This window comes from Peromyscus maniculatus, chromosome 22 (assembly GCF_049852395.1).
Source record: "Peromyscus maniculatus bairdii isolate BWxNUB_F1_BW_parent chromosome 22, HU_Pman_BW_mat_3.1, whole genome shotgun sequence".
Taxonomy (NCBI): Eukaryota; Metazoa; Chordata; class Mammalia; order Rodentia; family Cricetidae; genus Peromyscus; species Peromyscus maniculatus.
This window is the reverse complement of record NC_134873.1, coordinates 44,539,036-44,683,214: the sequence shown is the minus strand read 5'-3', so window position 1 is coordinate 44,683,214 and position 144,179 is coordinate 44,539,036. Positions and strand designations below refer to the sequence as shown.

The window sequence follows — 144,179 nt, the reverse complement described above, 5'->3', positions numbered from 1 at the left end:
GTTTGAGGCCAGCCTGTTCTACAGAGTGAGTTTCAGGACAGCCATGGCTACACAGAGAAACCCTGTCTCAAAAAAAAAAAAAAAAAGAATACTTTTGGTGATCAAAGTATCTTGAGAGAACAATATAATTGCATCCTGGGGACCATAATCCACAATAACATTTTAAAGACTTTTGTAAACTTGCAATAAAGAAAACTATTTAATCTGCTTCATGAATCTATTGGACTCCAAGTTCTTATTACCTTTTTTGTTTTTTAACTTAAGCCCACTGGCAATTTCCAAACTGGAACTCTGTGGAAAGAGTAGAAAAATATTACCCTTGGGTAAATTCTAAAATGAACATTGGAAATTTCCTTCATTATATAAAACTCCATAGCTAATCTGGGCTTTCTGTGCATGCCTGTGATCTCAGAGCTCAGAAGGCTTAGGCAGGTAGATCAGGAGTTCAAGACCATCCTGGGCAACACGGCAAGATCCAGTCTCAAGAAAAATAAAATAAAACAATAACAACAACAACCACAACCAGCAGAAATGACAAAACTCACAAAATCTCCTTAGCAATAACACGCAGACAGTGGTGGTCCCTGCACAGAACAGAGAGAGCTGGGAAATGTATGTACTTAAATCATTTATTTCCATGACTTCTTTCCTTAGTATTATGAAACGATGGCATAAGAAGTCACTTAATGCCAAGTCATAAATGTCATTTCAGAAATAAAATTCTCATAAAACAACTGTCTCAAAGCACAGCTTGTATCTATAGAATTGCTTTTTATCTAAAAACTCTCTAATGCGGCTCAAGCAATGTAACAGATGAATGTCGTCCTCTCTGAGAATGAAGGAACACACACGGGGTGCCACCCCAAGTATCGTTCCTGTGTTCTATCCAACAGCAGGGCCCACTCAGCCTGCCCTTCCTAAGCAAATAGCCCATCCTTCCCCTTGTGAGAGAAAGCAACCTGGCTACGGAAAATATAATGTGCTATTTCATAACTGTAAACTAATTTTCTCATGAATTTATGAGCACGGGCGATGAGGGCCTCTCTCTGTCAATGTCACGGTGCAGAAAACACTTACCCTCGGCAGCAGAGACGGGAGAAACTGATTAAAATGTGGTGCATAAGCAGCACCCGCCATACATCATACAGTACTGAGAGGCGCTCAGGCTTTTATGTCCTAAAAACCGTGGGAGCAGATGCCGTTACCGGTTCCAGAGAGTCCTCAAGGAAACATAAATATAAAATAGCAGTTACCCAAGAATGTTTAGGGGCCTTGTGGCAGCGGGAGGACAAGGGGTCTTCACAGCATAGTACCAAGATAAGGCACCAGGGAAAAGTCTAGATTTATGAGAGCCATCAGCTAGAGAAGAAGCCGGAGACTTGGATATCTCTAACAACAACTGTATGGAGATTTTTCCCATGTGGAAATTATTCATTGGTCAACTTACAGTCATTATTCCCAGTTCCTCCAATTAAGATTCCATGAGAAATCCGATCTTTCAGAATTAGCATTCTATGCGGCCTTGTCTCCCCGGGAGCCTCACCTCAGCCAAGAGGGGGGAAATCACCCTTTCCAGACCAACTTAAAATGAAGTTGCCATCTGCCATCATTAGGAAGACGTTACTGGCGACACACCAGAGACGCTGCTTCACTTCAAGGCCATTGTAGAACACTAGCTGTGCTGATTAATGAAAACCTGGTCTGTCACAAGATACCTGAAAGAAATAACTTAAGAGAACCCAAGGTCTTCCTAGAGAGAGGGCACTTGCCGTCGCTCTTCCAGAGAGGACCAGACTGTGTATCCCATCATCCATATGGGGCAGCTCACGGTTGCCTGTCACTCCAGCTCAGGGACCCAGACACCATCGCCTGGCCCCTGCAGGTGCCCACATACAAACAACACAGTGAATACACATGCTCACACACACAAAGAAAATAAATCTAAACAGATGAGATATTTATTTTGGCTCACAGCTCTAAAGGGTTTCCATTCATCATGGTTGGGGAGGCATGGAGGATTTCTCACGTTGGTGAGACCATGTGTTAGAGGGAAGGGAAGAGAGAGTAGAAAGGAAGGAAATGGAGGAGGAGGAGGAGGAGGAGGAGGAGGAGGAGGAGGAGGAGGAGGAGGAGGAGGAGGAGGAAGAGGAAAGGAAGGGGCATGATAATAGAAAAAACTCTGGTCAAGAGTAGACTCTGGCTTAGGTAGAAAGGCAACACTCCAGCTGGGCACCATCAAACACCTTGGCTAAGGGCTAACCTTAAGTTGTGTTTAAGAGATGGGCAGAATAATTAGCTCTGAAACTCTCCCTTCCCAGAATCCTCACGCCTAGAGCAGAAGCTTGTGGACTGCAGCCACATATGTGAGGGGATTGTTGAGAAAAGGGCAGCTTTTCCTTCCTTCTTTCTCTTTTTCTAAGCATGCTGTTCTTAACCCTTTGAGTTTTTCTTCCAATATTTTGGTCTTCCTCTCTTCCTCTGAAACTCACCTCCCTATCGTACGGCTGCTTGTCAATCATGTGTCTGACCTTCATGCCGGATTCCATTGCGCGGCTTTTTTCCTCCCCACATTCTCCTTTGAATGAGTGAAGGATTGCGGCTTACCTGCTGTACACTCTGTCTTTTAAACTCTAATAAAATTGTCCTTGTGCTTCTCTTTAAGTCCACTTTTAAATTTTTTTATTAATGAAACTAGGAACTCTAGGGGTCACCCAATTTCCCCTGTACCAAAGGGAAGGAAGAAGATGAGGAGGAGAAAAGGATAGAAAGACAAAGAATTGAAGGAAAAGAGGGTGAGTAGGGAACGGCAGAGAACAGAGGAGATGAAAGGGGGCAAAAAACAATGAACCATACCCATTGACTCTGGGATTCATTCTTATTTAGAAAACAAAACCTTCGTTATTTCATTTCAGTTTCTCTTGAATCTTTCCCAGCTCCATCAGAGGACAATAGAGTGGAAAAAGATAATTTCTCTAAACTGTATCTTTCTAGTTTACAAAATAAATAAGTAAAATATACCTAAGTCTCCACAGATACTAGAATAAACCAACCTGGCAAGTCATAATGGAAGTTTAAAAAAAAAAAAAAAACACGTTAAATAAAGACAGCCTGCAAAGGTCTTAGTGACAACCGACTGAAAACCAAACTGTAGAAGATGACAAACAAGAAAGTAAGAGCATTACAAGTTAATTGCATTTTCATTAAACGTACCAATGTGCTCCATTGGTTGTCAGCCTCCTCTTCCATCACCTTCCAAGGGGTACCATGACTGGACCCAGGAGAGACACCATGGATACCACCTTTACCCCTGCTCCTGATGAGGTCTCCTCAAGGGAATTCATGATCACAAAGCTCCATTATTGAAGATCCATTGGAAACAGCATACATTTAGGGTTCAATATTATCATTGTTCATTATCTAGGGAGATTCTGGGGTACAGTTAATTTGATGATTGGCTTTGATGACCCTGGGGATCAATTCCAGGGTCTCGTGCATGCTAAGCAGATGCTATGCAACTGAACTCTGTCCTCCCACCCCACCCCCCAGGGATTACTCTTTTCGTTGATTTTTTTTTTTCTAAAAAGAACAGGAGAGAAACAATGCTCTATATATTTTTAAAATTTAACACATTTTATACTGTTTAAGAGGGATTTTTTTAATGTTTGGAATATATTACCCAAAAATATGTTGCTATGACATTAAAAAAAAGTAACTATCTTGAAATGGGAGAATTTTGAACCCCTGAAATCCTCTCTCTCCCTGAAAACAGATCTTTTTGATAGCTTTTTTTAAAATTCTCATCCAGCCCCTTCCACCTCCACCCTGTCCTGAACCTAGGCATGAGCTGGCACCACACTCAAACTCACATGCTCACTTTACTTAGATTCTGCTTCCAAGGACACATTTACAGTAGCAGAGACTGAGTTATTAATAGGAATTTCTTCTATTGTTGCACAGAAGAGGATTATGGAGATTCTAATGAGTGTTGTCCATGCTCTTTCAAACTCGATTACATGAATACGTTCAAGTAATCTGTCTCTCCAACAGATAGAGGTAAACTCACTTTTATTATTATTACTATTATTATTGTTATTGTTATTGGTTTATTATCATTAGTTTTTAGTTGGCATGCTATAATGAGATATATTATAACATGGTTTTGCCTTTCACCCTGTTTTGTCTTCCTTTTTCCCATTCTTCTTCCTTCTGCAAATAGTCTCCCTTCTTCCTTTAAGTCTTAAACACACACACACACACACACAGGGGAGGAAGAGAGAGAGAGAGAGAGAGAGAGAGAGAGAGAGAGAGAGAGAGAGAGAGATTAATTGAAATTCCACATACAAGAAAAATGAGATATATCTGTTTCCCCCATGAACTTTTCTTGTCCCCTCATCCTTTCACACCCCTTCCCGCCAGATAGTCTCATTTCTCTATTTTCATAGCCTGCTGTTGTGTAGCAATTTCTTCCAAGTTCAAACATTTAATCCTTGAGGGAGGCTCATTAAGATTGGAGAAGTCCTAAATAGAGACTCATTAAGTCTTGGGAGTAAACAACTCACAAGTTTCAGGAAGTCCCTGAAACCAGATTCATAAGGCATGTACCTCCTTGAGGTTACACAAGCACCAACAGTTGCTCAGCAGAGAAGACGCTGACCTATTGATCTGCCTGCAAGAGCCTCAGTAACTTCCAGGGATCCAGCTTTTATGCATCATCATGTTTCTGGGATGAGCTTTAGTGGTGTAGCAACCTTTGAGTCATGTATGTTCCTGTAAGTAACCTCAATAAAGTCATTAGTTCACCAAGACAGATAAACACATACACACATGGCAGGGATGGAGGAGGGTATCTCCATGTGAGTATTTTTCCTCTTCTAAACCTCCTTCCTCAAATGGAAAAAATATTACTCACTAGAATTACAAGCAAAAGAATATAGACATAACTTTTGTTGGCAAAAAAAGAACAAAAATTATTTTACTTCCTAAAATAAAATTTTTTGAGACAGGATTTCACTATGTAGTTCTGGCTGGTCTGGAATTTGTTGTGTAGACCAGGCTGGCCTTAAACTCACAGAGACAAACCTACCTGGACTCCTTAGTGCTGGGATTAAAGGTGTGTACCACTATGCCTGGCTTTATCCTCAAGTAACTCTTCCTTTCCCTTCGCAAATTAATAACTGAAGACTGTAGACTAAACTTACAGAATTCATATTGACAGACTAGAAGTCACACAAATTCTATTGACAGTGTGGTGGTTTGAATGAGGTAGTCTTGGACATTTGAATACTTGGTCTCCAGTTGGTGGCACTGGTTGGGGATGCTTAGGAGGTAGGGCCTTGTTGGAAGAAATATGAATGTGGACTGAGGCTTTGAGTTTAGAGACTCACATCATTGCTAGTTTACTCTCTCTGCTTCCTGCTCATGGATCAAAAATGTAAACTCGTAGCTCCTAGCTATAGCCACCATGCCACCCTCTGCCATCATGGACTCTAATCCTTGGAATCATAAGTCGAAATAAACTCTTTCTTCTGTAAGTCGTCTTGGTCATGGTGCTTTATCACAGGAATAGAAAGCGAACTAAGACAGAAGTCCCTTGTCAACTTGACACAAAACCAGAGTCATCTGGGAGGAGGGAAACGGCATTGAAAAAAAATACCTCCACCACATTGGCCTGTAGGCAAGTCTGTGGATTGTTTTCTTGGTTGAAAACAATCAAGATGACTTTGCCTTGTGTCAAACTAACAAAAGAAAACAGGCAGCAAATCCAGGATATTTTTGTTTGCACAGACAGAGGTTTCACAGAAAAGAAATTAAGAATCTAAAGAAGTAATCAAACATCAAGACTTAATATTATTTTAACAAAGAATAGGAAATTTTGGGGTAGTAGACAAAGGAAGGGGGACTGGGGCTTTAGGGGATTGACACCAGAACACAGTGACTAGGAAATACCCGAAGTCAGCTGTTCTTTCCAGTAAGATCCATTTGTGCAGATTCACTGGAGTATGGTTCCCAGTCTCCAGTGATAAATGTCCTTGTCCTCATCCGGGTACAGGAAAGGGGGCAGATTTATGCCTCTCCTGCTAGGCAAATGGCAGACCATAGAACACTTCTTTATCTGCTCTTTTTCCCTTGCCTTTACCTCCAAATAATCAATAATGCCAATGTGGTATGCACATTTTGGAAAGTTGAACCATGATATGCTCCAAAAGCATTAGTTATTCATTTTACTAGTTTGGAAATTTTACCACTGCTTTGTAGGATATAGTTATGCATAACTAACATGGGAGAGATAATATCTTTTTATTGTTTAGCAACAGAAAAAAGAACAATAGAAACCAAGGAGAAGGCAGGCAATGATAATGGCCTTCACCAAACAATAACGTGTAATTTTCCCTCTGATAAAGCATTGCATTTAGATCTGTTTCTGTTTTCTTTATCTCTTTGCAAGCTTAAAAAAAGGAAGTATTTTTGTGAATCTTGGCAACAGGTAAGTTTTCAATGCAACTCCATAAATTCAAGCAGATCTTGAAAATTGTCAGACTGTTATAATTTGAGATTAGTTGATAAGAGGAGCAGCTAAGACACCATGTTATTGGAACTATTTGTTTCTAATGTGCTGAGATGGAATCCAGGGTTCGTGTATGCAAGACACACACTTTATCACTGCCCAGCATGTGCAACCCTGAATGTCTTTTCATTAATCTCACACACGAAATACCACTTCCTAATTTAAAATTGATCTCTTGTTTAACCCACCAGTGTAGGAACATCAGGATGCCTTGGGCCTTAGATATTCATTAAATTTGGTACTACAGGACGGGTTTTCATTAAATGGTGTAAAATGCATTGATGAATTAGTGCCTGGGTTTTTCTATTACTTTCACAAAATGAGGATGCCAATTGTTACGTTGCCCAGACTCACTTCAAATCTACATCCTTCTTTGTCACCCCCTCCCCAAGTAGCTAACATTGCAGACATTCCCCAGTGTGGCCAGCGGTAGAGTGCCTCAACTGTCTAGATGGGACTTGACACAAAACGTTTTTAAGGGACAGGCTATGAGGCTCACAGAAGAGGTGGTCCTGACCAGTAGTGGACAAGCTGGGGAGGGCTAACTCTGAAAGACGGTGACCAAAGATGAAAAGAAGACTTTGTTTGACTTTCTGGTGAAGTAGATGCTTTTATGAACAAATGTTACTTGTAAGGAGAATGCATACTCTGGAGGTAGGCAAAAAGTCCTAGGAATCCTTGCCTAGCCTCAGTAAATATGAATATGTTCCACCAGCAGCTAGGCTCCTAGAGAAGAGTAGGGATGAGGGTCTTAGCAGAGGCTGCGACTCACACCCCCAGTTTTTCCAATCCCTTACCCTTACTCAAGCATTCTCTGCTTTGCATTCCTCTTTGCATACACAGCAGCTGTTTCTCTGAGTTCATATCTTTCAAATAACACCTTGCAAAAGCCACTAATAGCAACTCACATTGGTTTCTGATATTCTGTTTCTCGCGTGGATGCTTAAAGCCAAGTATCATTAGAGGATGTAGTTTTTCTCCCAAGTTATTGCAAGGGCTGATTTTATAGCTGCTTTACCACTCCATAATGTGTATTTGAGATTCTTCCCGTCTCCAATCTTCACCCACATACTAAGACTTTAGATTCTTTCCCTCACAACACTTAAAAATATTGATTTTTTTTCTTTTTCTGTTCTCACTGCTTTTATAAACTCCCCCACTTTCAAGTCCCGTTTACTAGCTTATAAACATGTTCCAATTACAAAAGCAAAAAGCATGAAATTTCTTGGCTCCTAGAGTCCAGGTACTCATCTAGTAATATACCTCTTGCTCTCACCTTTGTCTCATCAGAACCAAACTTCCGGACTGAGGCGATGACTCGGTGGGAAAAGAACGTGACAAGCAAGGCAAGCATGAGGATCTGAGTTCGAGGCCCCAGAACCCATATTAAAGCTGGACACGATAGTACAGGCATGTGTGGCTCCAACACTCCCATTAGGAGATTTCAAACAGGAAAATCCCCAGGGTTCATGGGTCAGCTAGCTTGGCCTATGCAGCAGTGAGGAAGAGGCTCTGTCTCAAACAAGTTGGGAAGCAAGGAAGGACCAACAGCACAGGTTGTTTTCTTACCTCCAAATGTGTGCTCTTGTATGTTCACATGCATGCATGCACAACACACACACATATATATACACAATCAGCAGCCTCCGCCTTTCTTTCTGCCTTTCATAGACCATGATGCATTCTGATGTTATTCTACCCTGCCCTGTCATGCCAAAATAGCTCTTCATAAGTTTATCAATGACTCTGTATAAGCAAACTGACTGGGCATTTTAAAATATCTTCAACCCATCGTGACTGGAACACTAGCTAATGCTAAGTGCCGCTGTGGAGGTCAAGGAGCAGAGACAAGAACTGAATCCTTAAGCTGCACTTTATTTAGAGAGCCAGAAAGCTGAGAGGGCAGAGGGCTAATGTCCTAGAAAACTGTCTTCCATCTCACTAGTATGTAGCAAGTCTTCCTCTGTCCCTCCAGCCAGCTCCCAAACACGAAGACTTATTATTAATTATTCAAGTTTGTCCGATAGCTTAGGCTTGTTTCTAACTGGCTCTTATAACTTAACCCATTTCTATCAATCTATGTGCTGCCCTGAGGCTCATTTACCCCATCTATGTACTATCCATCCTGCTTTCCTACTTCCTAGGTGTCGAGCTGGGGACTCTGCCTTCTTCCCAGCATCCTCTCTGCCTGGAAATCCTGCAGAGCTATTGGCCGGTCAGCTTTTTATTAAACCAACTGAAGTGACACATCTTCAGAGTGTACAAAAAGATTATTCCACAACACTAGCCAGCAGATTACATAGGAAAACCAAGCCAAGGACAGTCAATCATCCCAGAGCTCTGTGTGTGTTTAGGCTCAGATACTCTCAAAACACTGAGCCTAGTAAACGTCTGTTGGTACCAACCTTGCGCTCCCCCAAGATTGTTACTCAAAGTGTCAAATTCATGAGATCTAAAATCACTTAGGAGGTAGGCCAGAGGCCATGACTATAGGGGATTGTATTGACTGGGTTAACAGAAGTAGAAGATTCACCCACTGAGTGGTACCATTCTTTGGAATGGGATCCTGGACTGCGTAAAATGAAAAAAATGGTCTGAACACTTCCATCATTCTCCATTCCCTGCCTGTGGACACAATGTGACTAGCTCCTGTAGTGGGTAGCCATTCCAGCCTTGATCTGGAATGGCTACCCACTACAAGCTCCCTCTGGGTCCTGTTGCCATGACTCCCCATCATGATGGACTGACTGTATCCTGGAACTGTGAGTCAACAACCTTTTTCTCCTTTAAGTTACTTGTGTTGGGGTGTTTTCTCACAGCACGGAAAAATAATAAATACAAGTGGTTAACTACAAGCAGATCATTAGCAGCATGGTCATATGTTGCTGATTGGTAGAGGTTGAAGTCTCCTCATGGCCTGGCAGCTTGTCTGTCTCCATAGCTCAGCAACATGGGGCTCCCTCCCTCCAGCAGAACTTCCTGCCTCTACCTGCCCTTATCTGGAGAATGTCCCTGGCCCTGGAGGGCTGGCCTTATCTGAAGCTGCCTCTAAACCAGATGCCTGACTTATCTTTAGCTTGAACCCTAGCAAAGATCCCTGCTAGAAGGCTCCCTTACTGCACATATGATGACTAAGACTTGTGCTAGGAGCCTTATGATAGGAGCATGCCACTTAATGCAAATTAGGGTTTGTCCCCAGGCTCCCAAATCCTATATATTCCTTATACTCTGGGATAAAGTTGAGCTGATTCTCTGGTAAGTCTCCTGGAGGACTGTCTCAGTTCATGCTCGTGGGCCGAGCATACAAAGCTTTCTGTGGCCGCTACTGCCTCTTGCCCTCTCAACCTGGTGGCCAACAGGCCAAGAAGGAATGCAGATCCACCACAAACATATTAAGCTGTAAATAACATGTACACACAGATTCCTTTTTACAATGCTGAATACAAGAGGGCCCTTTACAATACAGAATATGAAAACTTCCCTAACTGATCCTTCTATCTCCGATCACTCTTAGACCGATAACACATCCTAGAAATGTATATTCTTAGCTTTCCTATGGCAACTCTCTTCTCATTCCCTCCTGTGTCTCTCTCTTCACTATCTTCTTTGTGGGCCCCCCATTCCTGTCACCACATACATGAAAGCTGATTGAGGTGTTCTTTTCCTTTCTTTTATATTGCACTGATTTATTTATTTGTGTGTCTCTGTGTGTATACATTGTATGACTTTTCCTAGGTAGACTACTCACCTCAGACAGGGATCCCACAAGACACCAGAGTACACTTACCACCAAAATCCAATTTGGTGAACCAATGAGTTGTATTGGGGTTAATCATAAGAATATGGGTGAGAGGTTACTCAGAGGAGCAGAAATGACTCAAAGACAGCTGCATCTGCAAAGGTCATCCCAGCATAAGTGTCAGCTCACAAAATCTGGAAACCTGGGGCGCAGGGCACAGCCGAAGGCAGCTGAACAGGTCAGAAAGTGTCCTTTCCAAGTGGCTCTGCTGGTCTGGGCCTTTCCCAGGCAGCATGGCTAGTCTTTGTTTCTTCTAGTTTGGCTGGCCACAGCTTCTTCCGGGCAGCTGTTGTCTCAATCTTCTTCTCAGCTTGGCTTGTCTAAGAGTAACTCTCTGTAGTCTTCACATACTCTTGTGGAGGAAGGAGCCTAGTGAATCTGATCAGTTTCAGGGACTTCCTGAAGCTATTTTGAGTTGTTTACTTCCTAGCTCAAGAAGCATCCTTGCAGGATTGAATGTTTCAATCTTGGAGGAGACTGTTAACAATAGTCTATGCTGTGACATGTATGTGGAGGTCAGAGAGCAATGGGGGAGTCATTTCTCTCTTTTCTACCATGTGGGTCAGGGGATGGAACTCCGGTCATCATGCTTGACAGTAAGCACCTCTGTTCACTAACTCATCCCACCAGCTCTCATTGCCTTCCTGTTTTCTCTCTTCCCGTGATGCCTTTCACATTCCAATTTCAAGTCCTATATGGAGGAAATACCCACATTCACATCTCCACCTCGGCCCTCTCCACTCAGCTTCATTCTTCTATCCAGTTGTTCATTTGACAGATCCCAGAAAAAAAAATTTTCTACCTGTCCAAAACTTATCTCATAATCTTGTTCCTCTGTGACTCCACAGTTTCAAATTATAGTTGCCAGACCAAAGCACCAGCTATTTCCAGAGACTGGGGAGTCATTAGAGATGTAACTTCGTGGTCTTCAATCCAGGTCTACAGAACTAGAACCTGGACAGCCAGAAGACAGCAATCTGTATTTTTTTCAAAACTCCTATGTAACTCAGATGCACAGCAAAGTTTGGAAACCACAGGACTGTGGATAATTCAGCCTGTGTCAGTCACAGCAGAGACTTGATCCTTGGAGAACATAGTGACACTGGTTTCTTCCAAGCAGAGAGCTGGCATTCTAAAGGACACAGAAGAAAAAAAAAAGTTCATTATTAAATACAACAAATACCCTGGAATAGGAGGGTTCGATTCTGTCTCAAAAGTGGTTGAGAAGAGTTCATCTAGAATAACCTTCCAAGTTTCTCTTCAAAGCTAAACTTATATGACTTAACCCAGGCTTTTTGTAATAATCCATCCAACACAGCAACTCTCAAATATAATTGGTTTCTGCTTAAAATATGTTTTCACTTTACCTTTATTGTGTGTGTATACAATGATCCTATTTCAATAACAATGAAAAATAAAGTATAATTCATACTAAGAACTGGAAGTTACGATGTGCTGAGGACATTCAAAATCAGCCCAGCTTGTCCATCTAATCACAAGTACAAGCTCTCCCCAGGACTGGGCTGCTAACACTTGGTTCTACTTTAATTACCTTCCGTTTCTAGTACACTCCAGGTCAGTAGCATCTCCACCCTAATGCTTGGACTTTCCTGGTGTCTGGCTGTGGACTGCAGAACAGGGGGCAGTCTCCTTGAGGACCCATAGCCCCACAAAGCCATAAACCATCACAGGACAAAGTTGTTAATAGCAGTCTAAGTCAGCAAAGCATAAATCATCCTACCAGAATAGCCAAGTTTTAAATAAACATGACTGACTTCCAGAATGATCCAAGTGCCCAAAAAAATAATGCATTGTTGTATACTTATTTTTTTTTCTCAGCAAAGAATCACTTTATTCTTTCAGCAGAAAAAAAATATCTGGTTATGAGAAAGGGAACTAACAATCAATGTTATTGATGTCTTTTGTGTCCATTTCAATATAACAGGCAAGATGTAGGGTATGCCTGCTTACCACAGGAGAAAATTGATTAGAGCATTCGATGTAGCAATATAAAAATAAAACACAGATAAATGATACATTATGAAGGATTGATGAGTCCTGGAGTCACTTGAGGCAGTTTCAAGGAATGCAGACTGCAAACCCTGCAAACTGTGAACACGACAACATAGTGCCATGAGTGTTGTGGCCCAGGCACCCACATGTAAGTTTCTCAGATGCTTGTGAGAAATCAGTTGAGTTGCATACATACCATTACCTTAAAAATCCAAGTGGGAGGAGAAATTTCATCTTGACCTGTACAGAGAATTCCTCCTGTGTGGAGAGCATCAGCATTGCACGCAGCCTTGGCCACAGAGTAGGAGGTGAGCTGAACGACAGGAACACCAGCAGGAGAGCTACACTAGAGCTGCCTGTGCCAATGTGCTGAGTAAACTTCAGGGAGGCAATCGAAGATGTCACCTCCTAAGCTGAGTCTTGAAGGTTGCGCGAGAAGATTCTTCCAGGCACCGGAGACAGAGGAGGACTCCAACCATGAGGAAACAATTTGTACAAAAACACATTTGCCGGTGGCAGCAGCTATCAGATAAACCAAGAAACAAGGCACATCATCACTTACAGTCTTACCAGTTGACCTCCATTTAGCTTTCACAAGCTGACAAAGCATTCGTGGAGCAACCGCAAGTCTAGACAGGGCTATCCTACAGTATGTATTAGGTGTGAATTTGACAAATGTATTACTGAGGCACAAGCGCACCCCTAATACTCATGTGTGTGTGTGAGATCGTGCATATGTGTTGCTTTACTGGTGGCACAGCAGCTGCACCGGAATCTACTGCTGTCTCAGCTACCGACCGCAGCTCTGCAAACGCTAACCCGCTACTCAGGCTAAGGTCTGGCAGGACTTCTACCTATGTCCCGCCACTGCCACCAAATTTTTCTGTAACTAAGTCTCTATTGTTCTTTATTTTACCAATGAAGACTCAGGACCCAGATGCTGGGGTGAAAACCTGCCAGCTCAGAGAGGCAGAAAAAGCACGGAGCTGCTTCCTCTTTTACCGCCTTCCAACAAAGAGAGCTTCTTTTTCCCGTTATCCCAAAACAAAAAGGACCACCAAACTCAAAGTCCCTCCCTACTACTTCCTGTGTGTCTCTCTATCCGTCTCCCTCACTTCCACTCACTCTTTATGGCTTTTTTTTCTGTCAAGTGGTCACTTGCCCTGCCTCTTGATCTCTGGTTGATTTTATTTAATCTTTTAAAGGGGTGTGATAGGGCTGAACCCATGCCACAACTAGAAACAGGTTTTTCCAGTAAATAACGCAATCTCAGGGTTCACAGTGTGATCAAATATCCTACAACACATATGAGCACATCCAGGAGCTTCAGAGGAACAATGGTGTGCATGGGCTTTGTCAGGGTCCCTGGCTAGAAGTATCATCAGCTGTCTGAACTCTACAGGAACTTTTCGTTCTCTCCCTGGCTCATAAGACTGTGGTTCAAGGCATACATCATAGTTGGGATTCACATGCACCAAGGTAGCCACAAAAACCCAGTTTCTAAAAGTACAACTCAAAGCAAGTCATAGCATAAACCAGCATCAGTTTGCTTGAAGCCTTTAGTCTACTGTCCAGAAGTGAGCTGCGTGCCACTGTGGGGCTCTGTGAGTCCTCACTGGGTTGGTGAAGATTCCAGGTGTGGGCACCATGGGCCCTGGCCCCCGACTGTGAGTGGCTGCAGCCTTGCTTGCTGACCTTTTCCAGGTGTCCTCCCTATTCAGATTCCCTGCCGGTGTCCTTCTCACCTTAGGATCACCGGAGAGCTTACCGGAGGTTCTTTGTTCCTACATCCTGCTTGTGGTGTAAACAACTTAGATGCAAGAATGTAGAACATTGGGTCTAGAATGTAGACCATTGGTAGCGAACTTCTGCCCTCCGGGGATCCTCCATTTGTATTGTAAGCCTGTATTTAAGGTTTCTTCCCTCTTTCAATAAACGGCATTAGACATCCAGTCATGGCGAATGACTCGCTGTCTCTTGTCTCTATTTTTAATCCGCAGCCCTTTGCTCGGACTTGGTGAACGGGTATCGGTAATGCGGGCGTTACCGCTACATCCAGGTACAAAGTCTTTGAGTTTATACTGATTGACTGCATCTCTAAAATTGTCAGAAATCCTGACGCAGTAGGTCACCTGAAGAGTCTACAAACACAAGGAGATACATGGGCTGCCACCTGCAAACCAAAGGGATTGTGATCCTGAAAAGAGCCACACCCTTTCTACCACAGTTTGGAAGTCTTTTCAAGGAAGCTGGGGGAAGATCTTCAGCTGCTCTGTTGCAATAACATTTTTATAAAATTCATAGTTAATAATGTAGAGTAGTCAGGTCTACCTAAAGGTATTTATAAAAACCAGACTACACATTGTCTCATGAATGCTTTGTTGAATTACAAATGTTAAAATATGGTAATGAAAACCCTGACAGTGCATCTAGTTTCTAATGATAACCTTTGCTTTGCTTTATTTTATTAAAAATTAAATGTCAGTCTTGAGTAACAAGCTAGGGGAAGAGAGGCTGAGCTAAGAATAAAACCTTTTTACTAAAAAATGATTTTTTCAAGACAGGGTTTCTCTGTGTAATAGCCCAGACTGTCCTGGAACTTGGTTTGTAGACCAGGCTGGCCTTGAACTCACAGAGATCTGCTTGCCTCTGCCTCCTGAGTGCTGAGATTAAAGGTGTGCACCACCACCCAGCAAAAACTGATTTTGTATTGTTACTTTTTTAGCACCTTCACCATTTCCATGATAAAGACTCATTGTAGTAAATTATATACAATATATACACACTTAAACAAATTCAGATAGCTAATTTCCTTGTTTTTTCAAATGTGGCTTTAAATCCTTGTCTGAAGATTCAGGTAAGAATATGGATGGAACTGTGTTCCAGTTTCAAAGTGCAGTTACTACTCGTGAGTGCTAAGGATTATTAAAACATGGAGCTTCAGTGTGCTCGTCTATACAGTGCCAACAGTATTTACACAGCATGGTGAGCCTGTACCAGAAAGTGTTGATGCTAAAACATAGTTCCTATCCCAAATGGAGCAAAATAGCTTTTTTCTTGAGCTAAATATGAGTGGCCATGGGTCAGGCACACATTCAGATTTGCTTCAAATAGCATGTCCCAAGATGGAACAAATTCCCTTGTTTGTCTACATACATTTTCTCCCCTTTGGTTTTTCGAGACAGGATTCCTCTTGTAGTTTTGGTGCCTGTCTTGGATCTCGCTCTATAGACCAGGCTGGCCTCGAACTCTGGCTCCGCTGGGATTAAAGGTGTGTGTGCCACTGCCGCCATTCCCCTGTTTGTATAGTTACACAACACAAAGTCATAAATCAAAGGATTTCTTTTCCAAATATATTGGCGGGGACAGCAGGTGAGAAGTTTACAGTAATGGGGAGAAAACTGCTGAGCCTTGGATGTTATCTGATGACATATCTTGGCTTTGGGTTAGCAGAAGCTTATCTAATAAGTTTACCCATTCCCAAAGCTTTAACTTGTAGTCAAAATGAGGTGAAGTCAGACAGAGTTGGGCAGTGATAGGCTCTTAAGAGAATTAAAGACAATCCTATTGAACCTTGGCTCTGGATTTGCAACTCTTCACAGTCAGGGAGTGAGAATCAACTAGGAAGCCTTGAATAACATTTAATTTTGGTGTGGCTTTCTTGGTGCAACTACATCACACATGGGTCAAGAGGGTAATGACTAGCATATAGTAGGCGCATAGCTTTCTCCCAATCCACACGATGCAAAATGAATAACTAAAAAGTGGATTACTAAGGATAGAGAATGTTTATCCATTAGTTGTAAAAAAAAAAAAAAAAAAAAAAAAAAAAAAAAAAAAAAGGAGAACCATAAAATAAAACCTGGGAGCAATTTTAAAACTAAACGACTACACAATATAACAGCACACCAATTTATGGAATATAAATTTAATTTTCTAATTATGTCGTCGCTTTGAAAAAGCTTTTCTCATCTTTCAACAGTTCTTAAGCACATAACCATAAATGAAAGCTACACCCAATCATGTGTGGCCAAAAGCAATGATAAGCTGGACATGGTGGCGGACGTCTTTCATCTCAGCATTGGGAAGGCAAAAGTAGGTGGCTCTCTGTGAGTTCACAGTCAGCCTGGTCTACAGAAGGAGTTCCAGGCTTGCCAGGGCTATATATTAAGACCCTGTATTTTTACACATTTTTTTTAAAAAAAAAAAAAAAAAGGAAAGAGAGTGGGGGAGGAGAGGAACAACACAAAGAAAAAGTTGATCCACCGTCTAACCTGCACGTAATCAAATATACCCTATTATAGTTGATATGGACTTAGGTCCTTTTCCCGTTAAAATAAAATGCTTGGTGTTGGGAGCAGGCTCAGAAGGACAGGGCGGAAAAACTTTCGACATAACTTTCTTGGGGCATCCACACCAAGGGGAAGCCGAGACCTCTCTAACCCTGAAACACTGAGGCTTCTCTGAAGAAAACCAAGAGGTATTTATTTATCTGCCGTTCATTGCTCTTGACCCGCCCTAGGCCACAGAAATTCGCTCTCCCCTGGTGACCCGCTGGTGCGAAGAGCACGCGCAGACTCCCACTCCGCAGCTGAAGCCCCAAAACCCCAAAATCCCCGGGCTCAACCCGCCCGCCTCAAGCTCCTCCCGCGCCCGCCTCGCCCAAGGCTGTGCACATGCGCGTTCCAAGAGCTCCGCGCCCCGCCCCTGGCTGGGTCCCCGGGAACCCAGCTGCCACGCTGCCGGTCTTCCTGCCCTTACTTCAGGCAGTCAGCTTCACTGTTCCCTAGTGCGCACGCGCCTGGCCGGCCATGTTCCGCGGGGGAGGCGGGGGGCCCCAACGGCTCGCGCAGGCTCGGGGACATGCGCAGTGCGGCGACTGAGGCGCCAGCTGTCGACTTGGAAGTTCCGGGGGAGGGGCGCATGCGCGAGGGGTACGCGTTGCCGGCGAGAGGGCAGCCTGACGACTCGGAAATTTGAATACCACAGGAGCATGGAGTGTGACCTCATGGAGACTGACATCTTGGAGTCGTTGGAAGATCTAGGGTAAGAGCGCGGGGTTCGGGGGGGCATGCGTTTCTCCAAGTTCACTCGGCGGGAGCCCCGGGAACTCCTTGGGCGCCCCCGGCGGAGCCACCTGCCTCTCCACGCCGCACCCCGACTCCCGCGGTAGCTTTGCCCCGCTGGCCCTGGGACCCCGGTGCCACGTCCACGCCTGCCCTGCCGGCTGGGCTCGGTCGCCCCCCACGTCCATCCCCGGTGCTTCCCTCCAGCCCGGCTCCTCGCAGCGTGTGTCAGTCAGGCGTGTCATTGTCTGGGCTCCGGTTCTCACCACCCCCACTCCCTCGGTCTTGCCTCCCCGTCCTCCCACCCTGCCCCCCCCCCACACACTTTTTTTTTATGGTTTGCCAAAGTTGTCTCCGCGTGCCTATTTGTCTCCCCCAAGATTTCCTACTCCCGTCTTGAGCGTCTACCCCCACCCTACTTCTCTCTCAAAACAGAGAAAAATGTTTGCTCAGTCATCTCTGCATGCACCTAGGCTTCCAAAGGCGCACGCCTGGGCGGGCGATGCAGCAGGCTCGCTAGCCCGCCCAGCTGTGCGCCTAACCTTTCACCACCTGCCTTGGGAATCACAGAACAGTGACTCCTGACCCCAGCCCAGCCTGCTTCAGAAACTCCAGCATTCCAGGGCCGCCTTCACCCACCAAGAGTCAACATTCTTATTTCCCATCCTGTCTCTCCTATGATAATTACCCAATCATAAAAGTCCTCCGTGCTTAGAAGTTTGGAAATAAGGCGTATGTCCTTGGGTCACCCAGATCAAGGTACTCAGATTTGAGAGCCTAGAATTTCTTGCTTTAAAAAGTGATTCGAGAAAGAAAAAGAAAAACGTATGATTAAGTATTTGCCTGCAGGTAACTACTTCAGGGGGGCAAATCACAGATTTAGCTAGTTGGTTTTTTTTGGGGGGGGGGGATGTTGTTGTTTGTTTTGTTTTTGTTTGTTTTTTTTTTTTTTTGAGACAGGCTTGCGCAATAACCTTGGCTCTGTAGATCTGGCTCACGAAGATCCACCTGCCTCTATCACCTGAGAGCTAGGATTAAAGGTGTGAGCCCCCATGCCCTGCTGATAGTTGTATTTTTAACTATAATTTTTTTTTTTTTTTAATCAAAGCTTAACTTTTTTTCAGTGGCCTGGAAATTCTTAAGAGAAACCTTTTTTTAGGGAAGGACACCTTGAGGTATCTTAAAGTCAACCCATGTTAGCCGGGCGGTGGTGGCGCACGCCTTTAATCCCAGCACTCGGGAGGCAGAGCCTGGCGGATCTCTGTGAGTTCGAGGCCAGCCTGGGCTACCAAGTGAGTCCCAGGAAAGGCGCAAAGCTACACAGAGAAACCCTGTCTCGAAAAAACAAAAAAAAAACAAAAAACAAAAAAGTCAACCCATGTAATAGCTTGGGTGCTATTACTAGGTACTGTTCAGAAAGAAAGCATAGTTTCCTTCTTTCTTTGTTAAAGTGAAGTCACCATTATCATGTCTTTGAAACCTGCTCTGTGAATGACCCAGACATTAGGCAACTTAGTGTCCTGCATTGGGCCATAAGTAAGTCGTATTCTGCAGAATGGGTGCTTTTAAATAGGCGTCTACGGGTATTTTGCTGGCTCTGTAAACGCTTTTTGAGGGACACTTGCTGTGGGCCAGTGTGGGGCTCCCCTGGGGTGTAAGTTCATGTGGAAGGGAGGTTCACATCACAGCTCTCAGGAGGCTCTTTTCTCTTGATAAGTAAATGATGCTCTAGAAATGATTGACACTAAAGGTTAGTGCTGAAGGAGTGGATCAAGAAGAGAGGTACATTCTGGGTGGGTAAAGGTCAGTTGACCAGCAGCCATGGATGAAATTGCTTCCTATTTTTCTTTTAACGGAATGGTGTTTTTCTTGTCTGGCTTACTATAACTAATTGTTCTTGCAACAGTTGCCCTCAAATAAATAGTTGAGTCGAATTGTAATATAAACCATGGGGTTTTTCTGAAAGTTTTAAAAAACTGTAACTTAGTTTGGCTGCGTTCAAGTATTAAGTTGCCCTTAGTTGGTTGATATGTATTTTTAAAGAAGTCACTCAAAACTACAGTTGAATATTATCTTTTTCCTCTAACGTGGCACACAGTAGGAATTTAGTAGTTACTATTGAATGTGGCACACGAGAAATTTCTAGGCCTGGGTTTTTAAGTGTCTCTACTATTATTTATTTATTAAGACATGTTGCATTTTGTGCAACACACACACACACACATATATATATGCATGCATGTCAGTGTATGCCATGTACATACCTGATTAAGGGGGCCAGAAGCAGGAGCCAGACAGATCCCATAGAACTGGATTATATGCTGTTGTTAGCTGCCCAATGTGGGTGCTGGGAACCGAGCCCAGGCCCTCTGTACGAGCAGCAAGTGCTAGCCAGGTGTGATGTCTCACGCCTTTAATCCCAGCACTCTGGAGGCAGAGGCAGGTGGATCTCTGTGAGTTCCAGGACAGCCAAAGATACACGGAGCAACCATGCCTTGGGGGCGGGGCGCAAAAAAAAAAAAAAAGGAGCAGCAAGTGCTCTTAACTATTGAGCCATCCCTCCAGCTCCCCGACTCCATTTAATCTGGTTGCAGAATGATGTCTAATTTCTTTTATGTGTATGGAAGATTTTATTCTAATCCATTTCATACGTAAGCATATTTTAAAGGAATCTCAACATGTAATTCCTCTACCATATCCATATCTCTAAATACCATGTTAAGCCTATTTAATGTGTCTTTGATAACAGTATTTTTATTCAGTATTTCACTTAAAAGAATATAATCTTAAACTGCTAATTCCTTTTCCTTTTTTTTTTTACACTGGGAGTGGTAGTACACATCTTTAATCTCTTCGAGTTCGAGGCCAGCCTGGTCTACATGGCAAGTGCCAGGATAGATAGGACTATAGAGAGAGACCTTGTCTTTAAAAAACAATTACATTTACTTACTTGTGTGCATTTGCATGGTGTTCTTGTGGAAGTCAGAGGCAAGTTTGCAGTTGATTCTCTCCTTGTACCATGTGGGTTCCAGAAATCAATTCAGGTCATCAAGCCTTGGTGGCAAGTGCCTGTACCCACCAAGCCATCTCACCTGCCTGACAATATATAACCTAAGATTACTTGATTGACTGATGGATTCAGATCTTACTAAGTTACCTGGGTTGGCTTCGAACTCTTGATTTCCCTGCTTCAGTTTCCTGAGTAGTTGGTATTACATGTATGTGCCACAGCACCCAGTCCTGATTACTCTTAAATTCTCATGCCTGGGCAGCATGAGACCCTGTCTTTAATAATAAAATAAAAAATCAGCATATTTATGAAATAAATGATTACTTGGAAAGGTTCCTAAAGCAAATCACCAAAAATAAAATCTAATTGATTTTTGGAAAAAAATCTCTAGAGAAAGTAAGTTTTGCTTCTGACATGGTTGTTGTATGAGTACTTACTACTTAACTGGAGTTTAATGCTTAATCCAGTTACAGTACAAAAGTAAACCCCTCCTCTCTCCAGGCAGTGGTGGCGCACGCCTTTAATCCCAGCACTCAGAAGGCAGAGGCAGGTGGATCTCTGTGAGTTCAAGCCCAGGCTTGTCTACAGAGTGAGATCCAGTACAGCCAGGACTGTTTCACAGAGAAACCCTGTCCCAAAAAACCAAAAAAAAAGAAGAAAGCAGATCCTGCAGAAAGAGCTTGCAGTGAATGTGTAGTATTATCTACTAATACTTGGTTATGTTCATTAAGTATCTACAGATAATTAAGGGCTTTCCATGTAGAGGGGTTATTTTGTTTGTTTGAAGGGGACACTTTAAGACAGTGTCTCCTGTATCTTAGGCTAGCTTCGAACTGGGTGCCTAGTTAGGAATGACCTTGAACTTCGGATCCTGATGCCTCTACCTCTGATGCTAAGATTACAAGCATATGCTACCATGCCCAGTTTATAAAGTATTGGGATGGAAAGCAGGATTCAGGTGTGCTAGGCAAGCAGTCTCCCAACTGAGCTGCATTCCAGCCCTCACGTGTTTGTAGGCTTGAAGTGCAGTCACCTTTTGGACTGCTCGTTGGGTTGGCTTCTTTGTTGTTTTGATTTTTTTCTTTTTTTGAAAAAGATCTCACTATGTAGATCTTACTATGTCCTCTAGGCAAAGGTCCTTCTCTGTTTCCTTAGTGCTGAGGTTACAGACGTGTTCCACCATGCCCAGCTTGACTTCTTTTTCTTTATTTAAAAATTTTAAATTTTTTTTACGTGTATGGTATGACTTTGTCTGCATGTATATAGGTGTGCCACATATATGCCTTGTGCCTACAGAGGCCAAAAGAAGGATTGGATCCCCTGGAACTGCAGTTTCAGTTATGAGCTGCCAGGTGGGTGCTGGGAATTGAACCAGAGTCCTCTGGAAGAGCAGCCGGTGCTCTTAACCACTCAACCATTTTTTTCTTGACTTTATTTTTCTAATGATGTATTACAGTACACACACACACATCTCTATGTATATGCAAGTTTAAAGGTTGGTGTTCATACTGTATTAGATTATTGCTTCTTTCCATAAAAGACAATAGATGAGTTTTACCTGCAGCAGCCCGCGCCCTGCTTTTCTACTAACACGTAGTTCCCGCTTCACAGTTACAAGGGCCCGCTGTTGGATGATGGTGCACTGTCACAGGCAGTCTCCGCTGGAGCCGCTTCTCCCGAGTTTACCAAACTCTGTGCTTGGCTGGTGTCCGAATTGAGAGTCCTCTGTAAACTAGAAGAAAATGTGCAAGCCACTAACAGTAAGTAAACCTTCACTTTTGAAATAATAAAATCGGGGCATTCTGAACTTCATTATTAAAACTGGAGCTAAAATGTCCAATGTTTTTTAGCCGTAAAGAAACACGTCAAGGCCCTGTGCTTCCCAGTGCGCGCGCACACACACACACACACACACACACACACACACACACACACACACACACACACTGCTTTTTGATGTTGTTTTCAAGGATAAAGTAACTCTAAGGCCACTGGATAAAATATATGCAGAGGCTGAGAAGATCTTTTTACCGAAACAGAGGAAATAGAGTACGAATATGAACTATATGTGCTTTCCATATTTGTTACATTTTTTTTAACAGGACTCACTATGTATCACAGATTGGCCTTTCTCGTGATCTTTTTGCCTCAACCTGCTGAGTGCTGGGATTATAGGCATGGGCTACATTGTCTGTATCTTGTGAAACGTGAATTGTGAGATCCTGGATTGGTGGCTGGTAGAATTTGAGATGTTCTTCTTTTAGGTCTGCCAGATTCCAGAACCATGTAAAGTGTGTGCATTTTAATCCTACCATTCTTGGGAAGATTGGGGACACTCCATTAAGCTTCTTTCATATCCTTGGAAGCCACCATTAGGTACATTGCAACCAGGCGCAGCACCCCCAGGTTATAGGGTCGAGAGCACTCTGACATTTGCCAGTTTTCTCGACATTTACCTCTGTTTGTTGACTCTTTGTTCAGAGCTTGAAACCTGACACTATACCTTCTGCTCCCTCCTGCCATAGGTAAAGTTCTAATGGATAGCAAATAAGAACATCTGCCTGTTAGCGTACCCTTGGGACAGTATCTCTCCACATAATCCCATTTTGAAGAGCTCACTCTTGCTTGCTCGTGTGTGCTTTGTTTCTTGGTACTTTGGAGACACGGGGTCTTGCTGAGACTCAGACTTGCCTCTCATAGCTCAGGCTGGTTTGAGGAAATTTTACATCAGCCTCCTAAGTGCTGGGATTACGCACCTAGCTAGTTAAGTATATTTAATATGTGCAGGTTGGTTGTATCCAATTCTAGCAAGGGGTAGGAGAGAGAGGGAGGAAGGGAGAGAGTATATGTGTATGTATGTTGGGGGTTTAACCCAGTACCTCATCAGATCAGGACCGGGACCACTGCGCCACATCCTAACCCACATCTTACCAATTCAATTAATAAGGTCTGCTGTCATAATAATGATAGCAGACATTATATTTATTCCTTTATTCAAAGCAGTATGCACAGGTTAACTCATTTAGACCTCAGGGCAGTTCTGTGAGTTAGATTTTATTAGTCTTCCACATTGAGTGACAAAAGCCCATAAAAGTTAAATACATTGCCTGGGGTCACATAACCAGGATGCTGTCCAGGAGAAGGTTGAAGAACCAGGGGTTTTAACCACTTGGTCACTTACTGTATCGGAAATTGTAGAAACCCTTGAAAATACTGGATAGGATACTGTTCTTAACTGGGGTCATAGAGAAGTCAACACATAAACAGATAAGACGGTGTGGTTACTCTGCTTGTGTAGAAGGAGGGCAGGCACCCTTAGCATACGCTTCCTCACCTCCCCAGCTGTCTGTAAAAGAGCCCATGGAACTCTGGGATAATTTGGTCACAGCTGATGAAACACTGGTGTGCTCTCCTCTCTTCCACCTTAGGGTTGACAAGTCACAGTGTGATAAACAAGTGGTGAGAAAATGGACTTGGGTCTTAAAAATGACTCCCAAGACTTTCTAATGTCTACCCATCTGTGATACTGAGTAGAGAAAAATCAAAGCAGTGGAGACAACATCCACATCCCCTCTGACTTACCCACTAAACCTCAAACTTTTTTTTGCACGTTATTGGAATTACAGAGCTGTCAGTCACCACGTTTGCTGCCTTCCGGTTTCAGTTAACGGGGAATGTTAGCTACAAGTGAGGCAACTGGAATTTGCTACAGTAATTAAACTCTTGCCTTGATGGTTCACAGGGGGAAGAAATCAATGAGTGTAAGAGTGCTTAGGGGAGGCCTCGGGGAGGAGAAGCCCACTGGGCTTCGATTGATGAGAGAGGTTTGCTAGTAAAAAGTGTAGCCGCCCTGTCTGTCATTCACACTTAGAGCTTAAATCAAGGCCCCAAAGTAGAATCGAGACAGGCTTTCCTGGGACATTACGAAGAGAGGCGTGGCCCAGGAGAGCGGGTATTGATGGACGTGGTGCTTCGATGGTTGTGATTGGATGTACTGGCACGCTTGAACAGTTGGGAAGCGTCTTTAGAAGCAGGCAGAAAAAACTGGATGAGGTACAAGGTAGGTACTGTAAGAAAACTCTCAGGTAGGGTTGGTGAAGTGTGGCTCAGCAGGAAAAGCAGTTGCCATGCAAGCCTGGTGACCTGAGTTTGGTCCCTGCCACCCACGATAAAGGTGGAAGGAGAGACCCGACTCCACAGAGTCTGACCTCTGCGCCTGTGTGCTCCCCACAGACATCACACACACAAAACAATACGTGATAATTTTTAATGGTCTAGTAAGGAGCGAGCCCACTGCACACCATGAAAGGGTTCTGCAGTGGTGTGAGAAAGGATGAATCAGGAAGAGCTGGGGCAGGAAAAGCCCAGTGAGACTTCCGCCCTGTGACTGACGCTGTCGAAATTATTTTACTCCAAGGTCCAAGTGAAGCTGAAGAATTCCAGCTTGAGGTGAGTGGGCTGCTTGGGGAGATGAACTGCCCATATCCTTCTCTGACATCTGGGGATGTAACCAAGCGCCTTCTTGTTCAGAAGAACTGCCTCCTCCTGCTCAGTAAGTTCACGGTTACTAGAATGTAGCTCTGCTCTGTTTCCCTTGAGTAATGTGTGGATTGTTCGTGTTGTAGTTTGCTTCATTGTGACTTGAGTTCAGATCCTGTTCATTTTAAAAAAGACTTCACTGCACTTGCAGCTAGAAGCTGGTGGATGCATGCACACCCGTGGCGCTCTGTTTTGATAACTGTTGCTCTTTCCTGGCCTCCGCTTTGGTGTTCCCCTAGCAGAAGTGCCTCTCCTGCTGTGACCAGTAGAGGTGCTGGGGTGCCATGCCAGCATGTCACCAGAAGCCTTTTCTAGACTAAAAGCACACATTTAAATAGATGGGCAAGGCCGTAGAGGGAAGAAGCAGTGTGTATATGATGATAATGTAGAAGTGTTTTCATTTACTGCCTATTCTCTGGATTGGTAAATGGGGTTTGGTTTGGTTTCTAAGCAGACAGGATCAGCACTTGAATGGTTACTCTACTTACTGATCATTCTGGGGAATCATTTTTTTATGAAAAGTTCTTTCCTTCCATGTCTTTTAAAAAGATACTAATAACTCTCTTTTCCTGAAATACAGTCAGTAGACTCATAAATTGTATTGCCTTGTATAAACTTCCAGTAAGCCCAAGCAGTGATCTTAACTCAGATGCTGGGTGGCATTCTGGAATTCAGCTGCATTCGGCTGTGCTTAACTGAGTGCCCTATAACAAGCGTAGTCCAGGGAGTTTTTTTGTTTTTGTAACTGTACTGTGGTGTCTGAAAAATACTAGAACCCCACTTTTGAAGGTTTATGTTTTTTATTTATTTTATTTTTGTTTTAGGGGAGAAAAATGTGTTGCAACTATTATGCCTAGGTACTAAAAATTTCTGCAGTTAACTTAACATTATCCAGTATTTGTTGCTGGGAATATATGCACGCAGGGTCAGGACTTGCTTTGGATTCTGATGTTTCTATCTAGCTTTTGTCCATTCATTCAGTCTTCTTTACATTGTGACTGACCCAGCAGCAGCGGCCCAGCTGATTCTAATCTGTGGTGTGGCTTATCCTGACCAGTCATGCTTGCCACTTACCTTATCTACATAGGAAGCTAACCACTGTGCACACGGCTCGGCAGTGACCCTCGATGCCTGAGTCTTCCACAGACTCAAGAGTTCAGCCTTTTCCTCCTGACACTTAAGAAAACTACAGACTGTAAACCTTCATAAAGTGCCTTTAACTCCTTACCACTTTGCAAGCAGACTGTACTAACTAGTTTGGAATCAGGGTCATAATTACAAACTTCCCTTTTATGAGCCAATACCTGAAGAGCACGTCAAGAGTATGCAGCCACGTGCTCCCGTAAATAACTGAAGCAGCTAAGGTTACTTGCTTTTTACATCCTTCCCAAGTGCTCACCTGGTCCCTTTTCTTTCTCCTTGTCACCGCAGCCTGCCTTCCTCAGCATCCCCCTTTCATTGTGGTATTTCATACATGTGCTCACTGCTGCTCGCTCTGTAATTACTTCTCATCTTGCCAAGTGTCACTTTTGTTGCATCTTGTTGCTAGGATTTTCTTCTCCCAGCTCCCCGCCTCACTAATCTGATTGCTTAGCACGTTCTCCTTTAAGAGAAAAATGAAGGAACCTTATTTGAACTAGCAGAATAGAATAATAGTCTTTGGAGGGACTCAGGGCTGTTTACTGGCCTTTAGTGGTTTTCAGTTGATACTCCTGTGTAAGTTACGTCAGGCCTGAGTTCCTAATAGATGAAGGGGGGAAGATATTTTGATTCTTGACTAGATTGTCAGGAGAGATCATCGTTGGTTTTGGTTTTCTTTTTGGTAGTGTCTCCAGTGCCGTTGTAGTGCTTTGAACAAGTGCTTTAAAGTTTGTTGATGTGATGATGGTTTTAGTTAAGTTCATGGATACCTGAACTAGCTCATCCCAGATTTAAACAACCAGTGTATTATTAAATCATATATGATTTTCTAGAACAAGGGTTGGCAAACTTCCTTAAAGGGCCAGACAGTAAGTAATCCTGGCTAAGCAGACTGTGGGATCTTAGTGGCAACTACCCAACTCAGTGTTTTGGCAGGAAAGCAGCCATTGACGTATGAGGGAGCAAGTGGGACAGGACCCTGGCAAAAACCTGGTTACAACAGCATTAGTCATTTTTATAACCATCAGTTTTACTGTTCTCATTGTCTTAACACCCAAGTACAGCTTGCTACATGGAACCTACCAAGATTTATTAAAGCCACATGGAATGGCCTCTGCAGGAACTAGCTGTGTTTACTACTTTAGAACAGGAATTGGTGGCTTCTCAGAAGTGACTTAACAAAATCATGACCCGCTTGGCTTTGGCCTATTGTCCTGGGGATAGCAAGGGAGGTATTCAAGCTGATCACACTTTGGTGTTTCTGATAGGCTCGAATGACCTAGAAAACACCTTTCAAAAGAGTACAGTCTAGCTTTGCTGAATATCAGAAATCCTGTGATTTAGATGGAAGTGTCTTTGGGACAGATACAGGAATGTTATTCAGTGTTTAGTTAGGCCTTCTGCTGAATTACCTTAGGATGTGGCCCTCCTTCTACTAGGCTAAAACAACTCACAAGGGGACACTCAACACAGAGGGAATACTGACAAAAAGTGACTTGAGAGCCCGAAGGGACGGCTCCCAGGGTAGAGGCTCTTCCCACCGAGACCATCAGAGCTCAAAGCCTGACCCACACAGTTAAGAGAACTAACTCCTGCAAGTCGTCCTGTGAATTCCATACACGTGCTGTGGTGTGCACGTGCATAGACACACACACACACACACACGTGACAAAATACTGAAAAGCAGAAGTGATTTGGAAGTTTCATTGTTTTGTGGGGGAAAGGTGAGAGGAATGTGGAGAGAAAGGGCAGATGGGAAGGATAAAGATGTAGGAGCACCCCCAGAGTAACATAAGGCTATTGGAGAATGAGAGGACCTTTAGGAAGACCAGTGCCTTCACACAAACGTTTCATATCAGTTCCAGACAGGCTAATTACTAGAGTGGGCAGGGCAGTTTTGTTATCGTGCTTAGAAGTGGCTCAAAGTGAAGAATCATTGAAAATGTCTTGTCACCTTGTGCAAGATTTTTAAAAGACGCCAACCCCTGTTCTAGAGGTAGCATGGTTGAATTCAAGAATCCACATGTTTAGGTGTGATTAACCTTGGTCTCTGGTTTCAAAGTATTGCCTAATTTTAATTAACCTGTAAATAGTGCATAAATGCCTGAGTCACATAAGCAGTGTATATGTTATGTCATTAGCAGGTAAAAGTGGTTTTCATTTCTTGTTCTATCCATTCTTGCAGCTTTAAAAGTTACGTATCATTAGGTCTATAGAGTTGTAACTCCAGACTTACGGCTATTATTAACTGTAGTATCTTATTTTGAAATCTTATTTTGTTTACTTCAGCATACCTCATCTCAGAACTAGAAGCTGCCAGAATGCTCTGTGTGAATGCTCCTCCAAAAAAAGCTCAAGAAGGAGGCGGTAGTGAGGTCTTTCGAGAGTTGAAAGGCATATGTATTGCTCTAGGAATGTCCAAACCTCCAGCCAATATAACTATGTTCCAATTCTTCAGCGGGATTGAGAAAAAAGTAAGACCTTTAGTACCGATTGTAGCGTATTAAAGGCATAGTCCTACATTTGTTTGAAATGAAGCATTAAGTTTATTTCTCTTAATGGGAACCTAATGTACATATTAATAAGGAATGTTAATAAATGAGTTTTGGGTTTTAAGTCCTAGATATCTTAAAGAGAAATTAATATTTTAGGGGGCTTTTTGCTTTTGTTATTTTTTAGACATGGACATGTTTCTTTTCAAAAAACAAAACAATACTTTGGTTTAAAAACTGAAGTAAGCTAGCTATAATGTTAAAATAATTAAGATTCTTAAGACCTTACTAAAATGATTGAACTTTGAGGCGATTTTTCCAGTTTTTATCTTTATTACTATGCTTCCCCCACTGACTGGACAGACAGGACATTAGTAAGTTCTGTTTTCTAATCCAGTTGCTTTGGGTCTATATATTCCAACTAGCAGACTCGATTTGCTGGCTATGGCCTTAATTTAGTGTGTGAAAATAGAATCATTTTTATGCCACACGTTATCAACAGAATACTGATTTATATATATGTGTGTGTGTAAATGATTAGGAACAAGCAATTTTCATTTTAAAAACGGATGAGTAGAAGAAAATGGTGTTTGTTGTATAGTCACTTCCTGTCTCACCGTGGGGTGAATGCTGTGGGGCACGACCGTGTGTCCCTAGTCCGTAGCCTCCGTGTTCAGTCGCCCGTTCAGCCAGTGCTCATTCGGTGCCCGCTGTGTCAGGCACAGTTTCAGGTCCAGTGAAGGATCCCTGCTTCTCTAGTCACGGAGGACGAGACCAGCCAGTGTCTTTGCCTCCACCTTTGCCTCTGTCAGGAGTCTTCTTTTGATGGCAAGATAGGATGGGAGTTGGGGAAGTGAGCAAGATACGTGTTACTTGTAGGTTTTTGTTGTTGTTGTTGTTTTGTTTTGTTTTTATTCATTCATCTATTTTTGTGTCAGTTAAAGGAAACATTAGCAAAAGTTCCACCTAATCATGTGGGAAAGCCGCTATTGAAGAAATCGATGGGACCAGCCCACTGGGTGAGTTGCGTCCTCCCGAGTCAGCTCCTAAGGAACTGCCCTTTATGTCAGCGCCCGTAGCCCAGGTTGGCTGCCCTTCATGTCGGCGCCCGTAGCCCAGGTTGGCCTCACTTGCGGAGGGTGCCTTGCCTCAGCCTTCCAAGTCCTGTGAGGACACCTGACTTAATTGTACTCTGATTTGTGGTTTGCCACGTGGACAGCCTTCAAATCATTTTGGGGAACCTCCATTAAAAAAAAAAAAAAACACAAAACTTATTTGTGTGTGATTCAAAGCCCTTACCTCATAATTTATAAATACTTCATGCACTTATTAGATAAATTGAAGTTTGGTATGAACGAAACATTTTTCTAGTTGCCAGAAGGAGCCATACCAAACCTGACTGAGCCGAACCAACCTCACATGGTGAATTATGGGAAAGCTAAATGGAAGGTTTTGGCTTTCCATCTCTTACTGTGTGGAGACTGACTCTCCTGCCCTGTCACTTCCTCCCCTGTTCTACGTGAGCCAGTGGGAAGGCCTGCGGGTGCCGAGTGCTGGGGAGTCAGTCACTGTGAGAGCAGCAGACAGTGTGCTGCCTGAGGAACAGGGCTTCGAGATGAAGCGCAGGTGAGTTCTAACTGCTGTCTTCAATGTTGCCTCAGGAAAAGATAGAAGCCATTAACCAAGCCATAGCCAATGAATACGAAGTCCGGAGGAAGCTGCTGATCAAACGTCTGGATGTCACCGTGCAGTCCTTTGGCTGGTCTGACAGAGCTAAGGTACACGAAATCGTTGTCTGTGGCCTAAGGCCCGGGGAGGAAAACTTCCACGTAAGCCTGGTGCTGTGTCAACACCTCTGGCAGCTGTGTTTGTACAAGATAGTTTTTCAGTGCAGAACCAGCACTGAGTTTAAAACCTCTCCAGTGCCATTCGGAACCCAGTAAAGTCTTTATCTTGGACCTCTGTGGTTGTAACGGCCCCCTCGACCTTCTCAACATTAACCCTTGTCTTTGAACACTTTTGTCCCAACAGAGTCAGACAGAAAAATTAGCGAAGGTTTACCAGCCAAAGCGTTCAGTCTTGTCTCCTAAAGGTAACATTTCCGTTGCCCATCTTCTGGCCGCCAGACAAGACTTGTCAAAGATTTTAAGGACAAGCAGTGGGTCCATAAGAGAAAAGACGGCCTGTGCCATCAATAAGGTGAGTAGAGTACTTGTGATTTTCTTTCACATTTGTCTGTCTGTCTGTCATGAGATGTCTGCAATGCCTTTCTTATTCCATAGGTCCTGATGGGCAGGGTGCCGGACAGAGGTGGCCGACCCAATGAGATCGAACCTCCGCCCCCAGAGATGCCACCGTGGCAGAAGAGACAAGATGGCCCTCCGCAGCAAGCAGGAGGCCGAGGAGGAGGGAGAGGTGGTTATGAACATTCCTCATATGGAGGACGAGGAGGTCATGAACAAGGAGGGCGAGGTGGACGTGGTGGCTATGACCATGGCGGCCGAGGGGGAGGAAGAGGAAATAAGCACCAAGGAGGCTGGACAGATGGGGGGAGCGGAGGTGGAGGTGGCTACCAGGATGGCGGTTATCGAGATACAGGGTTCCAGCCCGGCGGCTACCATGGTGGCCACAGCGGTGGCTATCAAGGGGGAGGCTATGGTGGTTTCCAAACAGCTTCCTACACAGGAAGTGGGTACCAGGGCGGTGGATACCAGCAAGACAATAGGTACCAAGATGGTGGGCACCATGGGGATCGAGGCAGTGGTCGTGGGGGAAGAGGTGGTCGAGGAGGCCGAGGTGGACGTGGGGGCCAGGGAGGAGGCTGGGGAGGAAGAGGAAGCCAGACTTACCACCAAGGGGGCCAGTTTGAACAGCACTTCCAACACGGAGGCTATCAGTACAGTCATTCTGGATTTGGACAAGGAAGACATTATACCAGTTGAGGCTACCGAAACTTACATTTTGCTAGAGCTCAAGTAATAGAGACTTAGTTTCAGAATTCTGAATCTGACATCTCTTTTGAATGAATGTGAGACCACGGGTGGCAGGCATACTCCTGCTTGGGACAACCATTTGTCGGTCTTCATTCAATTCTCTCTTTTTATTATTAAACAGTTTTACATAACACTGTTTATTTACGAAACATATCTCTCCTTTCTATGGAAAACAAATTTTAAAGGCAATTTAAATTGCCTTCAATTGACCAGTAGACTAATCCAGTTAGACCATACATGCTTTTTTTTTTGAAGAAATTACTTGAATAAAAGTTTTCATGTTTTCAATATGCAAGTTTTGAAAATGAGGATTTGCCTAGAATTTTTTTATATTTACTGCTGGGAAACCTTCCTCATATTAACAACCCATGTGTGTTTTTCGTAAACTATCTTCTGATGTCTGTTCTCCAAGCATAGCTCTGCCCCTGATTGGCATTTTATTCAGAGAGGTTTTGTCACATCACTTTGTGACAGAGCTGTTGGGTTGGTTCCTATTACATGAGCTCTTTTGCAGATAGCACATTCAGTAGCCTTATTCTCTTGGTGGAATACTGTACCATATGCTCCTCCAAAAACCATGAACATGGCCAAAATCCATAAAGACGACAAAAGCGAACTAAGTTGTGAACTATAGTATCTGTAGGCACTTAGTAAGTATAGCAACTCAGACAGACCTGCATCCATCAGAGACAAAGTTCCTCCTTCAACCTTGTTGTTACTTGAAATGGGCTAGAAGAATGGCAAGCAGAAATCTGTTTGACGCACGCAGGAGTTAACGCCACTGGCTCCAGCAAATCTTGCTTTAGGCAGGAGACCGTTTTTTGTGATGGAAGTGCACTACAAAGTCAGATCCAGTCCTGCTCAGTGCAGGAGGCCCTTTATTATTGCTGCAGAAGACAAAAGCCTGGCTGAATCGCTCTCCACCTCCTTTACTGAAACCACGCGATGCTTGCTGCCGGGTTTTTGTACATGTAAACACGTCAAGCTGTGAAGGAAAAGTGGCTGGAGGTGTGTTTGTGGGAGAGGTGAGCAATAAAGTACCTGTACATTCTCTCGTTGCTCTGAGAGTTTTATTTTAGCTGTTCTTCACACCAAATTGTTGTGGATATCTGTGTCAGGCTTGTGGCCTAAGGCTTCTGTTCCCAAGGGGTGTTTTCTTAAGTAGAAGGTAGCCCTTTTTCTAGTTGAAACAAATTGGGAAAACAAATTAGCTATTTCTGAATTTACCTTATTTATGACGGTGTGGCTAGAAGGCTTCACTCTAATTCTGTCCACTGGGTGTAGCTGTTGCTCCACATGTTAGGCAAAATACATTAATGTTCCTCCCTAATCTTTGAGAGGTTTTGCTTTTCCATTCTTTCTAAAAAAAAAAAAAAAAAAAAAAAAAGTGAGTGAGACTTGGTTTTCTTAAAGTGAAGTGAAAAATACAAAGATATTTATTAGAAGAGAAATTGTATCTTCTACGTGGAAATGTTTAGAAGTTAATTATGGTCTGTGTGTGTATGATGTATGTGTGTGTGAGTGGTGGCATGTGTGTTGAGGTCAGAGGACCACTTTCAGGAGTTGGTTATTTCCCTCCATAGAGGGACTTGGAGATCCAACTCAGCTAGTGGGGCCTAGGTAGCAAGTACGCTTTCTTTGTGCACTCTCACAAGCCCGAAAGGGGATGGTAAAACCAAAGTGTGTCTTAATCATTAAAATATTTTACTATTGAAATAAAGACTTACTGGTAACTAAAACCATCCTCAAAAGACCACCATGATTCTTGTAATAATCTTAGCAAATTTTCAGCTAGCTTTTGTGATTGCAAGATGTGCAGAATGTTTTATTAAAACATTAGAATTATGAATTAGAATGTAAGCATCGATTAGATTCCTGGATACAGGTGTTCCTTATTGGAAATATAATTGCCACAGCCACATGTCTTGAAATAATGCCTTAGACATTTGCTCTAATTGCTTTCATAACCCAAGACTCTACAGTTAGACTCTTGACAAGTAGAATTTTGATTTATTCTTACTAGATTGCTTTCTCAAATATGATCACATGTGAAGACAAATGGTAAATTTGTCTTCATATGCATGATGGCCCTAAATTTTACATCCTTGTTTCTGCTTCAGCGTAGACATTGTTCTCCACATTGAGAAGCCATAAAAGAATTTAGTTTCTCTTCTTCACCATAAATTCTCTAGAGACGATATCCCACCCACCAACTTTATCATATTAGCATTCTTGGGTTTTACATAGAGTGTTTCTTTGACCATAATCTGATTTTGTTTGTTTTCTTTGGGATTGGAATCTCAATGTGTTGTTCAAGCTGGCCTCAAACTCTTGGGCTCACCTCTGCCTCCCAAACAGCTGGGTCTACAGGCAGGTGCCACCAACCACACCTCTCCTGATCTTTCTTGTAGACACTCTTAAACTTGTGGTCAGGAGTGGTTTACTGGAGTAAGGCATATGGGGGTTTCTTGGAGAATCAAAAAGATTTTAGGAGATCATTTTTTACATGAACTAGTAGGACATCTCTGGCACAGACGAGGTAGACCTCATAATGCCTTTGTACATTTCTAAGATTGGAAGCTGGAACCAGGCATCAGTGCTGAGAACTGTGTTAAGTCCTGCTGCCAGCTCTGTTCCTATCATGCTGTGGAACCATCCTGGCTGATGTCCCGCTGTCCCAGACATAGACTAAGTCAGGCTGAGGGAAAGAATTGAAACTATTTTTACATGCACAGAACTGTTTGCCAGGGGACAAATCACCTTTCTCCTTAAGCGTTTCACATTTTTATTTCTGTTGTATGGGTTCTTAGTGGACTCTGCTCACATCCTTTTAACAGTAGGTTTTAAGTGGAGGTAATTGCCCACCACCTTCACTAAATGGTATTTGATTGTGGTTTTTGTTTGATTTTTTGATACAAGATCTCCTGTAGCCCAGGCTAGTCTTGAACTCCTTATTTAACCCAGGATGACCTTGAACTGACCCTCCTGCATTTCATTCCCAAGTGCTGAGGTTACAGGTTTGCATCACCATGTCTGAATCTTGACTCCTGCCTTAAAAAAAAAACCGTTGGGTTTAAGTAGAAAAATACATCCATGCAGTGCTCAGCACCACATACAGTGTTCTGTAAGACTTCTCCCTGATTTCCTTATTGTTTTTATTCCTCGTTATTATGGTTATAATTAGAAATGTTCCTTTTGTTCAGTGACATCAACAAAAGCTGGTGTGTACCGATTTGGGACCTGTTACAGTTCATCTAATTCATGGGCTAGAGAATCGGTTTAATAACAGGGTGGAAAGCAGAGGTTAAAATGAGATGCAGTGAGGCTTGATGTACTTGTGGAATAGGAAAAGGTACAGAATAATGAGATGGCAAGATGGCAAGTTTTTAAGTGAGAAAACGATACTCCATGTGGTGGTTTTGTGATTTTGCTTGACTTGAATGCTTCTGCGCCCCTCCCGTTTAATGGTGGAGGCTGCAGTGAACACCTGCATCAGGCAGGTGACAGCAGCGGCAGGCGGGGCCTCTGGTGTCACAGTGTTTGTGTAGCCCTTGTGCCCACTCTGGGTAGAGGCTGGTGACCAGGATCTGTCACCCTGCGAGAGCAGCCCCCAGGCCTGGGGAGTCTGAGAGCCTGTTGTTTCCCTGACTCTTTGACATCTCAATTGATCAGACATGTGTCTGTGGTCCTTCAAAGAAACATTGAAGAGAATAAATACATGCATTCTTTTCTCTGTGTTTATACACAAATGATGGTTTCAAGACAGGGTTTCTCTGTGTAGGTCTGGCTGTCCTGGAACGCACTCTGTAGACCATGCTGGCCTCGAACTCAAGAGATCTGCCCGCCTCTGCTTCCCAAGTGCTAGAACTAAATATGTGTACACCACCATGTTTAACATATATATATATATATATATACATATATATATGTATATATATATACATATATTTTATCTGTTCTTTATTTTTTTACTGCTTAGTGATTTGTTTGGTTCACACATAAAATATCTCAGACATTTTCCCATATTAATTCTTCACTCATTAAAAAAAAAAAGTAAGATTGGGGGCTGGAGAAGTGGCTCAGCAGTTAAGAGCATTGGCTGCTTTTCCAGAGGACCCAGGTTCAATTCCTGGCACCCACATGGCAGCTCACAACTGTCTGTAACTTCAATTCCAGAAGATCCAACACCCTCATACAGACATTTATGCAGGCAAAATACTAATGTATATAAAATGCAAATAAATGAATTTTTAAAAAAGAATGTTATTGCATTGTGTTTATATAGCACTTTATTTAGCCATGCCTTTATTGGTGGATTTGGAGCTGTTTCCAACCATTTCCTTTCCAGAAAAAAAAAAAAAAAAAATTTGTGTGTGTGTGTAAAACCTTGTTTTCTTTGTAATTCTCTTACGTCCAAGTATAGCTAGAGTGGTCAGAAATGAGAACAAGGATTCTGGGTGTAGGTGACAGTGGACCCTGCTCCATCACTCACTTGATATATAACTTTGGGCCATTACTCCTCTATGTTCTTGAACCCCATCACTAGGAACTAGAGATTCAATGAGCCTCCATATGTAATTACAATCTGCTAGTTGTCAGCCTCACTATCTTTAGAATAAATTCCCAGATACCTAATTACTAGGTCAAAAATAAAGAACAATCTTTGTGGTTCCTAGTGATTATTTTTTTAAAGATTTGTTTTAAATTTTTTTGTTTTTGTTTGTTGTTTCTCTCTCTCTCTCTCTCTCTCTCTCTCTCTCTCTCTCTCTCTCTCTCCTCCCCTCCCCTCCCCTCCCCTCCCCTCCCCTCCCCTCCCCTCCCCTCCCCTCCCCTCCCCTCCCCTCCCCTCCCTCCCTCCCTCCCTCCCTCCCTCCCTCCCTCCCTCCCTCCCTCCCTCTCTCTCTCTCTCTCTCTCTCTCTCTCTCTCTCGTTCTCTCTCTCGTTTTGCACCGGTGGGCTTGAACTCACAAAGATCTACCTGCCTCTGCCTCCCAGTGCTGGGATTAAAGGCGTGCACCACCACTGCCCGGTTGATTTTTTTTTTTTTTTTTTTTAAGAAAGTCAAATCTTGTCATATTGCATTATCACACTGTGCAGTAGAAACTTTAAAAAAAAAAAAAGACCCTAACACTGCATTTGGATATGATATTTGATCAGAACAGCTCCATCCCCCACCCCCCACTGCTCTTTCCCCCTGATTTTGTAATGTATTCTTTTTGAAGTGTTCAGGTCAGTTGCTTATTAAAATACCCAAGTGATTTCCCTGTGCTCTTCCAGATGAACTCCTGACACATTCTCAGGGATCACAAATTCCCAATGTGACTGAGACTAGAGCACAAGATGTAGGAACTGTTTTCATCTGAGAGCTCCATATGCCCCCTGGTTTTACCCAGCTCAGTCTGGTGCAGCCAGAAGAAACCTACTTCCTGAGAAGTCTTGAAAAGGAAGGTGGTTCCTGTGATTAGTCTATGCATCATATACTTTAATTTTGAAAGCTAATTTCTATTTTCCTCCTATCTCACTGTAAAATGCAAAATTCTCTTAGCCTTTTAAGCATATGTATGTTTTGGCCTATCTATATGTGCACAATATATAGATTTTTTTCCCCTCTAAACTAATTTACATTTTACACATTCAGTTCCTCCGTCCTGACCTCGGGAAGAATAGACAAGTGCTAGACACACACACACAAGAAAAAAAAATCATATGATCTTGAAGCATTTTCATTGATATTTCTTTTTACAGTAACTTTTGACACAAATTTTAAATAATGGCTCTCTGAAGTTTGAAAGTGATGAAATGTCTTTTTTGCATGAAGAAACTGAGGTTCCCATAGATGGCTCTGACATGTCTTGTATCCCGTGACTACAGACAGTGGAGAAGGAGTGTAAGTCAGGTGTAAGCTGTATTCCAAAGGTATGCTTTAGAAATAGTTTGTGTTTTATCTCGGTCAGTCTAGAATCTTGCCGTCATTAGTTTTGACGAACATACTGTGATTCTTCGAGGAACTTAAGCGCTTCCTGTCACCAGTTAACAGTTGGGTGCTCGTACCCCAGGAGCCTGCCATCATCATTTCCCAATAGCTCTTAGACATTCCAAAGGCTGTTACTGTGGAAGTCTGAGGACATTGCTGAGGAGGCAGACCGTCAACAAAAGGCTTCAACGCCAGTTGCAGCTGCGCTGAATTAAGCAGATCAATGAAGAATCAATGAAACTAGCTGCTATGCCCTGACCTACCTAATTCATGTGAAGACTCGCCTTTGCCTTTAAAGGTAATAGCGACAGGGTACTGTACAGTACTCTCAAGTGTGTGGCCAGCCTGGACTACCTAGGATATTAGAGGTCATCCTTGACTACACAGTGAGACTCTATCTCCCTAGTTGCCCATTGATGACACCCCCTCCAAGAAAATAAAGGTGAAGCTGGAGAGATGACTCGGGTTAAGAATACTGGTGGTTCTTCCAGAGGAACTAGGTTCAATTTCCAGTACCTCCATGGCAGCTGACAGCGCTAACTCCAGTTCTGGGGGATCCAGCTCCCTCTTCTGGCCTCTGAGGGCACTGCATGTAAGTGGTACACTTGCATACATGTAGGTAAAACATCCCATACATATAAAATAAGACTTTTCTTAAAAAAGAAGAAAATCTACTACAAAATGAGGTCTTGAGGAAGCGAAATTGTTCTGTTTTGCTTTGCCATGGGCTTGTCTATTTTATTTTATTGACTCTGGAAAATTGATGAAGTCACCATTGAGGTCACCATTGGTTCTGTCAAGGGTGTAATCAAAATTGTGAAGCAGCTTCTTTTTTTTTTTTTTTTTTTTTTTTTTTTTGGTTTTTCGAGACAGGGTTTCTCTGTGTAGCTTTGCGCCTTTCCTGGAGCTCACTTGGTAGCCCAGGCTGGCCTCGAACTCACAGAGATCCGCCTGGCTCTGCCTCCCGAGTGCTGGGATTAAAGGCGTGCGCCACCAACGCCCGGCTGTGAAGCAGCTTCTTTATGGACTAAAATTCCTCTTCAGTGGGATAATAAAAATTGTGTGTGCATAATGCACCGACATACATATGCTATATACATGCATACAATACACATTGTATTTCTTTTTATTTTTATTTTTCATTGACGCTACATTTTGTTTCCTTATCATGGGAAGACTGAAAATACAAAATTCCTTCTGTGTATAAAAATTCATAAATATCTAAGTCAAATGGCAAGTGAAATAACTCCTTCGAAAAGAAATATAAAAAGTCCAACATTCCTTAACAGGTTTCTTTTTGATTTTTTTTTTTTCAGAAGGGTTTCCTGTACTTGTTACCATTTTCTGTTTTTAATTTGTTAACATATATTTAGCTGTATTTGTGAATAATAACATAGTTTATATACATAGATCCAACACCACTGTCCTCTGAGGTGCTTGACACTGTTAAGTGAGTATGTCTCTAGCTTAATCTCAGCTCCTCAATTAATTGGCTTAACTTATTCTTCAGTATTCCCAGTCTGAATCCTTTCCCATTCCAGAACTTTCAGAACAGATTACATTCAGCTCCACCAAAGTTTTAAGACACTGGGGCTGGAGAGATGGCTTAGTGGTTAAGAGCACTGACTGCTTTTTCCAGAGGACCTGGGTTCAATTCCCAGCACCCACATGGCCACTGAAGACCCTGAAACCACTCACCCTTCATGTTCTCCTGCTCTCGATTTCTAAGGACCAGAACAGAACCACCAGTGACTTTCCCAAGTGAAAACACAATTGGTTTTACATGGGATGCATACATGTTAGCCCTCAACTGTGAAAGATCTTCTGACTGGTCATTTGGCATCAGATGGTCCCCTCCATGACAGACTCAGTCACCTCAATTTCTCTTTTATCTTTATTGTTAGTTTTCTTAGAATCTTGCTAAGTTTTCTAGGCTGACCTCAGGCTTGAGGGTCCTCCTACCTCATGTCCCAAGTGCAGGGAATACAGGTGTGGTGTGTAACCCCAGCCTGACCTTGTCTCTGTTTCTGCGCATCATGAATCGCTATTTCATAAGATAGACATCCAAAGGAAGACATTTAAAGTATTAATACTCTAAAGGCATAAATGGAATATCAATCCATAGTGAGGTTTATGATGTTTTTCTGTGAATATTCTTCAAGTGGGGATAAGAATTTATTACGAAGTTAAATTATCTTTTGCATCCAGAAGTTATCTAAAACAAAAATCTTAATCTTACTTTTTTGGTTTTCCAAACTGGCTGTTCTTGTCACCTAGAAATTTGGTGTTTTTTGTTTGTTTATTTGTTTGTTTGTTTTAATTTTTTTCTACTAAATTTTATCCCTCGGAACTTGATTTGATTTCTTAATTAATATTCTATTTTGGGACTCTTCAGAAATTGGGAACACAATTAGGTGGCCAGGCATATAATTTTTTTTTCACTGTAGCTAGTATGAATATTAGGGAAGCTTGAGGGCTGTGATTCCCCTTGGTGATGCAGGGTTGGTGAGACCTAGGTGATACACACACATACACACACACACACACACACACACACACACACACACACACACACACGGCATGACACACCACAGCCACTGTGTGGTAGAATGCTAGAAACCTTTCTCACAGCTAATTATCATCAGAGGAATCACTGCCTTCCTGAGTCTGAAGAACACCTTTGTTAGCAAAACTTCAATTCCTGGTCCCATTTAAAAGGCACACAAAAGGAGTTTACACTCAGCTCCTTTGAGACACCCCTACACACACACACACACACACACACACACACACACACACACACACACACACCACAATTTATAAAAAAAAAAAAAATATTGTCCAAAAGAACCAAGTTTTGAATTTAGAGAGTGGTTATCATCACATGTGCCAAAGCTCTCCTTCCCCTGTGTATAAATGGCTCTAGAGAGATGTGAGAAACTGCTGAGTCCATAAATAACAGTGGTCGTGGCACCTCTGCAGGGGCAGAGTGTGGGAAATAAATAGTTCAGAGTTGGAGTAAATCCTCTGTCTGGTCATGGAGATCCCAGGTTGGCGTGAGGCTGTGAGCATGTGCAGATCTCTTTTTCAGATCGCTTCCAGAGCCGGAAGTGCTTTGTGGAGCTTTTCTTCTCTCTCCCCAAAGCTGACACGTGGGCCTTCAGTTCCCCCAGCTTGATCTCAGCCATCCTGCAAGACACACCGGAACCTGTTGCACAGTTGGGTCTCATTTAATAAAAGCAGAGTGTTCCTAGAAAGCTGTTTTCCAGAGGAAGGTCAGGGAAGACCTCAAATGACCAGTGCCTCATAGTTTCCATATCGGGGGGAGGTGGGGGGGACGACGACTAAAAGATCATAGAGCCAGCCAGGTCTGACCTGCGCCTTGAGAACCAGAGCCCAGAAGTTGGAGGCTAGCCTCATGCAACCCAGTGTGACTCTGTACCACAAAAATAACTTTAAAAACAGAAACAAGAATAAAAAGTAACAGGTATCAGAGAGATGGGTCAATGTTTCAAAGTCCTTGCTGTGCAATTGTGAGAAGCGGAGCTTGGATTTTAGCACCCCTGAAACAAGCTGGATGTCCTGGGCACCCCTGTAACTGCAGCACTGAGATGCTGGTGGGAAGAGACAACAGGCTTGGATTGCTGGAGCTAACTAGCTTCCAGCCTAGCAGAGGAGAACGTGACCTCCGGCTTCAGAGATAGACCCCTGAATTTTAAAAAAAAAAAAAAAAAAAAAATTTAAAGAAAGAGAAGAAAGAGAGAGAGAGAGAGAGAGAGAGAGAGAGAGAGAGAGAGAGAGAGAGAGAGAGAGAGAGGAGGCCATCCAACACCTGTTTCTGACCTCAGTGCATGCGTCCAGGCACATGGGCACAGGTGCACATATTCCTACACATATCCATGAGCATACTCAAATACATACAAACAAATAAATCATTAAAAAAAGAAAACCCAGCCGGGCGGTGGTGGCGCACGCCTTTAATCCCAGCACTCGGGAGGCAGAGGCAGGCGGATCTCTGTGAGTTCGAGGCCAGCCTGGGCTACCAAGTGAGTTCCAGGAAAGGCGCAAAGCTACACAAGAGAAACCCTGTCTCGAAAAACCAAAAAAAAAAAAAAAAAAAAAAAAAAAAAAAAAAAAAAAGAAAACCCAGACTGTCCACTCAGCACATGAAAGTCTTACTCTCATAGAATTCATTTATGTTAAAAGTGGTGTTCCCATAGGGTACTGCGCGAAACATTAGTTCCTCCTTCAAAATGCTTCCTGTTCAAGTGTTTCCATCTCAGAAATCCATGCTATAACATAAGAGCACTGAGAAAATTTAGATACATACATATGCATACAGTGTGAATTGGATTTCCCAATGATTGCTTTACTTTAGAGGTTAGGAGGAGTTGATATTCTCAAATCTACTTTCCTAATACACCATGGACTGCTGACTATTAAATTATCTCCATCTTGAATTGACTTATAATTTCAGCATGTTCTAACATTCCATGTGCATGCCAGTTTACTTCGGGTGACCTGAATGTGTGACTCTTGGGTGAAAGAGCCCCGCTTTATAGAACCTTTGAGCCTTCACATCTTGGATTCCCACCCCTCTTTTTTTCTGCGGTACCATTCCATGTCTCTGTTTTAGCACAGGCGAGAATCTAATTCTCTATTTACAAGTCTTCCCTGAGTTGGAGCCCTGACTCTGACTTGGGAAATGAAGCTAACGTGCAGTACATTGGTATTTGAATGTATGCCACAGTTACAGGCCCCTGATGTATCACTGCACTACAGACACGACCTCCTTACGTTGCAGATTTCTGTTTTAGTTTTCTGCACGGTGAAACAGATCCAAGGGATAAGAAATCATCATTCCAGGCTCATATGACTAGGCAGTAGCTCTAAAAGGGATATGACTTGATTTCCAATCATAGTGCTTTTGAAGTCATGAGGCTATTTCCCAGAGCCACAATGCCCCTGTATCAGCACCCTCAGCCCCCTCCTTTCTGATACGACTTATGATTTCGCAACACTGACCTCACCATCCTGTTTGGCTTCGTCTTGCCCTTCATCCTGGTCAGGTTCGAATGCAGTGCCTCGGTCCACAACCTCCACACCAGCTTGTACCGTGGGCTTCTCGTTTTCCCACTTGGCAAAGCCTTTGTCCTTGGCTGCTTTGTCATGGAACTTGGATTTCATTTTGGGGAACGTATGGGACCCCGAGTCTCCCCAGCCAGCCTCTGACCACACAGGTTCCGTCTGGGTAGCTTGGCTAGTGGTGGCTCGCTGTAGCCTCACGGAGATTTTACGAGAAGAGCCTGTAACCAGTGTGATGGCTCTGCTGTCCAGGTCCCGGTGTCCAGCAGTGACCCCAGGAAACTCGAACACCTCATCCTGCACTAGAAGGGAGAGGAGAGTCGTGATTATTTGACGTCCGTCTGCTCAGTAGCAAACCATCACTGTTAGTACGGATGCCAGAAATCTGATATGCAAGGTCCCAGAGGAACTGACTCGGGCTAGAATTCAACTAAGCAACAGCAGGTGAGCATGTGAGTGAGCTCACCAAAAAAGCAAACAGAGTTAAGGATTTAGCATCTAAGGAAGCAAGTATCCTTGCTGTTTATATGGCTCAGACCCTAAGGAGATGCAGAACACAGATGAAGGACAGGTGTGGAGAGACACTGTGACAGTGAAGAACACAGAGAGTGTTACCTGGGGGTAAAGCTGGGCTTCCAGGCAGTGACCCAGGATTGCTGCCCAAGGAAGGTGCCCGGGCAAGTCTCCTGCAGGCCAGAACCAGGAGGTCTTTGCACTGCTTGTGACAGTTGGCTCCACAGTCTGAAAAGAGCCCAAAGGTGTCACAGGTGAGTGTGACGCATGTGTGTCTGACCCAGCTTCTAGGGTGGCAAAGGAACTGCTAGCCCTTCCCCTCCCCCCATCGGAATTCCAGGGATGACTCTGAGAAGTTCAGGGGCCTTCTTCCAGCTCACGTTAACTCTTCAGCTTCCTTTGTCCCAAGGGACCTAAGTTCTCCACGAGGCCAAGAGCGTTTATGGTTTGATCAGACAGATGTGTTTCCTACCCCAAATGTCCAAATTACCTTTGCATTTGTAGCCTTGTTTGATGATGCCCCAGAGCTGAAACAGAAGACAAAGGAACGTCAGAGCATGGGAAGAGAAGCCCTAGAAAGAAAACAGACCCACAGAGAAGGAAGTCCTGGGAAGTTCGGGGCCTGGCCGCTCACAAACAGGATGTCACTGCTCTGGACACCCTTCCTGTCGGAGAGGAGCCTTCCCCCAGCCCCCTCCAGCTGTGGTGAGAGCTTCCCTTGTCTTTCTCGGAGCCAAGCGGTAGCTGGCATGGGAAATTAAAGTTAGTAAGCTGACAAGTTGTTTCAACTTTGGTGACAAAGTACTCTCAAGCCAAATGTAGAGGAAAACTGACCTATGGGTCTTTCCCATCTTTCTTCTTAATGACCCTGGCTGCTTTTGGCGCCCTCTGCAGGAAAGGAAGCAGCCTCAGCGTGCACTTACTAATTTGGATTTTGCCAGGTAAAGAGGGGGCAAATGATCTTAGGCATTGTGTCTGCATCAAGGCTGCGGGAGATGTCAAGAAGGCTCCAACTCTGCCAACCAAGGACATGATGATTTCCCTGAAGTTGGCTAGTCAGAAATGATTGCTGAATAAAAGTTATGGGAAGGCTTTGCGAAGGACTTAGCTGCTGCACAGGACGCCAACACACCAAAATAAAAATCGGAATACAATCACCCACAATGCTGAAACTAAACTTTAATCTGACTGACCTTCCCAGGAACCAGGAGAAACAACAACCAAATTCTTCCTAAATGGCCAGTTTCAATTTGTTGCCTACTGTTAGTTTTATGCGGCGGCACAATGTTATTCATTAAGCAGCGATGTTTACCATGTGAGGAAAGCCACGAGGTACGACAATACCCACTATAAGAGTTTATTAGGAGAAGGAACAGAGAGGAATGTGCTTTTTAGGCCTATGGAAGGTTGTGCATGGAGAGAGAGGAAGGAGAAGGGGAGGAGGAGTCTGTGGCCCACTTTTTATGGACACTGTCCCCCCCCAGCACATGCACATAAGGCTTACGTAGCTGCACCATGCATGCACATAGACATAGCTACACCACGCATGCACATAGATTGCTTGATCACGCTGTGTGCAAATTACGCGGACCCCCCCCCCCCCCCAGCACACGGATTACATAGGACATAAGGCCCCTTGCTTGGCTACTGAACAGCACGTGTGTAGCAACCCCTACACCTTAACTCTTAAACAGGAAGGTGAAGGAAACACATGCTATCAATTCTTTCTCTTTTTTGTTTAGACAGACTCTCACTATGTGGCCCAGGCTGGTCTTGAACTCCCAATCCTGCTGCCTCAGCCTCACAAGCATTGAGATTACAAGCACGCACCTTCAAGCCTGGCTTGTTTTCTATTGTTTCTGCACCACCACCACCCCCCACCTCCACCTTCCAGGCAGAGGGAGGGACCAATCTGCTATGGCTTAGGCTTCTCTGTCTATAAAATCAGCTTCTGCCGCTGAACCCATTGGAAAACTTCCTCTGTTTTGCGGAATGACGTGGTGGTACCTGGTTTTAGTACCTAAAATAGCTTTGCCTAGGATTTTTAACTGGAACTGTGATTTTGGCCTTTGACATGACTAATGCCTTGGGTTCAACAAGGGGTGTTTTTGCAAGCTGCAAACTCTGGGCAGAGTCTTGGCTGTGGTGTCACATCCTGGCAGAAAGGAAGATAGTCTAAAGAGACTCGTATTCCCCTCCCCTTTCCCCTCAAGCTATTGAATGAAGCAATGGTCCCCAAGGAACTGGAGCTTCCAGCAATCTCATGCCTGGAGAAGGAAAAGGTTGAAGTCCCGGGCCAGCAAGAGGAGAGGCTTGTCTCCCTCTAAGAGCCTTCCCACAATTCTCTGACAGCTTCTCAGACCACCTTGCAGAAGAGACTGGAGCCGAGACAACGATGGTTCAGAATTGGGCCAAGCCACACTTCAACAAGGACAGCTTGGTCATGTATAAGTCTTGCTCTACTTATGCCTGAACCGGAAGTGTCAGCACTCGGAAGGGAGACGTGATGGAGCCTTACTGTGCCTCTTCCATTGGTTCCCCTTCTCAATGGGACCACATCGAATTGCCTGTTATTTGTCTAATTGGCATCTTGAGGTCAGGGGGCTAAGCCTAGCTTGGTGGGGCTCCTGGGCCCGAGGTTCTGGGGGCTTTGCCTTCCTCGGAGTTCTTAACATGGTGAGGAAGGTGCCCTTGCCCTGTCCTTCTTCCTACCTTCTCATGCCATTTGCCCAGGGGCATCAGGGACACCAGCACATACAATACTAGGCTCAGCTGAAGCTGAGAAAACTCGAGACCTTGTTAATGGGTTGGGCTAGGTGCTTGTTGCTGGGTCGATGGCCTCCTGAGGCCAGTGAGAACACTGTTCACAATGCATCATGCCAAACAAGCCCCCTGAGTCTGATCATCTGGCCCTGACAGTAAAAGAAGTTGCCAATGCAGAATGACATAAGGACCTGGGGGAAGCTGCTTCTTTCTCTCCTGCAGACAAGGAAATACCAGCAGGGGACCCCAGAGATTCCTTTGATCCCTCACAGTCCCAAGGTCTTTCAGAACACATTAAGATGCAAATGCCTTCTGGCAGGGCCATAGTTTGCCTCTGGATAGGAAAGACTTCTTTACTATTTCTTTACCACAGACTGGCAGGTTGGCTCAGGGTAGAGTACCACAGAAGACCCAGATAGGGCAGAAAAGGGAAGTGGGTGGTCAGGTTAGTTACACCTTCTCAAGAGCCCGGGAAGCTTTAAAAAACATCTAGCTGGCTTCTGTCATAGAGGAGGTGGTGAAGATAATGATCCGGGAAACAAATAACTTGCAAGTCCCAACCTGGAAAACTTTAAGTGATGACATTCTCACCCCTGCTTCTGGGTCCTTTCTGTGTGAACAAAGCCACTAGGGGAGGACCAGAAGGAGATTTATGAAGGAGCAATTTTTTAAAAAATGAAATTCATAGGTAAATGAATGGAACTAGAAAAAAAAAATCATCCCAAGTGAGGTAACCCAGATCCAGAAAGACAAATGCGGTATGTGTTTTCTTATATGTGGATAGGAGCTGTTAATTCAATGATAACCACGTTACGATCCATAGAACCACAGAGGTTAAGTACAAAGTAGGGGACGAGTGGAGACAGATAGACCTCCCTAATAGAATAGAATAAATAATTATGGACGGACTGGGGGTGGTGGAAGGGGAAAATCAAGTGGAGGAGAAAGTGGGGAGAAGGGAGAGAATTCACATAAAGTCAGTCAGGTAAAATTAAGGGCCATTTGAGGGGTAGAATGGAAGCCTCCTAGCATACATACACATATGAAATTGGTCTAAATAAAATCTCCGAATAATGGGGGAGACACCGTCCCAACTGGACATCTCTTGTCACCAAAGGAAGCTCCCTGTATCAGGAATGGGTTACATCTAATTGAGCTTCTGGCCAAAGGGGTCCCATGGGAACCCCCACACAACCCAGGCCGTCGCCGAGACTGAAGGTTGCTCTCCACGAACTGATGGAAGGTCTTATTGCTGAAGACAACACCCACTTAACTCACTGAACATAGAGAAGTCGAGCTGGTATCTACATAGAGCCTTCACCCCTGTGCGCTAGTGTCTTTAGTACGTGCCTCTGCAGGCTACCAGAGGAGAAATGGAAATACTAACCCACCTACAAACCCTTTGATCTTCCATGGGGTCCTGCCTGCAAGACAGGCTAGTGCAATGGCGGCACACAGCTAGCTCATGGGAGTCACCAAGCAACATCTGGTTTGACTTGAGGCCCGCTCCCCAGAGATGGAACCCATACCCAACACTACTTGGGTGGCCAAGGACCTAAGACTAGATAGTCCAGAGACCTGGGGGGAAAACCAAATACTACCATGCTGCTAAAGGGTCATAACAATAATAAAATGACTCCAAAGGGCATTCTGCTATACTCATACAGACCAGTGCCTTGCTCAGCCATCACCAGAGGCACTTCCTCTGGCAGCAGATGGGAACACAGAGACCCACAGCCAGTCAGGATGCAGAGAGTAAGAGGCCTTGGAACACTCAGCCCTAAATGGGATGTCTCCATCCAATCCCTCCCCTCAGGGCTCAGGGAACCCTGCTTAAGAGGAGGCAGAAAGAGTGTAAGAGCCTGAGGGGATGGATGGAGGACACCAAGAAAACAAGGCCCTCTAAATCAACAGGATGAGCACAGGGAGGAATTCACGGAGACTGAGGCAGCGTGCACAGGCCCTGCACAGGTGCTCTGAATCTAGGTGATGGCTTCCAGTTTAGTGTCTCTATGGGCTTCCTGAGAGTTCGAACAGGTGGGTCTCTGCATCTGTGTCTGTTTCTTGTGTCTTTTCATGGGCCTTTTCCCTTCTGTTTGATTGTTCGGTCCAACGTGTTAGTTTTTGTTTATTTTATTATTATCCTTTAGAAGTCTGTTTTTGTTTTTGTTTTTTTCTTTTTCGTAGTGAGAGACATAAAAAAACGTGCATGTGGATGGGAGGCTACATGGGGAGGAAATGGGAGGAGCAGAGGGAGGACATTGTGTGAGGAAAAAAATCTACTTTCAATAAAAAGGGAAAAGAAGAAGAAGGATAAGAGGAGGAGGAGGAGGAGGAGGAGGAGGAGGAGGAGGAGGAGGAGGAGGAGGAGGAGGAGGCAGCATCTTTCCTGGAGTGGTGGTGCTTGAATCTAATCCCAGAATTCCGAAGACTAAGAAAGAAAGGTCTTGAGTTCAAGGCCATCCTGAACTGTTGAATGAGACCCCACCCCACCCCTAAAGACAGGGCACCCTGATGTGGAAATGCAGTAGATTATTAGCACCAGTGCAGAGCTGCTGAAGCGAGAGTCCTTTCCGGACATGGTCTCCTGAGCTCACTTAGAAGCCAGGAGGGAACATTGCCAGGAAAAGGCACTGGGTCAGTGTGCCAGCCAGTGACAGCTGGAGGCAGCCCCGCTTAGGTGAGTCCCAGGAGCGTTTCCCAGGCTCCTCTGACCCGAGAACACGGGCTGCTACAATACTTGACATTCTTTATCATATAAAGAAGTTAGGAGGTAAGGAGGGCTGCCTGGGGTTCATGCCTCAGCTGCCAGTGACTTGTGTGACCTTGGGGAACTAACTCTCCTCGCTTCTCCAGCCTTCGGTTTCTTCTTCTATAAAATACGGGGATTACCACCGTGCTTTCAGTTCTGGCACTCTGATTCTGAAATGCACACCCTGCCTTCCTTACCCTTAAAATAGAATCTATTTCAAAAGCAGATGGCCCAGGCACTGGAAAATGGCTCCTGGCAGTCTCACAATCCCTTTCAAGGATAGATCTTCAGAGTTGTATTTATAAATCCCATGAAGATCAATGGACCCCTGGGTATTATGTCAGCAAAGATCAAGTCAAGCTGTACTAATGATATATATTGGTTTTTTTGAGACAGGGTTTCTCTGTGTAGCTTTGCACCTTTCCTGGATCTCACTTTGTAGACCTGGCCTTGAACTCACAAAGATCCTCCTGCCTCGAAATTAAATATATTTTGAAAAACAAAAATGACCATAAAAACTAAAAGAATTAATTTCAGGCAACCTCTAAAAGTGCCATGAGAACACTTTCAAAAAATTTTATGTTTTTTTTTTCTTTTTTCCCCATCCCCTTGGTGCTTTCAGACTCATAACATGCCTGGTATTATTCATCTCCCCAACAACTTGACAGGCGGGTAGTAGACTGACTGTCTTTTTACAAATAGAAAAACAGACATATTGATAGTCAAGAACTTGGGTCCACGACATAGAGTTAGAGGGGGCAAAACTTAGAGGTTTTGTTAGAGGTTCAAAGCCAAAGTTCCAGACTCCGGGTCCAGAGTTTCGTGCTTCACACTGGGTGCAGTAGCACCTGTACTCAGCACCTGTGCTCAGATGAATCGGCGGAAGATGTGGAATCCCAAGAGTGACCATCATCCTTCTACTAGGAAACAGGCATCCGCACATAAGCAGGAGGCAACATAAACTCACACTCGGAGACTGAATAAGTACCTCAAATCCCTCATACACCACCAGAGACCAAATAACCATCCTGATTTTCAGTTGTGCCTTGGGGAGTCCACTCAGTCTGACCTTTTCATTCAAAGGCTCAAATTTTGCAGGGCAGCGGCCCCCATGGTCTCGCCTCACTTGCATTTTCAGGTTTATCGACTTCCCCAAATCCCCCATGAGAATAGAGAAACAAGAGACACACGAAAAAGGAAACGCGTCTGTTGTCCAACAGGGGGGTCTGGTGAAGCACCCAGTGGAGATGCTAACAAAAAAAAAGGAACTTCTCTGTCCCTGGGGTTGGTGAGACAAGCTGGCTAGAGTGGTCTGGGGGCTGCCGTCAGCACCTGGAACCGTCTTGACAGTAGAGGCTGAAACAGCCGGGCAGTGGTGGCACACACCTTTAATCCCAGCACACGGGAGGCAGAGGCAGGCGGATCTCTGTGAGTTTGAGGCCAGCCTGGGCTACAGAGCGAGTTCCAGGACAGGCTCCAAAGCTACACAGAGAAACCCTGTCTCAAAAAACAAAACAAAAAGAAAGAAAGAAAGAGAGAGAGAGAGAGAGAGGGAGGGAGGGAGGGAGGGAGGGAGGGAGGGAGGAAGGAAGGAAGGAAGGAAGGAAGGAAGGAAGGAAGGAAGGAAGGAAGGAAGGAAGGAAGGAAGGAAGGAAGGAAGAAGTTGCCTCTTCCGTACCCATTACCAGAGATAGGTGTACCCTTGTGACTGCTGAATAAAAGCAAGGTAAGCTCTGGCAGTTGTCATACCTAGGTGCTGGGCCACTTTCACCTGAAATTTCTCATTTTCTTTTCCTTGAGTATCAACTGGAAGATAATCAGAGCCCAAGAATCTGGTAAGGAGAGGGCCAAAAACTGGCCCCATTACCCAGAGTGGGTATACGGCAATGGTTCTCACCCTTCCTAATGTTGTGACCTTTAATACAGCTCCTTAAGTTGTGGTGACCACCCCCCAGAAAAAAATGATTTCTGTTGCTACTTCATAACTGTAATGTTGCTGCTGTTGTGAACCAAAATGTAAATATCTGATGTGTGGGGTATCTGATATTCATTCCCGGTGAAAAGGTCATCATCATCATCATCACCACCACCGCCCCGCCCCCCAAAGGGGTCACGACCCACAGGTTGAGAACTACTGGTATAGCGTCTTCATGGGCTGCAGTGGTGAAGGCTGAGCCTAGGGCTCACACTCAGAGCACCCGTGTTTGAGGCCATGCTCTTTTGATTAGGACTTGGCAACCCTGGAGGGATTAGCCATTGTGCGCCTCTCCATCTTCATCAGCCGAATGCAGAGAAAATGCCTACCTCAAAGGCATGCTGTGGGGATGCCTGACGTCACTGTGCAGGGACTTTGTTACTGTCAGGCATTAAGTAAATGTTATTTATTATCATGACTGCCTTATCCCCAAAGGGGTTTTTTTTTTCCCCTCTTTGAGTTGGGAAGTATCGAGCCATACCATGATGGATGTAGTGACTAATATCATGTTAAATGAGTGCTATAAGGAACTGGCTAAGATAAACGCTCCTCTTTATAACAGCCATCACCAAGGGTGGTGATGAATGCCAGAGTTCTCGACGCTGATACTTCCCTTGGCAGGCGTTAGGAGTACAAGCTCTCTCTCAACCTCACGGGGCTCAGCAACCCTCCCTGTCTTGGTTTGGGGTGCTCCCAGAGCAGCTAAACTCAACAGATCGAAGTTTGGCTTTGATTTCAGGGAGTCGCCACACATTTTACTTCTGAGGCAAAGAAGAAAAATGGATTCGGAAACCACTTCCCTACCTTTCCAAGGCACTGGAGAGAGAGAGAGAGAGAGAGAGAGAGAGAGAGAGAGAGAGAGAGAGAGAGAGAGAGAGAGAGAGAGAGAGAGAGAGAGAGATGAAAAGCTGACTTACAAATCCCGCACAGTGTTCACAGAAGGTCGGCTTGAGATAGTTCATCTCCTGAAAATTGTGGATAAATCCCGGTCCCATTTTGCAGTGAAGCTGGGATTTAGCTCTCAGGAAATAAGCCATCATTTCGTCTTTGCTAATTAGGCCGTCCCTGGTAGAGAGAGTCACAGAAGGGAAGAATCTTTGAATACTGTATCAGTAAGTAGTCGCCACACTCTGGGACCCACCGCCTCCCAAACCTGTGTGACCAAAAGCGAATGAGAAACGTTCACTTTTCTTCAGCATCCAAAAGGAGGGTGAATCTCACAAGACACATCAAGCAGTCAAAGGCTTCTCCAATAGGTGGATGCTGTGTGTGTGTGCATATGTGTGTGTGCGTGTGCATATGTGCATGTGTGTACATGTACGTGTGTATGGGAGCGTGTGCGTGCATGCACACGTGCACACACATGGCTCAAAGAGTTATCTTTATTACTGACTACAAGCTTCCGGAAGGACAGCTTTCTAGTCCGTGACTAGCAGCAGTAAGGCTGAAATCACTGCTGTCATTCCCAACTTTATTCAGCTTAAACTCATGGCAGGCTGCACCCCCCACCCCCCACCCCCCACAGTGACCTTTGCATCTGTGTCCTCCACACCCACTGCTTATCTAAGCAACCCCCCCTCCCAGATCTCCTCTACACAGAAGGACTCTCCTCTTCTACCCATGTGTTCTCTGCTCATCACACACCCTGCTTGTCACTTGTCTATCAGTAAGAACCAAACCCATGTGACACAGGGAAGTGCTGGGTACAGAGATCCCATCATTCCTGCCCTGCTCAGGATTCCTTTATTCTTCCTCTCTTGGGTCTTCCTATGGCGCCAGAAGGGCTGCTCCCATCCAGGCTCCTGTCCCCGGTCTCCAGCCTCCACCCACCTCTGCTCTCTCCCAGGCTCTGCTCAGTTTTCTCACCCACTTCTTTGGTTTACAGAGATGCCCAATACTTCCTTTCTCTGATCTCTTTCCCTGCTCCCGCTGTCTTCCTCAGCACTGGTCTTTCTCTCTTACCAACCCCCAAAGTTGTCAAAGCGTCACTCATCAGCATTTTCTGCCATCATCCTATACTACCCAGTCAAGTTCTTCCCACGGCTACCCTACCAAAAATGTCGCGAAGGACAATGCTCAGCGGCCTCCTCTCATTCTTCGAAATCACCAGCCTCGTGGCGGTGTGTGACGCGGGGACAGATTGAATTGTTGACACCCTCTTCTCTGTAGAGCGTGCACTTCTGGGCCGTTCTGTTTTACTCTCTCCTCTCCTGCCCCCCCTTCTCTGTCTCTTCTGCAGAATTCCACTTGTTACCTTCATCACCCATGAGTGGGAAGGGTAGTCCTGCAGGCTGGTTTCCCACGCCCTGAGCTCATCTCCCCTAAATTTCCCACCAGAAAGGAATATTGCACCGAGCTCCAGCAACCAGCTAATGTGGCGGGGCTGAAAAGCTAATGTGCGCCTCTAACCCCAACTGTTCTCACACAGTTTTTGTTTTTGTTTTTGAGACAGGGTTTCTCTGTGTAGCTTTGGAGCCTGTCCTGGAACTCACCCTGTAGATCAGGTTGGCCTCGAACTCACAGACATCTGCCTGGCTCTGCCTCCTGAGTGCTGGGATTAAAGGCGTGCGCCACCACCGCCCCGGCTGTTCTCACACATTTTGTACTACGTCTTCAATAACTTGCTAGGCATCTCTTCCTGTACACCCCCCTCAAAATCAACACAACCATGGCAAAGTCCCTATCTTCCTTTCCAACTCGTATTACCACAGGTCTCCCTGTTGCTATTAACAATGCCATAATTGCACCCCAAACTGAAGATCCTTTTTTTCATCTCATATGCAAGATAACTTGAATCATACTTAGAATTTATAAAATTAAGTCATCTAGTATCTTTCCCATCCTTAAAAAAATTATCCTACAATTTCTGCAGAAATATGCATCAATCACAAACAGACACAAAAGTCTAATTTGGACAACATTCATTGAGATACATACATATGTGTGTGTCAACATATACATATATATAAAGAAACATGCACACACACACACACACACACACACACACACACACACACACACACACATATATATATATATATATATATATATATATATATGCAGATGTAGAATCAGTGAATCATACATGCCCCAGGGATCCATTTATTATACTATAAAGGGAGTAGGGAAACTGGAGTTCAACCACCGGGCAGCAACCTGGCTCAGGTCCTTTCAAGGCTCAAGAGACAGAGAAAGGAAAACTTGCTACCTAGCACGTATCCCATCTCACATCATACAGATCTCCTGGCACAGAAGCTTCCAACTTCCAACAGACGTGGTATAAAGTCCTCAAAGAGCAAGGAGCTTAAGAAACTCCTGTGCCTGTCTACTGTGTGTCCTCTCACAGGCTAGGAATTCCAAGAACCAAGATGTACGCAGAACCACAAGACAGCGGGAGCTTACTCTACGAGTTACTAGAAAGAAGAATGTTGGCCAGTCATTAGGAACACTGGACTTAAATTGTGAGTGTGGAGCGGGGAGGGGTCACTACAGCAGTTCTTTACCCTCAGCTTTATCCTCAGCCTTCTTTTAACATTTTTTTTTATTTTAAGACACGGTCTCGCTGATTAAGTCCTCCAGGCTGTAGTTGAATTCTTTCTCTGAAGCCCAAGCAGAAACCAAGCTTCTGATCTTCCCACCTCAGCCTGCCAAATAGCCTGGACCACAGGCATCTGCCATCACGTTTATCACTTCTACTTGTCTTGTTGGGGCTTTCAGAGCTGGTAGCAAAGTAGTGCAAAGACTGAAAGAAACTGAGAGCTGGCTCATTTGCAGATGGGCACTTACGTTTAACAGAGATGTGGTCTGCCCTGGAACAGCACCCAACTGGTCATGTTTAGGGACGCCAAGAAAGACAAGGAGTGAAAAGCCAGACTGCCTTATCAGAACAATAGGGTACGCCTTGTCAGGATGCAGGATGCAGGTTTGCCTGGCCCCACCCCCACCCCCCAGATAATCTTCTGCTTTAAGCTAGATCCATTAAAAAAAACGACAAAGTGAGACTTACTGATCTTTGTCTAGCACACAGAAGGAATCCAGGAAGGGGAAATTGGCGGTTATACTCTCAAAGTCCTCCTGGGAGATGTATCCATCATGGTCGTGATCGTAGTTTCGAAACACAGACTGCAAAGGATAGACGAGCATTTACCGTGAGCGTGTATCAGTCAGGCATTAAACTTGAGAAAAACAGTAAGTGGATTATCCATTCAATCAAAGAGCCTTGAATCCGGTGGGGGACCTGTAAACTCAAGGCTTGTTGAACACTATAAAATGGTAAGTGGTTTGTGGAGTGTTTCGAGGTGGGAATTTAGATAAAGAAAGATTTCCCGAAGAAAGAAAACTCTAAACTGAGACCTCAGGGTTGAGTAGGAGTTAGGTTGGTGAGTTTATTGATTATAATACCATGAAAACAGAAAATGAAACTTTAGAAATTTAAATTACCTCAGAAACTAAAATATGTGTTGAATGTTATCCCCATCAAAATCCTAATAAGATTTCTTTTAAATTCCTACTTGGAGGGAAGAAATGTTTACAAATGAACAAAATAATTCTATAATTCAAATAAAAGTCAATATACAGGCTAAAAATTGCTCGGAATGGTAACAGAGGCACACGAACTCTCCCCTTCAGAAATCAAGTATCCTACAGGTATACTTGACAACAGATGTGACAGCGTGTACAGAGAGTCCTCAAGCACATGAAATGTCAAAAAAGCATTTATCTGGACCCACCTCATCCTGCAGGCTGCCCCCTGCTCAGAAGTGACTCTCAATTTCCCCATCCCCTTCCCTTCTCTTCTCTCTCTGCTTCTCCAACCCTGTTCCCATCAGTCCAAACCTAACTCCTTGCTGAAAGGTTGGCCCAGTTTGGGTTAAAATGCTTACCATTAGCTTAATCAAATAAAAAGCAATTTCATTTATGAACTTGTACTAAAGTTCTGTTTACAAAATTCTTGTACTCTATAAATTAAAGTATGGATATTCAATGACAAATATTAGGCACTTCAAAACACTTAACCTTTAAGTTGTTTGGCTAGTGGATAAGTATTGAGATGATGAAAATCTGGTACACAAACAATGAGAAAAAATTTATTCAGCTGTTAAAAAAAAGAAATTTGAAATTTTCAGGAAAATGGATGGATCTGGAAAGTATTATATTAAATGAGGTGACCTAGATCCAAAAAGGAAAAAAAAAAAAAAACCCTGCACATTCTCTCTCATACATGCAGATCTTAGCTTTGAATGTTTCTATGTGTGTGTATAGGTCTATGTGGGTGTGGGTATAAGCTGGGAAAGCAAAAGAAAAGCATGAGAGGGAAAGAGGAGCTGTTGAGAAAACAACAGGACGTATGAGACACAAAGGCAGAGAGGAGGTTACTGGGGTGGGAGGGTACGAATAGAGACAGAGCCTGGGGGAGAAGAGGAAGCCAAGAGAATAAATAAACACAAAACGTGTTGGACAATGCCATAATGAAATATAATAGGTTATAGACTAATTTTAAGAGATGCAAGAAAATGAGAGGGAAAAGAATGTCAAAAAAGAAAGATCTCTACTTCTCAGTTTTCATTTTCTGTAATCAGAGCATCCTGATGTGAAATGTCCTCCTTGGGTCCTTTTGGCCCCCAAACTCTGTCCCTCTTTGCCCTGGACTATATGGTTTTCTTAGGCCCTTCCCTCAGCAAAAGTCCCTTACACACCACCTTTGTGGTTGTCATTGGCTTGCTTGGGTCTTCTGTCTGTTTGCTTGCTTGCTTAAGATCCATTTTATTTTTGAATTGGACATATGCCTGTATGTCTGTGTTCATGCACGTGCATTCAGGTGCCTATGAAAGCCACAGTGGTGTTGAATCCCCTAGCTGGAGTTAGAGTTGATTGTTAGCTACCCAATGTGGGTGCTAGGAATCAAATCCATGCCCTGCAGACAAGCAGAGAGTCCTTTTAACCACCTAGCAACCTTCCCAGCACTCAGCTTACTTGTTCTTGAGATCAGGTCCTGTTGTGTACCTCTGGTTGCCTTTAACTCTCCTGTCCCAGCCCCTCATGTGCATTAGCACACCTGGCCTCCCACACTACGCCTTTGAACAACTTCTTTCTGCCTCACACCTAACATAAAACATCTCTCAGCAATTACCAAATCCCTGGGTTTTCCGAGATGAAGAACATTCTTTGTGTTCTTCTGAAACATCCCTTTCCAGCAAACAGCACTATCTACCTTCTCATAGATACTCTGCCTCCTACATTCAACTTTATTGTAATAGACGATTCACCAGTCTGTGAAAGCAGGGCTTTAATTGGGCCTGGGTCACAGTTTCCAAAAACAGAGACATTTCCACTTCTTCCTTCACATTTGTGCTTCTACTCTTCTGTTCTCTCTCTCTCTCTCTCTCTCTCTCTCTCTCTCTCTCTCTCACACACACACACACACACACACACACACACACACACATACACACACACACACACACACACACACACACACACACCCTTTGAGGCAGGGTCTCATTGTAGTCCAGGCTATCCTCAAACTCACCAATCCTCCTGCCTCAGCCTCCCAAGTGCTGGGATTACATGGGTGCACCACCACACCCAAATCTGTTTTTCTTTCTACAGGAAGAACCCAGAAAGAGCCTTGACTTAGATTGAGTGGTTTTTCTGACCTCAGTGGTGTTGTGTGGCTGTGTCATAAAACCCTCATACTATACAGCAGGTGAAACAATCCAGCTTACAGGATATTTCCCTGCTTGGAAGTAACAAAATCATCTGGAGTGGGTTTTCCATGAGTAATTCTAATCCCTAAAGTCCTTCAAGCTGGTGGCAGTGAGAGAGATGATAAATGCTCAAGAAGGGAGCTAGAGGGAGCTGAGGATATTTGGGTAAATAAGAAGACATAGACAAGAGACGGAAAGGTTCTTTCTGATAGATCCCCCTCTTGGGGCCAATGCAGGAAGCATGGAGTATCAGTTGACAAACTTGTTCCTCAATCAAGCTCAACTGTTCCTCCTTGCCCAGGAGCTGTTTTCATGGTCATCTGATTTCTGGACAATCATAGAACACTCAGGAAAGAGAAAGAGTCTTTCTAGAACTCTCCGCTTATTCTCCTTCAGTCACTTACCTCAACCAACTTCCTTATGTGTTTGTTGATGATTGTGGGGTCTGGCTTTGGTATCACCCCTGAAGCCCACTCCAGGGGCACCACAGGCTTGTTGGGTGTCGTGGGGGAGGTAGGCTGCTAAAAGAATACACAGACATATTTTTTCAACATTAACTGGACCTTGATCTACCAAGAGAGACAATTTAATATCTGAATAGCAGTAAAGACTTAAGTCTATATAGTGCTCAAGTGTTTTTTTTATTTGGAACAGTGTCTCACTATGGCACCCCAGCAGAACTGAGACAACATAGACCAGGCTGGTCTCACGTTTATATAGATCCTCTTGCCTCGGCCTCCTTAGACCACCATACGCAGCTTCACATGTCTATAAAGCAACATCTTTTGTTAATAGAGTTTAACCAGTAACTCAAAACATGCTTTGCCTTAGTTTGGGCTTTTTGAGACAAAGTTCCTTGCTATGCAGCTCTGGGACTTACCCTTCCAGTGCCTTAGCCTCTGAGTGTGAGTCTTCTAGGCGTGCACCAGCACATGGCTAAGGATATGTTTTGATGATGCCCTTTGTTTAACAGCAGCCTCCATTTTATCCTTTTAAGTAAGTATAAAAACCCTGTACTCCTGGACCACCCAAATAGCCCATCTGAGTTTTCTAACTATAGATTACCACCAGATAGTTCCTAAAGGTTCACATGACAATGCACCATGGACTTTTACATATGTGTGTATGTATCTATGTATGCATACACACACATGCATACATATAGATTACAGTTATCAAGCCAACCACAGTGGCACATACCTGTAATTCCAGCACTTGGGAGACTGAGGCAGAGGATCAAGACTTTGAGACCAGCACAGGTTTTATAGCAAGAGCCTCTCTCAAACAAAAGTTATCAGTTTTTTAAATAGTTCGTATTAGTGATAAATTTGCATTGAATGCATATAACAACTAGTAACCAATATGAGGCCAAGTTCCTGTCCTTTCCACCCACACTTTGTTTAAGATGATAATTACTTCCGTCTCTCTATCCTCTCTCCCACCACTGACTTCTCCACAGGCTTTTCCAGTAGGTTCTGTCTGTCTTTCAAGACATTTTCTCTTAGTCACCTGGGGAATGTGGTGACCATAATTCATAACGCAAGCAGGACACACAATCCAACCGGAAGCCGAGCTGAGGCTGCTGTGCGGTTTATTTACTGCTCTCTGTGGGACCTTCAGAGAGTGGAGGTGTTTTTACTGGTATACACAGGCAAACCCCTTCTAGGAGGCTCTTTATTTTTTATATGAACTGGGGCTAAATTTTTTTCAAGAGAATCTGAGAAGGAACCATAATTCATTTAAACCCTAAACTATGTTGAGGTGGGGACTACTGGTTGGGCAACTAGCAAGACCAACAACTTCATACAATTTAGACAGATTCATGCACACACTCACACTTTTGCATCCCTTTCTTCACACACCATGGCTCTATGTGTAGGAATGTGTGTGCACGCCTGTGTGCAAGCATGTATTGCATGGATATATGGATGTTGGAGGTCAACCTTAGGTGTCTTCTTTAATCATTCTTAGTCACAAAGTTTTTGAGACAGATTAAAAATTTCTTAAACTACTTCAATGGGGCATGAGGGTGTTTTTGTGCTGTTCCTGTTGGTATTTTTGTTCGTTTCTGTCTATTTTATTTTATTTTTATTTCTGTGTATGAGTGTTTGCACCTGCATGTGTGAATGCACCTCATGTGTGGAGACCACAAGAGGGCATTAAAACCTCTAGAACTGGAGTTACAGGTGGTTGTGAGCCACTGTGTGGGTGCTGGGAACTGAACTTGGTCCTCAGCAATACCAGTAAGTATTCTTAATCACTATGCTTTCTTTCCAACTCCTTTATTTATTTATTTATTTATTTATTTATTTATTTATAAGGATGTAAGGGATCTGGACAGAAACGCTACCTAACACAGGATCTTAAATATTAGGATGACTTTTTTTTTTTTTTTTTTTGTCTCTTGTCTAGGTGAGTTCTTAGAGGGGGATACAAAAGATAAAAGGTCAATAATAAAACAGCATATGGATGATAGTCTTCCTCTCCTTCAGCGTTTGACGTGAAGAAATAATTCTGAAACCTTTGGGGATAAGCTGGCCCATTGGTCAAATGGGAATTATACAGCTCTTCAAAGTTCTTCCTTCTTAAGAACACAAAACGCCATCGAAATGACCAATGACAATAAATGACAAACAGTGTTTGGAGTCCTGAGAGAAAAGCAATACCTACCGATTTGGAGTTTCTAGGCTCCAGCACCAGTGACAGTTTGTAAATATCATCTTCAGTGTGATAGAGGTCCAGAGAGAGCTATGACAAAATCAAACGACACGAGTGATTACGTTGGATTGCATTTCTTTATGTACATCACTGAAATCTTCAAATGGAAGGCTGTATGTCTCGTGCCCAGATGTATGGATCCAGATATCTGGATGGATGCAAAAGAGTTCAAAGATAGAGGCATGCAGAGGGTGAGAAATAAAAATTTAAAAAGAAAAAGTTAATCCTGGCCTGGTCATCAGCATCAAGAAAAGCACAATGGACTCCGTTTCCTTGTGGTGTTGACTGGACCGCTCTTACACGTTCAGTCCTGAACACATTCAGTATTACACACAAGGACCCCAGAGACTGCAGTGATCTGGAAAGATCCAGGAGGTAGCTGTCAACTGGAAAGAGTTAGAGGAAGAGAAGGCCAGCATAGGCAAGGGTAACAGCTTGCACCAAGGTTGGAGAGTGTATACAATTACCATGGATGCTCCCGCTCACCTAAAGCAAGTCATGAGGTTTACAGTGAGCCAGACAGTCCCCACCCATGTCCTTCGGTGCCAGGAGACTTGAGGAATCACACCGCTTCATCAACGATGGTGAGAGTCAGTGCTACCAGCCTTTAGGCATGACAAATGTCCTCTAACTTTTTTGTTTTGTTTAATAATAAATCGTCATCATTTGTGAGTATGGAGCAAAGAAGAAGAGAAAGAAAGGGATGAAAAGAGAGCTAGAGACAAACTATATTCTCTAGGGTGTTTTTGTTCGAACGTCTTTAAAAACGAAATCGACACCATAGCCATCCCAGAGCAGTCATTCACTTGGCAAATGTTTTGTCAATCACATAATATGTGCCAGAGGTCAGTCACAGCACTGTCCTAGCAGCCACTCCATACGTCATTCAAATCAAAGACTTCATTACCTGAAGTTCTTTCCTAAGAAGAATAAAATTGACCTTGCTATAAAAAGGCCCTCAAATCTTCCCAGGTCTTGGAAATCCTGCTTGCTAATAATGGACACTGTAATGTACCTTTCTCTAAATAGCAGTCACACCTGTTCACTCATGTCAGAGACAAATGCCTCCAGGAAGCAGCCAATCATTCGAAAGAACAAAACAGGGTGCACTAGAAGGATATTTGATGGACACATTGGTACCTGTGGTGGTTAATATTATCCATTCTTCTGGATCTAGACTCACCAAAGACAGAAATCTCTGGGCAAAGCTGGGGGGGATTATCCAAGTTAGCTTCATTGGTTGAAAAGACCTACCCTAAGTTGGGGTGGCACCATTTCCTAAGCTGGGTCCTGGACAGTATAAAGATGAGGGAAATTCAGCCATGTACCAGCCTGTCATTTTTTGCTTTTGACTGAAGACACACTGGGACTAGCTGCTTCAAGCTTGCGCCACAGTGGCTTTCTTGATATACTAGACTGGATGCTTGAACTGTGAGACAAAATAACTTGGTTTTCTCTTTTAAGTTGCTTTTCTCATATTGTTTTTAAAGATGGAGGTCTCACTATGTAACCCCGGCTGACCAAGATGTAGAGCGAGTCGACCTCAAACTCAGAATTTGCCTGTTGTAGAACATTATTTTAAGGTGTGTTACATTTGTTTATGCTGTGGAACATTTGGTTAATGATGCAAAGGTATGTTGCATTCTTTTATGTTGGATTTGTCTAACTCTGTGAAGCTGTGTTACTTTGCCTGTCTAAAATGCTTGATGGACTAATAAAGAGTAAACGGCCAGTAGTGAGGCAGGAGAAAGGATAAGTGGGGCTGGCAGACAGAGAGAATAAATGGAAGATGAACATTAGAAAGGAGAAGAAAGAGCAAGAGAACAAGGAGGGGAGGACACTAGGGGCCAACCACCCAGCCACCCAGCCAGTCACCGAATAAGAGTGAAAGTAAGATATACAGAAGCAAGCAAGTGGAAACGCTCAGAGGCAAAAGGTAGATGAGATAATTTAAGAAGAGCTGGCAAGAAACAAGCCAAGCTAAGGCCGGGCATTTATAATTAAGAATAAGTTTCCATGTGTGATTTATTTGGAAGCTGGGTGGCAGCCCCCCCGCCCCAAGAGCAAGAACAAAAGAGCAAAAACAACCCACAACATTGGCTTCTTTCTGCCTCCTGAGTACTGGGATTAAAGGCATTGTCAGATATTGTCAGCGACTAGGTAATAGCTTTACAGTATCACAATGACTTATTGGGGGGCGGGGGAGAGGATCCTTGCGGATGCTACTAGGTTTTCAGTCTTTCCTCCATGCTGAACAGTTTGCTATGGTACATGGAACAGAACATCAGCTCTCTGCTAAGGAAGCAATAGGGGGCGATATGGTCTCTGAAAAAGTTGGAAGCAGCCATTATTCGGACACAATAAGTATTTGTCTGCCTGACATTTGATGTCAAGTTGGCCAGCTCTGGTCTGTCAGAAGTTGGCCATCTGGAGTTCAATATGAATTAGGACAATATTTGAACACTGGTCATGGGCAACAAACAACTTTCATGTTACTATATAAATAAAACACAGCTGCCGTGGGAAGTCGCCTACCACTTGATAAACCCCCAACCAAGGATTCTGCTGGGCACCATGCCTCGTGAAAGTGGGCAGTACATCTGTCCTTTTTGCCTCCATTGCAGTTTGAGGCCTTGCATGGAGGATCTTCCATAAATAAAGAGAGAAAGCCAAATGCAGTCTTCCTTCCAAATTCCTTGTTATCAGGAGTTAGCTCCGGCACTGAACGACAAGCTTGTTTCCTTCCTCCTGACTTGCCTCTAAGTCCTGTGATGTCCAAATCCCATAATGATTGGCACCAGCATCCTTCAATGAGTTAACAGCAGCTCCAAGATATTCAACCAGAAATGCCCACAAGACACCCCTAAATTCACAAGATGCTCTCACATGTACGCTTGTTAGGCTTTTTCCCATGATGGATGGGCATATAATGGACATGATTTGCTCTTCTCCAAATGTCTTCTTTCTACTTATAAATGCTATGATCCTGAGCAAACCATTAAGCTTCTTGATTTCTTCCTGATCAACACAGCTTCCAGTCAGGACCTTGATGAAGATTTAAATGAGCTAATGTGTATCTATTCCACTGGCTTTGCTTAGAAGGTCACAGATACAGGCTTGGTATCTAGGCAATGTAGCAGCCACATGTCATGCTGCTTATCTGTGAACAGAGAACTGTCCCCAAGGCTACTGCTACAATTTCTGTCCTGCCAGTCACAACCCTATTTCCTCTCTCAGATCTCCTTGGGGAACCTAAGGATTTTCCCTGTCTACTTTCCATTTTTAAATAATATGACCAGCTTTTGCCGAATATATTTTGTCCCTGGTGGTTTTAGACAATTTTCTGACCCACTGTCAGTTACATTTACCTCCAATCCTGTCAGTACAGGTGAATCTAGAGTTAGACTTCATGTTAAAATTGGCTTATTATAAAACAAAACACACTTGATCATCAAACTACTTATACTCACCTGTTTAGCAATCATCTTTTCCTTTTTTTTTCTTTCTCCTCCCTCTCTTTCTTCTTCGCTCTCTTTTTTTAATTTTCTTTCTTTTTAAAAAAAAACAAGACTATAAAAACATAGGGGCTTTCCAGCTATTTGCATGTGCTCAAAATGGTAAAGGTAACCGATGGGGCTAAAAATACCACGAAAAGAACTTGTCTGTTTCATATGTCATGAAACAGAGGCATCAGCTGTGAGAACTCTTCATTCTATGACTTGGGACCTCGAGGGGTAATAATGCCTTCTCCAGATCTACCCTGAAAGAGAGAACTATCTAAATCCCACCAGTCTAATGCCATGTCCTCTTCTGTTCACTCACCCATGCTGTTCAAGGGACAAAGGACGCAATGGTAAAAGTAACATGGTCTTTACCTCATAAATTTTATTCTCTAAATAAATAGTGAAAAGGGTTGGGGGAAAATATTGCTTAAATTTTTAGTGATACAAAATAAACTATGTTAGTAATAAATATGCCCACAGTAGAGAGCAGATGTCCATCCAAGGTCAATCATCCACTATTAATTTACATCTTAAAAGTCCCCTCGAAGGCCCATACGTTAAAAGATTGTTCCATGGCTCAGCACTGTTGTGATGTAGGGGGACATTAAGAGGTGAAGCCCAGCGAAAGGTCTTCAAATCATGAGAGCATGCCTCCAAGGGAATTGTGGGAACCCAGCCATGTCCTCCTCTCTTTCCACTTTCCCGCCATGAGGTAAGTGATCATGTTTTGCCATGTGTTGCTCTGTGTGTGTGCAGCCTTGCCACTGAACCAAGGCAATGACGCCAACTTTAGCAGACTGAGGCAAAATAAGCCTTTCTTTTCATAAATTGATTTATACTGGGCATTTGTTACAGTGATGAAAAGCTGACTAATACATTATCCGAGGGAGAAAGTTCCCCAACCTTGTATCCAGAAGTTAGTCACTTTTAGACTTTTTGGGTACTCATAAATCTCAGTTCCTTCATTTTTTGAGAAAGGAAGGAACAGAGGTGGTGTGACATTTTTCTAAGTTTTTCCCAGGATTCATTATAGGGCCCTTGTGAGAATACACCAAGGAGATACACAGGGAGTGTCATGTGAATCAGGGGTCATGGAAAGTTCCATCATTGGTAGACAGCCTGATGCACAAAATAAGAGTTTAATAATTGCTCATTAACTTGAGTTCTCACTTTCTGTCTTTTGGTGTCTGAAGCTCATGTGGGTCACTGAAGAACACAGTCACTTTGGGCAAAAAACTTGACTTGGAGAAAACTGAATCACTTCTTAAAAGCTACCCTTATGGACTTGCTCTCATGCCTCAGACAGCGACAGTTGTGTGGTTCTAATCCAGACATGTATGTGCTTCATAAAGTGGCCACTAGACTCTAGTGAACACATAAGTTTCCTCCAGACTCATGTTGGGGACATTACCTGCCCAGAGGTTGGGGGAAAAAAATGGATGTGACCTTGTGAGTAATGAACATTTTACTTGCTTGTGGGAAGGGAAGAAAGATATTAGATCTAAGTAGAAACTGGCTTAGGTGTGGTGACCCTTCTGAAGGCCTGTGCTGTCCTGGGGAGTCAGTGGGCCATGTGCCAACACCACAGAAACATTTCTTTATTTTCATGCTTTGCTGTTCTATATTTCTAGATTCATAGAAATTCATTCATAAATGAGCACAGAAACATTATGAAGAAGGCAAAGTCAGACTGATTAGCACAGGGGCAGGGCTAAGATCAAGACTTTTCTCTTTTTTAAAAAAAATAATTTACTAATTCGTTATTTTATGTGCATTCGTGCAAGGGTGTCAGATACCCTGGAACTGGAGTTACAGACAGTGAACTGTCATGTGGGTGCTGGGAACTGAACCCGGGTCCTCTGGAAAAGCAGCCAGTGCTCTTAACCCCTAAGCCATCCCTCTAGCCCCAAGACTTTTCATCTAGGATTTTTGCCATCACTCTGGGTTATGCAGCACTGCCCTTAAATATGGTTCTAAGCTGCTTCTGCATTTTTCCCTCAGTGTTCCTAAAAGTGGGCACCCTCTGGCATAATTTCTTTTCTTTTGTTTTTTATTTTTCTACAAAAAGAATTATTTCTTAACTTTTTTTTCTTTTTAATTCAGGTTCCCCATTTGTACCATTGAACTTTCATTTAAAAAAAAATTCAGAATTTTCCTAAACACCTCTTTTTGATAATGTTGCTTGGTGCATTTAGGTTTTGTTTTGTTTTGTTTTGTATATAGAACCGGGGCCCTGTGCATCCTAGGCAAGTACTCCACCACTGATAAACCTTTCCCTTGGTTGATGTACTTAAAACTCAAATTTAATTTCCCTACATTATTATTGTCTTTTAGGCATTTGAGACATTGTCCAAATGCAGGCACCTGCCTTGTGAAGTTACGCTCAAGGTTAAGAATACAGTTTAGATGGAGACACTTGAAACTGAGGGCCCACAGTGGCGCTTCTCTTCAGACATCACCTGTCTGTCCTGTGGTTTGTTGCCTGGTTGTGGCTACAACTCTGGGCACTGATTCATGGAAACATATTTACATGGCAAACGATTAATCAGTGCAGGTGCTTGAACTCTTGTGAGGTAGTTCCCCGTTGGAGAAAGTCTTTTTGTTTATCATTTATCAAACACCCAAGAGATCTGTGTGTTGACCACTTCACCTTCATATTGAGTACAGTCAATATTATTATTCTACTCAGGGATGTGTCCTTTGCTGACAATTACTTGCTCTAGGAACAGTGGATATGAAGTCTGGGAGTCAGGCTCCTTTCTCCAATGCAGCCATTGTAGGGGATTTAGGCGGTTGGAGCTTTAGAAGAGTTTCTGCTTTGATTTTCCATGGACATAAGAAGAAAACACCGATTCCCCATGGCAGTCAAGTTTCAGGTGCTACACTGTTGTGAAGCCAAATGGGGAAGCTGTGCCCTCCCTTGTTTAAGCAAGGGTAAGAAAATTTGTCTGTGCTTCTTCCCCCTCGAAAAGAAGACCTGAGGGAAAATGTCTTCATCTGTACACATGCTGTGTCTAAAACGCTCTAGATCTGAAGACCATCTAGACAGTCTGTCACAAGTGCCAACATGAATAAATAATAATCGGAGCAGCTGACACTCATTACTCCTAAATACAGCATTTACTTCGTCTTCTGAGTTCTCAGCCAGGTACTGCGAAAAGTGCTGGGTATACAGTTAAAAAAAAAAAAGCACATGAACAGGAAGAAACCTATGGAATGCAGAGCAATGCCTTTCTACAGTGAAGGGAAAATGTAAAGTACGAGGATGACACGCGACAGACTCGTTGCTGCTTTAGAAGAGAACGAAGAGTACTCTGGAAAGACCACATCTTTAAAAGTAGCGTATGCTGACCCTCGGCTCTCATCCTAGCACTTCAGAGACTGAGGCCACGGGGAGCACAAGGTCAAAACTAGCCCGAGCTAAATTGCATGACCCAAGTCTCAAACAAACAAACAAACAAACAAACAACAACAAAAAAAACCACTGGAAACTAAACCAAAACAAACAAACAAACAAAAAAAGCAAGAAGGGGCCAGCAAGATGACTCAGCTGGTAAAGGCACTCCTTGCACAAACCTGGGAAGAGAGAGCAAACTGCATGACCTCTGACCTCTACATATGTGCTGTGGTATGCGCAAAGGTCCCCCCCCCCCCGTCTCTTTCTATCTGTCCCTCCCTCTCTTCTCCCTCCCCCCCCACATACACCATGTATACACATATAATGCAAAACAAGAACTTTCACATTAGGAATAAAGATGGAGTCGGAATTCTCAACGGAAAGAGAAGCAGAGGACTTGAGGGCACAAGGAAAGAACTGATCAGCTGGGCAAGGGTGCTGAGTGAGAGCAGAGAGCTAAGGTGGCTCTTAGGGAGGAAAGACTCACAGAAGAGGTTCAAATAGGCAGAGACCAGGTCCACCCCAAAGAAGAAAAACGGATTTGCCCCAACGCTGTCGTCTCCAGTCACACTCCTTATGGGTGTAAGTTTCCGTTTTCCTCATTCTTTGAGACTCCTTACTGTGTATTAACCCCTAAATTATTTTTCATCAAAATTGAATTGTTGCAACCTGTCTTCCTACGGCACTAGGAATTAAGGGACCGAAGTGCTGTTCGGCACCGGTTTGGCCGCTGCGGACTCACAGTGAGCAGGTTGATCAGATCCATGTTAGGTTCCAAGTGGTGCGAGGCGTTCTGCAGGGAGACCAGCTCGCTCAGGGTAACGGAGAGCTGGTGCATCTTGACAATGTTCACTTTGTTCTCCTCCATCCAGTCTGGGAAAATGACGTGGACCGCTATCAGGTCCTTCAAGTGCACGCCGAGGATGGGGATTTTGAAGCCGTCGCAGTCGGCGAAGGCCTTGCGGTAATTGCAATAATTGCCGTTGGAGGAGACCAGCTCTGTCATTTCGTTCCAGTTCTGGGAAGAGACGGAAAAGTCAAATTTTTCAAACAACAGCTTTGTCTCCTGTCCACTCCCAGATCCTGCAGTACGGGGCTTTGGAACTCCTGAGCTACGGGGAGGAGTATCGGCTACACCAATGTTGATGTGGGGAAACCATCGATGGAGAGGAAGAAAAACAGAAAAGGGTACTAGGCCTGGCTCTCCCTTGAACAGCCTGCTCCATTTTCCAACGACACATCAATGGCTTCTCCCTCTGCTTACCTGGGAGCTGCAAAATGGCATCACAGCTGCTTAGGATTCGGAGAGTCAGGAGAAATTACAATTCACAAAGGCAAGCAGGCGGCATATTCCAATGCCCTCGGGTTTCCAAGAACAGCATTGCAAAAGTCCCTTGAAGGTTGGTCCGGGACAAGGCGGGGCGGGAAAAGCTTCCCTGAGCTGAAGGCTGAGGTTCCACACTAACTAAAGGGGTGAGTGTGAACATGGCTTCTCACTTGTTTGGTTTTCAACTTTCTATAAGAAAGAAGAGTTTAAGGGTGTGTGTGCATGAGTGTGTGTGTGTGTGTGTGTGTGTGTGTGTGTGTGTGTGTGTGTGCATGAGTGTGAGTGTGTGCTATTACTTTATGTATATGAGTGCTCTGTCCGCATGCATGTGTGTGCCGCACATGTGTGCCTGGCCGGGTGCATGTAGAAATTAGAAGAGGGTGTTAGTCTCTGGGACAGACGACTGTGAGCCGTAATGCGGTTACGGGGACTCAAAGCCCCATCCTCTGGAAGATCCTTAAAGGCTGAGCCATCTTTCCATCCTTCTGAGAGATCATTTTTAAAGATATACTTAAACCTTAAGCCCCTTATTCTGTACAACTTAAATTTTCCTTTTGCCTTTTACTTGAAATTGAGTCCAATGCTTAAGAAAAAAGAGAGCCCTGAGTAGGTCCCCTTATACTTGGGATGAGGGCAGAGTTTGAGGCCAGATAGTGGTACTTCTCTGGCATATTCATTCATGTCTATATAGATCATTTTTGCTGGTTAGTGAACAACAACTAGACTTTCTAATAAATCCCCTCCTATTAGTCTTTCCCTTCCAAAAGCATCCCACAAGGCTCAGATGACCTGTTTCTATCCCCCTCCCGGCAGGACATAGGAAGGGATCGGCCCCAATCATCATCTGCTCCAGCACGGGAATTCCACCCCTTTGTGGACAGTTTAGGAACAGAGGGTTAAGCCACTAAGCACACTGTATTTCTATGACAACTGATACTGGTCCAGGATGGACTTGAGATGGCCAAACATGTCTAGAAAGCGGGTCTTTAAGGAGAAGAGAGCTCAAATGAGAAGTCTTTCATGAATAAAAGAGTAGATCTTTCCTGTTGCTCCGCAAAGCCCAACCAGGAGGGAAGCCGGGCTAATAAAGCAAGCAAACAAACAAATAAAACAAAACAAAAATGAACAAAAGCAGCCACAAACCCCTGATACTGGGAAGAAGGAGAAGCAACTGAGCCAGACTCTGAAAAGGTCACGCCTGGAGTTCCCTCAGCCACTGGACTGCCAGGGTTGTCAGACAACAGACTGCTTTATTATTTAACCAATTTTGATTGTCTTTATCTTCATGTTCCTTAGGGTTAAAACAGAACACACCCTACTACTACTATTACAGCCAAGTGTTAGCATAAGGAAAACATGTTCCTCTCTGCTCAGTAAGAAAAATGGTTATTTGATATGGTCTGTAAATAAATAGAGAATATCAATTTGTGAACTGGCTTTCAAAGGTACATGCTTTTGAATCTGAATATTGCTTTCATTTATTTATTTATTTATTTATTTATTTATTTATTTGGTTTCTTGAGACAGGGTTTCTCTGTGTCGCTTTGGAGCCTGTCCTGGATCTCACTCTGTAGCCCAGGCTGGCCTTGAACTCACAGAGATCCGCCTGCCTCTGCCTCCCGAGTGCTGGGATTAAAGGCATGCACCACCACCACCCTGTGAGTCTGAATATTTCTATATAAGACCTCTGGCTTCCCTTTTCTTTGCATCTCCCACGTGCCACAGTGTTGTAACTAGAGCAGGCATCAGTGAGCATGGGGTCTTGATCCTACTCATCTGATATCTTCCCCATTCATCAGAGTGCTAATCACACAGCCAGCACCACGTGAATATTTGATGATATTTGCAATACATTCATTCATCTTTGGTTAGGACATATTTTTTTCTATTTCTATTTATTTATTGGAGTGCATATTTTTTTCTATTCTATTTATTTATTTATTGGAGCGGAGGCGTGCATGACTCAGCCTATGCGTGCAGATCAGAGGACAACTGTTCGGAATAAGCTCTTTCCTTCCACCATGTGGGTTCCAGGGATCAAACCCCGGTCACTTGGGGTGGTGACAACCATCCTCACCTGCTGGGCCATCCCACCAACCTGGCCAGAACAATCTTAGTGTAACACTTCCCACGAACAGCAATCGGGTTTTCTGTGTCGAATCTGCTGATAGGCCTATTTCCTTCCTATTTATTTCCCTATGGGTAACTTTGTACTGGTTTAAGAGGAAAATGCTGCTCTCCCATGTAGTACTTGTCAGGACCAGAGTACATTTCAGCAATCTATACTGCTTGCTCCGAATTCAGATCAAAATCCACGGTACCTTTGTAACTTCTGAAGAGAGGTGAGAATGGGTCTCTTTGAGTCGGGAAATGGAGCTATGACTAAGGCCGCCAACCACTGCCATCAAGGTGTTAAAATTTTTCAGTTGAAGGAGTTTCTACAATTAAAAAAAAATGTTAACAGCGGTACTTGGTAAGGATTTCTAAAAGTTATTCTGAATTTCCCAAATTATAGGTGAATACAAGCACATGGTTGATAACAAGAATCTAGGGAGGAAACATCAGTTTGAGAGGAGACGAAAATTGAATCCTCTTAGAAAGATACCATATTTCACAGAACACAATTAAGTAGTTCTAAAGCACTGCCGTAAGAGCAGCCTTGTTGTGTGAGAGCAGTATGGTTTGTTCATTAGACATTTACAAGCAGTTTAACTGTCCAGCTCTTCTATTATTAACCCCAAAGTTCTCTATGACTTTTCTCAAAAAAATTAATGACTACACAGACTCCCCAAACCCAGGTCTGAGTATGAGACAAACCTGTGCTACATTGATGAACTTTGTGATGACTTCTGCCCTTTGCTGAGGACTTGGTTTGCTGAGAACCATCAACTGGACCCACTTGGAGACTCCATTAAATAAAGCAATAGATCTCTCCAACGTTGGGTTATTCTCCAGGCAGCCATGGATGACGTAGCTCTGATAATCTGTGAACTGGTGAAAGGAAGAACCGGAGATTCTAAACTATGACGGAGCTTTCACAAAATCAGACATGAGACAGTTGGGTAAAGGGGGTGAGCTAGCCTTTTGCGACAACATGGTGATTTCTTCCATTTCCCGTTTATAAAGAATTCCTTCAAGTTCCAGAGCTCTGCGCCTTTAATGCACCATTTTGCTACATTTCAAAAATCGTTCCCACAAACACACAAATCGCAGTGCTTTAGGGGGAAGATTCAAAGGTCTATTCTAGAGGATTCCAGACTTACCAAACACTCACATCCATCTAAGCCATTAGCCTGGGAATACCAAGGCAGATAAGATCAGTATCTTCCCCAGGAAAGAACTAAGGTTTTCCATTTTTAGTTCTACCAGTGACACCAAAGAACAAGCACGTTTAAGATACAATGGCACACACTAAAGAACAGGAAATGGATGGAATATAATACTCTCAAATAAGAATAAGACTCTTGTATTTCAAGAGGACAAAGGAGATAGGAAAAATAAATGCCCTTTAGCAATCCAGACATATTTTCAGACTGTGAGGGCAGATGCCGCCACATAAGTTGAAGCCTTATATCCTATACAAAGCTCAGGGAATCACTTTCCTTGGCATGTCTGAGAAGCATTATGAAGGTTCTCTACAAACAGGATTTGCTTGGTGAATGCATCAGTCTTTCAGAAATTTCTGCTTCTTGGGCTAAGGATGCAGCTTCTAGAATGTACAAGGCCCTAGGTTTGATCCCTAGTACTACTGAAAGTTAAAAAAAAAAAAAAGGAAGGAAGGAAGGAAGAATGAAAGAAAGAGAGAAAGAAAGAAACCCATGTCTCTAGTCAAAATCATCTTGTTTGCCAGCAATGATGTGATTTGCTTCAGGCTCCTTGGAAGGGGAATGATTTCACCTGAGCTCACGAGGCACACTGAAGTCACAAGCTGATGGAGCTCTATAAAGAAGTGAGTAGCAACAAGGAGGCCTCTTGAAGGGTCTGCAAGTGAGGAAGGAAGGAGGATGGAAAGGGAGACGGTATGTAGGAAAGGACTGAGGGTCCATCAAGATGTGTAGGAAGGAAAGTCTAATGTAGGACCTCTGCCTCAGAGAAAGGGGCCATCTAATGTTGAGAGCTCTTCAATGCTTCCAATTCTTAATTCTCAACCTCTTTCATAGTTAGGCATTTGTATAGACACCAAAATAAGTTAACTGCCCCCTCCCTCTGTGCTATAAATAAAAATTCCCAGCAAAACAGTTCACTTGGAAGAGGTCACTCGAACTAAATAAACCTTGAATGGTTAAATCTCTGCTGAATATTTAGAAAAATCATGCTTTAATTCTATGAAAGGAGACATTGAATATAGTGGCAGAAATATAGCTCCTGAGCCATAAACTAAAGACAGGATAATATTTATATTTGGTTAAAAGGGATTGTTCCTGTGAATTGAGGGCATGTTTCCAACGGAGCCCAGTGGCAGAGGCTGCCAACACTTGGGAGTATGAACACGCAGCCCTTGGGAAAGTTGGCACAGCGCATGTTACCCTTGGAAGAATAACCGTCAAGTTCTTACTGAGATCCTTCTAAAAGATTTATGCTCCAGAAAAGTGAGGTGCTCAGCCAACTCAATGGGCTCCAGATGGTCAAATAAGAGACAGGCCTTCCCCTTTTTCGATACTTTCTTCCTCTGCGTGACTCTCCTCATCCAGTCATAGGAAGGACTGTAAAAGAAGAGAGAGTCTGGTCAGCGTGCCGAAAACGCATTTCACTCAGTGGAAGATATTAACCGACTACTGACTGTCACTCTTGGCCCACTGCCAGGAGCCTGTGTGAAATACATACCCTGCCTTCCATATTTGAAGAGAAAACCACCCACCCTTTGCCAACAGGACACAGACTTGGAGTTGTTTTTTTTTTCTAGGCAGGATAGGTTTGCTGTGATCCATCCTGAATCTCTTACTTGGTATTCCTTGTGACCAAGAAAGATTTGAACTCTAAAGAAGAGAGGTCAGGGCTAGGTCTACAAAGTCAGAAGTTTATTGGCATATAGAAGGTGATTCAAGGCACTGGGAAACAACCAAGGTTGTGTTTATCACACTTGAGCATCATATGGGTTATCTGAAAAAACTCATTATGAAGAAAAAGGCCTAGCTCTCACTTCCAAAGACTCTGATTTATTAGGAACGGGTCTGAAAGGCAGACATTGTAAACAAGCCTGCCTGATGATTCCTGGGTCATTCATTATCAATTAGTCTTGAAGAAGCATTCCAGGCAAAGAGAATGCCTAAGATACAAAATATGTGCATTTGACGTCCACCTGTAATCTTAGCACTCAGCAAGCCAAGATGGGAAAACCATCACAAGCTCAGGGACAGCCTTGGATCCATAATGAATTCCAGGCCAGCTTGGGATAGACTGTACACTTGTAATATGGACAACCATACCTATGTTCATGAAAAAGCTTTTCCTGGGCAGTTAGCTTGTCTGCATTAAATGAGTCTAATTAGTATTAGGTCCCTTATGAGATGACCAGTCAGGACACAACTGTGGTCAACATTTATGTAACATCAGGGGAGCCTCTGAAGCAATGGGATACAGAGCTTCTCAGGCTTGCATGAGAGTATAAATCACATGGGGATCTTATTAAGGTATAGATTACAATTCAGCAGGCTTAGCCGAGACCCAAGACTGTTTTCTGATGGGCTCCTAGGAGAAACCAGGGTGGTGTGATCTGAGTAGCTGGAACTTAGGAGATAATGGCTAAGTTCAGTTTGAGAACTAAGGACTCAGCATCCATTAGGTGCCAGATGCTTTCCTGTGCTCCCTTGTGGACTTCTTAAACAGGATAATTCCATAAAGGTACCATCCCATTTTACAATCAAACTGCAGCTTGGAGAGAGAGATTGTGTCTACTAGAGGTGCATTCATTATAGCCAGGCTGTCTCCAAAGGAGGAGCATCCTTCTAGAACAATACAGATTTCATTCAAGCAGAGTCATCACTAGCCCTTCCCCAAAGAGATAGACCCATGAAGACCCAAAAAACGTGTGCCACTCTTACATGCTGGATATGTCCATGAGGTTGATGTGTTTTTCATATCCTAGTTGACCTGCTACTTCCCGGAACTCCTCAGTCATACGAATCAAACCCAGATCCAAATTAAACTCTGCAGGGAATTTCAGAATCCAGTACCTGAAAGGCATATAAAGGGCTTTTGACAGCTGGAAGATTTCACTTGGACCTCTTTGGAGACTATTGTACCATTTTATAAGCCGAACTTAACATGGAATCCAGTACTGTAGTTCCAAGTTGTTGGCTCGTATCCCCAGCAATCCTACCACATGTCTTTCTGCTCCTTCCATCAAGAACCAGAATCCAGCAACCCTGAACTTCTTCCTGACTTACTACAGAACACAGCAGAGGGGAGCCCCCCCATGCCCCCAAGTCATGGTAATGAATATGGTGAGGGAGCAGAAAAACCTTGAATCCACTGGATCTGTGAGCTGGTTTTTACTCTGTAAGGCATTATCTCATACTTGATCTCTAGTCCATAAGGTAAATTCTACCCTACCCATCAAGAACAGAGAACTAATAGTTACAAAGGCAGTGAGGTGAAGTATTGGCTGCTTAGAAAAAAATTGTCAACAATTTCAGAACCCAAAGCTCTGAGAAATTAAATCTGTAAGTGTATTTACCTCATGAAATAGCAGACCTTCAGTCGGAACTCATCACAGGTGTCTCCACTGGCGTTCTGATACGTAGACTAGTTAAAGAAAATGTCATCTCTTCCTTTCGCACATGTCTAGCCGACACTGTCCCAGCAATTCACACAAATCCCAGGCAATTCTAGTGATAGGCTGAGCACCTCTAATCCAAAGCCTTGAAATGCAAAATGCCCCAAATTCTGAAGCTTGTATTGTTGGAAAAGCCAACAATACAAGGAAAAGAATGTCACCCCTGAACTAATATGATGCTTTGGAAAAATGAGAGTCTATTTAAAATAGTGTGTTTTTGGACTTGTGTGCCATCCTTATTGATATCTTATTATGTAAGTGTAATCTATATCATATTATATCATATCATATCATATATCATATCATATCATATATATATATAAATTCTGTCACAATACTTATATACACACAGTATATATATACACAGTATAGAGTACTACTGATTCTAGAAATAGACTTCATCTAGCTTCCTATATGTGATTTCAGGCTTGAATCTGAAGCAGGTAACTTAAGTTTGTGTAGCCTGGATGTATTTAATAGATTGTGGTCCTTTAACCCCTCTGAGATCTGCTGCATATGACATTTAAACTGTTTAAGTTTTCTGCAGTGAACTATGACCATTCCTAACACACAAGTAGCTATTCTGAAATTTGTTAAAAAATCCAAGGTATGAAATGGTTGAGTTTCAAAATGTGGATGAAGTAAACTCAACCTAGAGACAGTCAAATGGACATAGAAGCAGGATGTGAGCATATCAACACCAAGTAGTCAAACTTGACCTGGTAAGGCTCTAGGATATATTATTGGTCTGGTGGAGAATTCACTTCAAATTAGTTACACCTTCCTGTGTACTTGCCAACCAACAACCACAAACTGTGGTCACAAGCACAATGCAAAGTATACATAATTCAAAATTGATAGCAGCACCATTTTAGCTAAGAGATTTCATATTTAGGACTGGTGTTTTATATAACAAGCACTCTAATCTGATGAGTATTTGAAAATATAATGTTCAGGTATGTTCATATTAAGGTTGCGTTATTTATTCTTAAGTTCTCCTTGAACAAATACTCCTACTGTAAACAGACACAGTGGGCATGGAGTAGGTAAAGAATCCAAGGAGGAAAATGTCAGTCTTCAACTTTCACGCCAGCTGAAATGTCCCACACTATACTCTAACACGCCTGAACTTCCCTCTTTATTTGTATTTCATGCATTAGCAAACACACTATGGATAAGAGAGTTGTTTGTGGATGAGCTCTATGGGCAATGTATAGATCATGTGGTTGACTCCCTCATCCTTCCCAACACTCGACCTGTCAAGAGTGGGACCAATGGATGCAGAGTCTTGCTCACTTCTAAGGCTCTCCATTCAGGGTGAGTGTCTTCTTAACCTCTATAACACTCCCCTTTCCTTGAGTTTGTGGGAAGAATATGAAGTGGACAGGCTCAATCCCTGCTTGGCTGGGACAGCCTGGGCAGGTAACAACAATGTTTGGGCAGACTTCCTAAGTCCCAGGCTCTCCCTTTTCTGTAAGTGTTCTCTTTCGTACAGGGACTCCTGGGTTAATATAAGGCAGAGATGTAAAGACACACTTAGAGATTGTACAGCAAACACGGACCCTAGGAAATCAACTTCCTCAAACTGTGAGACTGTTTGCATTATCATACATGCACTTTTTAATCGTTTTTCAGGACTATATTACATACAAAATCAGTAAACAGCTGCCTGCATTATAAAATGGGTTTTCAACTATGAGGAATGTTATGTTTGGCCTTGTATAGATATTTTGTTTGGTTTTGTCAATAAAACCAAAAATTAGCATCAACCAACAAATTACAGGGGGGAAAAAAACTTCTAGAACGTTCAGTGTGTCTTACCAGCCAGAGAAATATGGAGACTACGCTAGGCTTTGTTGTCATCAGAGAAGGAAAATATTGAATCAGTGTTAAATAATCTTTCATTATACTAATAGTCTAAATATTTAGGATAAGTTGGGAACAGTTAGCCTACAACTCCTGTTACACTTCACATCTTACTGATGTCTTCAAGTTCGGTCAAAACACCCAGTATTTAGTTAACTATTTGGTTTATCATCCAGATGTTTCATCTAATATCTATATAGTCCCAAAACATCTGGATAGGTGACTAAATAAGACCATTTATTCATCTTTATTTACTGGTTTTGGATAGGCACTCTATCTAAATACAGAACTTGATTTATGACTATCAACATTACAGAGCAGTTGAAAAGATATATGCAGAGGAGTTTTTCTGCCAGTTCGGTGGAAGATAAATACCATCGGTGCATCAGGAGAACTATTCTTGGCAAATAGCTGTCGTTCAGTTCTCCATTGTCGTCTGTGGAAAATAAAATAAGTGGCAAAGAGGCGGCAGGGTCAAACATTTCTTCCTTTAACATCGCTTGAGAAAATACAGCATCAACAACGTCTCATAAGCCCCGCTGTATTTTGTAAGATTTATTTTTAATTATGTGTATGTGTGTAGGTGTGTGCACATGAAGCCAGAGGCATTAGAGGGAGTAACAGGCAGTTGTGAGTCATCAGACATGGCCTCTGGGAACTGAACCCCATCTTCTTTAAGAGCAGCATGCATTCTTAACCTCCGAGCCATCTCTCCAGCCCCAAGCCCAATTATCTTTTTTTGCCTCTTACTTCTGCCGGGAGTTCCCTGCAAACTAAGGTACATGGTGTCACCATTCTTCTGCTTTGCAACTGGTAAGTTTAGCAAATCTAAATTCAGGACATCCAAGTCAATTTGAATTGAAAGTAAATAGGGATTGAGTTGTCAGAACAAAGCATGGCCTTGGTCTATTTGAGACACACACACACACACACACACACACACACACACACACACACACACGTTGACTATCTGAAAGTCAAATGTTAGTGATCATCTTGTATTTATTTATTTATTTATTGGGGTAGGGTGCCTCATGTGCGGAAGTCAGAGGACAGCTTTCGGGAAATGGTTCTCTCCTTCCGCTGTGTGAGCGTTGGGCACCAAACTCAGACCATTGGGCTTGGCCGTGCCTTTATTGGCCGTGCCTTTAGTTGAACCACCTTGCTGGCCAGTCATTCTGGATTTTATCCAATAGCTCTACTCTGGCTTACTTCCGGCTTTCTATCAATTAAAGAGATTAAATTGCTAAACTGATTAATCGAAGTTCTCATGTGTGACTCCAATGCTCAATGGGAAAGTGGATACAGACAGCAAAATAAAGGTGCATAGATGGATACATGATATATACAAATGAAGATTATAGTGGATTGTGTAATACACACACACACACACACACACACACACACACACACAGAGCTGGGGAGGAGTCAAAGAACAAGGCAAACATCATGGTAGCATGTATATATGCATAACAATATACACCAAGAAGTGGGATGGTAGAAGTGAGCATCATTTCTGATACGTTATCAGGAATTTTGACTATTCAGGATGATGACTGCTGGCCTGGAAGAGAATTCCAATGAGAGAATTATGGAAGTAGAAATGACACAAGGGCCGGGCAGCAGTGGCACACGCCTTTAATCCCAACACTTGGGAGGCAGAGGCAGGCGGATCTCTGTGAGTTCGAGGCCAGCCTGGTCTACAGACTGAGTTTCAGGACAGTCAGGGCTACACAGAGAAACCTTGCCTCGAAAACCAAAACCAAAACAAACAACAAAAAGTCACAATGGATGTTTCAGAAATAAGCAGTGTGTCTGGAGTAAGAGCCGTGGACAGTGAGAGACATAAGAGCAGAGGCCAGTGAACCTGGAGAGACAGCAGACTATCCCAGAAAGAACCTGCATGTGGGCTGAAGCAAGTGACAGCGTCAAGACGCACAAGGGGACCTAAGAGGAAAGGTTCGTACCAAACATCTCAATGCACGTGCTGAGCAGTTCATCGAGCGTCGCTGCTTTCCCGAGGCCGCTGGACCCCATGGTTATTTAGCCGGTGTCAAAAATCTGGAGACATTTCCAGCAGTAGACAGATCATCTCCATAGCTGTGTCAGTCAGCGGTTCTCTCGCCCCGTGGAGCCTCTGTCCCTAATTACGCTTCAAGAGAACGCTAAGTGAACAAGAAGAGAAGATTACTCTTTGGACTGCATCAAAGGAGTGTTTTCCTACCTCCCCTGGGCCTGCCCATCTGCCCCTGACTGTATTTTCTACAAGAAAAGTGTCAGATTGACAGATGAGCTCAATTGCCACAAGGATGAAACACCTGGATGGAATGTCCCTTAACGTGCACCGTGATTTGAGACCACAGAGGTCTTCCGTCTTACATACCATCCCTTTCTGCAGCTGAACAGTAGTAAAAATAGTATCTTATGCTTTTCGTCATATTCTTACCTAATAAGGCATTCGGGAATGCTGTACACGTTACTCAGTTAAATGCCATTGCAGATATATTTAGGGACACACACTTTTGAATACAAATGTAGTTGTAAGCATCACCCTCACTGATCATGTAGATGTTCCACAACTATAAGCACAAATTCCAAACTTTTCCTAAACTTGCTAATAGTAACATTGTTACTATGGGTGGTTGTCTTAGTTACATTTTTTTTTAAAGATTTATTTATTATGTATACAGAAGAGGGGTGCCAGATCTCATTACAGATGGTTGTGAGCCACTATGTGGTTGCTGGGAATTGAACTCAGGACCTCTGGAAGAGCAGTCGGTGCTCTTAACCTCTGAGCCATCTCTCCAGCCCTTAGTTACATTTTTATTGCCCTTAAGTGACATCATAACCAAAACAACTTATAAAAGAAAACATTTATTGGGGCTCACATTTCCAGGGTGTTAGAGTCTATGACCATCATGCTGAGGAGCATGGTGGCAGGCAGAGACAATACTGTAGCTGAGACGACATCCCAATGCATGAACACAAGGCAGAGGAAGAGCCTACTGGGAATGGTGTGAGCTTTGGAAACCTCAAAGCCCACCCCCAGTGACACACCTCCTCCAACAAGGCCACGCCTCCTGATCCTTCCCAAACAGTTCCATCAACTGGAGACCAAGTAGTCAAACATAAGAGCCTGTGTTCTCATTCAAAACACCAGTAGAAACTTGAGTGATATTACCCAACTTTATTGATGAGACCTTCACAATGATGCTGTCAGGCAGCAATTATCATTCTCTACTTGCAGGTAAACCTCAGAGACTCAACAGTTTAATCCGAGCTAACTCATCTTTCAGTCCTAGAAGCAAGATCCCCGTGTTAAAATTAAACTCCTGGACTCCCTCCCCCTCATATGACTCCCTCAGATGTGAATAGTACGAGCTGTCACAACATTGTCCCCTAATCTAGTATTAAGGGCACTGCTCTTTCACAACATCTCAGGAGGAGGATGTAACCACAACTATCATTCATAGACAATTATGATCATCACAATTATCACTCAAGAGAATGCCATGGGGCAACTGGCTTAGAGTCAGTAATGAAAAGTGTCCCTGTTGGGGAGACAGCACCGTTTTACTTCATAGAGTCAGCCTCTGATGCCAGGTCATCATAGGACATGGAGAACCACAGAGGCCACCATGCTGTAAAGTATTACCCACTTTGGACAGTGGAAAGCATAAACGGGGCAATTGGAGACTACCGGTGAGCTGTTTGAGTCAGGGTTTATTTCCCTCGCCAGCGTTGTTTACTTAACTGGCGATCACTGAGCATCAGGCAATGAATTAGAAACAACAGCTACCCAGATGAAGGAAGGAATCATTCTTTCCTCGCCTTCAGCAGGGTCACAGTCGGCTGCAGAAAGCGTAGGGAGAAATGACTAATGTCCATAGGCATGGTTGTAACCAGTCAGTGAGATCAGCAAAGGATGGCAGTTGGGTGACTTTGTGCATTGGGCGTACATTGAGCCTATGGGCTTCATCTAACTCTACATGAAAGGAAAAAAGGTTCTTGTCAACTCACTCTATACAGTCATGTCTTTGTGCCTAATGATACTCTTGGAGGATTAAAAAATGGCTTAATGAAAACAACAGGAAAGGGATTCATAAAGTTGTGTGGAGCCAACTCTCTTACACCTCATAACAAAGCCATCTTTATCAGCAAATGTTTCCTGATCACCTACTTAAAAAAAAAAAAAAACCTCTCTCATGCCACCTCCCACTCAGCATGCCTTAACTCTTTTCCTGGGTTTATCTTCCTTCAAATGCCTGAAGTAATAACTCTCCATAGAAAATTCCTTCAAAAAGATTTATTAATTTTAGGAATGAATGGACTTATGAATGAATAAACTAAAAATTACCCAAAGTGTGTCTGAATGTGTGTAAATTTGTGAGAGAATTAGAGATACTTAAGAGGTTTTGGGTGTTTTTTTTTTCCCCTTTTTCAGTTTGATTCACTAATTTAAATTAGCTTTAAAAATTCCTGTCAGCCTTTTATATTTGACAGGGTTCATCTATAGTCATAATAAGAATTTCATACCTCTTCTAGGACATTCTGGGCAGCACTTCCCCAGTTTCCCTCTAGTGTAAGCTCCATTAGTGTGTTTATAAGTTGAGACTGAACAATTAGCTGGAAATAGCCATACATGACTGTAAGTGGTTTTTCAGGCCAAACCCCAAGATGATTCTCGAGTTGTCTTGGAAGTGTTGAGTTCCCCACAAGTGGCTAGAAATAACCCTGAACTAAAGGCTTGTCACTGTATTCGTAGCTATATTTGTGAACAGTGAAGAATCTGGTTCGTAATGGGCCTAGTGGACTGGGCTATTGGGTTACAATCTGTTTCTGCAATCATTAAGCCTGTCTGTGTCTCCACTTACCCTTCTGTCTCCTGCACACTTACCTGTGATCACATTTCATTCATGGGGAACTTATTTTGTCTACAAATGCCTTTTCAAAAACCAAGGTTCTAGCTGGCAAAAAATAGTGGCATCCATGTCTTAAAATGGACAGCAAGGAAAGACGTGACCTATAATCTCATCATGCAAAAATTTAGCTCTCATGAATGTCATGGTGTGCTTCTTTTGTCTTGTTGGGTGTATTTAGGGTTGTTTCTTATAATCTTAATTGATCTATTTTAAAAAGTACTTACAATCTAGTTTCATACAGATAAAGGTCCAGGTCTGAAGAGATGTCAAGGGCAATTGTCATCCCTGGAAAGGGCACCAAGGAAGCAGGCTGAAGAACTGGTTCATCCAACTCAAATTATAAGTGCTCTGGAAAACCTGAAAACAGCAGAGAGGAACCTCAAGTCAGTGAATGGGAACCCTAAAGAACCTACCTGGTGCTGAGGATTCCAAAAGGTATTCCCTGAGGGTCTACAGGATGTTTGAGATTTGGTGTGAACTTCAACCTTAAAATCAAATAAAAGGGAAACACATTCAAAATAGTTATTTGGTGGCATGATTTTTTTCAATCAACTGGCACTTTCAAAATTCTGCATTTTAGGGACCTGATAAAGGGCCCAGGTGGTAAAGTGCTTTCTACGAAAGCCTGACGGCCCAAGTCTACCTCTAGATGCGGGTAAAAAATGTGAGAGAACTGGCTGTACAAAATCGTCCTCTGACCTCCACACATAGGCCAAAGCATGTGGACCATCCCCACCCCAGAATAATAATAAATAGAATTTAATTTTTTTTAATTTGCCTTAAAACAATTCATATGTGTTCCCCCAAAAAGGTTTTATCTCCATAGTGTAAAATCTTACTTTGGTTGTATACTTATCTCCATGAGTTACTCATTAAGAGTTTCCAAGAATTGACCCCGGATGTTAACAAATCCTTAAGCACTTTGCTGTGGTTAAATACCACTCTGATCCTAAATCACTTAGTATGATCTCAACAGGGATGTCAGTGTTATTGTAGTTTGGGTCGTTTAGTCTCCTGATAGTTTAGAACTTACTGTAGTGTTGATAGTTCAAACTATTTCCAAGGGAAAAAATCATTCTAAATGGCCAGTAGGGTTTCGTTGAATATGGTTTTGTTGAATATGGTTTCCAAGGCACAATACATTCACATAGCAAAAAAGACCTACATTGATTTAACTTGTGAAGAGTCTATCATCAAAAATATCTTTCCCCAAGTTTAGCTAGGATGATCACACATGCACTCAATTTTAAGAGCAGTAAGCAGAGGCCAATTTCATGCCAGTTTTAATTAATATTTATAGATATAAATGAGTACTTCAGGCTCTTGACTTAGAACTTTTAAAAAAAGAAAATCAGGTTTCGACATTAGCCAGTCACAAGGGAAGTTTTACTTAAACCTGGCACTTTTTAAATTGAGTATTTAATTTGAAATGTAGAACCAATTTGTAGATGTGGCAGGAAGTGGTGGCATTTGAAGACAAAAGAAGTGAAATGGAATGAAAAATATTGTTGCTTTGGAGTAGGGTGCAGTGGGTAGATGGTCTTATGGGTAATGGAATTCCATTCCTGAAAATTCTCAAGCGAAAGCTGAGAAAGACTGTCAGGCTGTAGACTAAGTTCCTAGTGCCAGGTACCTGGGAACCACACCAATTCCACACCAACACCACACCGGGGGTTTCTCCTAGCTCTAGGAAAGCAGAATTCATAAGGTGAAATGTTATATCTAATGAGAAGTAGTTTGAAATGATGTTAACAGTATTAGCACTTCCAAAGATTATCTTGCCTATAGCATTCTTTCTTCCCAGAAAGATCTTAAACAAAATCTCTTAAAGACCCTCTCTTCTCATAGTAGATAATATCTCTATACATATATGAATGTGGTTTTTTTCCCTTCTTATTGTATTGTTTTGGGGGTAGAGAACAGGGTCTAACTATGTGTCCCTGATGGTCCTGGAACTCACTGTGTAGACCAGGCTGGCCTCAGACTCATTGAGATCCTCCTGTCTCTATCTCTTGAGTGCAACCTTGCCCAACAAAACACACATTAAAAAAAAAAAAACCAACTATTATTGACCTTCATATGGAGACAAATTTTTGTATGTACCTAAATCCTGTACTAAAACAGGTAACATTGTTAAAAAAAAAAAAGCCTTAATCTTGAGTCCTATAAAAGAAATAATACTGAGGCTCTGAGAGAGAATTTATGTGACAAATACTAAGGATGTATTAAATATGAGATGCTAAGCAAGGCACTAGAGTGGCTGCTGAAGGGCAGGGAAGCGAGGAGGTGGGTTGATGACCCAGAGAGATAAAATTCTTATTTCTATGCAGTAGCAAAGAACTAGAGAAGCGGATATGATAAAATAACGTCCAAAGCACAGCACAGAGCATGTAGGGACGGGGTGCTTATTGAGTCTAGGAGCTGGGAATGTTTTAGCTGAGCAAAGAGTGGGCAAGGAGACAGCAGTAGGGAGGATGTGAAAGACATGTGGGATAACTGAATGTTGGATATGGCAAGGACCAGGACTAACGAGGTAGAAGTAGTTAAGTCCTGAGGAGTAGCGGAAGCTACCAAGGAGTATAGAACAAAGGACAAGGGGGAAACTATTCCTATAACAGTGAACAGGAAAGAAGCGGGATCACACTGGAATCATAAAGATTCTTACAGCCATAGCATGGAGAAGAGACCGAAGAAGCATATACCAGAGATGGGGGCTGAGGACTGGGGCTATAGCTCAGTCGATACATGACTTGTCTAGCATGCACATAAAGTCCTGGGTCTGATTTCTATCACCATACAAACCAGTGGTTCTCAACCTGTGGGTCTCAACCCCTGGAGGGGGTCAAATGACCCTTTCACAAGGGTCGCCTAGGACCATCAAAACCCACAGATATTTACATTACAATTCATAATTGTAGCAAAATTGTAATTATGAAGTAGCCACAAAAATAATTTTATGGCTGGGGGCTCACCACAACACGAGGAACTGTATTAAAAGGTCGCACACAGCACCAGGAAGGTTGAGAACCACGGCTAGAAACAAAGCATGGCGACACATGCCAGGATTCCCAGCACTTTGGAGGGGAAGGTAGAAGGATCAGGAGTCCGTGGTCACCTTCTTAGATAATGAAAGATGTTGTTGGTTGTTTTTGCTCTTTTGTCTTTTTTACTCCTTGGTCCTTTGGGGGCCCACCATCCAAATTAATCAAACATGGAGGCTTAGTTTTAATTATAAATGCCTGGCCTTAGCTTGGCTTGTTTCTTGCCGGCTTTTCTTAACTTTAAATTATCCCATCTAGTTTTTGCCACTGGGCCTTTTCTTTTCTCTCTTTTTTTTTCTCTTTTACTTCTGTATATCTCACTTTCACTCTTACTCCGTGGCTGGCTCTGTGGTTGGGTGGCTGGCCCCCAGCACCCCCTTCTTGTTCTCTTGCTCTTTTCTTCTTCTTTTCTCAGGTTTCTTCTTCTATTTATTCTCTCTGCCAGCCAGCCCCACCTATCCTTTCTCCTGCCTCATTACTGGATCTCCAGTTTATTATTAGTCCCATCAGGTGTTTTAGACAGGCACAGTAACACAGCTTCACAGAGTTAAAGAAATGCAACATAAACAAATACAACACATCTTCGCATCATTAAACAAATGTTCCAGAGCATTAAAAAAAATGTAACACGTCTTAAAATAATATTCTACAACAGAAAGGCAAGCCTGGGATAAATAAGATACTGTCTCAACAACAAAGAAGATGTCACAGGTCCTAGCTGATATCTCATCTACCTTTGCCTGGATGGGTGACAAGGACCTTAACCCACCAAAAGAAATTAGTAGAGATAATAACAGAGAAATGACTTCTCTCTCACCCTTTGCATTGACTCAGGTTATTTCATTTGACAACTGCAACCCATGACTCACCATGATCGCCACCTTCCCAACCAGGCTTCCCACATCTCTGGCCAGCCATTCACACCCTCTAGGACCTTCATTTCCTGTCGTCTTCAAAGAGATTAAAAAAAAAAAACTGCAACATGGCACTGCTATTCTCTTGCTAGTTCCTACTTTCTAGTTAGTTTTTTTTTTGTTTGTTTGTTTGGTTGGTTGGTTGTTTTTGTTGCTGTTGCTTGTTGTTATTGTTGTTGCTTGCTGTTATTGTTTGATTGTTGTTTGTTGTTTATTATTGTTGTTGTTTGTTTTGTTGTTGTTGTTGTTGTTATTTCAACTTCGGTCTTGTTACTTTAGCTTTCAGTCCCAGTTTTTTCAAGCTCATCCCTCACTTCTTTGGATGTCTCTTTCTACCCTGTTTCCTCTGGTGTTGCCCTTCCCAGGTTGCTCCATCGGTCTCGTGCTCCTCACTGTCAAAGCTGTCTGTGCCACAGAGCTACTGGGACAGTTTGAACACACAGCACGGGCCCTGTGCTTACAGCAAGGACAAATCATTGTCCACAGGCCCTAATGGATGACATAAAGAATAAAATCCCCTACACTTAGGGATGGCTGAGCATTAGTCCAAAGGTCATTTAACAATGAAAACACTGTGTTCTTCAACTCTAAAGCTACTTTCCATTCTTGCCTTTGACAGGCTTATTTAATAAGATTTTCCTGGGTCTTAAGTTATGTGCTGCCTGTTCATTTATCACTTTCTTCTAAAGGATTTTACTAAATTAATAGGATATTAATTAACATTAATAGGGTTTTTTCGTTCTGAATTTTTTTTAAAAGGCAATAATAGCATGTAAAAATACCACTTATTGCTGGAAATATAGCATGAATGTTACAATGCTGGGGGGAATATCTATGTTATAGTTACTCTAATAAAATCCCAAAAGCTAAGCATTATTGTCTTTACTGCATAAATAAGAACACAGAGGCCTAAAGAGGTGGAATTGATGGTCCAATAGCATATTACCCTCTAATTCCCAAATCCCTAGTCTGACTCCAAAAATGTATCCCTGCCCCACCATGATCTGAAAACCTTTTAGCCTGTTCAATCCATTTCTAGGCACTGTCGAGAACACATGCTCGCTACTTCCTGTGCTGACTCCTAAGCATTTATCACTGGCCATATTGTCTGTAGATGAATAAGCTTTATTGTCACAGTAGGCTTGGCAACCCAGGGGAACACTGGTACCAAGTACCAGACAGGAGCAGCTCAGAGTTCATCTCACTCACAAGACCTCGTTGCATCTGGGGCAGCGGTAGGAGGAAACAATAAAATAGCAAAGTTCAGCTGCGTGTTTTTTCCTTACTCGCTGGCATTTATTACTGGCAGTCAAACTACCATACTTAGTGTTAGCTGAGGCAAATTAAACACCAAAGTCCAGGGGATGCTTTAGTAATAAACCATAAAACGCCGAAGTCCAACCCAAAGGTGCATTCCTGGCATTTGGAAGGATCTGGGTGTGAAATAAAGCCATGTGCACACGCTGTAGACACTTCTGGGTGGGTGATATACAGATGGATGTGTTCCTGCACACCAAAGGGTTAGGACTTAGTATGCTAAGCCCCTATTCGAACTGAAAATGACATTCCAAAATGAGACTGTCAGCTAGAAAATGTTTTACCCCAGAAATTCAGATTTGGGACTTTGGAAAAATAGTTGTATTTTCTAAATTAAAAAAAAAATCAGTGTTTTCTTCTCAAGATGCTTATCTTGTCCTCATAGTAATTCTGTTGGTGGTCCTAAAACCTTAGAAAGATCTGGCATGAAGTCACCTGAAATAGTCACATCCCTGCATTCCTTTGATTATTTCATTTACTTCAGAGTGAATTTGATAATGATGATGATGGTGATGATGGTGATGATGATGATAATTGATGATGATGATAGTGGTGATGATGATGATAATGGATGGTGGTGATGATGATGATGATGGTGATGATAGTAATTGATGATGATGGTGGGGGTGATGATGATGATAAATGATGATGGTGGTAGCAGTGAAGGAGGAGGAAGAGGACATGGAGAAGGGGTCTTTTTTTAATGATTTCCATGCCAGTCACTGTTCTGAGTTTTTTTTTCTCCCACCTACACCCCCAGCCCTCCCCCCCAAAATCCACTCTAGAGGCCCTGTCCCACTCCAGGACTCCAGCAGCAAATAAAATAAAATCTTATTACTTAATTATTACTAAATACACTGAACCCTCGTGAGATGAACTCTGAGACAATTCCTTGCCCCGAGGCTCCCCTTCTCCCCACCACACTCAGGGCTTCATACTTTCTAAGCAGCTTTTCTACCACTGGGACACATTCACCACCGAGGCCTTGGATTTCATTAAATAACTAAATTATTTTTTGGCTTGTTTATTTTCTGAGACAGGGTTTCAGTATGTACAAGTTGGCTTTGAACTTGCTGCGTGGTGCAGGCTGTCCTAGAACTCATGATTTGGCTACTCCAGACTCCCCATTCTGGAATTCTAGGCATACTCCACCATGTCTTCTAACTCAATCTTTGAATTTTGAAAAAAAAAAAAATGCACAAATCAATCCAGGAGGGGTAGTGCTATCTGGGAGGCTGGTTCAGATTACCCTGGGCAATGTAGCTAAATTCCAATCTCAAATACAATAAAACTGCATGAATAAATAAAAACATTAAAAAAAAAACCCATAGGGGTAGTAGGTCATAAAATTAGAAAGATGACCATGAGAGAGAAGGGAGATGTCCTGAGGTGGATGGAAAACAGAAAGAGCAATAAAATATATGTGATAAGAAAACGTAATGAGCATGGTGGTGGTGGTGGTGGCGGTGGTGGCGGCGGCGGCGGCGGCGGCGGCGGCGGCGGCGGCGGCGGCGGCGCACGCCTTTAATCCCAGCGCTCAGGAGGTAGAGCCAGGCGGATCTCTGTGAGTTCAAGGCCAGCCTGGGCTGCAGAGCGAGATCTGGGACAGGCACCAAAACTACACAGGGAAACCCTGTCTCAAAAAAGAAAGAAAGAAAGAAAGAAAGAAAGAAAGAAAGAAAGAAAGAAAGAAAGAAAGAAAGAAAGAAAGAAAGAAAGAAAGAAAGAAAGAAAGAAAGAAAGAAAGAAAAAGAAAGAAAGAGTGGAAGGAAGGAAGGAAGGAAGGAAGGAAGGAAGAAAGAAAGAAAGAAAGAAAGAAAGAAAGAAAGAAAGAAAGAAAGAAAGAAAGAAAGAAAGAAAGAAAGAAAGAAAGAAAGAAAGAAAGAAAAAATGTGATGAGAAAGTAATTCGGAAAGGGAGGGAATCAGCCAGAGTCGGGGAGGGCACGTGGGAGCAAATGAAAACCAAGTATCAGGACGCATGTGTATAAAGATGCTGTGATGACTCCCATTACATTATAAGCTAACCTAAGCATGTAATCAGAAAAGAGCAGGGGCTGGAGAGGTGGCTCAGCACTTCATTAAGAGCACTGGCTGCTCTTCTAGAGGACTGGGACTCAATTATCAGCACCTCTAAGGCCATTCACAACGAACTCCAGTTCCAGGTCATCCGATGCCCTCTTCTGGTCTCCATGGGCACCAGGCATGCATGTGGTGCACAAGCACACATGTGAGCAAAGCATGCATACACATAAAACTAAATTAAAACAAGAATAACAAGACAGGCGGTGGTGGAGCATGCCTTTAATCCCTGCACTCAGGGGGCAGAGCCAGGTGGATCTCTGTGAGTTTGAGGCCAGCCTGATCTACAGAGTGAGATCCAGAAAAGGCGCAAAGCTACACAGAGATACCCTGTCTCAAACCGCACCCCCCCCCCAAAAAAAAAAACCCAAGAATAACACATGGGGACATATTTTAAAAAATAAACTTTTTTAAAAATCTTTTTGATACCAGTTTCATGTGCACAGACAATAAACCCACCAAAACCTCTTATATGGATTATTTTTCTTCTCCAACTGAAACTGTACTATTATGTGAAACTAACACATAAGTGAAAACATTTGTTCCTATTTAGAAACCTGCGTGTTTATAGTACTCTTTTATGAGATGGTAAAAATCTCGGTTTAAATTGCTTCTGAATCGGGGATTTGGAGCTAGACTTTTTATTGGAACTGACTAAAAGCCAAACATAAGAACCAAAAAAAAAGTGACTTTCAAATTCCTCCTTTGCTTTTAGTTACATTTAGACAGCTTGAAGCATCCAACTGGAGGGCTCCCCTTAGTGACGCAGCTGTTCTCTTTTTTTAATTTCAGATACTTATCCTACCACAAATATTTCTTCTTTTTTCTAAAAGGAAAAGAAATCAAGAGACTGGGACATGGCTCATTTTCACTCCTAAGACATCAACTTCCTTGCTCCTGAAATCATAGCACATACCTACTGAAAAGAAAGCAGAAGTTACTAGAACATTCTGTGGCATTGTAGGTCCCAATTAACTTTCTGTAAGGTTCACTGTTATTGTCCAACAGGAAAGAAGTCACTCCATCTTTCTCAGCCGAACAAAAGAATCCGTTTGTGGAAAGTTAGAGAGAGTGAACCACAAGGTGATTTTAAAATGAAGAAGTCCTGGACTGGTGAAACATTCCCAACTGAATTTGCCAAGCAGTTTTCTGTACTTTAAAATACGGTTTCTCATTAAGACAATATTATGAATGGATTAACAACATATTTACATTTGGGAGACTGGAGCCCGGTAGAGGGAGATCTGTCAGCATATACTGCAAAGAACTTTGGGATTTTTCAAGCCTTTCGAGCAGTGGTTCTCAATCTTCCTAACGCCTCGACCCTTTTAACACAGCTCCCCATGTTGTGGTGACTACCAACCATAAAATTATTACGTTGCTACTTCATGACTGTAATTTTGCTACTGTTGTGAATTGTAAATCATGCAAATATCTGATACGCAGGATATCTGATATGCAACCCCAGAGGAGTCTCAGCCCACAGGTTGCAGACTACTGATTTAGAAATTGGTAGTGTGGGTTGGTTATGGCTAGCTTCCAAAGTTACGCACTTCCTAGAGCCAAGAATCTGATGGCGACTTCCAACCTAGAGAGTCGGAGAAAGAGAAGGATAGAAGGAACAGAAGATAGCTTATCATGAAGTAACAAACAATTAGAGGGGACCAAGAAATGAGAAGAAGGAGAAGCCAATCTGGTGTTTAAAGGTCACGTTGGAAGAGTAAAGAGCGTGTTGGCAGAGAGAGATATCTTCGCTGAGATATCAGACACATTTTATGTGTAGGGAGGTCTCTAAAAGTACAGTCTTGTTCTTTAGAGACTCCCAGGGAAGCCGATCCAGGCGGCGATATAAATCACACAAAGCATAGAGGAAACCAGTTCACGGGGTGCCGAAGTCTGTCTAGAAGGTTCTGGAAGGTAGAGAATTATTGAAAAGCGCGTTTGCTGTTGCCAAGCTAGAACGTGTCAGGGGTGGAGCAGCACTTTAACAAAACAGTAAAAGGCAATGTGCAGAGCGTGGGGGCTATGAAAAAGAAGTTCGTTTTCATAATATTATAATGCACGGAGGAGCAGAGAGAGGGTTTGGGCGGGCCTGAGATAAGAAGTGGACCTGGGGTGAAGGGTGGGCCTGGGGTAAGGGGTGGGCTTGGAATAAGGGGTGGGTCTGGGGTAAGGGGTGAGCCTGGGGTAAGGGAAGGGTCTGGGGTAAGGGGTGGGCCTGGGGTAAGGGGTGGGCCTTGGGTAAGGGATGGGTCTGGGGTAAAGGGTGGGCCTGGAGTAAAGGGTGGGCCTGGGGTAAAGGGTGGGCCTGGGGTAAGGGGTCATTTATCAAAGGTTTTGCATACCATGGGAAAGACCCTAGAGGTATGTAACACAATAAGAAACTGTGTAAAGGTTTTAAAGAGGGTGTCCTGTAAGCATTTAGAACGTTCGGTTTGGCTCCAATAGAGAGGAGAGATAAGCATGAGGTGTCAGTCTCAAGCTTGAGTAAGCCACTGGCATGGCACAGGGAACAGAGAGTGATAGCTCCAGGCATCCTAAGGTGCTCGCATTTGGGGATATCTCCATTCATTAATTCCTCTTTTATGGCCCGGCCCACCAGGCTTACTCTGCCCATTTCTGGGTCTCCTACGCTGTTACTTCATGAGAAGCTGTGTCCACTTCTCTCTAGCCTTCTCTTTCTCCATCTTTCTAGATCAAAGATCATGATGAGATTCCAGGAAACAACGCTTGCCGGTTCCTAATGTCCCTAAAACCAAGTCTGAGGGTGGATGACCCAGGGAAACATCTTCACTAAACGTCCTGTGAATGGATCTGCTGGTTGTAACAAGGATGTTGAGTTGAAATAGTAACTGAAACCAAGCTGGTAGTAAACTTAGAACCAGAAGTCAGCAGCTTCTGCAGTAACTTGAGGGGATTTTACAAGCGCGCAGGCTCCCATAACAGCTGACTGTTGTATCTCACCACCATATCTAGCAGCTCCTTTTCAACATTTGCTTCTAATTTATAGCCCAGGAAACAGCGCATGTACCAGCTACCAGGCCTGGTAGCACATGTTTTTAATCCCAGCACTCTGGAGGTAGAGGCAGATGGATCTCTGTGAGTTCAAGGCCAGCCTGGTCTACAGAGAGAGTTCCAAGACAGCCAGGGCTATATAGAGAGACCCTGTTTCAAAAAAAAAAAAAAAAAAAAAAAAAAGGAGAAAAGAAAGGAAGGAAGGAAGAAGGAAAGAAAGAAGGAAGGAAGGAAGGAAGAAAAAAGGGAGGGGGAAGAGAGGGAGGGAGGGAGAAAAAGAGGGAGGGAGGTAGAGAGAGAGGGAGGAAAATAGAGCGTGTATTTATTAATCTTATTTTTTTATCTAATTGTCTTCTTACTAATCATACAAACATTCAGAATTCACTAGAACTTTAGGTAAAAAGATAATTCCTCACTACTAAATGTAACGGAAGTTATGTATAGTTGTATAATTAAAACTGAAAAAAATACAAATTAACATGTTTAAACATCTCATTAATTTGGTACTACGTTCTTTCGTTGTTCCAGAGGAAAAAAAAATGGAGGACAGCAGAGACAGCCCAGTGAGTGAAGTATTTGCCACACAAGTGTGAGGACCTGAGTTTGGATCCCCAGAGCCCACATACAGCCAGGGGTGGTAACAAATGCGCCCATCCCCACCCCCACGTTCCCAGAATGAGATAAAGAGGCAGGGACAGAAAAGTCCAAGTCACCTATGGGCCAGCTAGCCTGGGTACACGGTGGGAAACAGGAGTCTCAGACAAAGTAGAAGGTAAAAACTGACAGCTGAGGTTGTCCTATGACCTGTGTATGGCTGTCATGGCATGTACATGCCTGTAGTCATACACAAGAACAACCCCCCCCACACACACACACAAAAGAAAAAAAACATAAAAACATTCAATGACTAGGAAAAATACCAAAATGTCTGGAACTAACTGTCTCTACATTTCATTTCTAAAAATGAAAAAATACTTGAGACCCAACATGTACTAGTTTTATGGGTTGCAAATAAATGTGTTGTCGTTGACTTCCTCTTCTTTTTTTTAAGCCTTTCTTCTCCAATCCCCTCTTGAGTGCTGGTGAGTACAGACATGAGCCACGATGCCCAGCCAACTTCTTTTCTATCATGATAGTTTCTTTCCTAAAATTTAATGTTCAGCTTTTGGAGAAGGCAGTGATTCCTTTAATAAAATGTGAACAAAGGCCCAACCACCTACATTTTTTTTAAATCTAGAAAATCTCTTCTGTCATCCAGCCATCTCCAAGCTTCTGGACCTTTGCTGTAACTCGGACCATATCCGAATCATTCCCCCAAGTTTTCAACTGAGGACTATGTGGACAGTGAGAGTATTGTCAGAATTGCCAACAGCAATGTCTCACACAGATGTGCTTGCGGGTCCAGAAACACAACCTTGCTTGTACATAACCACCCAAGCTCTGTCTCTAATGGGACAGCAGTGACATGCAAGAACACAGTCCCTGGGAAGACATCACCTTTCTCTTTGCACCTTTCCCCCCTTAGCTGAGAAAGCCTACCTAAGGACAGACAAACGATGGACTGCAGGTCTCCAAGCTTTGCCGACGGTGAAGACCATGTTCGCTAATCAATTCTACCTCCTTCTACAGATTGGCGGCCTCTGGGAACAACTCAGCCCATAGCTGTATTTGTTAGTGCTGCTGCTGGCATTTAGAATTTTTCAAAATTGTTTCGCTATTTGTGAAAACATGCACAAGTCCAACTTCCACTTTAACATCTAGCTTTCTTGATTCTTGTAGGAAAATCAGATCTAGGTTTGCCAACCGCAAGGCTGCAGTTACTTGAGCCAATCAGCAAGGGCCTCCCAGGCTCCCTAAATCCTCTCTACCCTCTTTTGTCCCCTGAGGCTGAGACCAAGTGTCCCTCCCTTATCATTCCATGATGTGCCTTTCCCGCTTTTGGAGGTTTAGGAGGAACATGTAGGGTCTCTTTCCTAAGCAGGGAGAAAATCTGATGACTGCTTGCTGACATTTCCTCTGTCAGCTCCCACCTCAGACTTGTTGGGTGGTCCTCTGCCATCACAGGTTCAAAGGCTGAGGAGGATCTTTCAAGGTATAGAGCCCAAGAGTGGTCCTACATGTAGATTAGATAAGGGGGAAGACAAGACAACTACCCTGCTTCCTCAAGCCTCCCCTCATGCTCACTCAAAAGGGAGGCTCAAACTGCAAGACAGATTTCATCTCTCACCAGGGCACAAAGCAGCCTGTCGAGAATCGCTGGGCTAACAAGGTATTATTTATTTTCATTCATAGTACCCTTAAATGTCTATATGACTACCAGGTTTCCAATTTCCTCTGACTTCTGTGTTTTTCTTTCATAATAAGCTCTCAAGCAGGACAGATAGCTCAGGGATCAAACAGTTGGCACACAGCATAGGAACTAGAGTTCAGATCCCCAGCACCCACAGGGCACCCTACCTGTCACCCCAGGGCTGGTGAGACAGAGACAAGAGACACAAGATACAACCGGGTAGCCAGATGAGCTCCTGATTCAGTGGGAGACTCTGCCTTAGTAAATAAAAGGAAGAGTGGTAGAGGAGAATGGCCAACACCAACCTCTGGTCTCTACACACACACAAACACATCCATCTGCATCTGCACATTCATGCTTCCTACACACACACACACACACACACACACACACACACACACACACGCACGCACGCACGCACGCACCTGTAAAAAATAGTTGTCAATACAATGGTATTCACTAATGAACTACTTGCGTCAGTGTGTTTTGACATTTCCTTTGGTATAGTCTAGGAAGATTAAGAAAAATATAAATGAAATAAGGTCCATTTCTTTCCTTCTGTACACTATAGAGAGTATAGTGTCACACTTTGTCCTGCTTTCTCTTCCTGTTGCTCTGAGTTTTTTAACTACAACTGGGGACATCCACGTAGTCTTCCAGAAATCACACATACTCCCCACTGTGAGGTTTTCAGGATAGTTTCCTGTGTGTCGTTTATACATTTGAATAAAATAAAGTCACAATGAAGTTGGTATTTTGTTTGTTTAACTCCTTACTCTTTAGGAGTTCACCATCCAGCAACCAAATAATCACATAGATACTTATTCTTATTTATGAATGCCCGACCTTCACTTGGCTTATTTCTAGCCAGCGTTTCTTAACTCAAATTATCCCATTTACCTTTTGTCTCTGGGCTTTTACCTTTCTCTATTCTATATACCTTTCTTTACTTCTTACTCCATGGCTTGCTATGTAGCTGGGTGACTGGCCCATGGTGTCCTCTCTCCTCCTTTTCTTGCTCTTCGTCATTTTTTATTTTTCTCCTATTTATTCCCTCTGCCTGCCAGCCCCGACCATCCCTCTTCCACCTTGCTGTTGGCTGTTCAGCTCTTTTTTAGACCAATCAGGTGTTTTAGACAGGCACAGTAACACAGCTTCACAGAGTTAAATAAATGCAACATCATCTTAACCTGGTTCATCTTTTTTTTTTTTTTTCTAGTACCAGGTATCAAACCCAGGCCTGTGCACATGCAACGTATACACCCTCCTGCTAAGTTACACCCCACCACCTCTGCCTGCCTCGAGTTTTGAAATCAATCAGCAAGCGATAACATATCAAATATTGCCATAACTTGGGACATTTTTTTAAAAATGCTTTTTAAAGCTCAATCCCCGCCCCCTCCAGCTCTACTAACTGGAATAATTTGTCTCTGGTTTTTCTAGTAGTTCCAATTATATTTTATCTTTTTTTGCACAAGCAGCTTTAACCCAGTTTGGAGGGAGTCAAGAGATAAACAAGAACACAGCGGTTTGTTCTCCGTACATAAAGCGAGTTCTCTTACCTAGGAACAGTTCCTTGCCTTTCCTGTTGCCCAGCTCGTCCTCTTGCGCACTCTCTGCTGACTTTGCAGGGAATGCATTCGGAGCCTTTTCACCTACGAACCGTCTACCCTACTGCATTACTGACCTACAGAGTTGGGAGAGGCGGAATGATGCTCCCTGCGAAGCTGTCAGAGCTGGCTTGTTCCAGCTCCAGCTCCTTCACTTCCAAGTGACAAGTAAGTACACAGTTCTGGGTGTCAGTTGCTTCCTATTCAAACTCACTTCATGGTCACTGAGGGGAACATGGCTTTGCCAAGCTCACATCTGACAATGCCTTAAAGCAGGGATTCTCAACAACCTTCCTAACATTTCAACCCTTTAATACAGTTCCTCATGTTGCAGGGACCCCCAACCAGAAAATTATTTTGTTGCTACTTCATAATCTTAATTTTGCTACTGTTACGAATTGTAATGTAAATATGTGATATGCAGATATCCGGTATTCAACACCGGTTAAAGAATCCTTCAACCCTTAAAGGGGTTGTGACCCACAGGTTGAGAAACACTGTCTTGAAGACTCCTCAATAGTAGGGCAGTTCTTCAAGATCAAGAGGTTTTCTGACCATTTCAAGGTCATGCATATACATACATACACACACACACGCACACACACACACACTCATATGTGTGTGTGTGTGTGTGTGTGTGTGTATATGTGTGTGTGTGTGTGTGTGTGTGTGTGTGTGTGTGTGCGCGTGCGTGCACGCGTGTGCTCCACAGTGTGCATGTGGAGCTCAGTTCTTTCCTTCTACCAGGTGGGTCCCAGGAATTGAACTTAGGTCATCAGAGATGGCAACAATTGCCTTTGCCTACTGCATTCACAAAGATTAATGATGGCGAGAGAAGAGCATAGGTAGAGATTTTTTAAAATGAAAAATAAAATATCTTCAAGTTGTGTGATAAAAACATGGAAGCTCATTGTGTTATTTTATTTACTTTTGTATACACTTAAATATTCCACAATAAAAGCTTGGGTTTTGTGGTTGTTGTTTTCATCTTCTCATTAAGACAAGGTCTGGGCCGGGCAGTGGTGGCACACACACCTCCCAGCACTCAGGAGGCAGAGGCAGGTGGATGTTTGTGAGTTTGAGGCCAGCCTGGTCTACAGAGCGAGATCCAGGACAGGCTCCAAAGCTACACAGAGAAACCCTGTCTCAAAAAAACAAAAAACAAAAAACAAAAAAAAAAAAAAAAATCAAGGTCTCGCAAAGTTTCCCAAGCTGGCCTAGAACTTCTGTTCCTTCTACTTGAGTTTTGTCTTGTAAACTTTCAATGGTTCTCAAGTATATCTCAGTGCTTCAGAAAAGCAGACCAGTCTCCAAGCCCTTCTCCACTCTGCCCTCCAGTACTGACCCTAGGATTCAGCTCTACCAAGTTAGGTGTGATTCCTGGAATAGACGTTTTCAAAATACCCCTCTTTTCTTCTCGACAGTAACTACTTACTGTTGTTGTTTGCTTGTTTGTTTTTCCTCCAGCTCAAACGTCACCAGCCCCAGGAAATCTCTCCTGGCTCAACCTGATAGAGTTATCTCTATTTCCTGGACTCCCACAGTATTCTGTATAACACTTCTTTATATTTATATATCACAATGTGCTTATTGCAATACTTTAAAATGCATGTATGATTAACAAGGTGGCAATATCCTATGGATTGTATCCAGGCTTGATATTTAGAAATCCTGAATGAATCGTCTTGTATGAAAAATTGTTTTAGATTTTTAAATTACGTTTAATGACTTCTGCATGGGGAGACATGAAAAGTTCTGGATTCAGTAATAATAAATAAATAATAAATAAAGTAAAAAACAAATTAAAATAAATAAATAAATAAGTAAGTAAAATAAAAAGTTCCGAATTTAGGGACTAACAGTCCAAACAACTTTCTAAGTTCATGAATTTCTAAATTCATCTTCCATGAGCTTGGTATGAAATAAAATACAAGGTAAGGTGCAGAAGGTTTTATGCATGATGCATTTCACTAATTCTTACAGCTGGATAGACAGGTCCTCAGTTCTTACATCTTATTCAATATCACTATCACTTGCTTAAGGCAAAGCTCTGGCAACTTCCAAAGAGAGGTTGAAAGAGGTATTTATTTTGTAAACATAAAGATGAAATGTCAGGAGCTCCCCTCCACTGATTCTGCCCTTGGCTCTGCTTGGCCCTTCTAACTGTCTGTAATAGTGGTCCCCAGAAACATTTTATGGGAGTGAGTACAACAGCTCCTCTCAGTGCCAATGTTATGTCACTTCTTATAAAACTTAAATACAGCTCTCAGCACTTCTGGCGAATCTGCGAGGCCTATAGTCATGACCATTTTTTTCTACCTGTCATCATAAGAGAGATAGTATAATGATGCTTGAGGGTTGGCAGAGGCTGAGTTCTGCAGGACCACCCTGCACAAAATGCAGAGGGCCACTGTTGAGAGAACACTACAGTCATGAAAACTGAGTATGTTCTGGGTAGGAACTAAAAAGAGACTGTGGGGCGTGGTTACGAATCTACGGAGCCTGAGGATACTTATCTGTCTTATAAAAGTCTACAAGTGGAAATGGCAAATGTACTGGTCATGATGCACCATCAGTTACATGGCAAGGCCAGCAGTCTCCTTTCCATAAACAGCATCAGTTTTAAACATAGACAGAATGAGAGCTGGTGTACCAGGCGTTTTCTTTTAGGCCATCAACCAGCTCCCAAATCATGACGCAGAGACTTATTGTTCGTGTTGATAATAACTTAGCTCTTTTCTGGCTAGCTCCTTTAACTTCATTTAACCTGTTTCTCTTTATCTACCTTTTGTCTCAGGGATTATTACCTTTCTTACTTCTGTATATCTTACTTTCACCACTTTTCTACATCTGTACTGAGAGCTGCAGGTAGCCAAAGGCCATGGGAGTGTACAGCAGCTCTCAATAGGTCTGGTTGGCTGGTATCTGCCTGGCTTCTTGCCCTGGGCATCTCCCTCGCTCTCCTCCTCCTTTTTCTCTTGTTCTTCCTTTGAGCCTAGATTTCTCCTCCTGTTTATTCTCTCTATCTGCCAGCCCCACCTATCCTTTCTCTGCCTAGCTATTGGCCCTTTAGCTCTTTATCAGACCAATCAGGTGCTTTAGGCAGGCAAGGTGAAACAAATGCAACACATCTTTGCATCATTAAACAAATGCAGCATAAACAAAAGTAACCCACCTTTACACAGTAATAGTCTGCAACATAGACAAATGTAACATATCTTTGCCTACTTCAAATAAACATTCTACAACAAGATGGCACCATTACATTAAAACTGCCTTGGCATTGTTTCCAGCTAGGATCTCATCATAAATGGCCTTTTAAAAAGCATGGTACTTAATTTTTCTAAAGTTTGTCTCTTCTCTCCCAGCACAATACTCACAACAGTTTCTGCTTTCTGGATGAGGTGAAAGTAAGTATTATTTTATTTCCTCTTCATACCTTAGGCCCAATTTAAATACTATAAAAGAAACACAGAGGCAGAGCCATCTCAGGATCAAAAGTGACTGGGAAGGAAAGTGGACCACAGAGAAACCTGCAGAGCCACCCTTCAGATTGGCCATTGCCCATGTCTCACACACACACACACACACACACACACACACACACACACACACAATAATAATAATAATAATAATAATAATAATAATAATAATAATGATCTCTAAAATAGCCTGTCAACTCATATGGTTTTTGAATTGCAGGCATTCCACACATAAATGAAATACTTTCTACTTTGAGAAAGCAGAACTGAGAGCTGAACAGATTCCAGAGTTCATTCATATCGAACTTGCAGTCTGAGTATCTCAGAACCAAGTATGGATGTACTCGGTTCTCCAATTTAAAACTGCTTAAAATGTTTGAGTATTTATGAGCTCCAGGAGTCTGTATTCACTTGAAATTTGAGAAGGAGCATCCTTCATGGTCACAGTGTGATTTGCTACTGTTTAACCAAGAAAGGATATTTCTTCAACCTAGGTCCTTGACTCCGGGTCTAAAGTGCTCTGCAACAGATACCTATATGTACAGATTTCTAGGAACATCTCTCTCATGTGCCTTCTGATGCTAATTTATATAGAAGGTACCAAGGAAACCTGGTGAGAAGCAGTTTGGATTATTGGGTGGAAAGAAAATGCCCAGGGCCTTAAAAACAGAGGAGAGACTGAGCTATTTTATAAACTTGGAATCTAGCTCTGCGGAGATTGATGATTGTGTCTAAGACCATTCCTAGCCCATCAATCTCCCTTTGGGCCAATTGCTTAGGTCTTTGCCCATTACAAATGCCCCAGACGGGAAAAAGAAAGGCAATTAAAATCACTTAAACACTCTCTAATGCAGTTACTTGTCTGTGGGTTTGAAATAATTATAATGAAGCTCTGGGAAGAGATATAAATTTTCACATGTTATTTCCACTCTATTGTTAGTTCTCTGCCAGATTGTATCAGGAGCATGTTCTTAATTAAAACTCTGGCTTTATTTATAATCCTAAAGCAAATCAGTGTCATAATAATATGGCCTCGTATAGGGTGGTGACAGTCCATCTGATTAAGGGGAAAGATGAGACAGCATTTGGGAAATCAAGAAGCCTTCCAAAACTACAAGTACTAATGCCATTAAATAGAAACTTAAAAGATATTGGTGTATCTTTTATCATGTCACTAAATAGACTTGAATGAAATCCTATTATGGCAGGGGCATCAAGATTTTCATTTCTTTGGATACTACCAACAGATATGAAATCCATGATGGTAAACCTATAACTAACCATTTCACTGTTTTTCTTTCTTTGAAAAAAATATGTTCTCTTGTATACTCTTAGAAGGCGCAGAAAATTCTGAATATTACAATAGTCACTAAGGAAAAAAGATGCCTTTTGGGTCAGTTCATGAATTAAATGTTTTTTCAAGACTCTTTTTTTTTTTTATAATTCAAAGAATGTTTCCTTAAACAGGCATATTACGAAGGTTATTATAATAGTTTTTATTGCAAAAAAAAACATGCACTTATAATTCCCTGGCTATTACTATGTATAGCTGTACGGACAATCAATAGACATCATGTACTGCCATTTTTATGATCTTACTGATAGTGTTGTTAGCCAATAAACAATGAACACATCTGGAAACTGATCAATAGTAGAGTCCCAATTAGTCTATAAGCTAAGACCCTTCATAGTGATTCAGTACATACACAGAGAAAAATAATAAGCATATCGCAATGTACTCTTGCTCCCTGGATATGGAGGTGTTGTGGTGATATATTGTGTACACTAATAAATTTGCCTGAAGTCAGAGAACAGAACAAGCCACTAGATTAAACATAGAGGCCAGGCAGTGATGGCATACACCTTTAATCCTAGCACTCAGGAGGCAGACTCAATCTAGGAAAAAAACAGAGCCAAGCAGTGGTGGCACATGCCTTTAATCCCAATACTTGGGAGTCACATGCCTTTAATCCCAGCAGTAGGTAAGCCGAGACAGGAAATAATATGGGTGGGCAGAGAAAGGTATATAAGGCATGAGGAGACAGGAAGGAAAGTCTTTTAGCTGAGGAAAGCTTTTTAGGCTGAGTAATCCTAGAGGGTTTCTTTATGTAACCCTAGATGTCATGGAATTTGCTTTGTAGACCAGGGTAGCCTTGAACTCAGAGATCTGCCTGTCTCTGCCTTCCAAGTACTGGGATTAAAGGCAAGTACCACCACTGTGTGGCTCTGTTTCTCTCCTAGACTGAGTCAATCTCATGTAGATGAGGGTGGCTTTGAACTCACAGAGATCCATCTGGATCTCTGCCTCCCAAATGATAGAATTAAAGGTGTGTGCCACCACTGCCTGGCTTCTGTGTTTAATCTAATGGCTTGTTCTGTTCTCTGATCTTCAGACAAATTTATCGAGGTACCCAATACATCACAACATTGTGTTGTAACTAGCAGAACTCCCAAGAATGCTAATACTTTTGTTAGGCAAGGAGAATACACACAAGAGAACAGACTGAATTCTTTTTAATTTAATCAATTAAATATATAATTAACTTATTATATCTCAGAAACAGACTCCCTCCAAGCTGATGTTAGACCATGCCATCGTTGCTAGGACTCAAATCTAGCCACACCCAAGAGGAAAAAGATCACTAAATTCCATTACAGCTATTACCCTAAGCCAATATTTTTGTGTCTGTGATGAAGATGGCCTTACTCCTGAAGTCAACCGCTCATAAACTTCTTTAATAGCACCAACAATATTCATCAGCCAGCATACCACACACCAGTTACTCATTTATCTTTCGCCTACCGGATGATAAGGACAAGGTACAACCCTTTTCGTTACAAAAGACCATCCCAAACGTGCACAGTGAGGACACAATTGAAACTGATTTTCCCACGACGACAGCATAAACAGAGAAAAATTCCTGGGACTCAGGGCCAATAGACTATACACCGTATTGAATTCTGCCACGCCCTTCTTCCATGACTGTGGACAGGCTACTTCCATTTTCTCCTTCTCAGTTTCCTCTCTGTAGTCAATGGCAATAATGGCCACACCCCTTCATGAAATCGTCGTAAAGTACAAGGGAGGGCCGAGTGCCAGTGAATGCCATGGAACAACTGTTTTCTCGATCCCAAAGATGGACTCCTAGATCAAAGCACAGTAACTTTACGTAGCCCAGACTCTGAAAGGACAAAGACCACTTGAAAGAGTCGAACACCCAATGCTTTAGGTCTAGCGCCATGAGAACATGGCACTCCAGTGGCTAACTTCAATTAGTAAATGAGTAACTGGTACAAAGAGAAATAAGGGTCAATGGGCTAGATCTCTGGAAATAGGTGTCTTTAAATCATGCAACCTGTCAAGACAAACAAAACATGCTCTGCATCATAGAATTTGGTTCCCTGTTGTAAGACATCCAAGAAATTAAGCAAGCACTTGATTTTGCTACATACCAACTCTCAAGTATGGCTTATGAATGATGTCAAAAATTTTAGTACATTCTTTGTGTCTCTGCCTCGCACTCACTGAATTATGCCATTTCCTTGGAAATAAGCAACTCCTATCAAAGACTGGATCCTTCATATCCTCAAGGTTTTATATATATGAGATGCAACCAACCAAGAATTTAAAGTATGTTTTTCAAAATAGTGGTATTGGTATGGAACATGTACAACCTTTAGGTCCTTTCCATTATTCCTTAAACAATACAGAAGGACAATCTTAAGTCACATCTCCAAGGAAGACACAGATGATTTAAGTCACACAGGAAGATCAACATGAGTTATATGAAAACACTATGCTGTTTAACTTGGGGGACTTGGGCATCTGGATCATGGCATTCATGGAGTCCTAGAACTTATCACTTAGAGACACTAAGGGACAACTCTAATCCCCACTGAAAGCAATTCCCAGTGTCCTGGTTTAGACAATGACACAGAGAACTACTACTGAGTTGACCTTACTTTCAGAGGAATCCAGTGAGTAAAATCAAAGATTAAAACTCCCCTTTTCTTTCTATAAATAGCTGGATCTTCAAAATAGGTAATCTCGTCATGATGGCTTTGAAAAAAATTATAATTTTCTCAAGGTACCCATCTAATGCCTGTTTACTCAATGGTCCTCCTTACTGACTAAAAAAATGTCCCATTCCCCCTGCTCCTTATGCATCATGCAGAGCCTCTTGCTCACTACAGTTTTGACATATAGCCACGTGAAGGGATGTAGAGAGGCAGATGAAATTTGTAAAAAGGATTTAAGAAGTAGCTTTCTGGAAGGGCTTTACCTGACCGATGACCCAGAAAACCCACAAGCTCAAGTGAGACAGCCAGGGTCTGGATGCATATCAACTGTGACTCATAGCGAAAGGACATGTGCGACAGCCATCAGATCTCCTCCTCCCCCCCCCCCTCCAGCCAGTCCCCTGCTGTGGGACCCATTTTGTGCTGCACTACACAGACCCAAGTGTGATCACACACGCACAGGTGTGACGCTTACTGTGCATTTACTATACCAAATGGTGTACTGAGGTACATGTATTTTCATGTACATGGTAATACTACACTCTATCTAGCCAGTCCTTGGCTCCTGGTACTTTAAATTAACAATTTTTATTCAACTGTGTGATGATGGTATGGTATATCTGTATTGGACCACTTAGCAGGTGATGCTTTGGGAGTATAGGAGTGAAAAATTGTGCTGTTTCTATGAATAAGCAAATAAACAACCTACTTGGACAACCAGCCTTCTAAGCTGAACCATACAAACAGGTCTGAAAATAGTTTCTCCAGTACCAAGCCTGGTATTCAGCGCTCAGCATGGGTAGAGTGGCTATTCTCCAAAGAAAAGAAGTCACAGGAGAAAAAAAGAAGTGATGGGAAATCCAGAAGGGACAGGAGTGCTGTACATTCCACATTAGTCACAGAACTCTCAGCACTGGACTTGCCAACACGAAAGTCTTCATTGTCAACTGGATTTCAAAGAGAAAAAAAGTACACCCCCCCCAGTCAGTGCTCCTATGGAGTCTGGGTTGGGACTATCACAGGAGGAAACCAGCCCTTCCTTTTGTGAAGAGTTTAGAAGGCTGTTACACACACACACACACACACACACACACACACACACACACACACACACACACATTATGTATCTAGTTGCATTGGGATAGAAACACTCTTATTTGCATTTGATGGGATCATTAGATGGTGAGATTTACATATAAGTTCCATCTTTTAAAAAAAATGTATATGGGTCTTAAGCCAGGTGTCATTTCTGCGTGTGCCTGAGTAGCCTCTGAGCCTCACTATCTTCAATAGGCAAAACATAGACAGGCTTCCTAGGTTGCCATGGGGTTCTATCTTGATACACCTAACATAAATTGAAAATAGCATTGGTTGAAAATGCATTCAACCGTTAAGTAGAGATCACAGCACCACTTAGCGGTGAGGTGCCCTGTAGGGTACCAGTGGTTTGCCCTTCTGATTGCCTGGCTGAATGTGAGAACTGTAGCTCACACTACTACCCAGCAGGTCAAGATTCAAATTCAAGATTCAAAGTACGGTTACCACTGAATTCCTGTTACTTTTACACCGTTACACGGCTGAGAAAATTGTTAAGTCAAGGAACCATGAGCCAAAGATTGGCTAGACAGCACGTAACATTAGCATGCATAGCCTATGAACACACATAGACCTGTGCACATCACTTGGCATGGTAAATGCACAGTAAGCATTCCCCAGCCTGGCTAGTGTTGATGCACTCTCTCCTGTATCAGTAACAGAAGACTTAGGTTTTTTTTTTTTCTGCTTCTACATTGGGACATACTCACTACAGTAGAATCATGCACTGCAATTTTCCCATCTCCAAAATGTGTGTGTTAAACTGAACATCTTACAATTCATATCCAGATCTAAAAATTTTTGACACTGATATATATTATTTATATGTAAAATTAATGACTTTAAAAAAATCTTTTTCTATCGGTACTTTGAAAAGGGGGGTATCACTGCATTGCTCAAAATCGTTGAGTATTCAAAACTTCAGCAGTTGGGTAATTAAAAGGCCACTGAGTCCCACATAGACATCCCATTGGATGTGCTTGGTGGAAGAGAAGCATTTATCCAGAGCCTCATGGATGTCAGGCAGGTGCTGTACCACTGAGCTCCACCTCATCCCTGTATATTATCACAAATTTATTGTCATAACAGAGAACAGTCCTGCATTTAGACTTCCATAGACACTGCATTTTATTGTGAGAGGATCTATTACTCTGGAGACAAGATTTCACTGGAGAGGTTTTTGTTTTTGTTTAGTTTTCTCCACTGTTAACCCATGGAAGATGTGGAGTCTGTTAAACATGAACTCTCAAGGATGGCGCAGGCAACAGCAGCCATTTGCAGAGAGACAGGGAAGTCACAGGCTATTCAGGGAAGATACCAGCTGACTCCAGGACCTCACAAAATGGCATAAAGAGGAACGAAGAATTAGAGCTAATTTTTCCCCCTTGGACACCCCAGATTTTGCAGATCCTTCCACATTTTAAGGAAAAGAAGGAGAAGAGCTTCAGGCACGAGATCAGCCAGATTAGCCTGTTTGTTTGTTTGTTTGTTTGTTTTCGTTGCCCCTACCCTACAGAGTACCCAAAGCTGTCTCCTTAGGGATCATGGCTGATGAGATGTCCAAGGTCAGTTGTGCTACAGAAATTCAGAGACAGAACTGCCAGACTCTACATTATTTTCATTCCATCTCCATATGCGAGAGGGCAGAGTAGGCTAGACCCTGCGTGCCCTCCAGTGGCAGAAGTTACCAGCAAATGGAACTATTTGATCCTTGAAGACAATCCATCAGTAATCTTGGGGAAACTGGACTCAGAATACCCTAGTCTCATCTCAAGCAAAACAGCATCTCCTGAGACTCCGAATGAATACAATGCCCCCACCCCCTCTGGTCCCTCAGGACTGTCCAGGCAATCCAGAAAAGGAACCTGCCTGGTCATCTTCTCTGTCATGTTGATACAGAGGCTTGCCACTTTTAGAGGCTACATCATCAGTCAGACTTCTGCCTACTCTTGCCTTCACATGGGCCGAACGTCCCTGAAGGACGTCCCTCCCATGTTCCTACTTTGCTGCTCTCTCCAGAGCAAGCTCTGTCACTGAACACTTACAGTCCACATCAACAAGGGGGGAAAAAAACCAAAAACAAAAAACCCTGAGCACCACAAAGTCTCTATAATAAGGAAGACCCAAGACAACTGGAAGTGTTAGCTTTAATGTCATGGGAGTGGGTGAGCTTATGGAAGGAAAGCATTATAAAGTTAAACGTTCAATGAAGCAGAAAGCATGAATACAAACCTCACGAGACATTTGATCTAAGTGTCAATTTAGAAGTATGTTTTGCAGACTCTTAGACATAGTGACCTAAGTCTTTTTTTTTTTTTTCAGAGTTGACTAGGAATGGCCAAGTCAGCCATACCATAAATTCACCAGTTATTTTAAGGAACTATGTTTTCAAGTTTCAGTGGTAAAATGTTAGTAAGGCTCCAGCCATTAACTCCTATCCACCAGTTCATTTCTCTGTGATTTAAATCCTGGCTATGAACCTAAAAATCCTGGACACCTAGAAATCAACTCCTTTGCTAGACAGACATCATTTTTTTTTTTTTTGCTATTATATTGTGTCTAAAAAGAAGACACTCCTAAAAAGTTAGTAAAACCCACAAATTAACAAGTACAAGTAAAGCACCCTTCTACAGTCACAGGGTACCAAAGTCCACATGAAATAAAAAATTGGTGGTGGCTTGGAACACACACACACACACACACACACACACACACACACACACACACACACACAGGAAAGTCTCTAGTTACTTACTAGGGTGCTTTTCTCTTCCTCACACCAGCACTCTGCCTGTCTAGCTGCCAAGCGGGGAGCATGCCGCCAGCAGCTGTTTCCTGCGAGCCAGGCTGTGAGTGTCTTAACCAGTCACATGTACCTCCTGATAAACACCGAGCGCGGTGCCAGGAGGTCAGAAACTGAAGCTCATTCTTCGCCCGGTTGGCAAACCTTCTCCTAAGCTGCGGGTTGGCTCGGCCACTTCATTAGCATGCAGGGCCGTGCATTCCAGCAGTTTGTTTTCTTTTTAGAGACAAATGCCCCAGGAGCTGATAAGGCACACCGGAGGGAGGGCAGGTCACAGCAAACAGAAGCAAACTGCGTTTGCCTAGGGGTAGGAAGGCTGACTACTCTCCCATCTCACTGAAGTTTCCTCTAGGGCGTCTAGTCAGCAAGAAAAAGGAACCAGGAGTTCAACCAACAGGTGGAAGTTGCTTTACAGGTCAGGTGCCCTTAGAACAACCAGTCTGCTTGGTTTCATTTTCTCAGAGCTCCAGGCTCCAGCATGTGTGGTTCTTCACGCAACTGAGGGGGACTGTCCCCAAGGAAGGCAAACTTCGGTAGCCCTCTAAGAATGCTTAGTCCTGTTCCCACCCCCACCTGGCAGACCTCTCCAAAGCCAGGGCTGCTGCAGCCAGAGATGGCCAGGGGCAAGAACATAAGGGGCGAAGGAAGAAAATCTCATGCGTTGTATCCAAAGAGCTGCTGGAAGTGACTTCCTGTGGCTTCAAACCTCTCCGCCCCAGCCACATCATTGCCTATCACACGGTGTCAACAACCTGGGGGAACCACAGAGCGGTTGAGATTGTCAGCCAGGGTGACTGGAAAGAGAAACAATCGCTTTGCAGGTGTGTTGCTGACCACTTCGTGTTCTGGGAAGCTGGGACAGAAGCAGTGTCTGGGGCACTCACAGCGGCGGCAGGCTGTCCTGCCTATTGTGTGGGATCCATCCTTCCCATCGGAGTCCATTTTCCCTTCTTGCCCTTAGCATCTCTCCTAAGAAAAGCCCTGGAGTGTGTGGCTTTAGAAGGTGTCTGACCTTGAGTCTCTGACTTCTTGGAATATTAAGGTGGTGCTTCCTAAAACTACATCAGAACTCCCTTTTTCAAGGAAGAATGGAGATCTGGTGGAGAATCAACTTATTTAGAAAAGTGAACATCAGGAAAGGACGGTTAAAATCTCCCAGGGGATTTCTGAGTCATAATTAGCCTGTTACTGTCAGTCTTGATTTTTAACAAGTGTAAACTCTCTCAGGATAGGAGCATGTATGGCCAATCTTCGAAACTGAGGTTCATTTTATAATTATTTGTGGTGAAAATTAGGCCAGAAAGTTCCCACTGTATAAAAGCTACTGTTAAAAAGAAAAGGAAAGAGGAAGAAGTGGAGGAAGAGGATCAGTTTTTCAGGTCTACTTTTTTTTTTTTTTTTTTTTTTTTTTTTTACTGAGTTGTGGAAGCCCAGAGTATAAGTGGAAAACATTGGGGATATCAAAACCTATTAGTGAGAGTTTAAAGTCAGCAATAGATATAAACTCCAGATCTGGGAATGCGATGCCCTGAAACATTCTATCTCCAGAGGCTTTTTCACAGCTGCGTTGATGACTCGATCTCCATTCACAAACAGAAAAGAGGCCTGCTAAGCATTTGAAATTCTCTTTTGATTTCTTGATACTCCATGTTTGCAGTAACAGAAACTTCTGGTCCTTAATGATCCATATCAGTCACTTCATCTACAACTGAGTGGGTTGATTATTCTAGCAATCCATTATGCACTAAATAGTCAAGGAAGGAGAGATTTCTGGAAACTATTCAGTGACTAACAGAGAAAACAATATAGAGATTCTTTGCCAACTCTATTTACAGTCAAGGGTAGCCCCTGATGGTACTTGTGAGGCAAAATGTCAACATGGAGAGCAAGACATTGACCCCTTCTGTTCTGGGTCTAGTAAGGTGACAGATGGCCCCATAATGATGTCATCTTCCAGCCTTGCAAGGGAAAGAGCACTTTTCTTTCTACCCAACCTGCCTACAGGTACTCATCATTTCCTCCTTCATCTCCAAAACTCTTGCCTCCTTCTGGATCCCCTCCCACCTTCTCGACTCCCTGCCTGTGGCACCCACCTGTCCTAGACTCTCACCCACAGCCACACCTGTCTCCCACTCAGCACACCTTCCTTACCATTAAGCTGTGCCCACTCCTATGACTCTTCTGTCCAAACAACCACCTTTCAATTTGTTGCTCCTCTTACTATCATTAGCTCAGTCTTTCTTCACAACTAAGTTTCTGGAGAAACAGCTTGTCTTCCCATCTCGAATCCCAAAGGCTCAGTCTGCTTGTGGTCTGGCTTCTCCCACTTCGCAGACATGCTTACTCCAGGTGGTTATACACCAAGAGCAATGGACATGTGTCTGCTCTTATCTTACTTGAACTTTTGGCTACATTTGACCCAACTGACCATGTGGTGCTGAAAATGTCCTGTGGCTTCCAGGAAATCTTACTGCAAGTTTCTTCAGCCTCCTACGTGGACTTCCTTTCCACCTAACCCTGAATTTGTGAAAACCCTCTCTCCAATTCCTGTTCTCTAACAAGTCTCATGCATGCTGACTGATTACTGAATTACTACAGGCTTGCCTCTAAAATCCCTATTTATGACCTCAATGCCTCTTTTACACTTTACCTACAAGTGAAATCTCTCAGGAAGGGGCCATGGTAGTATCTAAGGGACTTTTTTGCGTCCAGAAACTCTGAGAATAGTTTGGGTCTGACTTAACTGACAGGGACTGTTTGCCACAATGTCCCTTTTGTTCATTATACCTCTCTCCCTCTCTGTCTCTGTCTCTGTCTCTGTCTCTCTCTCTGCTGTTTTGAGATATAAACTTAAATAAAATGATTATTTTCATAGCCTTAAAATTATTTTAATCATGATTAAGTCCTTTAATCATCATGAAAATATTTTAATCATAGTCACAAAAGCCTAAGCCATAATGAAAAATTTAAACATTTATATGGTAACATAAAATTTCTGTATATAAACTATTGCTCCATCATAACCAATATCATAATCACAGATGTCAAAACAAGGTAAAGAGAGAAACATACAGGTAACTGATAAACAGCTTTAATATATAAACTACTGACAAGTAATAACTGAGCAGAGGATGTCAATAAATAGTTCACAAAAGAAAAATCTAGGTGTCCAATATGCAAGTAAAAAATTCAGATCCCCTACAAAGGACAAATTAAATGAACATAAGATATCATTTGAAATCTATAAACTTGACAAAAATAAAATAATGTCAATTTCCAATGTTAGAAGGAGGTTTAGAAAAACAGAATCTTCACTAGTCTGATGTCAAGAATGTAACTGCTAAGACAGGCAGTGGTGGCGCATGCCTTTGATCCCAGCACTCAGGAGGCAGAGGCAGATGAATTTCTTTTTGAGGTCAGCCTGGTCCACAGAGCAAGTTCCAGGACAGCCAGGGCTCTACACGAAGAAACCCTGTCTCAAAGAAAAGGAGGAGGAGGAGGAGGAGGAGGAAGAGGAGGAGGAGGAGGAGGAAGAGGAGGACGAGGAGGAGGAGGAGGAGGAGGAGGAGGAGGAGGAGGAGAAGAAGAAGAAGAAGAAGAAGAAGAAGAAGAAGAAGAAGAAAGAAAGAAAGAAAGAAAGAAAGAAAGAAAGAAAGAAAGAAAGAAAGAAAGAAAGAAAGAAAGAAAGAAAGAAAGAAACCGGTGAAACATGTGAGGAAGCTAATTTTAAAATTTGAAGCAAACCCTCTTTAAAATGTGATTTCCCTCTCACTCATCAGTTCCTGTTATAAAAGCATATTCCAAGAAAAGACTATGGATTGCATAACTATGTGGCTGCTCCTTAGGATATCTTTTCTACTAGTGAAAATAATGCATATTTGAGAGCTCAGTGAGGGAGGCTACCTCCATGTCAGTCCCTTCACAGGATGCAGTGCTAGGCAACTGTGGCAGAAGAATGATGTTCAAGTTTATTATTAACCTGGAAATATGTGGTATTTAGTAAGTGAAAAAAAAAAACAAAACACGCCACAAAAGTTCCTTCAGAGCAATCTCATTTTTCAAAGCAAATATTATGCTGACATAGGAAAAAGCCTAAAACAAATATCAAAAATTTTAAACAGTTTATGTTTATCCACTTGTCTCTGAGAGTTAAGTTCATACACACACACACACACACACACACACACACACACACACACACACACTTACTTTTAATACAAGACCTTTTAAAAATTAGTCAGGGGAAACTGGGGTTGAGGATGTACCTCACCTGTAATCCCAGGATGACACCTGTAATCCCAGGACTTGGGAGGTTGAAGCAGGAGATCCAGAAGTTCAAGGCTATCTTCAGCTACATGGGGAGTTCAAGGCCAGTGTTGGGGTACATGAGACCAGTCTCAAAGATAAGTAAGTGAAGGAATGAATGACTAAAACGAACAGAAGACAGAAGTGATCTTGAAGGTACCTATGGGCATTCCACATTTTCACAAAGAGAAGAAAGCCATTGACAAGAAAAAGGATGGAGGAAAAAAAGGACCAAGAGGAAAAAAAAACAAAGAACAAAACAAAACAAACTCAAGTTCATAACAAAGCTGGATACTTCTTAATTCTCTCACTTGCAAGTCTTACAGAGACTATTTAGCAGGAAATCATTAGAAGTGATGGGACCAGCAGATTCCGTGGACACAGAAGAGGAGAGAACAGTGGTCTGGCCTGAGCGCCCCAGATTCTCCCTCTTAGGCTTCATGCCTGTGCAGGGCACTCCCTTACGTAGAGATTCCCAAATGTCCCATCTCAGACCTGGGGACTCTATCCATCTTCCCTGCTAGAGGCTCCCTGCCTTGTGCCAAACTCCACACAAGCTGCTCTGAGTTGATGAGACACCACCTGCTGTTGGCTTGAGGCACCAACAGTATTGTGACTTAAACCCACCCCCAGTTTCCTTTCCTGGCCAGGACTTTGCATTCAACATCCTTGCTCTGTTCTTCGGCCAGCCCAACCCCCACCCCTCACACTGACATAGGCTTTTGTTGTTGTTGTTGTTGTTACTTTCTCAGTTTTTCTTTTAGCTTCAACGTTTGTCTAAGAATCTTGGGGGCATTGTCTCTGCTCCTCTTTCTCTCCCCCTTTTTTCTTCCCTTTCAACTATGTGAAATCAAAGCAGGTACCCAATCATGGTGAACTCACCAAGTTGTGCGTGCTCATACTGGGCGGGCGGTGGTGGCGCACACCTTTGATCCTGACACTCAGGAGGCAGAGCCAGGCAAATCTCTGTGAGTTCGAGGCCAGCCTGGTCTACAGAGTGAGTTCCAGGACAACCAGGGCTTTACAGAGAAACCCTGTCTCGAAACAAACAAACAAACAGAAAAAAAACCACGGAAAAACAACAGGGATGAAGTTCTCGCTACATTCTTGTTCCAGGGAAGAAAACATTGTTTTCTGTGCAGCTTTCAGAGTTGAGATTTTTAGTTCCACTGCCCTTGCACAAAGCAACCAACATCAACAAATGGAGAAATACAGTGTCTGTGCTTAATCCAGTCAAAATCATCAAAATGAGACAAAAATCGCTGCCCTCAAGGTCATTAGCTTCTTGGGAATAAAGAGCAACACATAGAGAGCCATATACAAGAAGTAATTATAATAGCAATAATATATTAATATGTATGTATTGCGCTAATACTATAACATATAGTCTGTTAACTACTGTGTAAAAGTTTCGTTCTCCATAGCCAAGCTCAAGGGAGATGCTACCATCACTCCCAGGTGACTTTTACTGAGGTTAACCAGCCTACCCACGACTAGCAAGCAGTCTACAGAATGAAGATGTCAACCCAGATTACCATTCTGACTCCAAACCCTGCACATCACCCCCAACTCTGGTGATTTGGTGGCCACTGAGGTTTTCTTAGAAGCCATAGAAGACTTGCTCATCCAGCTAAGCCTGTTTTTCTACAGGCATGGGCATCTAGTCAACTATATTGCATTTGGGGGTCTAATTGTTTGCATCCCATGAAGAGCTTCCTGATACTATCAGTCGCAAACATGATGTTTAACCAGTTACAGCCTTTAAGTGGCTGTGTGGTAGGCAGGCAAAAGGACACTTAGAACATTCTCTCTGTGAACGAATGCATTTGATGGAGCAAAGGCAGCTGAGTTCCACACAGCCCATTTGCAGATACATCTTTGGAACACAATCCCCAGATGCATTGAAAATCATCCTAATAACAACAGACAACATGAGGGGGAGTCTCCATCAGAACTAGTCTCTGCACCCAGCCCCACCCCACCCCCCACCCAGCTCCCCTTTCCTCAATGGCCTTGGAGAAACTCCCAAACTTGCAGACAGACTAGTCCTGCCTAAAATAGACTTCCCGGTTTCAGTTCTCTGTTTTGTCCTGTTTTCTGGCTCCTCTCGTTCCCTCCCTTGTTACAAATTCCCGCTCACTTTTGAAAGACATCACCCTTGGCATAAGTGTATTTTTAAAATTTCGTTTATTGAAATTTACCTTTGTGGCTGCGTTTTTCTCTTTTTTTTTTTTTTTTTAGGTTTTTCGAGACAGGGTTTCTCTGCATAGCTTTGCGCCTTTCCTGGAGCTCACTTGGTAGCCCAGGCTGGCCTCGAACTCACAGAGATCCGCCTGCCTCTGCCTCCCGAGTGCTGGGATTAAAGGCGTGCGCCACCACCGCCCGGCGCGTTTTTCTCTTAAAACGTTCCCCTCCCTCTAGCTGGCTCTCTCAACTCGGCTGAAGCTGGCTTCCTCAAAACAGGAGAAGGAAAATTTAGCATTCACACCGCAGGACCCCTTGCTTGGCATCATTACTCACACAGTAGCTCTTTGCGCTAATATTTTTCTTTCAAAATCTGACTCGACAGCAATGTTCTTTAGTCTGTGATGCTGTCACCCCTAGAAGCCAGAGACTGGCAGGCAAGCTGAGTAAGTTGATCTGAACCTAGTGCTTTCCTTCAGGGTGACACTGTGGTGCCCAAGATTCTTTCAGCTCTTGAGAAGAAATATGCACCTTTTAAATCCCCCAAACTGCCTCTGCGCATTTTTCTGAACACCATTCTGGGAGCTGAGAGTATTATAAAGATAATTTTCAGGTTCATGTTTTCTTTTCTAGTCTAGCATCCAGACAGTTGAATTCAAAGCAGAAAATAAAAATCTGCTTCAGAGATGAGGAGGCAAAAATAAGTAATGAACTACATTTTTATTCCTCAAAACGTGTTGTAGCTAAGTGCATGAGGGAACAGAGCTTGAGTGTCCCAACACTCAAAGGAAGAGACAGGTAGAAGTTCAGTTCCCATGATCTCATATGTGAGCCCTGGACTTCTTCTGCCCCACAGTTCTCCATCTTCACATTATAATTGCCTTCAGTGGACACGGGTCTCCTGAGTCCACCAAACTGCCTTGGGTTCACAACACAGCCTCGCAGCCTTGCCCAGACAATAATGGTCTTTCTACACTTTCTAAATGAATGAATGAGTGGATGAATGGAGACACAGATGGGTGGATAGATATTTGTATGGATGTTTCTTTCAGGGCTATGACTACAAAATGGCTAATTATTTTGATTCCAACCCACATGCTCAAAATTGTGCACAATTCCAAAGAATGTCCATCCCTTGACTGCCTTTTTCTCTTCACTTTAATTACCAAGTTCCCAAACCCAGCTAGCCAACTACAATTCTACTCCCTATGTACTGGCTCCAAAGTCAATGATTCCAACCTTAGTGCCAAACCACCTGCTCAGTTTTTAATCCAGCCATTTATAGTCTCCTGGTTAGAGGTGAGGAGGCCTGGGCATTTGACCTCACTTCCACATCCTGTTCTAAAGTGTCATTTACTTCATCAGATTCATCAGTGAACAGGGCCACTGTTGACTTACATTGTATCTGTTCAACTTTTCTTCAGCAGTCTCTTAGGGTATAGCTGGGTTTTCTCAATCTGTGAGTCGTGAGGTGGGGGGGGGGGTGAGGTGGGGGATGGGGTGTGTCAAACAACCCTCTCACAGAGGTCACCTAAGACCATCAGAAACCACAGGTATTTATGTTACGATTCCTAACAGTAGTAACATTATAGTTACGAAGTAGCAAGGAAAATAATTGAATGGTTGGGGGTCACCACATCATGAGGAACTGTATTAAAGGGTCGCAGCATGAGGAAGGGTGAGAATCGCTGAGGTATGGAAATCCTTTGAGCCCTTCTCTCTTTCATAGGACTTTCTGGGAGAATACAGACGAGCTCTCTAGCTGAGTAGAGCCAGTGAAGGAGGACCTAACGTTATTGCAAGAGGATTTTTCTTACTTGTACATTGTGGTAGGTAAACTAAGAAGACACTTTTAGCAGGACCTCAAAAGTAAAGGATCTTCCTGCCGAATCTTTTCATTAAAGCTGGAGTGTTCTCGGGGCTCATTTTTTGTGATGTCCACTCCTGTCAGTGAAAAGCAAGTAGGCCGCTCTGGTGGAGTATCGCACCTCACGTGGAGGGTTCAGAACCGAGAGCCTGGCTTTGTTTCCTTTGGGAGATCATAAGAGGGTAAAATAAAGCCTCTCAGTGAGTGGGAATGAGCGGAGGGGAGTGAGCCATCACAACAGAAGAGCAAGGGCTGCTCAGCTGGAAATGGCCAACCGCAACAGTGGAGCTGAGGTAAAACGTGAATTCCCACAGATTCCCTTCCAGCAGTTCTCAACCTGTGGGTCGCGACCATCAGAAAACACGTATTTCTGATGGCCTTAGGAAGCCCCAACCATAAATGTATTTTTCTTGCTACTCCATAACTGTCATTTTGCTACCGAGCAGTGTCTCAGCTCCTAGGACTATGGGAAATATGTGTTTTCCCATGGTGGCACCCCACAGGTTGAGAATCACCGCATGAGGGGTTTATTCTAGTTACCGGAACATAGGCATTGTATCACCCTGGAGGATGAGTTAAGGATGCTCCCCACTTCACAAAATCGGAAAAACAGCACTCTTGTGCTTTGATTTATGAAATGCTTAAATTTAAAAGCATTGCACACTCGTGGTAGCAAACGGAACAAGACAGCGCGGTGGGTGAGAGCCTACCAATCCCCTTTTCTCTGTGTTCCTGTCTCGCTAACATAGCATATGTTTTCTGTCGCGTGTCAGCAATATGAGATTCTAAAAAGATAGATAGCATAGATCTTCTTTTCCATTTTTAAAGCTGATACTCTGTAATTTTTTTTCCTTTAATAACATATAATGGCCATATGTCTTGGCTCCAAACCCAATAATACAGGTTTTTTTAAAAAATCTTTACCTTCTACCCCACTGTATAGCTACATTGGAGAGTACCCACTGTACTGTTGATGATGAATACTCAAATACGAGATTTTGCCTCTGTAATCACTATTGCCCACAGCATCATTGAGTGAATGGGTTTTATTTCTATAGTATAGATCCCCAAACTGGGATTATTAGGGTTGCTAATTTATTGATTTCTGTGGACAAAGATCCTCTTCTTGATCAAATGCTAGCCAGGTTTCTCACCTCTCTTATCCATCTAGACCTACCAGGATTTGAACCAACCCAGGTTGCAGAGATGGCTCAGTGGGTTGGTTGCACAGATATGACGACCTAGTTTTGGACCCCCGAGCCCACACAAAGTTGGACATAGTGGCTCGTGCCTGTCGTCCCAATGCTCCTATAGAGAGATGGGAGGTAGAGGCAGGCGAATGCCTGGAAGGAGCTAACCCATCATGCCCAGTGGCAAACGGCAAGGAGGCCCATCTCAAACAAGGTGGAAGGCGAGGCCCTGCACTTGAGGGTGTCCTCTGATCTCTGCATGTGTGCCATGAAACACACGTGCTTGCTTGCACTCACACACGAGTGCACATCCATCACAACACACACACACACACACACACACACACACACACACACACACACACGCATGCACACACACACACATTTTGAACAAACTCCAAAACAGTTTCTAGAACGTCAAGGCAACATCTGTGAGATCACTTTGATTTGCCATGACAAGTGAGTCCCTTCCCAAGGACACTCAAGACTGTCAAAAATCTTTACTGCCTGTTCCAACCACCAGATGGACAAGACCCATGTTATTCGGTCTCTGTGGGAGGACAGATTGCTAACTTTGACAGCCGCTAACTTCCTGACATTGATAGCTAGCAGACACAGACAGCCTAGTATCACCAATACCCATCAACGCTCTGCCTCTACTAAGCCCCTCCTTGGTTGCCCCCACGTTTCCCTTTAAGATATCTGGGTGCTTCTGTGCAAATCACAGTTACCTCCTAATCTTTACGTTGGGCTCTTTGCCATAGTTACTACTAATGAAAATCTGTCCTTGTCTCTTGAACTTATGTCTGATTTGACAAAAAAAAAAATTATTCTGTTCTTTTTTTCCCCTAATCTGAGCTAATAACAATACAGAGGTCTCGGGCTGAAAAGTTCTAAGAAATGTTAACTTGGAGGGTCTGGATTACAGAATGAGAAGCAATAAAATTTCATTTCACAATTCCATCCTACGAGCCACACTCATGCAATAACTAAGGTGTTGCTGGAGGGCTTCTCTCCAGGTTCCCCAAGCCCTGCAGTCCCACAATCCACTTATGAAATAATCACTCAGACGCTTATATCACTTATAAACTGTATGGCCATGGCAGGCTTCTTGCTAACTGTTCTTTTATCTTAAATTAACCCATTTCTTCTATAAATCTATACCTTGCCATGTGGCTGGTGGCTTACCGGCGTCTTCACATGCTGCTTGTCCTGGCGGTGGCTGCAGTGTCTCTCCCTCAGCCTTCCGCTTCCCAGAATTCTCCTCTCTCCTTGTCCCACCTACTTCCTGCCTGGTCACTGGCCATCAGTGTTTTATTTATATAGAATGATATCCACAGCACTAAGGTGGAAAGTGCCTGCTTAATTTTCATGAACAATAGTTAAGTCTCTTCAAAGGATATTAAACTCAACTAAATTTTGTCAAAGTTAAAATTTGGAGTCTGTCTACTTCTGCTATTTTCTTAATTTTTTTTTAAAATCTTGTGCATTAGTTTGATTTTAGAGGCAGGGTCTTGCTGTGTAGACCAGGCTTGCCTCAAATTTATAATCCTCCTGCATCAGCCTCTCAAATGCTAGGATTACAGGTGTGCATCGCATGCCTGCCATGCCTTGCTATTTTAGTATTTGTTATCTGCACATACCAAGACTCCCAGGAACTCTAAGACCACATCAATCAGTTGCTGACTGGCAAACTGGCAGACTATAACGAAACAGAATACCAACGGTGTCTTGAAGCACAGTCCCAGCATGCACTGGGGCTGGTGAGGTGGTCAGTCCCTCCCACACATCACTCTGTGTGGCTTGTAACAGAAGAGCCAGCGCCTCCCATGACATCTGAGGCAGGAATATAATACCAACAAAGGGCCAAGGATCACCAATATGCACAGCTACATGCTCCAAGCATGATGGTTAATCAGAAGAAAAAAAAATACCAAAAAAAAAAAAAGACCCCAAATCAAAAAATCCTCTACAGTCTAAGTTTGTTGCATATTTTACTTTAGAAGACTGGAGTGAGACCTTAGAACGAGAGTATTTTTTAAAATATTTATTTATTTATTTAGTTAGTTAGTTTTAGTGTTCTAGTGCTCTGTCTGCATATTTGCTTGCATTACGGAAGATGGCGTCAGATCCCATTCTAGATGGCTGTGAGGCACCATGTGGTTGCTGGGAATTGAACTCAGGTCCTCTGGAAGAGCAGCCAGTGCTCTTAACCATTGAGACATCTCTCCAGCCCCAGAACGAGAGTATTTTTAATAGTGTATGCAGTCCACATTATTATTAACAGTTACTTCAGCACCAGCCACCACATTCTAAGTCACTAACAACTACACACCATGTTCCTGATTTTAAGAGGAAAAAAAAGTTGTTGTATTTCTTATAACGAGGGGAATTTGTACACAATTCTTAAGCATTCTTTGTTTTTGGAAAAATACGCATTCAAACATTACGGTTCGTGAAAAATGACACCCTACCAATCACAATTCAACACATCCTATTCAAGAACACATTTATTAAATAAAATAAACACAAGTTCAATTTGGATCCAACTTACTGGCCCAGATGAGCTGCGTCCTTTCCTTCAGAACGAAACGCAGGCAGGCCGTTCCCTGCTGCGTGTGATACACAGCGACTTCATGACACCCAAGTCCTCAGAAGTGACCGACTATAAATCAACCCTCAGCTCTCACCTGAGTGTTCTCAACAGAAAGGCCAGGTGTGAATATAACGGCTTGAAATGGGTCCCCTGTGCCCTTATTCCACAGACTGCTATTTATTTAAAATTCCTAGTAATCTACCTGACTGTTCTACCATATGCTTTCTTTTTCTTCGTTAATCCTTTTTTCTAACCTAGCAAGGCAGTATGGTAAGCTGGGGTCTCACATACCATAGAACAGAAAATGGGATTCTCATTCCCCAGTCAGTCATGTATAAACTAAACTTTTGAGGATTAAAACAACAACAACAACAAAAAAAAACCCTTCATTTTTAATAAGGAAATGGAAATACCCATCTCAAAAAGCTGGCTGCTCTGGTTTCCCACATAGGTTTTAGAAAGGAAATAATGCATTCTAGTTCAGAAGTGTAGCCTATGAAAATAGCCAACAAATGAACAGAGCCATTTAAGAATAACTCAGTATAACATATGTCATATCAAAAAAAGAAACAATCCAAGGATTAGGAAAGGAGACAGGAATTGGAGGCTCATCCCTGTAATATTAATATTTAGGAGACCCTGGCAGGATTTTGTGAGTTGAGGGCCAGCCTGGGTTACAATAATGAGTTCCAGGTCAGCCTGAGGTACAGAGTAAGAGCAGGTCTTAAAACAAACAAACAAACAAACAAACAAACAAAAACAAAAAAACCAAAAGCAAAACAAAAAACAAAGACAAAAAGCAGTTGGTCAAAATAATCAGAATGAATATTCAATGAAGTATAGACCACACAGCCATGAAAAAAGACAAACATATATGCACTCTTATGAAATCAAACAGGATTCTCCTTTTCCTGTTTTTGTTTGTTTGTTTGTTTGTTTTGGTTTTTTTGAGACAGGGTTTCTCTTTGTAACAGTCCTGGCTGTCCTGGAACTCACTTTATAGTCCAGGCTGGCCTTGAACTCACAGAAATCCACCTGCCTCTGCCTTCCAAGTGCTGGGATAAAAGGTGTGTGCCACCACCACTGCCCAGCTTCCTTTTCTTTTTCTTATATGCCTAAATTTAGCAGTGAGTATATTTATAACGAATAGTACAACTTCTGCAATTAACGTTTAGAAGTATTATTATTAGTGCCAGGGAGAGATGCAGGTCTATGTAGGTCAGGGGACAACTCTGAAGAGTTGATTCTCTCCTTCAAACAGGTTCCAGGGATTGAATCCTGGTCATCAGGGTTGTGTAACGAGCACATTTAACCGCTGAGCCAACTCATCAGCCCTAAAACTAAAATTGAAGGGGAGTACAAACTCAGTCCTGATATGGTTTAGATGAAAGTCCACCCCGGTCCTGATGGGAGGTGATAAGACCCGTAAGGGTTGGTCTTAGGGGGAGACCTGTCAGTTATTGGAGGCGTGTCCTTGGAGGGAAAGGTAGGACCTTCCTGCTTCCTCTTTTCTTCTCACTTCCCAGCCCCGGGGCTTGTAGAACTCTCAAGGCTACAGGAAATTCGCAGATCTTCATATTATACACTTGGTCATATCTGAGTGCGAATTGGATTGATTTGCCTCAAAAGTATGTTTATTAACTTCGTTGTTATGGTGGTGGTTTCATGCATGCGTGCTATGTCAAGTAGTCTAATTGTAGTTTAAATATGCACGATTTATTTTATGCCCATTGTGCCTGGGGAGCTTTTCTTTCTTTCTTTTCTTTTCTTTTTTCTTTCTTTTTTCTTCTTTTAGTAGAGTTGAAATACTCAACAGTAACTGAAGGGCTCTCTAACATGGCGCTGTCAGGTCTTGCCTTCTGCACCTCCCTACCTTCCTTTCTCCCCTGCTAAACCACACCCCTAAAGCTGGCCACCAGGGTCTATTCCCTTACATGGCCACTTACTTCCTAATGCCTGACTAAGACTCCAAGGTCTAGTAATCAAAATTCATTATCTGGCTACACTGTTCAATCAGGACTTACCAGCTCGTCCTAGCACAGACTTCCCCCTTTTTCTCCTTAAAAAAAAAATTCTGCAAAAATTCCTGCTGCTGTCTTTGTCCAACCCAGAGGCAGCGCCCCGCCCCCCCAACTCCTCCACCACTCTCCCAACCCCTGCTTGTCCGTCCAAGGTAATCAATGTCCTTTGTGCTGAGAATTTGGAGTCTGGGTGTGTCCTATGACTACTCCAGGACCCCCTTTCAGTAATAACATTAAAGGAGAATGAGTTCAGAATTGAAGGTCTCCAAGGTCCTAATTATTCAGAAGGAGGCTGGGGGTGGGTTTTGTTCTTACTGATATGATTTGGTTTGATTGTGGTTTCTGAGACAAAGTCTCAGTGAACAGCTCAATCTGGCTTTGAACAAATTTACTCTGTAGCTGAGGCTAGCTTCAAACTCTTTGTCTTGCTGACCCAGCCTCTCAAATGCTGAGATAAACAGGTGTGTGTACCATACCTGCCTTAGTCAAACATGTCTATATTACTTTGTTAAATCAAGTGTGTGTTCCAGCTATAAAAGGAGATAGAGTGTGTAACTGCCAAGGTACGAATGGGGAAAATGGAATACAGCGAACTTTAAGAATTCAAAAGAGAACAAAAAAAAAAAAAATAGGGATACTAAAAACCAATGCTATGTAATATTCTAATGACCACAGTGTGGCTCATCTAACCCCACCATCAGAGTGTAAACACTGCCATTAAATAACAAAGAAGACAGGCCTGGGTTCAGCTTGGTTCCATAAGGTTGTTATGTGTCCCTCAGAGGACCCGAGAGACACCTTTCATCCGCTCAACTCCTTTAAACTGCTTATTGCAAAGCCTTGAAGTGAATTAAAAGCAGATTTCTTTTATGCCAAAAATAACAGAGGGCACTGATGTTGAAAAAGTGAGGGATGGGAGAAGTTCCAGGGGAGACAGAGAACGTATCTGTGCTGTAAGTTGGACACACAGAATAAAACTGGCAAGAAACTACCTAACATGTGCCCAGTGTCAGTCGGCTGGCTAACAGGTGTCCAGCTGGGATAAGAGAAATCACACAACACTCCCTGCTGGAGGGGGCCATCTCTAGTGGGCAGAGAGGACAATCTCTAGCACCCATTAACCCCTGCTCTCCCTAGGATTTCAGAAGGTGAAGTCTTTGCCTGCATAACAGAGACAGAACTCCTCGAAGAAATCCGCACTAAATTTAGCCAGGCCAGATGGTACAGTTCGTCTCTTAGTTCAGAGTGTGCAAACCTAGATAGATGGTTCTAATCATTCTTCTCACGGAAGCAGATGGAAAATTCTTTCCAGAAGTTAATCCTTTAGTCTGATTCCAGAAGGAGGCTGTGTGGTTCCTCTGGGCTGTCTATGTTTGGCAATGCTTTCTCAGGCTCCATTCATTTTACACACTTTGGGGATGAAGTGCAGGGAATTGTGGGTGAGACATTAGGAAACTAGGAACATGACAGCAGTTCATTACCTGAAGACAGCATCTTTCCAAACGTTCTTCCCCAATCCCAATTTTCAAGGACTTTGTGGTGCTGTACTGGGTAGCCATTAGAGCTTTGATCTGGAAGTTCCAACCCCCAATGAGGCTTCGGTAACTGTCATGCCTACAAGGTGGGGCCAAGAGAGGACCCTGAAGACCTAAGATCTGGATGCGCCAGCTCTCTTGGTTCCTGGACCCTGGACGCTGGAGGTAGACCGAGCAGAGTTCTCCAGAGAACACTGCCGGACTGCGCTGCATCTTCCCCAAACCCTGCAACCTACCTATCCCTTCATTTGTAAGTTACACCACTAAATAAACCTCCCTTTTAACTACGTGGAGTGGCCTTAATAATTTCACTAATATGGTGCTGTCGTGATTACTCGGTTGCTAAAATAGAAAAATTGACCAGGATGAGCAACCCAAAGACCCGACTTCTCTGCTCCCTCAGCCTTAAGTATTTTTGAGGGACAATGAGCAATTCTACTACACTGCTTTTAGGAGTCCATCTTAAGAGTAAATCAACTAAATTAGTGGCAATTTGTGTCTCCTGGATTTATTTTCGAAAGGAAAGGAAACGACACAGAAAGGTGTTTTGAACAATTGTCCTTCTGACATTGCTGAGAGACACAATTTTCCCAGCAGACTCCCCATTATTCTGGCTCTTGGGACCCTTCTGCCCCCTTGTCTGCGATGATCACCGAGCCCTAGGTTCGGGAGTTGTGCTGTAGATGTATCAGTTGGCACTGGGCACCACGATTCTGACTTTTGATTCCTTGTGGTTTTCTGTAATAGTCTCTGGCTGTTGCAGAGAGAAGTTCCTTGATGAGGGGTGACACTTATCCGGGGGGCATAAGGACAAACATTTAGAATGTAGTTAGGGATTCTGTTGATTTAGTAAAGCGGTTGTTGTAGACTCTTCACTGGGTAGATGGTTATGTTTCCAGTACCAGGCTTATTTTCCTCTTACTGAGTAGAGTCTTAAGTCCTAGTCTTGAGTCCTGAACAAGGACAGCGGCAATAGGCATGCTAACATGGATGAGGTGTGGGAGAAGTTCATAAATGTACATATGAAACCCCAATTAAAGAAAAAGACCATGAGTTTGAAAGAGAGCAGGGGGAAGAGTTCATGGGAGGATTTTAGGGGAGGAAGAAAAAGAGGGAAATGAAAATTTTATTTTTATTTATTTACTTTGGTTTTTCAAGACAGGGTTTCCCTGTGTAGCCATAGCTGTCCTGGAACTAGTTCTGTAGCCCAGACTGGCCTAGAACTCAGAGATCTACCTGCCTCTGCCTCCCAAGTGCTGAAGTTAAAGGTTTGTGCCATCATGCCTGGTGATAAAACTATAGCCTCAAAAAATTAAAAATTAAAAATAGAAAAGAACCATCCTGTGCTGCCTAAATGTAAAACGTACGTACTTCTTATTTTCATGGGACAATCTGAGTGCTGTCTGGTGCTGTTGTCTACATGAAGAGGCTGAGAAGGTCTAGTTGGCACTGTGACACTGCCTGGCCAGGGTTCCCACTTCCTTCTGACACCATTTTCAACTGCCTAGTCTACTTTTGCCCATAAACAGGCATCTGACCCAACCAAAGCCCCTCACACCTTTAGCCCCAGCACCCGGGAGGCAGAGGTAGGTTCAAAGCTAGTCTATTCTACAAAGGGAGTTTCAGGATAGCCAAGACTACACAGAAAATCCTGTCTGAAAAACAAAACAAAATGAATAAGCCAAAAAAAAAAAAAAAAAAGGTAACATAGTGCACAAAGAAGAAAAATAAAATTCTGTAATCACAACTTTGTGAAGTTTGTATGGTACACATGTGTAGCAGCCTGCAGATGTCTCCCAGCTAACCTCATAGACTCTTGTGTAGTCTGGGCTCACACTGAATCAAGGCAGATTCTCTCCGGCCAACAGGATCCATGAAAAGTGACAGTTCAATTACCAAGGTAAGGCCGTAAAAAGCATTGCCTCATTCTGAAGGAAGTCTGATGCCATGCCAGGAAGATATTGTTATTTCCTCCAGTGAACCTCTGCCCTGATTGCTTTCTCTATGCATTCTGAGAATCCCACTGTGCATAAGTGAGTCGACAGAAACCTTGTCAAATCTAGACAGGAAAATAAACATTCAGATCCCTGAAGTCCAATGAACCTCAAGCAGTTAACATAGAAAGATATCGTCACAGTGACACAATGTAATCCTTTCTCTAAATCCAAAGACAAAGGAAATGTGGAAAAGCAGCAAGAAGAGAAGCAACTCATCACATAAAAAGAAAACCTTCAGAAGACCATCATCAGGTTTCTCAGAGGAAACCTTGCAGGCCCGGAAAAAATGGAATGATGTCACAGAAGCTTAAAAAAAAAAAAATCTGTCAACCAAAGATATTAAACCTGGCAAGCTTTTCTTCAGAAATGAAAGAAATAAAAGGGACCTCCCCAGACACACCAAAGGTGTGGGAGTTCATCAACAATTAGACACCCACTAGGAGCCAAAGAGAGGTCTTCAAGTTGGAAAGTACATGAAAGTATAAAACTTATCCCTAGGGGTTGGAGCAGTGTCTCAGAGGGTAAGAGCATTGGCTGGAAAATTATCAAAATCAGAAATCTGAAACATGGTTCCAAAATGGACTCAATTCTGCCCATCACAAGACTAAAAAGAAAAATTGTGAGCCCATCATAAGTATGGATCCATCCATATTCTGATACCACCATGGTGATGCCCTAGCCACTTTAAACTATTATATGAAAATGGAACAAAAAATGTATTAAAATTAGCTATGGCTACGTTCATTTGTTAACAGAGACACAATATAGAATGGTGCAAATTGCGACATCAGTAACAAAAAGTTATTGTTTTCAGCTTAAAATAGATGGCTAAAAATATCGAATGTTTTGTGTGAGCCTCAGGTGGTAACTACAAAGCAAACTCTGAAGAACAAACAGGAGATAAGAAGTTAGGAATCAAAGCATACTCCCCCCACGTCAACAGAAAACCAAATCACAAAGGACATCAGCCTCCAAGGAAGAATGAACAAAAGAACTCGAAAACAGTAGACAGCAGGCTGGCGAAGCATCTCTGTTGGTAAGTGCTTATTACTACACAAACATGGTCCCAGTTTGGAGCCTCATCACCCATGTAAAATACCAGGTGTGGTGTACCCACCACTGTGGTGGTGGGGGGCAGGTGTACCCCAGGGATTTGCTTGTCAGCCAATCTAGCCAAGTAGAGGTTCAGTGACAGATTCTGTTTCAAAAAATAAGTTAGAGAGTGCTAGAAGACATTCAACATAACTTGTGGCCGCCACACATGCACGCATGGACAAGCACATCCATGCATACATGGGTACACACATACATATACCACATAGACACAGGAGAGTAACAATATAAAGTACTTACCTGTCAATACTTACTTGCTAAGTAACTAGATTAAGTCAAAAGACATGAAGTGGATGAATGAATAAAAATCAAAGCTCCAACTATGTGTTGTTAGCAAGGGTCCCATGTCAGCTTTACACATACTCTGAAAGTAAAGGGATGCAAATGGGTATTCCATGTGCATGGAAAGCAAAAAAGAGCACAGAGATAGTTACATTTATATGGAATAAAGGAGATGCCACGCCAAAAACTATCAAACCAAAGAATGGCGTGACATGAGAAAGGAGTTAATGTATCAAAAGGCTCTAATAACTATAAATACATGTGACTACTATAAATGTAGATATTTGCAAGTGTGGACAGAACCTAAGGTAGAAATAGACAGTGTAATCATAGAGAATTTAGACATACTTCATTCAACAATGGACATAAAGCAAAGTAGAAATGTAGAGTTGAACAACCCACTAGAGGTTGAGTGGACTTAGTACAAAGAAGATTCCACCCAACAGTGGTGTATGCATCCTTTTAAGTGCATGCAGAACAGTCTCCAGGATAGACCAGATGTTAGGCCATGGAACAAGTCTTAACAAATTAAAAGAGAGTAAAACTATGTCGAGGAACTTTTCCAACCACAACAGCATGAAACAAGAAGTCTATAATGGGTTAAGGCTGGGTATCATGGACCACACCTGTAATCCCAGTACTTGGGAAGCAGAAGCAGGAGGATTCAAAGTTGGAAGCTAGCATGGGCTACATACTAAGTTGGAGGCCAACCTGGGCTACACAGGGAGACCCTGTCTACATATAAATTTTTAAAAATCAAATCAACCACGAGTGGTGGTTCCCACCTTTAATCCCAGCACCGAAGAGACAGAGGCAGGTGGATCTCTTTGAGTTCAATGCTAACCTGGTCTGTATAGCAAGTTCCAGGCCAGCTAGAGCTACTGAGTCAGACTAAATCTGAAAAACAAAAATAAACAAAGATTAGTCTCAAAAAAGATGCATCAATTTCTAAGAGATACAAACTGGGGAGCTGATAGACTTCTTCCTATTCCTGTGTGTGGGGTGCATGGTGAGGTTAAGAAAGCCCGAGAGAACAAAGGGTCCAGTGAATGAAGGGAGTGGGGAAGCGGCCATCATGTCCCATCATGTAGCCTTTGCCCCTGACTTTCTGGTTTCTAGAGAAAAGCCTTCATCTCCCTGGTCACTTCTTCCATTTTCACAACATGCAGCTTTTCTTGCAACAGATTCAACACTTTGCCCATATTTCTGTTTCTGGCAACCTGGGCTAAGACTGTAGGCAGTCTGCACCCCTTCCCAGACACACCGTTCTCTCAGGACTTCAGAAAGCAAGCGAGCATGCGGAGAGGGAGTCCCCGGGGGTGGGAAACCAGCTGTGAGATTACTAAGAGAATCCAGGAATGAGGTTTAAAAAGGAACAAGAATGGAAGGAAGGGCCCTGAGAATAGAAATGAGACACATCTAACCGGAAGGGTGGCCAGCTGGATTCATGGTGGGTGAAGAGCAGGATGGTGGGAAATATGGCCCCAGCCGAATGGAGTGACGTCAGAATCTCAAAGAGCAACGCCCACTGAGTGGATATCCACAGAGGACAGAATTCTCATCTCAGAAACACTAAGTTTAAGACTATGAGGAACACCAAGAAGAGGCACGTTGGAGACAAATGGCTAACCCTGGACCTAGATCATAAGCTCAAATTCTCTCAACGCCATTTTAGTAAGGTCAGGGTTGGCTATGCATCACTGGTAAGAACAAGTGTAGCCTGGAAGAATGGGTTTCGAGAGACACAGGAAACAATTACATTTGTGGAGAGAGGGAGAAGCTCTTTGAGAGGTTAGAAGGGCCAAGGAGATGGCTCCATGGGTGAGAGCACCTACCACGTAAGCTGGACCGCCTGAGCTCAATATCTGGAATTCACATTTTAATAAAGGCAGATACGGTAGTGTGTACACATCTGTATTCCCATGGCCAGCACAGATAGGGAAATCAGCTGAAAACCCTCCTACACAGCAACACAAGAGAGACCCTCTGACCTCTACATGAGTGCTATGGGGAGTGCACACACACACACACACACACACACACACACACACACACACACACACACACACACACACAATCAAGCAAGCAATCAATCAATAAAGTGGAGGAACACCAGGACCATGAAGTATCTGATACTGGGAGAATCAAGTGGAGCAAGGTGTTCTCTATTCCCCTTCTCAAATGTCTGTCCCAACCCTCTCGCAGGTCCCTGCATTCACTGACTGTCTGGTAAAACTGAGCACTGGCATGCTCTATTGATCTTGGCTGGGGACCAGTTAGTGTCTGGCTTTGTTACACCTACCTCACTTCCTAGTGCTTAGCAGCAAGAAACAATGGCAGTACCTTCAGGATCCAGCTTGCAGCTATCTACTCACCAAAGCATAAAAACTGGGAAGTGAAGGCTGATGGTGTACCACGGAGGCTGCAGGGTCATTCCTCCAAGCCCAGTCTCAACCCTCCCCGCAAGGATTCCTGAGCAATTTTGTGTAGTTTGATTTCCAATATGCTGCACTACTTAATTCTAACTGCCTCTGCAATTTGCTGTCTTGTATCCTTCAGTAAAACCTCACCTATTTGCAAATCAAAGGAATCCTGAATTTGGCTATGCATTAAGTGCACAGCCAAAAGTATTTCCTTAAAGAAAAGCCAAGACCAGGCTTTGGAAGTAAAGTTAGACCAAAGACTAAAAAGGGCCGGGCTGTGATGGTACACACTTTTGATTCCAGCACTCAGGAGGCAGAGGCAGACAGATCTCTGAGTTTGAGCCTACAGAGCAGGTTCCAGGACTGCCAGGGCTACACAGAGAAACCCTATCTTGGTGTTGGGGTGGTGGTGGAATGGACACGTGATGATTAAAAAGGACTTGGTCCCTAAGTCACTTAGATGAGTGACTTTCTTAAGAATTCTATTTCCTCATTCTTTGCTAATTGATTGAGTTTTCTACCAACATTAACAGATAAAATAAATAGGATTTACCTCTTTAGCTTGTCCTGGAATGTAGGACAGCATCTACTTCCTGCAATCTTTACAACTGCTTGCTTCTTTGCATACAAGGTGATAATAAGTTGACAATTCATGCTATTTCATTTATTAACAATAGCATTCATACATTGGTTATAGAATGCAATTGTTAATATATTAATATAGTGTATAAAATATATTACATCAATGTAGAAACACCATATTAACCATTGTATTTCTTTGTAAATAAAATGAATAATTTCAGGAATATAATGACATATTTATATTAAACAGTAACTTATCAAGTAAGAACTCAGTCCATTATGCATTCATTGTAGATGCATTGAAACAGTTTCATCGAAGACATATGGCGTTTTAGGGGCAGATGCCTAAAGCTATTTATAGCTTTGTTTCTGTGAAGAAAATGGAAAGTGAATTTAGAGGTCCGAGAAAATCCCCAAGCTTTTGGAGCATTCCCAACGTGTGAGCCATGCAGCAAATGGTCATTACTTGCGTTTTAGACGGCTTTAGCTTTTATTCTGAGTCTGGACTTTTTTCTGGCTGCTCTAAATCTACCTTCATAATCAAACCCGTGTGTAACAAGAGAGGAACCCCAAAGAGGACTGCTGCAGTTGGCCGCAGCCCCTCCTCAGGGCTCCAGGGGCCTGGATTTCCAGGTCTCTGCCTTTGGCAGAGCTCTGGGAACTTCCAGGCTCTTCTGGTTGTCTCCCCTTCCACAGGTTTATTTTTGCATCTCCTTATTTAGCACTTAGAGCTATCTTTATCACCCCAGCTGACTGGCATGGGAGTCCCCAGGGCAGGGAGTTACACAAGACTATTGAAGCATGCTTCCTACATTTCAAGTGAAACATCAGCAAGTAGTCACAATGCTAGAACCGTGTGTGTGTGTGTGTGTGTGTGTGTGTGTGTGTGTGTGTGTGTGAACGCACACATTTTAACTGCTAAAGATATCTTCCTTTTATGTAGCATCAGAGGCACAAAATCACAAAGGCTTTCTGGAACTCAGTTTCAGTCTGTATAGAAGAATCGATTTTAGGCCTAGAATATGTGCACACACACACACACACACACACACACACACACACACACACACACACGTGATACCCACAGGAGAGTCATGCAGATTCAAAACGAATAAAGTTGACTACAAGTATATAGTCCCGATTGATTTTGAATCTGCATGTCGGTGTAGTATGTGTGTCTGCAGGTACACTAGCCTGGCCTGCAGGCCAGGAGTCAGCCATAGGTGTTTATCAATTCCCACCCTATTTTTTGAGACAGACTCATACTGAGCCTGGAGTTTGTCCTTTTGGGGGCAGACTGGTGGGCCAGGGAGCTGAGCACATGTCTGCCACTGTCCCCAGAGTTCTGGGGCTAAGAACAGAGGCAGGCCACCACTTCCACCTTTTGTGTGGGTGTTAAGGATGCAAATGCAGGTCCTCAGAACTGCTCTGCAAGCCTTTTACCAGCTTAGCCCCACCCCCCCACTCCCACCCCCCCACTCCCCCCCACCCTCCACCCCCGCCCAGCTCACTCCTGTGGTCAACTGAGAAATCCATGGGTACTCAGACTCAGCAAACTTTGAGTTGTTCTAATAGGCCACACCACAAAAGCCTCCAATCCTTCGCCTGCTTTCAACTATTCCATTTCAGTTGAGACCTCAGAGAGTTGCCAGCTCTCTGGGCAGGATGGAGGAGACTGTGAGTCCTGAACACTACGTGTATAACCCACGTGTTACATGTGTCGCCCGCCACCATGCCTAGCAGCCACTGGACACCTAAAGCTACTGAGCACTTGGAACGAAGCCAGTCTGAATCCAGATGTGCAGGAAACAAAACTTTGCAACAAACTTCAAAGACGATAGAAAAAAAAAAGGAAAAGGTAAAATATCTCGTTAAGGGTTTTTATGTCAGTCACGTATGTTGGATTAGTAACGATCTAGAGGTGGGTGGTTACATAAAACCAATTACTAAAATTTACTTAACTTATGTATGTATGTATTTATTTATTTTTAGCCTGGTGTCTTGACAAAGATGAAATGAACCATGAAGCTCATTTTTTATTCCTTTTGGACACCACTGGTCTTAAGGCCTTCCTAATAAAAAGCCATAGTCAGAGCCCCTGCAGAATTCTACTCCAAATTGAATTACTTGGAAGCAAATGGGACTGGAGCAAGGGTTGCAACGGCCTGTGCTTGTTCAGCTCCTCCGTGCACAGAATCTTAATACTTCCCAACACATCAGCCGTGGACACAAGCCCTTACATGAGGAAGCCACCTTCCATCCCTTCAGGCATATCCCAGTTGACAATACACTCTTCATTCTCATCTACCAAGTCATTAACTATACCCAAGGAAACAGGGCAGTGAGTCACGAATCAGTCGTCCTGAGTTTTTGCCCACCCCCCTCCCTCCTACCCCCGACCCCTGTCTCCTGCGTCTACACAAAGGCAAGAGATCAGTCTGCAGAAATAGAAACATGAATGTGATTGTTTCAAGTTCAAACAATGGAAAGTCAAAATTCGAACAGTTCATGTCTGGGTTGCAGGCTGCTAGTCTGATGTGGAAAAACTCCCCGAGATATTGCTGAGTCGTGTTCCTGGATTTGTGCACAGGGAGGAGCTCACCTTGGCCCGGGACAGCAGCGAACATAAACTATTCAACACCAATTCCCGATATGGATTACCAGATACTGAATTCAACACATATTGGGGGTGTGGGGGGGGGTGCTGCCAGGAAAGAATAGTATTACTACTAGTTTAAAAAAAAATAGTGATTTCACAGTAGATTAGGCACAAAACAATACTATCTTTGTGGGGTTCCGAGGGGAACGCAGGAATAAGGCCGAGATGGAGTCCACTGAAATTCCCAGTTGGAGCTGCGGACATCTTGTCTGCCTATAATTGTTTTCTGCCATTCATTTCCTTCAATTGTCAATTATTACTAAAACAATTACGGAAAGAAAAAAAAAGTGTGTGTGTGTGTGTGTGTGTGTGTGTGTGTGTGTGTGTCTTTGTTTCCTGCTGCCCATGAATGCAGTGAAGTCATAGAGCAGGCCAGTGCATCACAAGCTTTTCCATGACCATAAATTACACTGTCACAAACAGGATACGGCTCTTAACTGGGCGGGTGAGGAGGCCACAAATGGCGCTGAATTAGCACAAGTGTGTTGTTGATCATGACGGCAGGGCACAGGACAGAGACTCAGCTCTCTCTACTTTGTAGATAGCAGTGGGGTTTCGATCCTGTTTATGAAACAGTATATGTGTTTATTTATCCCAGAGAGTAGAAAATACAAGTCACTGTTATTTCACTGACTGCTAATGTCTCAGTTTGTGAACTCTCAACTCTTTGTTCCTCCATATATATGTTCCTTCATATATATGTGTGTGTGTGTGTTCCTTCATACATACATATATATATATATATATATATATATATATGTGTGTGTGTGTGTGTGCGTGTGTTCTTTCATATATATGTGTGTGTGTGTGTTCCTTCATATATATATATGTGCGTGTGTTCTTTCATATATATGTGTGTGTGTGTGTTCGACCATACCACAAATATAATCTTATAGCCTTTTCTTTCTCATATAACATTAAGTATGACTATTTTCCAACACCTTTAAATAGTCTATTGGAAACTATCATCTCTATAAAATTAAAAATTATGGAATAATATTAAATAATTCCATTTTTAAAGTATTTTCCGTTTAGTCATAAAGTGTTGCCTGTTGCAGGTGGAGATTCTTCTGCAGGGCCTGGAGACTGCTCACCTGCCTAGAGCAGTTTCTGTTCTTACAGGGACAGGATCGGGGTTCAGTCCCCAGCACTCACGTAACAGCTCACCATCATCCCCCAGCTTCAGTTCCAGAGGATCTGACGCCCTCTTCTGCTCTGGGAGGGTACTGCACACAGGTGTTATCCCACTATCCATATATGCAGGCAAAACACAAACATAACATAAAAATAAAAAGTCTGCATACATTTTTGTCTGAATTTGATTATTTCTTTGGACTGCATTTCTAAGTTAGACTTTTCATTTTCTAATTAAAAAGATACATTGTGCCAGGCGGTGGTGGTGTATGCCTTTAAAATCCCAGCACTCGGGAGGCAGAGGCAGGCAGATCTCTGTGAGTTCGAGGCCAGCCTTAGCTACAGAGTGAGTTCCAGAAAAGGTGCAAAACTACACAGAGAAACCCTGTCTCAAAAAACCAAATATGTGTGTGTGTGTGTGTGTGTGTATTGTGATGTTTAAGAAGTTCTATTAACAATAAAGTCTTACATGTGCATTTTTAAAGTTTATCTTTTATAATGCTTTATCATCTTTTATAATATCTGTTATAATATCTTTATCATCTTTAATAGTCAAACATAATAAAACAAATAAATTTCTTTTTTCATTCTTTGCTGGTATTGGCCCTGCAATCTAGGGTCTTGCATGTGCTGGGCAAGTGCCCTACCACCGAACGGTCTGTATAATTTCATAAACGTTTTCCTCAGCCTATTAATACAAACAGCCTCTAAACCGGTGTGGGCACCACAGCCTAGTGATGTGGTCACCTTGTGAACTTCAGCCACACTATGGAGATTGCTGAGTGGCCTGCTTCCCCCAGTCAGCCTCTACTGTCACTGGCCTGGATGGAGGGTTTTTAGCAGATGACCCATCTAGAGGGTAGCCAGGGACAGAGGCAGGAGATGGTCACCTTGGTTTCGTTCTACTGCATAATCTTTATTCCAGTAGAAAAACCAAGGGGAGACGAAAACTGAGCCAGTAATGGGGAAATAATACAGGTAATAAATATATGACAAATAAAGACGATTATAACGGTATGTTCCTGTAATGCCGGTATTTGGGAAGCTGAAACAAGATTACCAGTTTGGGCTACAGAGTGAGACCCTGGCTTATAAAAAACCAAAGATGAAAACAATAATAACTGAAACCTCTTTGTATAAACTATTTCCATTTCCTCAGAGATACTAACTCAAAGGTGTGCAATATTCCTTTACACTGTAAAAATAAATCACTGTAATCAGTTTAATAAAAAAGCTAAACGGCCAATTGCTAGGCAGGATTTTTGAGTCAGAGAGAACTCTGGGAAGAAGGAGGAGTCACCAGCCAGATGCGTAACGAGGAGGACACACACTAAAAATGGGATAGAGGTAAAAAGCCACATGGCAGCATGTAAATTAATAGAAATGGGTTCATTTAAGTTATAGGTGCTACTGAAACAAGCCTAAGCTATCAGCCAAGCTTTCGTAATTAATAAGAAGTCTCTGTGGGCTGGCTGTCCCAATGAGCAAGTACTACTACACAAAGGCAAGGAATTCTATGAACTCTACTCAAATTTGGAACAAGAAAGGACCAGAAATCTAGGTTATACATGAACAAAGGCTTTGGTTCCATTTCCTGTTATCTTTCAGTGACTGTAGTCCTGAATTATGGATGACTCGTAACACCCCCAGGGCTCCACCCTTTCGCCTATGACACATGGCTACCAACGGAATCTTTCTGGAACTGTTTGTGAGCCCCTAATAAGGTAATGGGAGATCGGTGTCCTGACCTTTCGCTGAGATCCAGTAAGTGCTCAGGAGCAGCAGGCTGCTGTCACTGCCATTCCTTGCCCCCCTCCTCAGCTAGTCCGTGTTTCCAGCTGTGAATAGCTTTGGTACCCGGCTTTTCCACCTCCACCTCATACTCCATACATCTCTGATCCCTTCATCACTCCCTGACTCAGAGCTACCTTTGATGGGCTTTGAATGGACCATAAGTCACACACACACACACACACACACACACACACACACACACACACACACACACACAATCTGTCCTCTCTTCCCATAGCCATGCCTAGTTCGTTTTCAGAGCAGGTCCATTTGCTCCCTAATGGGTTCTTCATATGCATCAGAACCCAGGCCTCAGGGACCCGCTCTCCCTACCCTAGAAAGTCTCGTGTCAAATCTTATCCACATCATGACCCTGCCCAACATCTCTCAGTGTCCCATGACATCTTTGAGATGTCCCTTAGTTTGGCATCAGTCCCATAGCAGCATGGCCTCAACCTCTTCCAGACACTTTTCACGTGCCCCAAGTGTTCATTTCTCTGCTCTTGTCAAGCTGAATGACTCAGTTCCCTGACTGGTTGAATTAAAAATAAAGGGCAATTAATTAAATGTGATTTCAGGTGCAAGGGTAATGGTTTTACAGATGTGACCCATGCAATTGTCCCCAAGCAAACCCACGCAATAGGACACAGATACTAGAATGCTTTTGTGTTTTTGTTTTATTACCAGAAATTCACATTTCAGCGAGCATCCTTCATCTAATAACCTGTTCCCTGAGCATGCCATGTACATCTCCATCTCCGTCCATGCTCACTGCTCCTTTCCTACAGTGGTCGATCTCACCTCTGTCTGTCCTCACCATATGGTTGCTCTCCAGGAACCAACTCAACTTTATATTCCATCATGCCTCCCCGACTGAGGTCTTCCTTATCAAGGATTCATATCTATATCATTAGTTTGGTTCCGTATATAGGCTTTAATTCTATTTTTAATTCCTACTTACTTCTCTTTCTCTAACTGAATGTTGATCTGTACCAAGATCTGACATGATTTTACAACTAGGAGGACTTGATGTGCTTTGGCACTGATGGTGGGGGTGGGGTGCTGCTTGCTAGCCTAGATTGCAGGGTTTGAGGGAGGAGAATGGAAATCCTGTAGAAAGACAGAACCCGGCACACAGCATACCCTGTCCTCTGCCCAGCTTCGGGCCACATGGGAGATGAGTGTGGCTTCGTGACCTTGGCCTGGTTTACCTCACACCCTCTTTTACACACCCTACACGGTGAAGATTATTTTCAATGACATCTAAATCCCTGGAGCTTCTCCTGATCTTTTGACCCTGAATTTCATTCCTATGGAAAATGAGGCCTAGGGTAGCTATTCCTTGTCACCTGTAAACACACAGTGATTGTAAGAGTCATCCTAGAGATGGCACCCCTCGATTTAGTTAATAGAAAAATAAAAAAAATATATTGATAAGTATTTTTCTAAATTACCTAACTTAAAACACTCTCAGGAGCCTGAGAATGCCTAAAGTAACCTATGAAGCTATTAAGCAACTCCTAAGAAATGCAAGGGAAATAACTGGCATCTTATGAATATATTTATTAAGCTTGGCACCCAGAAACCAATAGCTAATGATAAGACTTTGGCAAATAATATATATCCCAGACTCGTCATTGTTATCTACTGTTTAAAACTTGACTCATATTAGAGCATAACTCTCATAAGGTTCACTGAGAGTGTCCTTTTCTTTTTCATGTGTGTGCGGGTACTGTGCATGGGTGTATAGGTGTTCTCACATGCAGAGGTGTTAGGACGACCTGGGAGTCCTCCTCTAATGTATTCTTGGAGGCAAAGGACTATTTAATGAATCCAAAGCTTGCCAACATGGCTGGCTAGGCCACCCAGCATTCATGTGAGTGCTGGGAATCAAAAGTTCGGTCTTCCTGCTTGCTGCCTATGTGGCAAGCACTTTAACGAAAGTTTTCTTAGCTGGCAAAAGTTGTTTAGCCATTTAGAAAGGGATGAGTTCAGCATTAGCAGATTTAGCTTTATTGAGAGCGAGATCCAGGTCCCTAGAGTCACTGTGTGACAGTTGACTAAAACAAGATGGATTCAGAACTGACTTTGGAGTATTGTGGTGCCTGAAAAATCAATATGGAGAGTGGTTTGCTTAGAACCCTTATATCTAGCTAGTCATTCTGTTTCCCTTTGTCTTTTCAAAACTTCATTACAATTTCCATTAAAAAAAAAAACAAAACAAAACTCTGTGAACCATTTCCATGGAATGACTTAGAAATTTTTAGTCAGAAACAAAACAAAAGAAACCCACACTTAAATTCTTTCAGAGTACAAAAGGGCCAAAGAGAGCCGCCCTGACCTAGAAGGAAGCCCTAGGCTCCTCACCAGCTCTGGCAGGCTCACAGTTGGGCTTTCAACTTCGCTATCTTCTTGCTGCAGATTCTAAACACAGCAATCTCCAGCAGGGAGGGGCCGAAAGAACAGCCACCGGTTTCCTTCTCAGCAATCAGCAGAGCCTCCTCCTTTGTCAGTCACGGTGCCCACAGCAATCAAGCGTCTCTATCTGCTGCGGATGCACACAGCCTCGTCTTTTAAACAAACGCGCACACTTAATGGCAAGGAATGTCTTTTAGAGGGTCCCCTGGAGCCTCCCAAGTTTTTGTGAGCAGCATCAACTGCTCTTGGATTGAATTTCCCTCCTCCCTTTCCATCTCTAAGTACAAGAACGTTTTTGAAGACACTCAAAATCTATGCAGCAGAAATGTTTTGAAAAACAAAATGAAATGTAAATAATTACTACAAATAGTTCCTATCACTGGGAAAAGTTCAGCACTGGATTGTTTTGATCTTCTAGAAGGTTCGTTCATCCTTGTTTAAGAATGATTTATCAAAAGGGGAAACTTTGTACTAGAATAATTTTCATCCTCACGATTTTACACAAAACTTAAATTTCAGTAAAATAACTTCAGTGACTGTTTGGCTGTGTTTAAAAACATGCTTATTAAATATATCCTAAGCCGGTTATTGATCAAAGAAATGGCAGATGGATTATTAGTCAGCACAAGAAAAAGCACAAATAGTATCAGGCAGATGTTTTCAAAGGTGATCACCAATGAGATTATAGATGATGCTGAGATTAGCGGAAGTTACCACAAGGAAGCAACTACCCAAAATAACCTTAAGATAAGCATTTACTATTAGAAGCCCAGGGTGCCATCCCTGAGGCGTCTGACTGCTCTTCAGAGCAGACTCATCCAAAACTCACTGAACAGTTCCAGGAGAACATGCCCACAGCCACAAATACTGCCCATAGCCGGTATGCAAAGCCAATGAAATGCGTTAAGACACACCAAGAGGCAAACTTAAAAACGACGTGTACCTTCATTCACAGATGCGCAGTCAACAGATGTGTTCACGACACTAGAGAAGCATCTTTCTTTCCTCCGGGTTCTTGAAAGTTTCTTTTCAAAGCGCCCAAACACCTAGAGATGGCTGCCCTCGCTTTGAAAAAGCTGTCATCACCTCCACTGCTCAGGTGCAGTTCAAAAATGACGAGTTAAAAACAAAAAAGAAAGGAAAAGAAATTTGCAAGCCAATTGTGCCTACCCACCACCACCACGAAGCTCCTAAGCTTTGAGCTCAATGAAGTAAAGGTTGTTTGGCTAAACGGTAAGCCCGCTTCCTCCCATTCTTTCCCTACTTAGTTTTCCGGCCTCCAGTAGAGTGGTGGTTTTTTTTTTTTTTCCCCTTTCCTGGACTATAAATAAGTTGGTTGTGTGAGTGCTGAGGAAAGAAGAGGCAGGAAATGTATTTGATTTCAAAAGGCAGTCAGAGATGTGTGTGTGTGTGTGTGTGTGTGTGTGTGTGTGTGTGTGTGTGTGTGTGTCTTCCTTTCAAGTCAACACCAGCAAACACACTAAAGAAAACGTAGCCTAAACAATTCAACTTTGGTGTGGGCAGAAGAGCTGCCATTTACCGTCCCTTAGCCTCTGCTTGACTAGATGTTGTCACTTCCCATTAGCAGAGCTGGAATTCGGAAACTCGATGTATTCTGCGTAAAACCATGATCTACCACTCTGCATCCTTTATTTCAGACAGTTCAGACGGTGTCTTGCTGCACAACCCAAGCTAGCCTCAAATTCATGATCCCCCTGCCTCAGCCTGTCAAATACTGGGCTTGCAAGCATTCACCGCCATGTCAGACTCATTGTTTCCTGTCCTTTAAAAAGATGTTGAGGTTAGAAGGTTGGCTCAGCAAGGTGAGAGCGCTTGCTAGCGATTATGAGGACCGGAGCTTGGTTCTGAGCATCCATGTAACAAGGGTCAGCATCCCACAGGCGCCTGTAACTCTACCTCTGAGAGATCCAATACCCTCTTCTGGCCTCTGTGCACAAAACCCCTCCTCTCCGTGTGTGTGTGTGTGTGTGTGTGTGTGTGTGCGCATGTGTACATACACAAATTAATAAAGTCTTTAAAAGAAAAAGCGGAGAATTTCCTGAGTCCAGGTGCCAAAAAATGAATACAGCATTTGAAAATAATGTAAATGAGAAGAGCGGACACTTCCACAAAATCCAGTCTGAAACCATATCATCCATTCTTTTAACTGATAATAGCTTTTCCACGTTCTTGCAGTTCAAAGTTGTTCAAGTTCCCTCTTGATTGTTGACAAATGTAAGCCAACACAGAAATTAGAGAGTCTTTTTCACATAGCAGATGGGCAGCTAAAACTTTAGCTATTCTTTGATTCTGACATGTAGAGAAATAACCATTTGTAAAACAGTAAGCAGAAATATAAAACTGGTCTGTGTTTTTTTTAGATTTATTTTATTTTTAACTACACGTATGTGGCGGGGGGTATGTGTGCATATGAGTGCTGATGCCATCGGAGATTAGAGGTGTCAGATCTAATGGAAGTGGAGTTACAAGCTGTTGTGAGTCGCCTGACATGGGTGCTGGGAACTAAACTCAGGTCCCCCGAGCTCTTGACCACTGATCTGTCCCTCCAACCTTGATCTCTATTCTTTTGTGGGCAATTCCCCACCTTCTTCCCAAAAGTTCAGTTTATATGCTCCAACGAGGTAATGAGATCTAGTTTATTCTGCAGAGTGAGAGGTAAGTTAGGGGTGGGGAAACAGTTTAGTTTATAACATATGCACACAGTAGTTTTTAAATTATTGTAACTGCATATGTCACACTTCAAATTTTCATTTTATTTGAAGAATATAGCTTACTGGTAGAGTACTTGCTTGGCATGCTCAAAGTCCTAGGTTTAATTCTCAGTCCTGTAAAAAAATGTTAAAAGTAAAAATAAAACTTTATTCAGTTAATAGTGAATTTGAAAAACTGTACTACTCAAAGAGCTTCACAAGACTATAAAATACCTGTTTATTGCCTGCCTGTCATCTCTCTCTCTCTCTCTCTCTCTCTCTCTCTCTCTCTCTCTCTCTCTCTCTCTCTCCATCTCTCTCTATACCATTCTACACTTAACTGCCTCACCACAAGCTTCTCTTTACATAGGAATAACATGGACACAATACAGTACCATCTTGCCTGTTGGAGGAACCACTCAAAAGAAACGCAAAGGGCCACTTACATCGGCGACATCAACATCAGAAGTTCTGAGCATGTGTCCCACATCAAGCGATTCTCTATGAAATTGTTTTATGGTTTGTTTATTAATATTGCATCTTCTAAAAGGAATTTCAGATTTTAAACATAAGAATAAAAAAGTAAATGTTGGTTATATTGGGTACTCCTAGTCAGAAGATCGGAGCAGCATTTGCCTCTAATGTTAAGACATTAACTCTGAGGTACTTCGAAAAAGTTATCTGACGCACTGGAGGTCTGTTGGGAGAACTAATGAACAGCCTTCTCTGGTTGTCTTGGTTTTCTGTTAAGTGAATACAACAGCATACATCTTATCGCCATCACCCAAAATTAATTTCAGTATGGGCAATATGGAAAAAAACCAAACCCATGTCCCCCAAGGAAACAAACAAAAGGCCTGAATGTTAGTGCTCAGAGGAACCAAACATACTGCATGTATCTGAGCCTTAATTATGTGTTTTAGTAACGGCCCATCTTTGTCTACACAAAGCAGAAGCTCTGGGGTCACCGCTGAATTGTGTCCTCTGACTCAACTGTGGTATCATAAATATTAATAAAATACATAGGGACTTCTGTGACGAGTGCTCAAGATGACACAGGCTTAACAGGACTAGCAGGAAGATGGCTGAGGGTTGGGAGTTCTGCATCTAACATGAAATATAGAAGTAAAATTATATATATATGTCATTCGCTATTTGAAAGAACCAGAAACTTGGTGAGACAGAAAAGAACCTTCTCTATTAACTTAATCAAAAGAAATGTATGTACACTAGCAGTTCGTTTTCCCGTGGCCAAGTTCTCAGTAGAAATAACATTAAAGTCACCTTGCAAAGTTACAAAAATCCTGGTCCAATTCTAGAATGCATGGTATCTCCCAGGAGAGGCCCAGCCTCGGGAATGTCCGGTGGGAAAATCTAAACCAGGCGGTTTTCATTGTTTGTGGGCTTTGGGCTCCATTGTTGTCCTGACCCTTTGCCTCACACCTAAAACACAGCAGGTTTCTGGGGACCAAGCAGAGCAACAGAAAGATGCCAAGGCTCTCTGACAGGGACTGCCTGGAGCGTGTTAGCATGACTCTGACGTCATGAGTAAAAGGGAATGCTAACTGCTGCTGCACTAAAACAAACAAACAAAAAAAAAAAAATGTGGATTCTGAAACACGGACCCTCATTTAAGTGTTTCTGCCTCTTGCATGTTCCCCTGAGGAAAGTTGCTGGGCTCGGTCATAAAGTTGCTTGTGAAGCTGATTGCTGGCAGGAAGAAGCAAGGGCCTCCCTGGGGTACACTATGCAGAGGAGAGACCCTTGCAGGGACAGTGTGTAACACACATCTGAAGACAACGAGAAACTACTAAAAACTCCAAGAGCATCGGTGCCCTGGGTTACCTTGTCTTGTGCGATATTTGAGAGGAGAGAGAAACATGGGAAAAATCCTCCTCGTAATTAAAATTCATTGTTTTGGAGTCTCTTTAGTATGATTAAAAAGTCACTCTGTAGGTTGATTACAGATTTAATAGTTTAGACAGTTTCCTCGTTTGGCCATTAGAATTGCTTGAACTTGCAGTTGTATCGAAATACTTCGTAGGTCCCTGAATGCCCAAATTATACAATCAGTGCGAAAAGCTTCAGCTGAATTTACATTAACAGTGGCAAGTGAATACAGCTGCATTCTAACATAACTTCTGGGGGTACAAAGGCCATTTAATGAGATGCAGCAAGTTGAAAGTAAAAGCAAAAAGCCCTCTAGCCCTCTGGTTGTGTACTGCATAAACAAGAGTCTGTCTCTTGTCGGATTTGGAGAAACAAGCCAACGCGCAGAGAGATGCTTATTCATGGAGCTACATGGTACTTTCCTTGAGCGGCCATCAAGAAACTGAGCGGTTTATTCTGACAGACTGCAAGGAACTCAGTCTGCCAGTGGGCAAAGAGATTCGATCCCAATCAAGTTTAGGATGAGAACACAGCCCCAACCTATACCTTGGCCTCAGATTTTTTTTAAAAAATGTATTTATACCTGGTATAGTGGCCCATACCTTTAATCCCAGCACTTGAGAGACAGAGGCAGGTAGATCTCTGTGAGTCTGAGGGCAGCCTGGTCTAGAGAGTGAGTTCCAGGACAGCCAGAGCTATGTAGTGAGACCCTGTCTCAAAACAAAACAAAACAAAACAAAACAAAACAAAACAAAACAAAACAAAACAAAACAAAAACAAAAAACAGAAACAAAAAACAAAAAAACAACTAAATAAACAAACAAAAAAGGTGTGTGTGTGTGTGTGTGTGTGTGTACATGTGTGTATCACATGGTGCAGGAGCCTGCAAAAGTCAGAGGAGTTCATTGGCTCCCCTGGCACTGGAGTTGCGGGTGTTTGTGAATAGCCACATAGGTGCTGGGATCCAAGCCCAGGTTCTCTGCAAGAGCAGCGAATGCTTGTAAAGCAGAACCATTTCTCCATCCACCGTTCACAGATGTTTAAGGCTGTGAAACAGATGACCCAGCTCGTCCACATCTGGCCAAGTAGACTTGGGAGAAAATCATGTACGAAGATGGCCTCCAGTCTTGCCTGAGACAGTCATTTACACATGATCATATAAACCTCATCTACTTTGCTGAAGTTTACGAACTAGAAGTAAGACATGTCTTCTGTATTCCATAGGAGAGAGATCATGGGAACCATGCTAGAGCCTGAGTAACCAATCTAGAAGGAACAAGAGCTCTTGCTACCATGTGGGCTTTTTTTCCCTTTTTCTTTCTTTTTGAATAATTTATTTAACTTTATTTTATGTGTATTGGTGTGGAGGTATGAGATCCCTCGGTACTGGAGTTACAGACAGTTGTGAGCTGTCATGTGGGTGCTGGGAATTGAAACCAAGTCTTCTGGGAGAAAAAGCCAATGGTCTTAACCACTCTCCAGCCCCCCTCCCCATCGTGGGCTTGTAAAGGATGGGTGGAGAGTGTTACAAAAAGGCAGAATAGACAAGCATCTTTATGTTCCCTCCTTCAGATCAGTGAGGATTGCCTTACCTTGATGGAGTATCAAGGCAGCCTTTACCTTCATGAACTCTTGAGTAACTCAGTAATGCACCCATCCTCCTGCCCTATCTCTGAGGTCCTTCAGTGCTAAGCCTCTGTGAGGTTGGACCTGTCCTTCCAGGCCTCTTAAGACATCTTGGGATGCCAAGAATCCTGACTATGTTTTGAATGTAGCATTTTGACAACTCATACTATTGTTCATATCTTAATAGAACAATTCAGAGGAGACAGATAATATACCATAGCCCAGTCCCCTAGAAAAGTTAAAAGCCAAATCTACTTGAGTATCAACTGTCTGATGCATTTTTTATTTTT

At 43.0% G+C, this 144,179-nt stretch overlaps 2 protein-coding genes across 5 annotated transcripts; one reads left to right on the top strand and one right to left on the bottom strand.

Moving 5' to 3' along the window:
• Positions 1 to 17,246: 17,246 nt before the first annotated feature.
• Positions 17,247 to 32,668, top strand: Fam98a (family with sequence similarity 98 member A). The gene is made up of 8 exons (XM_006984836.3): positions 17,247 to 17,423; positions 22,065 to 22,213; positions 24,871 to 25,005; positions 28,422 to 28,606; positions 29,563 to 29,643; positions 30,286 to 30,402; positions 30,656 to 30,823; positions 30,907 to 32,668. Exons 1-8 carry the CDS (start codon positions 17,371 to 17,373, stop codon positions 31,564 to 31,566), a joined length of 1,548 nt encoding a protein of 515 aa, XP_006984898.1. The 5' UTR covers positions 17,247 to 17,370; the 3' UTR covers positions 31,567 to 32,668.
• Positions 32,669 to 39,578: 6,910 nt separating this feature from the next.
• Positions 39,579 to 138,845, bottom strand: Rasgrp3 (RAS guanyl releasing protein 3). Of its 4 annotated transcripts, none has more exons than XM_016003426.3 (18): positions 138,606 to 138,845; positions 82,119 to 82,251; positions 78,940 to 79,137; positions 77,306 to 77,408; positions 75,008 to 75,070; positions 74,373 to 74,504; positions 72,887 to 73,034; positions 71,149 to 71,322; positions 70,653 to 70,769; positions 67,747 to 68,022; positions 60,057 to 60,134; positions 57,791 to 57,907; positions 54,686 to 54,801; positions 51,597 to 51,744; positions 43,680 to 43,716; positions 43,292 to 43,417; positions 42,617 to 42,978; positions 39,579 to 40,780 (listed from the first exon to the last, which is right to left on the bottom strand). In XM_016003426.3, the coding sequence occupies exons 3-18, from the start codon at positions 79,007 to 79,009 to the stop codon at positions 40,772 to 40,774; spliced, it is 2,076 nt and encodes a 691-aa protein (XP_015858912.1). In that variant the 5' UTR covers positions 79,010 to 79,137; positions 82,119 to 82,251; positions 138,606 to 138,845; the 3' UTR covers positions 39,579 to 40,771. The 4 variants fall into 4 exon arrangements, with proteins under 4 accessions (XP_015858912.1, XP_076415391.1, XP_042122759.1 ...); XM_076559276.1 differs by having other exon boundaries at positions 57,791 to 57,904; XM_042266825.2 differs by lacking the exon at positions 138,606 to 138,845 and adding an exon at positions 111,833 to 112,410.
• Between the last annotated feature and the right edge of the window lie 5,334 nt (positions 138,846 to 144,179).

Bases quoted from the DNA above. Each gene is read 5' to 3' on its own strand.
- Fam98a (XM_006984836.3), top strand. From the start codon at position 17,371: ATGGAGTGTGACCTCATGGAGACTGACATCTTGGAGTCGTTGGAAGAT. The intron at 25,006-28,421 runs GTAAGTTCACGG...TGTTTACTTCAG, and splicing joins GAACTGCCTCCTCCTGCTCA to CATACCTCATCTCAGAACTA. The intron at 30,824-30,906 runs GTGAGTAGAGTA...CTTATTCCATAG, and splicing joins CGGCCTGTGCCATCAATAAG to GTCCTGATGGGCAGGGTGCC.
- Rasgrp3 (XM_016003426.3), bottom strand. From the start codon at position 79,009: ATGGGGTCCAGCGGCCTCGGGAAAGCAGCGACGCTCGATGAACTGCTC. The intron at 60,135-67,746 runs GTGAGTCCGCAG...ATTTTGTCATAG, and splicing joins ATCTGATCAACCTGCTCACT to CTCTCTCTGGACCTCTATCA. The intron at 51,745-54,685 runs GTAAGTCTCACT...TCTCTCTACCAG, and splicing joins TGTGTGCTAGACAAAGATCA to GGACGGCCTAATTAGCAAAG.